The 130643-nt window shown below is 55.3% G+C and overlaps 7 protein-coding genes across 12 annotated transcripts; 6 read left to right on the forward strand and 1 right to left on the reverse strand.

Moving 5' to 3' along the window:
• The first annotated feature begins 4412 nt into the window (after positions 1-4412).
• NECTIN2 (nectin cell adhesion molecule 2) lies at positions 4413-45850 on the forward strand. 2 transcript variants are annotated; one of them, XM_030547905.1, is made up of 9 exons: positions 4413-4560; positions 26832-27182; positions 27795-28088; positions 28436-28553; positions 31411-31559; positions 41247-41391; positions 43476-43539; positions 43704-43787; positions 44399-45850. In XM_030547905.1, the coding sequence occupies exons 1-9, from the start codon at positions 4518-4520 to the stop codon at positions 44579-44581; spliced, it is 1431 nt and encodes a 476-aa protein (XP_030403765.1). In that variant the 5' UTR covers positions 4413-4517; the 3' UTR covers positions 44582-45850. The 2 variants fall into 2 exon arrangements, with proteins under 2 accessions (XP_030403765.1, XP_030403766.1); XM_030547906.1 differs by lacking the exons at positions 41247-41391; positions 43476-43539; positions 43704-43787; positions 44399-45850 and adding an exon at positions 32995-34233.
• Positions 45851-47423: 1573 nt separating this feature from the next.
• Positions 47424-55556, forward strand: TOMM40 (translocase of outer mitochondrial membrane 40). The gene is made up of 10 exons (XM_030547907.1): positions 47424-47543; positions 48899-49109; positions 49498-49565; positions 50419-50511; positions 50751-50852; positions 52613-52718; positions 52948-53070; positions 53268-53344; positions 53800-53902; positions 53987-55556. The coding sequence occupies exons 2-10, from the start codon at positions 48908-48910 to the stop codon at positions 54124-54126; spliced, it is 1014 nt and encodes a 337-aa protein (XP_030403767.1). The 5' UTR covers positions 47424-47543; positions 48899-48907; the 3' UTR covers positions 54127-55556.
• Positions 55557-55806: 250 nt separating this feature from the next.
• On the forward strand, positions 55807-63801 carry LOC115643899 (apolipoprotein A-IV-like). 3 transcript variants are annotated; one of them, XM_030547911.1, is made up of 4 exons: positions 55807-57057; positions 61490-61553; positions 62253-62400; positions 62966-63801. In XM_030547911.1, the coding sequence occupies exons 2-4, from the start codon at positions 61511-61513 to the stop codon at positions 63528-63530; spliced, it is 756 nt and encodes a 251-aa protein (XP_030403771.1). In that variant the 5' UTR covers positions 55807-57057; positions 61490-61510; the 3' UTR covers positions 63531-63801. The 3 variants fall into 3 exon arrangements, with proteins under 3 accessions (XP_030403771.1, XP_030403769.1, XP_030403770.1); XM_030547909.1 differs by lacking the exon at positions 55807-57057 and adding an exon at positions 57064-57170; XM_030547910.1 differs by lacking the exon at positions 55807-57057 and adding an exon at positions 60048-60368.
• A 2726-nt stretch (positions 63802-66527) lies between these two features.
• On the reverse strand, positions 66528-72419 carry LOC115643900 (apolipoprotein A-IV-like). The gene is made up of 4 exons (XM_030547912.1): positions 72408-72419; positions 72010-72070; positions 67591-67729; positions 66528-67103 (listed from the first exon to the last, which is right to left on the reverse strand). The coding sequence occupies exons 2-4, from the start codon at positions 72047-72049 to the stop codon at positions 66638-66640; spliced, it is 645 nt and encodes a 214-aa protein (XP_030403772.1). The 5' UTR covers positions 72050-72070; positions 72408-72419; the 3' UTR covers positions 66528-66637.
• A 6371-nt stretch (positions 72420-78790) lies between these two features.
• APOE (apolipoprotein E) lies at positions 78791-82612 on the forward strand. The gene is made up of 4 exons (XM_030547908.1): positions 78791-78831; positions 79403-79459; positions 80916-81066; positions 81504-82612. The coding sequence occupies exons 2-4, from the start codon at positions 79417-79419 to the stop codon at positions 82135-82137; spliced, it is 828 nt and encodes a 275-aa protein (XP_030403768.1). The 5' UTR covers positions 78791-78831; positions 79403-79416; the 3' UTR covers positions 82138-82612.
• An 8396-nt stretch (positions 82613-91008) lies between these two features.
• Positions 91009-95297, forward strand: LOC115643902 (apolipoprotein C-I-like). Of its 3 annotated transcripts, none has more exons than XM_030547913.1 (4): positions 91009-91114; positions 92744-92820; positions 93873-94023; positions 95061-95297. In XM_030547913.1, exons 2-4 carry the CDS (start codon positions 92766-92768, stop codon positions 95125-95127), a joined length of 273 nt encoding a protein of 90 aa, XP_030403773.1. In that variant the 5' UTR covers positions 91009-91114; positions 92744-92765; the 3' UTR covers positions 95128-95297. The 3 variants fall into 3 exon arrangements, with proteins under 3 accessions (XP_030403773.1, XP_030403774.1, XP_030403775.1); XM_030547914.1 differs by having other exon boundaries at positions 91024-91114; positions 92650-92820; XM_030547915.1 differs by having other exon boundaries at positions 91081-91114; positions 92680-92820.
• Positions 95298-109617: 14320 nt separating this feature from the next.
• LOC115643903 (apolipoprotein C-II-like) lies at positions 109618-113908 on the forward strand. Its single transcript, XM_030547917.1, has 3 exons — positions 109618-109678; positions 111539-111668; positions 113818-113908. Exons 1-3 carry the CDS (start codon positions 109618-109620, stop codon positions 113906-113908), a joined length of 282 nt encoding a protein of 93 aa, XP_030403777.1.
• Positions 113909-130643: the final 16735 nt, after the last annotated feature.

Here is a 130643-nt window from a genome sequence, read left to right on the forward strand (position 1 = left end):
AGACACCCAACATTTAGAGCGGCTTCCCTCTCATTCAAATCTGTGCCAGATTCAAAATCTGTGTCTGTGTCCATTGGTCATCTGTGGTGCTTCCTTCTGGGTGTTGTCTTAATGCTGCCACATTTATTTTCAAAGAGGGTGTTTTCAAAACAAGGTGCTGGCTTCTAACCCTCAAGGCTGTCAGTATGTCTGCTCTTATTTAGTGAGCCCACTGGCAGGTTTTATTGTCCTTGGGTCTGGCTTCCATCCCCTCTCCAAGGGTTGCATCTGTCTGGAGATGCTGCCTTCCACATCTTGCTCAGCCACACCTAGTTCATTCCACAGGGCAATTGACTAAAACGGGAGGTGCTGAGGGGGAGATCTTATTCTACTCCCAGCAAAAAGACATTTTCCTTCTACCTTAACTATCCTTAGGGGCTATAATATTATACTAAGGCTCGATACAAAGTGTCTATATAAGGATTTGATACAAAGTTCCTATATCAAAGGACTTGATACAAAGTTGTTTGAAAATAGAGGTTACCTACGGAAAGACTTAATGCAAGGTTCTATGAAGAGGCGCAATACAAAGTCATATGATAATGATACACAGTTCTGTGAAGATGCTTAATGCAGAGATTTATCTACAACCAGACAGCAAATGTGAAAAAATTGGGATGGGTGGGGGGTAATAGGAGCCTATGTAAGAAAAAGACCCCAAAACAGGGGATGAGGGGTTCATGCTGTGGGGGGGGGCTCAGGGTTGGGGCAGAGGATTAGGGTGCAGGGGGATGAGGGCTCTGGCTGGGAATGAGGGGTTTGGGGCATTGGAAAGGCTTGGGGCTAGGGCCAAAGGGCAGGGTAAGGGGAGCCTGCCCTGCCATTAGCAAATAGCAGGCACTAGGACCCAGGGACAGCAGACAGCAGTTCTGCCGGGAGCTGTTCCACTCTGGGAGGGGAAGCGGGAGCAGGAGCAGGCAGGGAGGGCGGGGGACGGACACGCAGGGGGGGGGCGTGGCAGGCGGAGGCTGGGACCCGCTCCAGGCAGAGACGCGGCAGCACGGGGGGGGGGGGGGAGAGACCCGCAGGGGCCAGGGCCCGGGCCCAATCCAGGTAGGGCCGGGGGAGAGACCCAGCTCCAAATATTGCTGGAGCAGGGCACCTGGCCCTGAATATTCCTGGTGCTCAGGCACCCCAAATATATATAACCTGCCGCCTATGACCATGTCCCCCTCCACAATCCCTCCCACAGACCCTGTGTCCCTCCAGCCCACTCTTCTCCCACCCCTACCCCATATATAAAAAGTTAAATTTCAGTGTCAGAAGGACCCAGGTCCTCAGCTGGTGTAAACTGGTGACAGCCCCTTGGGCTGGATGGTCGTTTAGTGACTGACCCCCAGCTGGGCTCTGGGCCCACTGACTCCAATGGAGCTAAGGCCGATTTACACCAGCTGGGCTCTGGCCCAGGACAGGAGCTCCACCCGCAGCACTCTGGAAGCAGACACACGCTCTGTGGTATCTCAGCTCATCCAGTGACGGGCCCACCAGCAAACTCTATTAACCTGAGATAAAGCAGTTAAGACTCGAAGCAGGAAGTGGCTGTAATGGCATGGAAGAGGGGCACAGAGACGTGTATCCTGGAGCTGGAAGTTGGGGGCCTGGTGACTGCTGTGGTGGGAACAGATCCCAAGGACTCTAGCTGGAAGCAAACCCAACCTGAGTGAAAGGGGCAGGGGAGATTTTGCTGGTCAGTGAAAGGTCTCTCATAGCTGGTAGCTGTGAGCCCACAGCTGGATCAGGGTCTCTTTCCCTTTTGGGGTGTCTGCCCCAGAGGGGAACCCAGAGAGGAATTTCAGGTATCCTGCCTCCACCATGGGCAGTGTCCAAGGCTCTGGCAGTAAGTTCAAGAGGTGGGTGGGACGTTGCAGCCCATACGGTTCTATAAAAATATACTAATGAGTGAATATAGTGTAACTGGAGCATGCTTCATGCAAAAGGTCTCTTGTAAGTCATCATTACAAAGCTTATAATCCATTGAGTGTGATCATGCTGTTACCCTGCCCATTAAGGCAGGAATAGAGCTGAGGTGGGAACCTGGCATGTTTGTCTCTGACCCTGCCCATCCCTGGTGCTAGGCTCCCAAGGTGCCTGGCAGTGACCCCAACCCTAACTCTGCTCCTTTAACTGAGGTTAGGACATGGGGCAGGGGCTCAGGACTCCTGGGTTCAATTCCCAGCTCTGCCAAGGACTCCTGGTATGGGCCAGTCCCTGACTCTCCCCCAGCCTCAGGTCCCAACAGTAACATGGGGGAAAACATTCTTGCCTTTGAGCTCTGTGGGGCAGGGACCATCTCACCATCTCTGTGCAGTGCCCAATATGATGGGGGCCCTGAACTTGGTGGGGGTAGGCTGGGCGCTGCTCAGACCACAGATGAGATGGGGGGCCCATCATATTGGACTCTGCACAGACCCCCCACTGAGATTGGGGGACCCCTGTTGTGATAGGGGCTGCGCAGACACTTGCTAACAGGGTGGTCTGCCCCCTTTAAGGAGGCAGGATCCCTGGGGTCAGCCATCCCTTTAAGCAACAGGTGTTCAAGGGAGCAGCTACCCAGGTGAGGAATGGTGCCAGATATCATTAGGAGCCAGCCCAGGGCTGAGTGCAGGCAGATATCTGGGGAGGGTCCCTGTCTGCATCATGCCCAGCCCCATGGAGGAGGGCTGTGGACCCTGAACCATAGGATAGGGGTGTGAGTCCAGGCAGGAGGCCAGTAGGAAAATCTCTCCAGCGAGGTTGGGGGCTGGCTGAGCTCCCTGGTGCAGAGGGACCCGGGAGCTGGGAACCAGGGCAAAGCAGCAGCCCGAGAGGGTTGGCCTGGGACTGAGAGGCTGTGCTGGGCTGAACTAACAGAACAAATCAGCCCCCAGAAAGGCTGACGTTGTCCTAAGTGCTTCTGGCTGTGAGGAACCGACTGCAGGGACCCTGCAGGGTCCCCTTGTGCCACAAGGGGGCGTGCTCCGGCTCAGCGCTGCCACTCCCTGGCTGAGATGGGCATTTGTGTTGCGCTGATCCTTGCGGAGACCACCTGGAGTTTGGGTGCCCCTTTGTGCTGGGGGCTGCACAGAACCCGTGAGATGGGGGTCCCCATGGTGCTCGGTGCTGCACAGACCAGCCCCCCGGGCGCTGCAGAGACACCATGGGGTGGCCCCTGCCTTGACCAGCTCACAGTCTCAAAGCCAAAGGCAGGATCACGCTCCAGCTGGGAGCAGAAGCCTGGACAGCAGCAGGGACTGGCGTGAGAGCACCCAGGGAGTCACCAGCGGAGCTGGGAATTGAACCCAGGGGGCCAGCCTGGAGCCTGAACCATCAGGGCAGCCTGGCCCTGCCTTGTATCCAGCCCAGGTGGGGCTTTCCCCCCAGGCAGCACTGACTGATCTGGCCCTGGGGCAGGGCTGTGGGGAAGGGACATGGGTCTTTTCTCTATCACCCCCCTGTTCCCTAACTGCCTAGCAGGAATGGGGGATTGGGCAAGTCACCCTGAGGGGGCTGCTGGCTCAGCAGGCACCTGATCAAGGGGCAGATGGGGGTCTGGGATATTGGGGTGTAGGTCTTCCAAGGAAGGTAACCAACCTGCATTCAGTGAGTTGTGCAAGGAGAGGCCATGCTCCTCCAGTCTTAGCTAGGGTGGGCACCATTCCCGGGGTTCCAGGACTCCTGGGTTCTATCCCTGGCTCTGGGAGGGGAAAGGTATGTCCGGGAGCCCAGACTCCTGGGTTCTATCCCTGACTCTGGGAGGGGAGTGGGGTCTGGAGGGTTGAGGGGGGCATGCCCGGGAGCCAGGACTCCTGGGTTCTCTCCCTTAGCCTGACACAGCCCCTTCCTGCTCAGCTCAGCCCAACCCTTGGGGACCCAGCCCCCCCATCTGTAAACGCTAGTCCCGGCTGATACTTATCCTGGCCGGCAGGTGGCTCCTGGGCCTGCCTGACGCCAGCGGACTCGGGGGGGGGCCCGAGAGGGGTGCGGGCAGGGCCCGGCTGCACCTGAGGCGGCGGGGGAGGGGTGTTCTCTGCCCCTGTCGGGGGTCTGGAGTGCGGACCCCCCGCTGTGCCCTGGTCCGGCAGGCGCGTCTGGCACCGGCCCCTGAGCCGCGATTCCGCTGCGGGGGCCTTGGGTCCAGGTCTGACCGTGGAGGAGGGTTTAGGGGCAGGGGGGTGCCTGACCCCCGGGGTGTCCCCCGCCTGGGGATCCCCACGTGAAGGCTGGGGGAAGACAGGGGGAGGGTCCGTGCTGCTGGGTGCCAGGCTGGGGGGAGAGGGGACTGCGCCCCGGTTCCTAAGGCCTGGGGGCGCGGGCCAGACCGGAGCCCCCCGACTCCCCAGGCTGGGTGGGAACGGGGCGGGGCGGGGCGGAGCTAGCGCTGGGGCCGGGCCGGGCAGTGGCAGGAGGGCGCAGAGGAGAGCGACGCCGGATAGACACAGCGGCGGCGGCAGGACACCGAGCCGGGGTCGGGAGGGCCGAGCCGAGCCCCCCTGCATCCCATGGGCGCGCCCCGCAGCCTCGTCTTCTGGAGCCTGCTGAGCGGTAAGGGTTGGCGGGGGGGGCGTCCTCCTTGGTCCCTCCTGTGTCTCCCATCCCTCCTGCACCCCCAGATCCTCCGAGCTCTCCGGCGTCCCCAGATCCCTCCTGCGTCTCTCATCCCTCGGCCCCCCATGCCTCCTGCGCCCCCAGATCCTCCGAGCTCTCCGGCCTCCTCAGATCCCTCCTGTGTCTCACATCCCTCGGCCCCCCATGCCTCCTGCGCCCCCAGATCCCCCGAGCTCTCCGGCGTCCCCAGATCCCTCCTGCGTCTCTCATCCCTCGGCCCCCATGCCTCCTGCGCCCCCAGATCCTCCGAGCTCTCCGGCCTCCTCAGATCCCTCCTGTGTCTCACATCCCTCGGCCCCCCATGCCTCCTGCGCCCCCAGATCCCCCGAGCTCTCCGGCGTCCCCAGATCCCTCCTGCGTCTCTCATCCCTCGGCCCCCATGCCTCCTGCGCCCCCAGATCCTCCGAGCTCTCCGGCCTCCTCAGATCCCTCCTGTGTCTCCCATCCCTCGGCCCCCCATCCCTCCTGCACCCCCAGATCCCCCGAGCTCTCCGGCGTCCCCAGATCCCTCCTGCGTCTCTCATCCCTCGGCCCCCATGCCTCCTGCGCCCCCAGATCCTCCGAGCTCTCCGGCGTCGCCCTGATCTCCCCTGCACCCCCAGATCTCCCGGTCCCTCCTGCGTCCCCCCTCTACTCGCCCCGAGGCGCCACAGTCCCTTCCCTGCATGTTCATCTCCAAGCTTTATGCCCCCCCTCCGAGTTCTGCCGTCTCACCCCTGTCCCGTGGCCCCCTCGGTCCTGCCCCGAACTCCGGCCCTTGGCCTCTGCCCTCTCCAGCTCCCCCTGCCCCCCGATAAACTTTCTCAGTTCCCAAGATGGCGAGGTTCAGGGAACCTGTTTCTCTGGCTGGGTGCCGGGGGCGTAGCCTTCGGACTCTGATCAACTGAGTGTGTGTGGGGGGTGTCAGTGCCTATTATTCCCCTTCCGCCCTAAGGAATGTGGGGAATTTCAGCCCGAAACGGGGAAACCTCGTTCACCCCGGCAGCTCCCCCCCCGGAGCATGGGGGTGGGGTCCTGGTCCCCCCATTGTCCCGGGGTGCGTAGCTGATGGGGTGAGGGTGCTTGTGGCTGTTGGGTGGTTGCTGGGATATCGCGTCCCCCCGTGAAAAGCGCTTTGCTCACAGCCATAGGGGCAGCACTGCGGCTGCTGGCGCAGGGGCCGGCTCCACCTTGGCTCTGGGGGGGGGGTCCTGCGGGAACAGCTGTGAGAAATCACCGGGTCCCAGGCCAGCCCGGGGCGTTGGTGCAAGAGAAAAACGGTATCACAGAAACTGTGAATCTAGGGAAAAGTGAACTACTGGAAGGAAAGCCTCTGAAACCGAAACTGGCCAACAGGGAGTGACTCCGCTAAGCTCACTCTTCTTTCATCTCCGTGTAAACACTAGGTTAGCAGGGCCCCTAAACCTGACACCGATCCCTCCCCCATGCTCCAGCTGGGATACCTGGGGTCGGTTGTTCTGCCCCGTGACATAGGCCTTGTCCATACTAGTAGGTTTTGCCTCTGTGGCCAAACTGGTCTAGCTAACATGGTAACCAGGACTGGCAATTCCTTGGCCCCGTCCTTCACTGGGTGGGCCCCACATTCCGGGTAGAGCCCGGTCCCTGTTCTGCTGGGCAATGGGACCCTGCAGTCCAGCTGTCTAGGACCCCAGAACCGTTCCCCCCGGAGCCTGCAGCTGTGTAAACAGGACCTGGGAATTCTGTTATATGTGGTATCACCACTTCCTGTTCTGAGAAGCAGAATGAGCTGTGTGGGTGGCACCTTTATCCTGGTCTGTGTGCCTGCTAGGCCTTACCCTGGAGCAATTCACCAAGGAGTGTGCTGGATTTTTAAATCAAGGTGGCACTTTTAAAATCTAGATGGGTTTAAACAATGGCTGTCAAGTATCAGAGGGGTAGCCGTGTTAGTCTGGGTCTGTAAAAGCAGCAAAGAATCCTGTGGCACCTTATAGACTAACAGATGTTTTGGAGCATGAGCTTTCTTGGGTGAATACCCACTTCATCAGATGCATGTTGCATCTGACGAAGTGGGTATTCACCCAAGAAAGCTCATGCTCCAAAACGTTTGTTAGTCTATAAGGTGCCACAGGATTCTTTGCTGCTTAAACAATGGCTGTACTTCAATTGGAGTTATTGTGGGGCAGGTCTCTGGCCTATGTCGGCCAGGAGGTCAGACCAGATGATCCCAAGGGCCTTTCTGGCCTTGGGCTCTATTGTACCACTGGCTTCTAGTGGAGACTAGGTATGGGCCAGCCTAGCCCTGCCACTCAGGGATGTGAAGGGGTCACTGTCCTGGTCCAGCCCATGCTGCCGGTCGCTCAGTGAAAGCTCTGCCTGCGTGTGCTGCAGTCATGCCCAATTGCTGTGTAGACGCACCCCACGCCCACGTCTCGGTTCCCCATCTGTAATATGGGGATGTGTTCTTTTCCCCAGCTCATGGGGTGTGGGGGATAAACTTGACTAGGACAGCAAAGGAGGCCGTATAATGGCATAGTGCAGCCCTGTCCTTGTTTCCTATAGGACTGCTCTGCCATTTTAGCTAGAAACAAATCTTGCCTCTGAAGTCTTTTTTTTCTTAGTCTAAACAGCCCCCTGGCTTTCCAAGGGAAACGGGAACTCCTGGGGAAATTTCATTTTCTTTGTGGGTTTTTGACAAAATGGATTGAAAATTTGCATTTTTTGGGGATTTTTCTTGGTTGACCTGGAGGGAAAACAGCAAAACAACACCCCCCCCCCTCGCAAACCATAGACCCCAGGAAACTGGAATCTTAGCTTGATTGGAAAATGCTTTGGAACATAAGAACCACTGTATTGGGTCAGACCAAAAGTCCATCTAGTCCAGTGTCCTATCTTCTGACAGCAGCCAGTGCCAGGTGCTCCAGAGAGAATGAACAGAACAGGGAATCAGCAAGTGATCCATCCCCTGTTGCCCATTCCCAGCTTCCGGCAAACTGAGACTAGGGACACCATAGCTGCCCATCTTAGCTTTGTGGAATGAAAAATCCTGACTGTTTTCCAGCACCCCCAGTTCCAGCACCTCCACATTGGTCTGACCCTGCTTGGCCCCTCTGAGCACCCCAGCTATTCTTGTGGGAGACATGCAGCGCTGTGGGTCCTGGCGTCTGTGTGTCCCTCGCTGCTGCTGGAAATGTCAGTCGCTGAAAGGGAGGGAAGGGAAGCCAAATTTAACAGACTTGGAGGCTGAATTGTGTGATGTACCCATCGCACTGCCTGCCCCTGTGTATACAGGGGAAGGACCCTGGACACTCACGGCTCCTGTCTGCAGCGACTGCATGTGCTCACCTTCAGTCCAGTGTGACTGTTAGCCTGAGGCAGGTCTAGCAGAGAGAGGCCCCCGTCCCCCTGCTCAGTGAGAGCCGGGCACACCCTACCTGGACTGACCCTCTGCCAGCTGGCTGCCTGTCTCCCTGTTCTGGTGGCAGGCTGCTGGGTTGGGGGCCAGTACGGGTGCTGTCTAGGGACACTGGGAACTCCCCCTGCACAGGGCACTTCTGCAGGAGGGTAGGGGGCTTTTGCAGTACACCCAGGTGCTGTAGATGTCAAATATTCTGCTGAGAGGAAGGCAGGGTGCGTGCAGTGTGTGTAGGGAACACTCTTCGGGCACAGGTCCTGCCAGTGACTTGCAGTCACTGTGTGTACAGCTATGCTGTACGGATACAGGTTGTGGGGAGGAGGGTGTGTAGGAATGTAGGGTGTGTTCTGTTTGTATTGGGCACCGGGTGTGCCAGGGGTCACCCTGCGCTTAGGAAGTGCAGGTCTGCCTGCTCCAGGGGGGCCCAGTGCGCTCTAGTCCACAGGTTCCCACACTTCTTTTGCTGTGCTCTCTTTTGGAGTTTGGTGTCCCATGAAGGCCCCTGTTCCCCTGGGGAGGGAAACATAGTCCTTGTGTGGAGGGGACAGCTGGAAAAGGAGGACAGCCAGGTGGGGGCGGGGGGCAGAGAGCGAGTCCCCACACACCTGCTGCACTCACTAGGCAGCAGCTGCTCCAGTGGCCCACAGAGCTGGGCCCCACTGCTGGTCTGGGCTTTTGACCTGCTGGGCCTGGTTGCAGCACGGCAGGGGTTTGGCACCATGATGGGGGCAGCTGGGCCAAACCTGAGCCATGCTGAGCCCTGCGTGCTGGCTTGTCCTTTTTAACCCAGGGCTCTGTCCAGCCCCAGTCCGGTCCCTGGAAACCTCAGGTGCCTTGGTCATTGAAAACCCAGCAGCCCCACTCCCCTCCCCCTGAGCTCAGCACAGCCTGCCTGAGCCAGACAGACAGGCCTGGCATTAGCATGAGAAAGGCAGGCTCAGGGCCCAGCCTGGGAGCATTAACTCCTTCCTCTCCTGCCAGCCACACTGGGAAACCCCTGGATGCTCAGGCAGTTGGAGCTCATGAAAAGCCCCTGGACTGCCCCTCTGGGCTCCTGTGACAGCACTCAGAGGGCTTGTCTACATCAGAAAGTTGCAGCGCTGGTGAGGGAGTTACAGCGCTGCAACTTAGGAGGTGTACACATCTGCAGGGCATCACCAGCGCTGCAACTCCCTGTTTGCAGCGCTGGCCGTACTCCCGTTTTGTCTCGGGTGTAGAGGATCCAGCGCTGGTGATCCAGCGCTGGTAATCCAATGTAGACACTTACCAGCGCTTTTCTTGACCTCCGTGGAAGGAGGAAGCCTCTGGTAATCAAGCTGGTCTCCTTTCCCGGTTTGCTCTCTCGTTCCCGGAACCCCGAGCAAGCAGGTCTCCTTCCCTGCGGTTTGCTGGGTGGCTCCGGGAACGCGAGAGCAAACCGCGGTGAAGCTGGTCTCCTTTCCCGGTTTGCTCTCTCGTTCCCCAAACCCCGAGCAAGCAGGTCTCCTTCCCTGCGGTTTGCAGGGTGGTTCGGGGAACGCGAGAGCAAACCGCGGCGAAGCTGGTCTCCTTTCCCGGTTTGCTCTCTCGTTCCCGGAACCCCGAGCAAGCAGGTCTCCTTCCCTGCGGTTTACTGGGTGGCTCCGGGAACGCGAGAGCAAACCGCGGCGAAGCTGGTCTCCTTTCCCGGTTTGCTGTCTCGTTCCCGGAACCCCGAGCAAGCAGGTCTCCTTCCCTGCGGTTTGCTGGGTGGCTCTGGGAACGCGAGAGCAAACCGCGGCGAAGCTGGTCTCCTTTCCCGGTTTGCTCTCTCGTTCCCGGAACCCCGAGCAAGCAGGTCACCTTCCCTGCGGTTTGCTGGGTGGCTCCGGGAACGCGAGAGCAAACCGCGGCGAAGCTGGTCTCCTTTCCCGGTTTGCTCTCTCGTTCCCGGAACCCCGAGCAAGCAGGTCTCCTTCCCTGCGGTTTGCAGGGTGGTTCGGGGAACGCGAGAGCAAACCGCGGCGAAGCTGGTCTCCTTTCCCGGTTTGCTCTCGCGTTCCCGGAACCCCGAGCAAGCAGGTCTCCTTCCCTGCGGTTTGCTGGGTGGCTCTGGGAACGCGAGAGCAAACCGCGGCGAAGCTGGTGGTCTCCTTTCCCGGTTTGCTCTCTCGTTCCCGGAACCCCGAGCAAGCAGGTCTCCTTCCCTGCGGTTTGCTGGGTGGCTCCGGGAACGCGAGAGCAAACCGCGGCGAAGCTGGTCTCCTTTCCCGGTTTGCTCTCGCGTTCCCGGAACCCCCCTTGAAGCCGCCCAACAGCGCTGCAGTGTGGCCACATCTAACACCACTTGCAGCGCTGGTTGCTGTAAGTGTGGCCACTCTGCAGCGCTGGCCCTATACAGTTGTACTAATACAGCTGTAACAACCAGCGCTGCAAAATTTTAGATGTAGACATGGCCAGATTCATCCTGCTCCATGAATCACACCCCTCCGCCCCCTCTGTTGGGGGAGTGGGGGTGTCTGTGCATTGGTGCAAACATCAGAGCCTGTCCCAGAAGTAGCTGTTTTCCTTGGGAGATTAAAAAAAATAACCCCCCTCCAAATGTCTTATGAAAGTTTCCCCTGAAGAATGTTCGGGGTTTTGACAGAAAAATTAAATGTTTGGGAGGGATAGAGACTGGGATCTGGGGCAGGGCTATAGAGAATGGGGCTTCTTGAAAATATATATATATTTAATCTATTTTCACCAAAAGTGGAGAGGAATTGGTCAAACCCAGACATCGCACTAGGCAGCTCCTTATTTTCAGCAAAGCTGGGTTTGCAAAAATCATGTTTCAATGGGAGAAAACTGCAGCACTAGAGCCAGCTTCAAGGAATGGAGTGTCGACATCCCTGTCCCCAGTGCAGACTGGATCAGAATCCCCATCAAGCAGCTCTGCACGTCTGCCCCCTTCTGCCTGGGGTTACGGGACCAATGTCTGCGGGGTGCTCAGGCTGTGGTCTCCTTGCTGAAGCTGCAGCTGGGCCGTAGAAGGGTCCATGTTGTCGCTGCTGCACAGCAGACTCCCGCCATGTTGAGCTGGAGTGAATCCTGGAGGTCCTGTCCACTGAGTGGGATTTGACATAAGAATGGCCACACTGGGTCAGACCAAAGGTCCATCAGGCCCAGTATCATGTCCTCTGACAGTGGCCAACGGCAGGTGCCCCAGAGAGAATGAACAGAACAGGTAACCATCCAGTGATCCATGCCCTGTCGCCCATTCCCACCTTCTGGCAAACACAGGCTAGGGACACCATCCCTGCCCATCCTGGCTAATAGCCATTGATGGACCTATCCTGCGTGCATCTATCTAGCTTAATGTTGAACCCCGTTATAGTATTGGCCTTCACAACACCCTCTGGCAAGGAGTTCCAGAGGTTGACAGTGTGTTGTGTGAAAAAATAGTGTTTGTTTTAAACCTGCTACCTATTAATTTCATTTGGTGGCCCCTTGTTCTTGTATTATGAGAAGGAGTAAATAACACTTCCTTATTTACTTTCTCTATACAACTCATGATTTTATAGGCCTCTGTCATATCTCCCCTTAGTTGCCTCATTTCCAAGCCGGAAATTTGAGTCTGGAGCATCCAGGAGCTTGCAAAGATCTGTGGACTTGACTGGCCTCCCTGCACCCCTGTGAGGTTGGGAACTGCCCCTATCCACAGATAGGGAAACAGAGGGATGGGGAGATTCAGTGACTTGTACCAGACTAGAACCCATGCTTGGCACCTCGCCTATGGGCAGAGCCGGTGAGCCTGGCGTCATTTGTATTGTGACAGCACCTGTCCACCCCCATCGTGTCGGGTGCTGCAGGGGTCCCGGGGGTGGTCTCTACCCAAAGAGCTCAGTCTGAATAGCCAGAGGGGATCACCCTCCCCTCGCTACCCCTGGGATCGGAGGCCCAGGAAGAGGCAGCGGCTGGCTGGTGACAGAGCTGGTATGTCACGGCCCAGACTGTACAAATAGTTAGAAGCCAGCCACCAAAAAGACCACTGGTGCCAGGGACGGTGCAGGAGATTGCAGGGCCATGGTAGAGATGTTGCCTGCACTGGCCCCTTTGCGCTGGGGCCCTGCTGCATTGGGACAAGTAGCCAATGCAAAGCCCATTGACTTAGTTTGCACTGACGGAAGGGAGTGGGAGAGGCTGCAGGGAGCATCCCAGTACTGTCCGTCCCTGGATAGAGCCCACTCCATAGTTCCCCCTGCACTGCGCTGTGCAGTGCACGCTCCTGCCCCTGCCCCCCTCCCACCCTCTGCCTTTCAGCAGCCACTCCCCAGCCTCCTTGTTCCAGCCCTAATCCCAGCTCTGCCCTGCCTTTGTCTCCAATGCATCAACATTCCTCAGATACCCTGGCCGGGGGACAGCATGCCCACCGCCTGCATTAGTGGGGAGTGGGGGCTGGGAGCCTGGGCTCCTGGGTTCTATCCCAGCCCTGGGAGGGGAGTAGGGTCTGGTGGGTTAGAGCGGGGGGCTGGGAGCCAGGACTCCTGGGTTCTCTCAGTAGGTTGGTGTTTAGAGTGGGGGTTGTGTTGTAGCTCTGTTTGCTGTGTCTGGCAGTGGCAGACTATAGGCCCTGGTGTGGGGGATGGAGAAGGAGCAGGAGCAGGAGCGGGCTCCTCGGTAATGAACTGAAGAGATGAGCTGTGAAGCGCTGTCTCTGCTCGTTGAGATCTCCCTGAACTGCATGGTCCCCCTGGGCCCTGCGGGACAGGGAGCGTAATCCTGGCGGACGTGCAACCCCCACCCCGCGCCTCAGCTGCGATGCTGCCTTCCTGGAAGTGACTCTTGGACAGAGATGGAGGCTGGTTGCAGCGGCAAGGCAAGGGACATGGCATCCTAATGTGGGGAGAGACTGCTCTGTCCTCTGCAGCTACAGTCCTGAGCCAGGACTCCTGGATTCTAACCCCAGCTTGGGGGGCGTGTCTAGGGGTTAGAGCGGGGAGCTGAGAGCCAGGACTCGGGTTCTAACCCCAGCTTGGGGGGCGTGTCTAGGGGTTAGAGCGGGGAGCTGAGAGCCAGGACTCGGGTTCTAACCCCAGCTTGGGGGGCGTGTCTAGGGGTTAGAGCGGGGAGCTGAGAGCCAGGACTCCTGGATTCTAACCCCAGCTTGGGGGGCGTGTCTAGGGGTTAGAGCGGGGAGCTGAGAGCCAGGACTCCTGGATTCTAACCCCAGCTTGGGGGGCGTGTCTAGGGGTTAGAACGGGGAGCGGAGAGCCAGGACTCGGGTTCTAACCCCAGCTTGGGGGGCGTGTCTAGGGGTTAGAACGGGGAGCTGAGAGCCAGGACTCGGGTTCTAACCTCAGCTTGGGGGGGGATGTCCAGTGGTTAGAGCGGGGGGCTGAGAGCCAGGACTCCTGGGTTCTAACCCCAGCTCAGGGGTGGGGAAGTGTCTCATGGTTAGAGTGGGGGGGAGGGCTGAGCGCCAGGACTCCTGGGTTCTAACCCCAGCTTGGGGGGGATGTCTAGTGGTTAGAGCGGGGGGCTGAGAGCCAGGACTCCTGGATTCTAACCCCATCTTGGGGGGCGTGTCTAGGGGTTAGAGCGGGGAGCTGAGAGCCAGGACTCGGGTTCTAACCCCAGCTTGGGGGGCGTGTCTAGGGGTTAGAACGGGGAGCGGAGAGCCAGGACTCGGGTTCTAACCCCAGCTTGGGGGGCGTGTCTAGGGGTTAGAACGGGGAGCGGAGAGCCAGGACTCGGGTTCTAACCCCAGCTTGGGGGGGATGTCTAGGGGTTAGAGCAGGGAGCTGAGAGCCAGGACTCCTGGATTCTAACCCCAGCTCGGGGGTGGGGGAGTGTCTCATGGTTAGAGTGAGGGGGAGGGTTGAGCGCCAGGACTCCTGGGTTCTAACCCCAGCTTGGGGGGCGTGTCTAGGGGTTAGAGCGGGGAGCTGAGAGCCAGGACTCCTGGATTCTAAACCCAGCTTGGGGGGCGTGTCTAGGGGTTAGAGCGGGGAGCTGAGAGCCAGGACTCGGGTTCTAACCCCAGCTTGGGGGGCGTGTCTAGGGGTTAGAGCGGGGAGCTGAGAGCCAGGACACCTGGATTCTAACCCCAGCTCGGGGGTGGGGGAGTGTCTCATGGTTAGAGTGAGGGGGAGGGTTGAGCGCCAGGACTCCTGGGTTCTAACCCCAGCTTGGGGGGCGTGTCTAGGGGTTAGAGCAGGGAGCTGAGAGCCAGGACTCGGGTTCTAACCTCAGCTTGGGGGGGGATGTCCAGTGGTTAGAGCGGGGGGCTGAGAGCCAGGACTCCTGGGTTCTAACCCCAGCTCAGGGGTGGGGAAGTGTCTCATGGTTAGAGTGGGGGGGAGGGCTGAGCGCCAGGACTCCTGGGTTCTAACCCCAGCTTGGGGGGGATGTCTAGTGGTTAGAGCGGGGGGGCTGAGAGCCAGGACTCCTGGGTTCTAACCCCAGCTCGGGGGTGGGGGAATGTCTCGTGGTTAGAGCGGGGGGGAGGGCTGAGAGCCAGGACTCCTGGGTTCTATCTGTAAGGTTAGCCAAGTGTCCTTCCTGCTTGTCCCTTGGTTTCCTGTCTGTAAAACGGGGATACCCGCTCCCCCTTGCCATTGGGCACCTGCTTCTCTGAAGGGCAGAGTTGCGTCTCATTGATCCTTCAGTGCTGGCCTTGGAGTGGTAGGGCTGTGACTGGCTTCCCAGCGAAGGGACTCAGGGAGCAGGGACAGGTCTGCCAGGGTGGTGGGTGCAGTCCTGCGGAGATTGCAGGGACCCTCCCCCTTCTGTTACTCTCTCAAGGGCTCCTGTGTCCCCTTGCTGACCTGCGGGCAGCTCCACCTTCTCCCAGCCTATCACCTGCCCCACAACCTCTGGTCTGCCTTCCAGCAGGTTCGTTCTCTCCCCCACCCTGTCCGCAGCCTGGCACCAGGCAATTAGGTGAATGGATCAGCCCCGCTCCATTGAAACCGCTTTGTCTGCCTGCTGCAAGTACATCAAACAGCACTTCCCTCTGCTCTGGCTGCACTGCTCCACCCTCGCTCATGCAGGGCTGCTTCCTGGTGGGTGACCTACTTCTCCCCTCCCCCATCATTTGCATGTATTTAAAAAAACCAGGAAGAATCAAAATCTCCCCGTCCCAGGGGCCACTTGCTGCATCTTGTGGGTTATATTTTATTAGTCTGTATTGATTAGCCTTGGACACCTCCCTCCCCCGTTTCCCCCATCTGCTCCCCGGATTCCCCGGGGCTGCAGCCTCTTTTCCAGTCAATTGCACAGGACTGGATGGCCTTCATGGTTCAGATACTGGGTTCAGCAGGGTTCTCTCTGGGAGTGGAGTGGGGTCTAGTTAGGGTGACCAGATAGCAAGTGTGAAACATTGGGATGGGGTGGTAATAGATGCCTATGTAAGACAAAGCCCAGAATATCGGGACTGTCCCTATGAAATTGGGACATCTGATCGCCCTAGGTCTAGTGGTTAGGGGAGGGAGAGTCAGGAGCCAGGACTCCTGGTTTCTTTCCCAACTTTGGGCCATAGGGTGGCCATGGGCAAGTCACAATCCTCAGGTGTATAAATAGAGGAGCTGAGAGGAAGAGTAGGGAGGCGATTTTACCTCTGTCTTGGTGAGAGGGATCCTTGACTTCTGCGTCCTGTTCTGGGGACGCATGTGGAAAAGCTGAAGAGGGGACAGAGAAGAGCCCCAGAAGCTGGAGAAAAAGGTCTGATGGGGAGAGATGGACCAAGTCCTGAGCTTCTCAGATTAGAAGGTTGAGAGCTGACTTGGTTCTGGGCTCTGAGTGCCGTCCCGGGGAGAAATCCTGCGAGCTGAAGCCTCTGAGCTAGTGAAGAAAGGCAGAGGAGCTGGTGCTGGGAGCTGCAGGCAGACAAATCCCAGCTGAGACAGGAGGCACCAGTCTGACTTTGAGGGGGAGTCACTAGGGGAACAAACTCCCGAGGGCCATGGCTCCATCTCAGACCCAGAACGGGGCCCTTTCTGGAAGGGGCTTTCACCGAATGCGGTTACTGGGCTCAGCGCAGGGTCACTGGGTGAAACTCGCTGGCCTGCCATGTCCCCTCTGGAGACGGGGAATGGCCCCTCTGGCCTCAGAGTCTATAAAAACGACAGTTGCTTCCGTGCATGGTTTCCTCACCTGTTGGATGTAAAGAAGGCGGCTCAGGCTGGCAGCTTGTATCCTGGAAAGGTTTCGAGGGTCACCTGGACATGAGCTTCCGGCACGATGCTGTAGCTAATCATAGAATCGTAAGACTGGAAGGGACTTCGAGGTCCTCTAGTCCAGTCCCCTGCACTCAAGGCAGGATGTGTTGTTATCCAGACCATTCCTGACGGGTTTATCTAACCTGCTCTTTAAAATCTCCAGTAATGGAGATTCCACAACCTCCCTAGGCAATTTATTCCAGTGCTTAAGCACCCTGACAGGTAGGAAGTTTTTTCTAATGTCCAACCTAACCCGCCCTTGCTGCGAGTCCATTGCTTCTTGTCCTAGCCTGAGAGGTTATGGACAATATCTTTTCTCTCTCCTCCTTGTAACAGCCCTTTATGTACTCAAAAACTGTTATCCTGTCCCCTCTCAGGCTTCTCTTCTCCAGACTAAACAAAACCATGTTTTCTAGACCTTTCATCATTTTTGTTGCTCTTCTCTGGGCTTTCTCCAGTTTGTCCAGATCTTTCCTGAAATGTGGGGCCCAGAACTGGACACGATACTCCAGTTGAGGCCTAATCAGTGCGGAGTAGAGTGGAAGAATTACTGCTTGAGTCTTGCTTACAACACTCCTGCTAAGACATCCCAGAATGATGTTTGCTTTTTATGCAACTGTTACATGGTTTACTCATATTTAGCTTGTGGTCCACTCTGACCCCCAGGTCCCTTTTCGCAGGACTCCTTCCTGGGCAGTCATTTCCCATTTATTGAGTATGCAACTGATTGTTCCTTCCTAAGTGGAGGACTTTGCATTTGTCCTTGTTGAATTTCATCCTATTTACTTCAGACCATTTCTCTGGTTTGTCCAGATCATTTTGAATTTTAATCCTGTCCTCCAAAGCACTTGGAACCCCTCCCAGCTTGGTATCGTCCACATACTTTCTAAGTGTACTCTCTGTGCCATTATCTAAATGATTGAGGAAGAATATTGAACAGAATCCGACCCAGGAGCGATCCCTGTGGATAGCTGGCAGTAAACCTGTATTCATTAAGGATTAGCGTGTCCTTTGTATTGTCGTGGCTGCGAAGGGCATGCCCAGTGCCCATTGTGCTGGGAAATGCACAGACCAGTCTAAAGGCCATCTGAGCACAGTCGAGGCAGGGGAATGCGCTCAGGTCCCCAGAGCCCTTCGGGGTGACTCCATGCCCCCATCCCGGATCGGAGATCACCCCGTTGAGGGAGTTGGTGGCCAGGGAACTGCCTCCTACCAGCCCACCGGACGCTGCAAGTCTCGTGTTTGGTTCCCTGCATCCTGACAGAGCTGGGAATGTGAAGGGCTTCTGTGTCGGGCCTGTGTGGGCTGCTCACTCTCTGCAATAGTGCCGAGAGGCTGCATTTCGGGGGAGAGACACATGATGAGACAGTCCCTGCCCCACAGACCTGAGGGCCTCAGTGCGCGTTAGTGTCATCCCTGTGTTAACGCTCGGCTGCAGAGGATGAGTCGCTGTGTGTCGTTCCCTGGCCTGGGTTATTCATAGATCGTCCAAGCCAGAAGGGACTGTTGTGAATATCTTGTCTGACCTGCTGTGTGAGGCCGTCTAGGAGGGCAAAGTAGTTAACAGTGGGCCCCTATCCATTCTTGTAGCTAGAGTTATTGGACCCCTGTGTCACGGAGTCCATGGGCGATGCTCTGGAACTGCTCCCCACAAAGCCAGGCAGGACTCTGGGGAGCCTCCTCTCCCTTGGAGCAGACTTGTTCAGGGCAAGAAGCTCACTTGTCTTCACCTCCTGGGTCTCTCCTTGGAGCATTCAGCATCCTCTGCCCCTCCGTGTGCTTCCCACAGCGAGCCCACCCAGGTGGGGTCCTGGGGAAGCCACAGGGTCCTGCACCCCCACTTTGCAGTCAGACGTGACTCAGCCAGTCAGTAACACAGAGGTTTATTAGATGACAGGAACAGGGTCTAAAACAGAGCTTGTAGATACAGCGAACCGGACCCCTCAGCCGGGTCCATTCTGGGGGGGCAGTGAGCCAGACCCCCACATCTGCCCTCAGCCAGCTCCAGACTAACAACCCCTCCCAGCCCCTCCTCTCTCCTCAGCCCCTTTCCCTGGCCGGGAGGTCACCTGATCTCTTTGTCTCCAACACCTTCAGTTGGCACCTTTGCAGGGGAGGGGCCCAGTTGCTAGGAGACAGAGTGTCAGGCATTTAGGTGCACTGGCCCTTTGCTCTGCCAGATACTTAAGAACTGCCATGGGGACACTGAGGCACCAACACAGTATTCAGAGCAAACATTAAGAACATTCCCAGTTCGTCACATCTGTCCCCCCTTCGAGACCGAACTGAGCGAGGTCACTTCAGCCAGTTACCTGGGGAAGTTCGAACCCACCAACGTTCCCATGGATGCCCCAGCATCTCTCCCATTCCTCGGTGTGAGTTACACCAGGACAGTCCAGTCTCACGCCCTCCCTTAGGTCGGGTGTGCTTGATGGCTGTGGGAAGGTTTATGCAGCTTGAACCCTTTTGCTACCCCAATACCCCTGGGGTTCAAACTGGGACGGGGTCTTCTCCCAGCACTCTGGGCTGCAGTTCGGGCTGTCTAGGTTAAGAGCCCCCATCTTGGCCTTGGCCAGCTCTGGGCTTGGGCAGCCTCTTCCCACTTTGTGGCCCAGACACAACACCTCTGCCGTCCCGCCTTACACTTGCCAGCTTTTACCGTCAGTCCCACCTCCTTGAGGCAGCCCAGCCCCCTCTGCACCTAGGACATCTGCTCCTCCCAGGTCTGGCTAAAGATGCACGTTATCAGTGTCTGCCAGGGCCAAGTTCTCCATCCCCCTCAGCTCGTCTAGAATCTCCCCTGGCCTAGGCATGGGGTCGGCATTGGACACTGTGATGGCTTTAAGCTTCTGATAGCCCCCACAAAACCAGATCATCCTGTCTTGCTTGGGGATCAGCCCCACGGATGGGGCCCATGGGCTGTAAAACGGCTGGATCTCATCTAAAGCCAGCATGTCCTTGACCTCTCTCTCCAGGTTCTGGGCTGCTTTCCCAGTGACTCTGAACAGGGAACACCTGATGGGGAGATTGGCTCCCACCTCAGGGAAGAGATCCCCCCAGGGGGTCTTCCCCCTTCTTCATCCAATCCTCCCCCTTCAGGTCCAGGGGTCCCCTCACTCTCCTCCCATCCAGCAGCTCAAATGGGAAGAACCCTGTGGATTCCTGGGGCACCACCAGCTGCCTCCCGATTCCCCCCAGTTCTACTTCCTCTTGGGGAGCCCATTCCCGGTACAGGAATCCCTTCTCTGGCAGGACTCTGTCCCTGCAGCCCTCCCCAAGGGGGTTTGCAGTGCTGTGGCCAGCAAGTTCCCTCAGCTTCTCCAAGGAGGGATCTCTGCAGCTCGGTCTGGGATTCAGCTGCTGGGGCAGGGAGTGGGACCTGCTCCCTCTCGCTGGCTGGGCCTCGGGTCACAGCCCCCCCTCCGAGCCCTGTCCCCGGTAGCTCCCTCCCTGCTGTGTAATCACTTCTCAGCAGCAGGTCTGGACCAGGCAAACAAACGTGGTTGGCAGCTGATCTGCCCTCCCTGGGTGTCCCCCCACTCAGCTGGGGTCTCAGCTCCCCCCATGCTCAGCACTGCCCTTGCTGTCCCAGTGGGGGCAGGCAGCGAGTTCTTTGCTCTGGTCACAGCATCAGAGCCAGCGTGAGCCCCCTCTCCGGTGTGCAGGGGGGCGGGGAGCATCTCTCCCTCCAACTCAGCCCCAGGGGGCTGGTTACAGGTAGGCAGGTATCCTGAGCCCAGCAGCCCCTCCCCCCTGCCAGCCAGGTCATTTGCGTTTTCACTGACCATTTCCATCCTCAAATTCAAACCCTCAGCCGTTACAGGAGCAGGGTCTGGATCCTCTCCCAAGGAGACACAGTCACCCCCCAACAGGACCTCACAGCTGATATCCTGGAGAACCCCAACTACCAGCCAGCCCGACCCCATCTGGGTCTGTACAGGGATCCGGGACATAGGCAGGGCGAGGGGCTTCACCCAAGGGACCTTCACCCAGGTCCCACAGCCCCTCAGCATCTGCGACTGCACCACCACAGTTCCCCCTGTCCCAGGGTCTCGCCCCCGCAGGCGTGTTTCCCCACTGACTCGTGGGCAGCCCCCTATGTCTCTCTGCTCCACCATGGCCAGTCCATGCTGCTGCTGCTTCTCCTGCAGCTTTTCCTCAGGCTCTTGCTCTCTCTCACGGTCCTCTCACTCTCTCGAACTCTGCTCCCATCCCATCCGTCTCCGATCCCCTGATGGGGAACCCGATCGTGAAGACTCTCGTCTGGTTGGGGACCAGACTCTCGGGAATGCCTGGCTGCTGCTCCAGCTGCTCCCAGATCCTCTTGTAGCCCCATCTGGGTCAGGAATCTGCTCCTCAGAGCAGTCCTCCTCCTCCAGCTGCACGATTAACTGTGCCTTGGTGAACGTCCCCATGCATAACCCTCTCTTTGTGCACAGGATCAAAATGTCCTTCTTAAGGAGATGGTGATAGGCCATCACTTCAGCGTTCCCAAGTGGCTCTGGACTCACAGGCCTGTGTGCTCTTGGCTCCCCCATGGTTTCCAGGAAGAACCCCTCGTGTGCCAGCCCTTCTCGTGGTCACCACCTCTTTGCCAGGGTTGAGCTGCAGACTCCTCCGCCCCTGGGACTGCTCCTGCAATCCCCAGGAGAACCCTGCTACTGCAAAAATCCTTCTCTCTCCCAGGGTAGAAGAGCAAGCTCCTCCGCCCGAGACTGCTCGCTGCAGTCCTCAGGGGGACCCCGTTACTCCAACAGTCCTTCTCGCTGGTCACACACTCCCAGAGGTTAACTGCCCCCTGAAACCGTCCCTCTCTGAGCCTTCAGCATGCCTGGTCCTCATTATCCCTCCTTTGTTTTACTGCTCCCAGTCACTTACTGCAAGCAGCGCCATTCACGGGGTGCAGTATGTCCCGCCACTGCCACCAGTTGTCACGGAGTCCCCGGGCGATGCTCTGGAACTGCTCCCCACAAAGCCAGGCAGGACCTTGGGGAGCCTCCTCTCCCTTGGAGCAGACTTGTTCAGGGCAAGAAGCTCCCACGGCTTCACCTCCTGGGTCTCTCCTTGGAGCATTCAGCATCCTCTGCCCCTCCGGGAAGCGAGTCCACCCAGGCGGGGTCCTGGGGGAGCCACAGGGTCCTGCACCCCCACTTTGCAGTCAGACGTGACTCTCAGCCAGCCAGTAAAACAAAGGTTTATTAGATGACAGGAACAGGGTCTAAAACAGAGCTTGTAGATACAGCGAACCGGACCCCTCAGCCGGGTCCATTCTGGGGGGCAGTGAGCCAGACCCCCACGTCTGTCCCCAGCCAGCTCCAGACTAACAACCCCACCCCCCCCAGCCTCTCCTCTGCTCAGCTCCTTTCCCGGGCCAGGAGGTCACCTGATCTCTTTGTCTTCAACACCTTCAGCTGGCACCTTTGCAGGGGAGGGGCCCAGGCCATCAGTTGCTGGGAGACAAAGTGTCAGGCATTTAGGTGCACTGGTCCTTGCTCTGCCAGATACTTAAGAACTGCCATGGGGACACTGAGGCACCAACACAGTATTCAGAGCAAACATTAAGAACATTCTCAGGCCATGTCTACATCTAAAATTTTGCAGCGCTGGTTGTTGCAGCTGTATTAGTACAGCTGTATAGGGCCAGCGCTGCAGAGTGGCCACACTTACAGCAACCAGCGCTGCAAGTGGTGTTGGATGTGGCCACACTGCAGCGCTGCTGGGCGGCTTCAAGGGGGGGTTCGGGGAACGCGAGAGCAAACCGGGAAAGGAGACCAGCTTCGCCGCGGTTTGCTCTCGCGTTCCCCGAACCCCTCTGCAAACCGCAGGGAAGGAGACCAGCTTGCTCGGGGTTCGGGGAACGAGAGAGCAAACTGGGAAAGGAGACCAGCTTCGCCGCGGTTTGCTCTCGCGTTCCCCGAACCCCTCTGCAAACCGCAGGGAAGGAGACCTGCTTGCTCGGGGTTCGGGGAACGAGAGAGCAAACCAGGGAAGGAGACCAGCTTCGCCGCGGTTTGCTCTCGCGTTCCCGAACCCCCTGCAAACCGCAGGGAAGGAGACCTGCTTGCTCGGGGAACGGGAGAGCAAACCGCGGCAAAGCTGGTCTCCTTTCCCGGTTTGCTCTCGCGTTCCCGAACCCCCCTGCAAACCGCAGGGAAGGAGACCTGCTTGTTCGGGGTTCCGGGAACGAGAGAGCAAACCGGGAAAGGAGACCAGCTTCGCCGCGGTTTGCTCTTGCGTTCCCGAACCCCCTGCAAACCGCAGGGAAGGAGACCTGCTTGCTCGGGGAACGGGAGAGCAAACCGCGGCGAAGCTGGTCTCCTTTCCCGGTTTGCTCTCGCGTTCCCGAACCCCCCTGCAAACCGCAGGGAAGGAGACCTGCTTGCTCGGGGTTCCGGGAACGCGAGAGCAAGCTGGGGAAGGAGACCAGCTTGATTACCAGAGGCTTCCTCCTTCCACGGAGGTCAAGAAAAGCGCTGGTAAGTGTTTACATTGGATTACCAGCGCTGGATCACCAGCGCTGGATCCTCTACACCCGAGACAAAACGGGAGTACGGCCAGCGCTGCAAACAGGGAGTTGCAGCGCTGGTGATGCCCTGCAGATGTGTACACCTTCAAAGTTGCAGCGCTGTAACTCCCTCACCAGCGCTGCAACTTTCTGATGTAGACAAGCCCTGAGTTCATCACACCCTGCTCCTCCCAGAGGCAGGGAGAGAACCCAGGAGTCCTAGCTCCCATCCCCCCAGCTCCAACCACTAGACCCCACTCCCCTCCCAGAGGTGGGGGTAGAAGCCAGGAGTCCTGGCTCCCAACCCTCCCTGTTCTAAACCACTAAACCCCCCTCCCAGAGGTGGGGGTAGAAGCCAGGAGTCCTGGTTCCCAACGCTCCCTGTTCTAAACCACTAAACCCCCCTCCCAGAGGTGGGGGTAGAACCCAGGAGTCTTGGCTCTCAGCCCCTTACAATGGCTGGAGTGCTGCCTCCCCCATCTATGCATGGGTATCTCTTGTCATCCTCTCTTCCCAATGCCTGTTTCCATCTGGCTGCTGTCCCAGCTCACGCCCCTGTCTCACACTCGAGCACCCAGAACTTCAGAGCTTTGTCAGTCCCCCTCCCCCCGCTGCCTGAACTGCCCAGTGGGAAGGGGCCTCTTATATGTAACCTGCCCCTTCCTGCTGCCAGAGCCGGTAGTGAGCCGTCCCCTGTCCCCGTGCTGCGGTGTGGAGCCAGCATTGTCCACAGAGCTCTGCAGCAGCATGGGCGGCGGCAGGGGTGCTGCTAGCCCCCTCCCTGGCTCGCCCACTGCAGTGGGAATCTTATTGGGTGCATGCAGCTGCTGGGGGAATCATGGTGGCTTCAGCCGCCCAGCTGAGTCAACAGGATCAGATAGCATCAGCTGGAGGCCCCGTTCCTGCAGGGAGGGGGAAAATCAGAGACAGTCATGGTCCCCCTTCTCTGTTCACTTCCCCTTCCCTACACCCTCCCCAAATGTTCCTAATGAGGAACAGGTGTCTCTTGCCACCACAGTTTGGGGGCGTGGGCCTAGCTGGCAATACCAGCTGCTTGCCTTTACCTTGTACCTGCTGTGCTGAGATGCGGCTGCTTCTGGGGTGGGGCATGGGGGCTATTTATTCAGGGCCGTCTTGCCTGGCTCTGAGATGCACCTGGGGGTGGGGGCATTTAACAGCAACACAACAGTGCTATTTAGCAACCTAGATTTGAGAAGGAAAGAGAGGGAGGTTGGGGTTAGGGACTGTAATTATAAAGCCAGGAAAAAGGGGTTAACCAAGCCCCTACTAAGTCCAGGTTGATCTCAGCTCAGTCGGGGTCTCTGGGAGCTTCCCTGAGCAGTGCAGGATATAATGCAGCTCTGCAATTACCCTCTGCTGCCTCCTTTTCGGTTTCAGGTTTTTGTTTTTCCCCTCATGTAAAACTGAATTTTTAATGCTCCCGCCTCACGCTTGATCTGGTTTTTTATTAAATTAGGGGCCGCTTCATTCACGCTCTTAGAATTAGACTGACTGTGGCGCACAGCTCGAGATGGCTCTGTCGCTTCCCATTACGGGCAAGGGGTCTGCGTGCCTGGCTCACTGGGATAATCGTCCTACAGAGGGGCGAATCCTAAGAGAGGGCTCTGAAAGCCGGGGCGGAGCGGAGAGGGGCTTGGGGGTGGGGGTGTTTGCCAGGCTAGTACCTCAGCAGCTATGGCTATTTTTAAACTATCTGTGTGTCTGTCCCATTGGCCGTGTGTCCTTTGTGTGCCTCTTTCTCTCTTGCAAAGACCCCTTAGCAGACTGGGAACAAAAAAAAGCTTTCTCTTCTGCAGCAAAATCATCAGGCAAAAAATCTGCCTGGAGCCTTTTTCCTCTCTCATTTCTCTAACTGATCTAAGTGGAGCACAGAGATGGTGCAATTAGGGTTTGTTTTTCCACAGGGCTAAGGGGCCTCACTCTCCCTGCCGCGCTGGGTGCTGCACAGACCTCGCCCTCCCAGTTGAAATGCAATGGAGGGACTGGGCATGATTCTGGTGTGTGTGTGGGGGGTGCCAGCTATGTTGGGTGCTGTCCTGGCTCCCACCAGCCGAGATCAAAATGGGTCCCCCCCCATTGTGCTGGATGCTGCTCAGCCCCCCAAGCAGAGATCAGGGACCTCTATTTTGCTGGGTTTTGGCCCTCCTGGCTGAGGTTGAGGGCCCCCCATTGTGCCTGGTGCTGCCCCCCTTGGCAGAGATCGGTAAGGCCCCCTAGTGAGGCTTGGTGCTGGGCAGACACATAGCTAGGCGCAATCCTTGTCCCAAAATGCTCGCAGTCTAAGTGGCCCAAGGCAGAATCATCTCCCCATGTTACAGCTGGGAAGTGAGGTTCTGGGAGCTGCAGGGACTGGCCCTGGTCACACGGGGAGCCAGCAGCAGGGCTGGGGAAGTGAACCCAGGTGTCCTGAGCCCCAGCCCACAATGCAGGTTTTCTTTGAAGGGGCTGAAGAGGGGAAATTGCAGCCAAAAAGGTTATGGTTTGGCAGAGCTAGTGGAGGGAGGGAGCTGTGAGTGGATCCCACAGCCAGCCTGAGAGAGGGATGCTGGGAGGGGGGTGGGTCTAGTGGTTAGAGCGGGGGGGAGGGGGCTGGGACTCAGGACTCCTGGGTTCTATCCAGGCTGTAGTGTGCTGAGTCAGGCCAGCCACAGTGATTAAAGTATGACTAATTCTTTTCCCATCCCTGTTCAGGGAGTGGGAGCTTCCCCAGCAATGATCTCTCTGTCCTTTACTCCCTGCTGACCCAGGCACGTTGCTTTCCCTTTTCTGCATTGGGTGTGTGTATCTGTGTGTGTGTGCGGAAACAAAGTGTCCCATGTCCTCCCAGCCAGACAGGAAGGCTGCTGTGGCAGGGACAATAGGTTACTGTCTGTGAAGCAGAGGAGCTGACATCTTACCCAGCAGCCTGGAAATGCTGGGAGAACTGGGCTGCAGGGGAGATGCGGTCTCTGTGTGTGTGTATGTGTGTGTGGGATTTGCATCCATGTCCCCCAAATCCCTGCCCAGATACCATGCTGTGAGTGCCCCCAGCCTGGATGCACACAGGCTCCCTGCTCTACTGGAGGAGGAGAATGGGCCAGTCATTAAGGGGGCTGGACTGGGAATCGGGACTCTTGGGATCTGTCCCCAGTTCTGGGAGTGGAGTGGTGTCTAGTGGTTAGTGCAGGGGGGCTGGGAGCCAGGACTCCTGGGTTCTCTGTCCAGCTCTGGGAGAGGAGTGGTGTCTAGTGGTTAGAACGGGGCTGGGAGCTAGAACTCCTGAGTTCCATTCATAGCTTTGCTGCCAACTCACTATGTGATGGTGGTGAGTCATTTACCAGCTGTGTCTGGTGAGTAACAGGTTTTCTGAGGTATGAAGCATTTATTAGCAGTTTGTTTCCTTCCCCCGGGGCCAGCAGGGAGCTGTTGCCACTGACAGCGCCAGGCCTGGGACTGGCACAGGGCTGTAGTACAAGGTGTTGGTTAGTTCCCGTGAGGCTGTGGGCCCGGTTGGGGTGGGAGCCGTGATCTCTTGGAGGATAGGTGGGGCTGTGTGTGAGTCATAGCAAGGGGGAATCCCCGTCTGGGAGCAGCGGGGGCGGGGGCTGGCTCACAGTGGGGTGGGGAATGAGACGGGGTGACTCAGGGCGGGAGGCATGGCTTTTCCTATCCATGGGGTATTCTAAGTCTTGTAGTGGTCTGGGACGGCGTGTGCATGAGGGAGGTGGTGGCTGGCAGGCCCCGTACTGCTGTCTGCTCTGGGAATGGGTGTCAGGACTGGCGCAAGGAGATAAGCTGCAGCTCTGGGGCAAACCCAAACCCATCCCAGGACACCCACAGAGCTGGCACGACTTCAGCTGAAGGGAGGAAGCCTTTGTGTGAGAGCACTGGACAGGTGTGTATCTGTGCATGCAGGTGTGGGGATGGGGCTAGAACGTGTGTATGTCTGTGTCGGAATACAACGGCACGTCGGACAGACAGACGGCCGAGGGAGCCAGGAGTCCTTGTTTCTGTCTCTGGGAGGGGAGTGGGGTCCAGTCGGTGAGATCAGGAGGATCTGGAAGAGCAGACTCCTGGGTTCCATCCCAGCTCTGGGAGCGGCGTTTGGTCCAGCGGCTGGAGTAGGCCATTCCCCCGCCCCCGATAACTGGCTCTGTCTCTCCCCGCACAGTGGTCCTGACCCAGCGGGTGAAGGTCCGGAATGAGGTCACGGGCTACGTGGGCGATGAGGCCATGCTGCAGTGCCTCTTCCCTGCCACCAGCCCTGACATCAAGGTCAGCCAGGTTACCTGGATGAAGGAGATGGGGGGCAAGAAGCAGAACGTGGCTGTCTACCTCCCGGACCACAAGCCCAACTTCCCCTTGGACAACAGCGGCAGGATCCGGTTTCTGAACGTCTCCCTGCAGGACGCCACGCTGATCATCCAGCCCTTGCGCATGAGTGACGAGGGGACCTACGTCTGCGAATTCGCCACCTACCCTCATGGCAATGAGGACGGGATCACCACGCTCAGCATCCTGGGTGAGGGGGGCACGGGGTCTGTCCCTGGGGGCACCCAAGATGGGGAACTGGTTGGAGGGGGGAATGGCACATGGTGTGCCAATCCCGCGCCAGGCAGGGGACTGGCAGGGGGTGGGGGGGAGATGAGATACAGGCCTTCCCCTCTAGGAAGCGCTGGCTCTGATCTGGGGAAGGGCGTATGGGGCTGACGGTTTGGCCTGCGGGTCCCTCTTCTCGGTGAATGGTCTGTGAGGATGCCCCTGGGATCAGCTGCAGCCTGTGCCGCTCCCAGGGCAGGGGAAGTGGTGAAATCGGTGCCTTGGGTCTCCTCGTACCGGTGTCTGACATGGGCAGAACTGCCTGTGCTAATTGCTTTGATTAACAATGGGGAAAGCATCATAAGGCATGGCTACCGAGGCACTCTCAGTGGGCAGCTGCTGGGAAAGGGATTTTCAGGGACGGGATCTTGGCTAGGAGGGTCCGGGGGGCTGGGATTTAGGACTCCTGGTTCAGCTTCCATGGAGCTTGCCCAAATCCAATCTCTGTGCAGTGCCCGGTGCGATGGGGCCCCTGATCTTGGCTGGAGGAGTCTGGGGAACCCCACTGGCTAACCCTGCCTTCTGGTCCCCTCAGCCAGGCCCACCAACACGGCAGAGTCGCGGAAGGTGGTGGTGGGTAACACCACGATCCCAGTGGCCGTTTGCACCTCAGCCAACGGCAAACCCCCCGCCCACATCAAGTGGCTCGCCACCCTCCCCGGCAGCTACAATGCCTCTGAGGTGACCAACGGAGATGGCACTGTCTCCGTCACCAGCCAGTTCAACATGGTGCCCACGGCGGCGGCAGACAAGCAGCAGATCACCTGTGTCATCAGCCAGAGAACACTGGCTGCACCGGAGAACATCCCTGTCACGCTGTCTGTGCTGTGTGAGTGACGGGGCCAGGGCTCCCAGATCCCATCCGCAGCTCTGGGAGGGGAGTGGGGGCTGGTGGGTTGGGGTGGAGGGGGGCTGGGAGCCAGCAGTCCTGGGTTCTCTCCCCAAGACTTGGAGGGGAGTGGGGGCTAGTGGGTTAGCGTGGGGGGAGGGACTGGGAGCCAGGACTCCTGGGTTCTCTCCCTGTCCCTGTTGGGGGAGTGGTGTCTAGTGGGTTAGAATGGGGGGAGGGACTGGGAGCCAGGACTCCTGGGTTCTGTCCATGGCTGTGGAGCAGGGATAGCTTGGGCCCCAAAGGCAGCTGGCAGAGTCTGACCGACCCCTCTGCTCTCTCCATAGACCCGCCACAAGTCACTATTGATGGCTATGATGACAACTGGTACGTGAGCCGGAGTGAGGCCATGCTGAGATGCACCGCCAAAGGGAACCCCAAACCCACCCATTACTCCTGGAGCACGTGAGTCCCTGCACAGGCTCATGGGGGAGGAGATGCTGCTGTTAGATTCCCCCCCGCCCCCCCCCGACAAACACACTGGCTGACTCCTAGACTGGGGTCTAGAGGGTTAGAGCAGGGGGGCTGGGAGCCAGGACTCCTGGGTTCTGTCCCTGGCTCTGGGAGGCAAGTGGGGCCTAGCGCATTAGAGCAGGGGGGCTGGAAGGCAGTGTTCCCTCTAATTTTTCCCACCCATGTGCGGAATGTATTTTGTTACGGACACATCACCTCTCTATTGGTGTATGGTACATAACAAAATTCGTGTGGGGGTGGGGCTGAGGGGTTCGGAGTATGGGAGTGGGCTCAGGGTTGGGGCAGAGGATAGGGGTGCTGGGGAAGGTGAAGGCTCCAGCTGGGGGTGCAGGCTCTAGGGTGGGGCTGAGGATGAGGGGTTTGGGGTGCAGGCTGCCTGGGGCCATGGCAGAGAGAGAGGACTCCCCCCAGCCCTCTCTCCCTGCAGCAGCACCTGGGCTTCAGGGGGGAGGGGTGCCTTTCCCACAGCCATGGCACCTGCCGGGGCTAGGTTGGGACCCGGGGAGCGGTGCGTCTCCCTTGGCCACAGCAGCTCTTTGACAGGGCTGGGTTGGGTCCGGGGCTGGAGGAGAGAAATATCTCCCCGCAGCAGCACTGAGCACCTGCACAGTGCTTAATAGGCTGCTGCGCGGCTGCACAGCTCAGAGGGAACTTAGGCTGGGAGCCAGGACTCCTGGGTTCTGTCCTTGGCTCTGGGAGGGGAGTGTGGTCTAGTGGGTTAGAGCAGGGGGGCTGGGAGCCAGGACTCCTGGGTTCTGTCCTTGGCTCTGGTAGGGGAGTGGGGTCTAGCGGGTTAGAGCAGGGGGGCTGGGAGCCAGGACTCCTGGGTTCTGTCCTTGGCTCTGGGAGAGGAGTGGGGTCTAGCAGGTTAGAGCAGAGGGGCTGGGAGCCAGGACTCCTGGGTTCTGTCCTTGGCTCTGGGAGAGGAGTGGGGTCTAGCGGGTTAGAGCAGGGGGGCTGGCAGCCAGGACTCCTGGGTTCTGTCCCTGGCTCTGGGAGAGGAGTGGGGTCTAGCGGGTTAGAGTAGGGGGGCTGGGAGCCAGGACTCCTGGGTTCTGTCCTTGGCTCTGGGAGAGGAGTGGGGTCTGTGATGCAGTAGGGACTGTCTGTGTGGGGAGTGGGAGAACAGGGGAGGACTTTAGGGGATGGACGATGCCAGGGCCTGTAACCTGAGCTAGGTAAGGGAGGGGAAAGGTCAACACCTTTGCCAGGAAGGGGACAAAGGAAGGGAGTGGCAGGAGGGAAGCAGTTTGAGTTTGGGCTTGGGGCTGTGTGGGCGGAATTCAGGGGATCCTAGCTAGGATCCAAGCACCCTGAAAGCCCAGAAGGACTCGGTGGAGGGGTCCTGACTGTGCCTGCAAGCTCTGCTGTAACCTGTGTTCCTGTTGTCCAATAAACCTTCTGTTTTACTGGCTGGCTGAGAGTCACTGTGGGTCCCAGGAAGAGGGGTGCAGGGCCGGACTCCCCACACTCCGTGACAGGGTCTAGCGGGTTAGAGCAGGGGGGCTGGGAGCCAGGACTCCTGGGTTCTGTCCTTGGCTCTGGGAGGGGAGTGTTGTCTAGTGGGTTAGAGCAGAGGGGCAGGGAGCCAGGACTCCTGGGTTCTGTCCTTGGCTCTGGTAGGGGAGTGGGGTCTAGCGGGTTAGAGCAGGGGGGCTGGGAGCCAGGACTCCTGGGTTCTGTCCTTGGCTCTGGGAGGGGAGTGTTGTCTAGTGGGTTAGAGCCCGCATCATGGGAGAAGGGATGTTCCAGGGTCCAAAGGGATTAAATTTAAAGGAGGAGTGGCAGGGCCTGGGTCACGGTGCTGCTCCCATGGGGAGAAGGAAATGAAAACAAACCAGCTCACAAACCTGTTTTTCTAGGTTGTGAGAGGCCTCGAGTCCTGTTCCGCTGGGTAGCGAGGCCCCAAACTCCCTAGAGCTAGGCTAGCAAGGGGTCCTGGGCAGTGTCTGTGGGTGGGCTCCTCACCCTGGGCTGGCCTGTCCCTGTGGAAGACTTGGCTGGCTGGGAGGGGGCTATCTCTTTCTGTCCCTGCTTCTTCAAGGCCTGGGAGGCTGATGGGTCTGAACCAGTTCACCTGCCTGCGCCCCCCCCAGAGGAACAGCTGCACCCAACCCCCCACCCCCAGCCACTGCTCGGTCAGGACAGCCAGCTGCTGGGTCACTCGGAGGCTGAGCTGAAAGGAGAGTGGCTGGGGGTGGGGGTCAGTGTATGGCAGCTGTGCTTACTTTGCACATCAGAGGGGTTATCTGGGGAGCCTCACCCAGCCCCTGGCACAGAGTTTGGAACTGTTGTGCCAGTGGCTGCCCACTGCTCCCCGGGTCTCCTGCTGCCCCCTGCTCCCCATGGTGTGAGAGCAGTGAGTATCTTGGGGGTTGTTCTTGCTTTGAATGCACACCTGGAGGAGTCAAATGTCTAGAGCAGGGGGGAGGGAAGGCTGGGAGCCAGGACTCCTGGGTTCTATCTCCGGCTCTGGGAGGGGTATGGGGTCTAGTGGGTTAGGTTAGAGCAGGGGGTTGAGGGGCTGGGAGCCAGGACTCCTGGGTTCTATCCAAGCTCTGGGAGGGAAGTGGGGGCTGGTGGTTAGAGCAGGAGGGGCTGGGAGCCAGGACTCCTGGGTTCTCTCCCAGCTCTGGGAGGGAAGTGGGGTCTAGTACGTAGAGTATTGGAGCGGGCTGGGAGCCAGGACAAACCCCAGGCCTGAGAAGGATGTGAGGTGGGTATGCTGGGAGTCAGACCCCCTGCCCTGGTCTCTAACCAGTCTCTCCCCTCCCCTTCCTTCCCCCAGCCCTAGCGGGCCGCTGCCCACCACGGTGCAGGTACAGGGCGACCGGCTGGTGGTGCAGTCAGTGGATCTGGCGGTGAACACGACCTTCATCTGCCATGTCACTAATAGCGTGGGGACGACACGGGTCGAGCAGACCGTCCTGGTGCGAGGTGAGTGTGCGGAGGCCCTTCCCCGGTGGCTGAGAAAAGGCAGTGTCCCCTCCCCCAGCAGGTGACTGGTGTGTGATCTGGGTCCAGGCTGTGTTCAAAGGGCTGGAGGAGCTCAGGGTGAGGGTGGGAAGCTTGTTCAGGGCTGGGGGGGTCTGTGTGCCAGGGAAGGTGGCGGGGTCTCATGCTGGGATATTGGGGAAGTTCCAGGGGGTGGGGCTCCCAGGGGTGCAGGAAGGGTGTCTCTGTCATGCCCTGGGAGGCGAAGGGGCCCATCCTGGGGGGGAGATGGTGTCCCTGCAAATGCCCCCCCCTTTCACCCCCTGCTTCGTCCCCTCTCCCCAAGACATTGCTCTGGTTCCTGCTTGAGCCCATGCCTTGTGAGCGAGGGAGGGTCTGCGAGGGGGTGCAAAGACCCTGTTTAGCTGGTGGAAGCTGTTTGGGGAATGTGTTACACCTCATTGTCTTTTCTGGGGGTGTAGTAGGCTCTCTCACACCCCTGCTGGAAGCTGCAGGCTCTTCCCCCCACTCCCTCACCTCCTCAGGGGTCCCACAGCCTGGGAGCTGGGGTAATCTCCCCCAGCTTCTCCTGATGAGTCGGGGCAAGGCTGGCCTCAGGACTCCTGGGTTCTCTCTCTGGTTCCTAGAGGTGGGAGGCAGGGTCTAGTAGATTAAGCAGGGGGCTGGGCTGGGCTGGGCTGGGCTGGCGTCAGGACTCGTGGGTCCTGTTCCTGGCCCCTCCCGTTGTTACTGCTCTGGTGGTGACTGGGCAGCATTGCGGGGATGGGGATGCCTGTGACCGTCCTGTGCCAAATGATTATCTGCCCTGAGGATTTACACCCAGGTGTGAGGCTTCTGCAGCAGCCAGGCTTTGTGGGCCATGCAGCATGTGTGAGCATTAGCATGGGGTCAAGGGGGGGCAGTTAATACCCAAGTGCATTGTGGGAGGGCAGGGCAAACCAGGTGCATTGTGGGGGAGTGTGTGGGGCAGGGGATGGGGGATGTGCCATTAGCCAGATGCAGAGGGGGGCAGAGGGTAAGGCATATGTCAACAGCCGGTTGCATTGTGGAGAGGGGGACGGGGGCTTGTTGTGTGCCAACAGCCAGGTGGGGTGGGGGTGGGGCACGTGCCAACAGCCAGGTGTATTGTGGGGGATGGGCATGCAGGGACCCAGGTGCATTGTGGGCTTGGGCAGGGTGTGAGTTTGTGAGCACTAGGCAGAGCGGGGAAGGGAGGGGAGACCCCGTCTTGGCCCCAGGAGGACCCGGCTCTGCATGGAAGCACCGCCTCAGATGACAAAGGGGTCACCACGGCCCTCCCCCTCACCCCCAATGGCTCCATCCGCGGCTCTTCTGCCCAGCGGCACGTGGCGAGCAACACCCCCTCCCCCCGAAGCTTGGAGAGTGACCCCCTGCCTCCATCTTTTCTCTACTCCAGAGCACCCCATGAGGCTGCAGAGCAGCGCCGGAGCCATTGCCGGGGGTCTCGTTGGGGGCATCCTGGCCCTCGCCCTGCTCGGGGCTCTGGTATTCTTCCTGCTCCACCGGCGCCGCACCCGACCCCCTGTCAAGGGTGCCTATGACCCCACCACCCGCATCTTTGGCAATGGGGCCGCTCCGCCCCCCAGCTTAATCTACCACCCCAACTCGGAGCTGGACCGGCCCCTCAGGGCCACGCCGGGTGAGGGGGCCCCCAGGGAGCAGTCCGGCCCCTACAGCTACCCCAGCCAGTGGCACGAGGAGGAAGAGGAGGAGGAGCGGCTTGACGAGGTGGGGCCCATGTCGCGGCTCAGTGCCCACCCCAGGCAGGGCGCTCCGAGCGGCTACGAGGACGACGACATGGAGTCACAGCATGACGGGTCCATCATCTCCAAGATGGCTGTCTACGTGTGACCGCCCGGCCCTGGGGGGAGCCGAGACAATGGCAGGTGAACCCCTCGCAGGCGAGGACGAGAGTGTCTGGGGAGCAGAGACGGATTAACTCAGGGGGCTGCGGAACTCCCAGGGGGCGACAGGCTGCTGGGGGGCCATGGACGCTGGACTCCTGACTCGTGATCCCGCCAGCCCCAGGCAGTAGGCGGGTCTCCGCTGCCTGGCCAGGTGGGGGGCGATGCACCCTTGTGTTGGGTGAAAGGCTCCGTTGACACCCATGTGCTGGGATGTGGACGCTGTGCTCTGGGTGAACACGTGGGGCGGGGGCAGGAAGGTTCGTGTTGATGCCTTGGGTTTTGTACAACACAGTAGATCCTGAGCCAGGCATTGGGGGGTGGGGTGGGGGAACACAGACCCTCCCCCTTTAAAAGGAGACCCACGCAGCTCCCTGGTTGAGGATGTGATTTGCCTGATTCTGCGCCACCTGTAACGAGAGCAGGAGAGTTGGTGTGACTCCCTCCCCGTTTGGGGGGCTCCCCCGAGGCGCACCCTATGTCAGTGACCTGTCCTAGTGAGTGCTGTTGCTCCATTGTCTCCCAGTGTCTGTGACACACACTGTTTACACCCCTCCCCACACTGTTCTCCCTGCCCCTCCGCTGTGTCTTACAGTGCCAGCTCCTCCGTCTCCCCCATGTAAATATCCTGAGCCCCCGAGAGCGGTTATTTTCGTAGTGTACTGGTTGCTATGGCACCATCACCATCTTGTCTCCATTTTGTATGTAATAAAGTCTCCTTGGAGCCCAGGCCCAGCTGTCTCTTCTCATTGCTGGGTGGGACTGGGGGCTGAAAAGAGTATTGATGGGGGCTTGAGGGGTGGGGCACAGCACCAAGGGCTGCGCAGGTGGTGAGGGGAAGAGTCTGCATTATTTGGGGGGGCATGTGCATGAAGGCAGGTGTGTTTGGGAGGGCAGCTGTGTGTGCGGCCAAGGCGGGCATGCTGGGGGGGTGCAGTGCCAAGGCGGGTGTGCTTGGGGGGTGCGGTGCCAAGGCGGGTGTGCTGGGGGGGCAAGGTGGCAAAGCGGACGTGCTGGGGGAGTGCAGTGTCAAGGCGGGCGTGCTGGGGGCTTATAGAGGAAGTGAGTGGGGGAGGGCATGTGCCTTACTGCAGAGTGGGCGTGGGAGGGAGCTGGCCGGGGGCACACTGGAAATGTATTGCTAGCAGGGTGAGGGGTGTCTATGGGGTATTGTGCTGGAGGGGTATAGAAGAGGGGGTGTATGGGGACAGCGAATTACCAACCATCTAGAAATGGCCAGAAATGATTTCTGTGGGCAGGAAAAAAACCCAAACTTTCCAACTGAAACAGCTGGTGCTTTTTGTTGTGCTGTCACAGAATTTTCCTTTTTAATCAACACAAAACAAAAAATCCCCCCCCCCCAGGAGGAGGGGTGGGAACATCAGACCCCCCCCCCCAGCTCACATGCAGTGTCTGGGGCGACGGAAAGTGTTAGTGGGGCCTGCTTCCCAAACGCAGCCTGCTGTGGGGCAGTTGGAAAACCTGGGACATGTCCATTTTATTGGTAGCAGGCAGGTCGGTGGCTGGCTTGGGGGGTCGCCCGGCTCTGTCAGCACCGCACTCATTCTGCCGTTTGTCTTGTGCCCGGCTCCATGTTGTGCATTCCTAGAGTCTGGGCCGGGCGGGAGCTCGTCTGACGGGGGAAGGGTCGGCCTGGGAGCCCGTTGCCCCTGACTGGGAACTGGGCCCACCCTGGCGGACTGGGGAGGCCTGTGGGTGTCGCTGCAGGTGTCTGTGGTTTCAGGCCTGCGGCATCCGCTCAGGTGTGAAATGTGGTTTATGGTTTGTGCAGAGGCCATGTTGAGAGGAGCTGGGGCCAGATGTCGGGTGGGGGAGCTGAGACACCAGTAAGGGGCCCCCAGACTGACTTGCTCTCCTGGGTTCTGTATTGGGGCTCCTCCCCCCACTCCTCCCTTTGAGGGTCCCTCCCTAATTCTCTGCTGCCCCCCCTCCCGCTGCCACAATTCCCTCCCTTCCCCACTGCCAGGATCCCCCTAATGCTTTGTGACCTCGGCGGCGAGTGCCACCCACCCAGGCTGGAGGAGCTGGAGAGACCCGGGCTCTGTGATCTGTTGTGGGACTTGTCCTCCCCACCCCCCATGCTGCTCTCGCATGGCTTTGCAGGCCTGGGGCAGCCCCCCTCCAGCCCCCATGTCCCTTGGGAGCTTGTGGTGTCAGTTCAGCAGTCCTGCGGTTGGTTTTTTGGCTGACCTGGTCCTGACCCGGCAGCTCCAGCTTTGAAGAGACAGTTCCCTAATCCTACCTCACAGCACTGGAAAGGCCTGGGACCTGCCCCCCAGCCCAGGGTCCGAGCTGCTGCCTTTGAGCTGAGGCTTGGAATCTGGCAGTTGCCAGGTGAGGGCCCATCTAACCCAGCATCCTGTCTCCCATCTGGTGCTGTGTGTCAGAGGGGAGGTGTGAGACCCCGCCAATCCCCCCACCCCTAGCGCAGGTCTGATCCTGACCCTCCTAGAGATCAGTGTCACAGCCGCGCTGGGGTGTATAAGGGGGTTAGTACTTTGCTGGTGTTTTCCCTGGGTGACTCCCCATGTCTGGTAGCAGCGAGTTCCGAGTCGTTTCCTTTCATCCGTTGGGAATCTCCTGCCTGATGTTCTTGCTGAGCATCCCTTGGCTAAGCGAGGGGTTGGGGCTGACAGGCACCCCATCCCCCGCAGGAGCCTGGGACACCTGTCTCGTCCGGCTGCAGCCACAAAGTAGCATGGGGCGGGGGGCTGAGGGCAGCTTTTGTAGGTGCCTAAAGACCAATTAACTGAAGCCCTCCCAAGGGCTGGGAGCTGAAGGGTAACAGCAGCCGTACTGGGGCCATTCCCCTTTTACATGAGTGCAGCCCCCCCATCCCTGCAGGGGACCAGCGCTGGGGAGCTGAGGCTGAAGCTGCCTGAGCTAAAAATAGCACCTGCCCCTCTCCCAGCCCTGGGCTGGGCTCTAGATCTGGGGGGATGGGCTGGTCACAGCCTGCGGGGTGGGTGCAGGCTGGGGGAGGGCATGCCAGGCAGGGTGCAGGGACAGAGCATATGCCAGGTAGGCGACTTTGTGTGGGATGAGGTCATGACAACAGGAGGGGTGCTTGCTAGGCAGGGGGTCTCTGTGGGGTTGGTAGGGTGCATGCTACACAGGGAGTCGGGAGTGCATGTGTCACGGAGTCACCGGGCGATGCTCTGGAACTGCTCCCCACCAAGCCGGTCAGGACTTTGGGGTCTCTCCTTGGAGCATTCAGCATCCTCTGCCCCTCCGTGCGCTTCCCACAGCGAGTCCACCCCAGCGGGGTCCTGGGGAAGCCACAGGGTTCTGCACCCCCACTTTGCAGTCAGATGTGACTCTCAGCCAGCCAGTAACACAGAGGTTTTATCCGATGACAGGAACAGGGTCTAAAACAGAGCTTGTAGGTACAGCGAACCGGACCCCTCGGCTGGGTCCATTCTGGGGGGCAGTGAGCCAGACCCCCAGGTCTGCCCTCCACCCTTGACCCCAGCCAGCTCCAGACTAACAACCCCTCCCAGCCCCTCCTCTCTGCTCAGCCCCTTTCCCGGGCCAGGAGGTCACCTGATCCCTTTGTCTCCAACACCTTCAGCTGGCACCTTTGCAGAGGGGGGGCCCAGGCCATGAGTTGCTAGGAGACAGAGTGTCAGGCATTTAGGTGCACTGGCCCTTTGCTCTGCCAGATACTTAAGAACTGCCATGGGGACACTGAGGCACCAACACAGTATTCAGAGAAAACATTAAGAACGTTCCCAGTTCGTCACAGCATGCTAGGCAGGGGGTCTCTGGGGGGTGGAGGTGCATGGTAGGCAGGGGGTCTCTGTGGGGGTGGTAGGGTTCATGCTAGGCAGAGGGTCTCTGTGGTGTTGGTAGGGTGCATGCTAGGCAGGGGGTCTCGGAGGGGTGGAGGTGCATGCTAGGCAGGGGGTCTCTGTGGGGTTGGTAGGGTGCATGCTAGGCAGGGGGTCTCTGGGGGTGGGGTGCATGCTAGGCAGAGGGTTGCTGTAGGGCAGGGGGAATGGCAGTCAGGTGCCGGGACTGTGCTAAGCTCCATACCTGCCGCTCTCTGCAGCCCAAGGATAATCCCTTGGGGTGAAGGCAGAAGTGAAAGGGTGAGTCCTTAAGCACTGGTGGGTGACGCCATCCCTGTCTCTGCCCGTTCCTGGAAGTCCTGTCACTTCCTCTCTGCAGCTCTCCTGAGCTGCGGGCGTAGTTCTAAGTGACTGTGGTGTATAAATAGCCCATGTTTATTCCTGGCAGGGAAGTGGGACTGCAGGGAGAAGCGGGGATTTTCCCAGGGCTCAACAGGAAGGGGTTGCTGGGAGGATGCCTGGAGATTAGAGACACATGTAGCCCATCTGTGTTTGTGCAGCGCCTGGCGCAGGGGGCTCCTGCTCTGTGACCTCTCTCTGGCGTCTGTCTGAGCGTGTAGGGGTCACACTCCATGTCGTGTAACTTTTCTCCCAAAAAACCGCAGGCTAGAACTTCCCTTTTGTAAAGTGCGCAAGCCAAGCCCCTCCCATCCCATCAGCCCGTGACTCCGGGAGCTGGGGGGGTTATGGGACATCTCCCCACCGTGCACATTTCTCCCAGGGGTTGTGGAGTTAGCAGGGAGCTGTTGGATTCTGCAGCTGCCTGCAGCAATTGCTCAGCTGCTGAAGGATCAGCAGATGGTTCACTAATGTGTGGACCCTTTGGACCCACCTGTAGCAAGCACAGGTGGGGCTGACCAGGCGTGAGTTCCTGTCCCGCTTGGGCTCTTCCCCAGTGGCTGTAACTGCGGAGTCACAGGGACAGGTTTGTTTTTCTGTTTATGCAAAGGGGGAAACACCAAGCCGAAGCCTGGTCTCCTATTTCGGTTTCATCAAAACATTTCTAGGGAAACACCATTTCCCTCCCCTCACAGCCTGGCTGTTTCCTGCCAAGGGAGGGGAGGGTGGGAGAAACTGTTCAGCCAGTTCTTGCCTAGTGCTGCGCAGCCGGGGAGCTCAAGGTGCTTTGCTGTCCTGCTCCTCCCCCCAGGGGCTGTCCCCACACAAAGCGCAAGCCCCCTGGAGACTCACCCCTGCAGGGGCTTTGCCCCATAGACCCACCCCAAGGAACATGAAGGCTGGGGTCGGGGGGGGGGGGGAGGAAGCAGGGGATGGAACTCAGGGCTCCTGAGTCCTAGGCAAGGGCCTAACCATTAGACCATCCTGCCTTCCCTTTGGGAGGGGGTCACTAGTCCGGCATCCTATCACCCTCCCTGCCCAGTGCCTGTGGCCTCTGGTAATGTGCCCCTCAAGGAAGTGTCCTCTGATCCCTGAATCTCAGGGTCGGGGAGCTGGGGGACTGGGGTTTGCAAAGTTGGGGGTCTCAGCTGAGGGAGTCTTGGGGTCCCACAGCCCAGGAGGGAGCTAGAGGACTGGGGATCTCAGCTAGGTGGGGTCTCTGAGCCCCAGAGCCTGGGAGATAGGAATGGGGGAGTTCACCGCTGGGGGAGTCTTGGGGCCCCACAGCCCAGGAGGGGACTGGGGGGGAACCAGCTGGGGGTGGGCTTGGCCCCAGAGCCCAGGAGGTAGATGGGGTCCCAGGCCCATTGCACCTAGGGGGGCAGCGGCTGAGGGGTGGATGAGAGCTGGGCACACCCCAAGGCTGAAGGTGAAACCTGAAATTCACCAGTCCAGCTGCAGCTGTGCAGGGCCACGTAGGTGGGTGCTGAGTCTGGGGTCACATAAACACCAATCTGGAGCCCATGTGGGGTGGGGGGACGCACTGATGCTTGGGGGGAAGAACCAATGCTTGTCTGCAGGTGCTGGGGGGATGGGAGCTATGGGGGGGGCTGGCTGCACGCCAAGGGAGTCGGGCTTTGTTGGGGGGGGGGAGGAGGCAGTGAGATAAGATAAGGGGCCTGCTGCATTCCCAGCCCTGCAGATGGGAGGAGGCGATGGGGGGCCCTGGGTGAGTGTTTCATTGCTTTGGTATTTCATCTGCACACAGTGAAACTTGGCTCTGATTTCTCCCCACGTCAGTGGCGGGGGAGGGGGAACGCTGAGACAGCCCCTCCCCCGGTGAGAGCTGATGGGTTTTGGATCCCATGAGTCACCTGCTGCCATCCTGGCACAGGCAGCAAAGGCCTCCCTCCCCCCCAGTGTCTCAGCAGAGCCCTGGCTGTGCCCTCAGGAGTGGAGCTAGTGGTTAGAGCCGGGAAGGGGGCTGGGAGCCAGGACTCCTGGGTTCTATTCTGGCTCTGGGAGGGGAGAGGTGCTAAATACTGAGCATCTGCCCTGTGAAAAACCAGGCTCTCTTTTCGGGGGTGTTGAGGTGGATGCCCAAAATTACCAGGCCCTTTTGGAAATCTCGGCCACTGTCTGTAATGTGGGGAGAGTGGTGTTCTTACTGACGTGTTGTGGGAGGGTCGAGAGGCCCATGTGTGGGGGCCTCATGTGGTGCCAGGCACTGCACGGATCCCAGCTGAGGCAGGGGTGCCCCATCAGGCTGGGTACTGAATCATTCCTGGTCAAAGTCGGGAAGACAGCCAGAGCTCTTACCCCATTTCCCAGCTGAGAACTGGCTTCCGAGAGAGGCAGGGACTGGACCAAGGTTAGCCAGGGAGTCAGCGACAGCTGGGAACAGAACCCAGGAGTCCTGAGATCCAGCCCTGTTGCTTACGCTCTACCCACCCTCCCCGGCGGAGGAGGAGACTCCACTGACATAAACCGCCCTGGGCAGCCATAGGAGCTGGCAGAGTTCGAGTTACAAGTGCCTGTTAAGCCCTCTGCTTTGGGTCATGTGTCAGCTCTCACCTGGTGAGAATTGAGGGGCTTCCCCATGGCCAGGGACCCCCCATAACTGCAGGGTTTCCGGGGCAGCCTTTGGGTACGTCTCACTAAGGGAACCTGACGCAGGGTTGCTGGATGGAGCCAGGCCAGCCTGGCCCAGCTGGCTCTGAGATCTTTGGCTCCACGAGGGTTTCTGCAACATGGCAACCTGAAAGCCTTCCCCCACCTCCCCACACCACCACACACACAAAATGAAATGGCCTGGCTGAATTGCAGCAAAGCAGCCGGCGTTCCCAGCTTCTTGTGCATAATGCATGGGGCTGTGTGTAATTCTGGGAAGGGGAGTTTGCAGGCTGGAGAAATGGGAGGTGGGGGGGTTCTGTACCCCCCCTCCAAGCCTTGTGCTCAGGAACAGAACCCGGAGTCCTGGCTCCCAGTCCCCCCCCCGCCCCAACCCACTAGACCCCAGAGCTGGGAATGGGACCCAGGAGTCCCCGTCACTCTCATGCAAGGAACCCCCCTCCCCCCGCCGCCACACTCACTATAGCGGGGCGGGTGGTGGTGGGGAGCTGGGGTCAGCTCCTTTGGTGGGGTCCCACCTGGTCCAGTGCCTGGTGCTCGGCCCACAGACTGGATCGTGTGGCCCGGCAGCGCCACCTGGTGGGCTCCTGAGGGCTGGGCCAGAGTGAGCAGTTGGGACCCCAGGGGCTGGGGGTGCCTGGCCCAATGGGTCAGGGGTTAGGGCTGGGAGAGGGACGGGCTGGCCTGAGGGAGGGGTAGAGGTTAGATTTCAGTGGGGGGCTGAGGGGCACTGGAGGGTGGGTGAGGTTAGGGGCAGGTCTGTGATGCTGGGGCTGTGGAGGGGATGCAGGATCCTGAGGAAGGTTCCTTCATGCCCATGGGACACCCTGCGGGGGCCACAGAGAGGCTAGGGGGGTGATAGCCCCTCCCCTGCTCACACCCCCTCTTCCTCTCTCTCCTAGCCCAGCCCAACATGGCTGGCGCGGGCACCACAGGGGGCATCATCGGCGGCATCATTGCTGCCATCGTGGCCGTGGCTGTGGTAGCCACTGGGGTCCTGATTTTCCGCCAGCAGCAGAAAAATCGCACAGAGCAGGACAACGAGGAGTGAGTGACTTGGGGCTCGGTGAGCAGGGTGGGTCTGGGGCGCAGGGGTTGGGGTTTGGGGAACAGGGCAGTGTTTAGGGGAGCAGGGGTTGGGGTTTGAGGGGAACATAGTGGGGTCTGGAGGTGCAGGGGTCAGGGTTTGGGGAACCGGGCAGTGTCTGGGGCTGCAGGGGACAGGGTTTGAGGGTTTGGGGAACCGGGCAGTGTCTGGGGCTGCAGGGGTCAGGGTTTGAGGGTTCGGGGAACACGGTGTCTGGGGCTGCAGGGGTCAGGGTTTGAGGGTTCGGGGAACATGGTGTCATCATCGGCGGCATCATTGCTGCCATCGTGGCTGTGGCTGTGGTGGCCACTGAGGTCCTGATTTTCCACCAGCAGCAGAAAAATCGCACAGAGCAGGACAACGAGGAGTGAGTGACTTGGGGCTCGGTGAGCAGGGCGGGTCTAGAGGGCAGGGGTTGGGGTTTGGGGAACAGGGCAGTGTCTGGGGCTGCAGGGATCAGGGTTTGGGGGTTCAGGGAACAGGGTGGTATCTGGGGGTGCAGGGGTCAGGATTTGGGGGTTTAGGGAACCTGGTGTCTGGGGGTGCAGGGTTTGGGGAACAGGGCAGTATCCGTGGGCACAGGGGTTGGGGCTTGGCGAACAGGGTGGTGTCTGGGGGTGCAGGGTTTGGGGAACAGGGCAGTGTCTGGGGCTGCAGGGATCAGGGTTTGGGGGTTCAGGGAACAGGGTGGTATCTGGGGGTGCAGGGGTCAGGATTTGGGGGTTCAGGGAACCTGGTGTCTGGGGGTGCAGGGTTTGGGGAACAGGGCAGTATCTGTGGGCACGGGTTGGGGCTTGGCGAACAGGGTGGTGTCTGGGGGTGCAGGGTTTGGGGAACAGGGCAGTGTCTGGGGCTGCGGGGATCAGGGTTTGGGGGTTCAGGGAACAGGGTGGTATCTGGGGGTGCAGGGGTCAGGATTTGGGGGTTTAGGGAACCTGGTGTCTGGGGGTGCAGGGTTTGGGGAACAGGGCAGTATCCGTGGGCACAGGGGTTGGGGCTTGGCGAACAGGGTGGTGTCTGGGGGTGCAGGGTTTGGGGAACAGGGCAGTGTCTGGGGCTGCGGGGATCAGGGTTTGGGGGTTCAGGGAACAGGGTGGTATCTGGGGGTGCAGGGGTCAGGATTTGGGGGTTCAGGGAACCTGGTGTCTGGGGGTGCAGGGTTTGGGGAACAGGGCAGTATCCGTGGGTGCAGGGGTCGGGGTTTGGGGAACAGGGCAGTGTCTGGGGCTGCAGGGATCAGGGTTTGGGGGTTCAGGGAACAGGGTGGTATCTGGGGGTGCAGGGGTCAGGATTTGGGGGTTCAGGGAACCTGGTGTCTGGGGGTGCAGGGTTTGGGGAACAGGGCAGTATCTGTGGGCACAGGGGTTGGGGCTTGGCGAACAGGGTGGTGTCTGGGGGCATAGGGTTTGGGGAACAGGGCAGTGTCTGGGGCTGCAGGGATCAGGGTTTGGGGGTTCAGGGAACAGGGTGGTATCTGGGGGTGCAGGGGTCAGGATTTGGGGGTTCAGGGAACCTGGTGTCTGGGGGCATAAGGTTTGGGGAACAGGGCGGTGTCTGGGGGTGCTGGGGTCAGGGAACAGGGCAACATGGGGACCGAGAGGTTGGCGTTCGGAGAACAGAGGAGAGTCTGGGGTGCAGGGGTTGGGTTTCAGGGAACAGGGCAGTATCTGTGGGTGCAGGGGTCGGGGTTTGGGGAACAGGGCAGTGTCTGGGGGTGCAGGGGTTGGGGTTTGGGGAAAAGAGTGATGTCTGGGGGTACAGGAGTCGGGGTTTGGGCAGGAAGATCAGGGGAGGGGGCTCAGAGAGCGTCCGAGAATCAGAGCATGGGGGATGGAATCTGGGAGTCAGAGGTATAGAAGGGGGTTTGAGGGTTCTGAGGGGTGGAGGAGGAGAGGGAGTGGAAGTGAGGAAGAGGAGGGGGTCAGTGTGGGGGAAGGGTGATGAGGGTCAGGAAGGAAATTTGGATAGGGGTTCAGGTACATGCTTTCCCCTCTCTGCCCCCACCCACACTAACCTCTCTGCCTCCGTCTCCCCCACCTCCCAGCCTAGATGGGCCTCCAGCCTACAAGCCGCCTCCGCCTCAGAAGAAGATTGAGGACCCTGAGGTGGTAGGTGCCATATCTCTGCTACCTCCAGGGAGCAGAGGGGATGTATCTAGCGGGGAGCAGGGTGGGGGCTGGGAGGCAGGGCTCCTGGGTTCTCTCCCCGGCTTGGATGAGCAGCCCAGCACACTGCTGGCTCTGGCTGGTTCAATGTGTCTGGTTCATTCCAGGTCACTAATCCCCCTGAGGCTGAGAACATCCCACTGAAAGCTGCCTACTTGGAGCCCAGCATTGCAGCGGATCCCACAGAGCCGGTAATTACTGGGATAGGGTGCAGGGTATTGGGGAGAGGGATCAGGTGCCCAATCCTCTCAGCTAGGATTACCCTTGACAAGAACAACCAGGTTGGATTGGAAACTCCTCTGGGAATCTCTGCCCCAGCTCTAACCAAAACATCCCTCTCCCCTTTCAGAGCTGGGGACAGAACTTAGGAGTTCTGGCTCACAGCCCCCACTGCTCTGACCCACCAGACCCCACCTCCTCCCAGCGCCAGGGAGAGAATCCAGGAGTCCTGGATCCCAGACACCCCCCACCCCTGCTCTAATCACAAGACCCCACTCTCCTCCAAAAGTCAGGGATAGAACCCCGGAGTCCTGGCTTCCAGCCCCTCTATTCTAACCCACTAGACTCCACTTCCCTCCCATAGCTGAGCATAAAACCCAGGAGTCCTGGCTCCCAGCGCCCCCTGCTCTAACCCACTAAACACCACTCCTGTCCCACAGCTGGGCATAGAACCCAGGAGTCCTGGCTCCCAGCTCCCCTACTCTAACCCACTAGTTCATCCATCTGTCTGCGAGCCCAGAGGATCCCTTAGGGGTCAGTGACCCTGCTGCCCACCCCATCTGCCCATCCATCCATCTTGCAGGACCTACCGTGGTACCATGAGCTGCCTACGCTGGAGGACAAGGAGCCAGCAGCAACCAGGGGGCTCAGCCTGGAGGATGAATACCTGGACCAGATCAACCCAATCTATGATGCCCTGTCCTTCGCCTCTGGGGAGGGTGCCCCTGAGCAGGGATTCATTATGTCCCGGGCCTTGTACGTCTGACAGCCTGGTACAAATGGACATGTCTCTCCCTGGATAGACAGACAGCTCCCTTCCCCGCTCCCTCGGCCCTGTACTTGAGACCCCAACCTAGGTGCTCCCTGGGGTTTTGGGGAAGTTCTCTGGCCTGTTATATGGGACATCAGGCTAGATGATCCCAATGGGCCTTCTGGCCTTGAAATCTATTAGTTCCCACTCCTTGGGATCCCCAGTCTCGGACAGACACATGGCTCTCCGGACAGCTGTACAGCTCCCTGCCTCACCCCCACTTCTCCCTGAGCCATGTATGTCTGAGATTGCCCCATCCAGTTGGACACAGGGAGCCCCCTTGAGACACCTGGCTCTGCCCACAGCTCCCTGGACTGACACTGGTTCCTGGCTCACCACCCCAACTGGGCTTCTGTCCTATCTGCTCCCAGTGAGGCTGCAGCCCTCAGCAGGTCTGGCCTAAGGGGCAAAGCAGGATGTTGGGGCCTGAGAGAGGGGTCTGGAGGCCTCAGTGCCAGAAGTCTGGATTTGCCAAAGGTCAGGACTCATCCTCCCCCTCTCCATGCCAGAGGAACGGTCTCTCCTTGCCTTGTGTCTGAGCCATGACGGGCGGGAGGCAGCATCTTCCCCTGGCGGGACATGAGGGTGACTGGAGCTACTGTAGGAGCAGCTCCCTGCTGCTGCTAGCGGGAGGGGATGGGGAAGTAGAGTCGCTGTGGGGCTGGTTCCCTGTCCACACACCGGTGGGTCAGTCCCTTCACTGCTGCAAGGAGCTGCCATCTATTGCAAGGAGCAAGTGTGGGGAGGATGCAACCCCAGCCTGGAGTCTACTTGAATTTCATCACTGGCCCAGACAGGATCCCTGCCTCAGTGACTCCCCAGCCCAGCTGGGTCAGGGGCCCTGTCATCAGCTCCTCCTCCCTCCTGCTTCTGAGCCCTGTCCTGGTCCCTGCTGTACAGCCACCTGCCATGGGGGATCTGATAATGTGAAGGGTTTTTTGTGTTACTATCTTGATTGTCTCTAAATAAGGCTGCTGCTGCTTCTTTCTCCCTCCACACGGGTGTCAAATTAGAGATGGGGGGTTAGCAGCTTCTTTTTGTGCCTTTGCAGATACCCTGAGTGAACAGGGTGATTAGTGCCTTCGATAACACTACGGAACGACTGGGCCTGGGGCTTTAGCTGCTGCCCTGGTGCCTTCGGAACCACTACTGAGCAAATGGGTTTGGATTGGGATTTTGGTTTTTGTATTTGCTGTTTCTTAAAATAAATGTTTCTAAACCAGTGCTGCTGGCATTTCTCCCTCTTTGGCTGGGAACAGCCACAAGAGCTGCTGTCTTGGGGGGAGGGGGAGGGCAGCAGGGAAGGCCTTGAAACTGACATCCAAGGGAAGGGGTAGCTATGGGTGGCTGGATGCTGCTGGGGTGAGCCTAAAATCCAATGTCCACTGGAGGACCCCCTATGAATATGATGTGGAGGGGCTGGACACTGCCATGCTCTAGGGGGACGGGCTGCTGCACCTTGCCATTTTAGGGCTCTGAGGGGGAGCTTGGACACTGCCGTCATCTGGGGAGGGGGCCCTGCCATCTAGGGGAGGGCAGGGGCTGGACAATGACAGTCTCGGGGGGTCCCAGGGAGCTGAACACTGCTATCCTTGGGGGGAGGGGAGCTAGACATGGCTATTCCCTGGGGGAGCCTGGACACTGCCAGCGTCTGGGGGAAGTGCGGGCTGGACACTGTCAACATTGGGGGGGGGGAGCCTTGACACTGCCATGAGCTGCGGAAGGGGCCCTGCCATCTGGGGGGAGAGGGGGCAGGGAGCTGGACAATGATAGTCTCTGTGGGTCCCAGGGAGCTGAACACTGCTATCCTTGGGGAGAGGGGAGCTAGACATGGCTATTCCCTGGGGGAGCCTGGACACTGCCAGCGTCTGGGGGAAGTGCCATTGGGGGGGAGCCTTGACACTGCCATGAGCTGCGGAAGGGGCCCTGCCATCTGGGGGGAGAGGGGGCAGGGAGCTGGACAATGACAGTCTCTGTGGGTCCCAGGGAGCTGAACACTGCTACCCTTGGGGGGAGGGGAGCTAGACATGGCTATTCCCTGGAGGAGCCTGGACACTACCAATTTCCTGGAGGAAGGGGGGCCTAGACACTGCCATTCCCGGGGGGGGAGGGGCTGGACACTGCCAGCCTCTGGGGAGGACAGTAGAATCCGGGCCCGGTGAGGTTCCCGTCACTCCCGCCCCGATACCTATTGGGGGTGGGGGGGGGGGAGGACCTGGAATCCGCTCCCTTTAGAGGGGCGGGGCTGGTATTTGGCTCCGCCTCCAAAATGGCGACGCCAGAACCCGCACTCCCCCGCGGACTCTATGGCTGCCGCGGTGCATGCTGGGACCATGCCGGCGCCCTGACCTTGCGGCCGCACCGTGCAACCGAACTTGCTGCCCTCGGGCCCCGCCTCTGGTGGGGTGGCCAATCAGGGGCAGCTCCTGGCCTGGCCTCATCTCCTATGGACTCCAGCCAACGGGAAGGCGGCATGGGGAAGGAGCACGGTACGGTGACACAGTGGCCAATAGAGATGTGATATCGCTGGGAAGGGCGGGACACATCCAGGTAGGTCCAATAGCAATGGCTCATGGGGGCGGGTCCCGTAAAGGCTCTACCCAATGACGATCCATCATATGCCGGAACAGGCGGGACATGGAGGGGCAACAGTTCATGAGGTCAGAGAATCCCGGAAAAGGGAGGAGCTTTAGCTACCCTTAGCCAATGGATATACGCGATAGAGGCGACAGGGGCGGAGTCGAGGTCAGAGCTGGCCAATGGCGGCGGGGCGGAGGCGGGGCGGAGGCGGCGGTGCAGGCGGGTTCGGGTGTCTCCCGGCTCCGGCTGCTGCTGCTGCCGCCTCGTGAGTCTGGGGCCAGACGGGCGCTGGAGGGGCCGTGTCGGGGAGGCGGCGGGATAGGCGGCCCCCGGGCAGGTACTGGGGGATCGATGGGGGGGGGGCAGGTGAACTCGGGGGGGGATCGAGGGGCGCGAGGCAGGTGAACTGGGGGGGGGGTCGAGGGGCGCGGGGCAGGTGAACTCGGGGGGGGGGTCGAGGGGCGCGGGGCAGGTGACCTCGGGGGGGGTCGAGGGGTGCGGGGCAGGGGAACTGGGGGGGATCGAGGGGCGCGGGGCAGGTGAACTGGGGGGGTCAAAGGGCGCGGGGCAGGTGAACTCGGGGGGGGATCGAGGGGCGCGAGGCAGGTGAACTCGGGGGAGGATCGAGGGGCGCGAGGCAGGTGAACTCGGCGGGGGGATCGATGGGCGCGAGGCAGGTGAACTGGGGGGGTCAAAGGGCGCGGGGCAGGTGAACTTGGGGGGGATCGAGGGGCGCGAGGCAGGTGAACTCCCGGGGGGGTCGAGAGGCAGGTGAACTTGGGGGGGATCGAGGGGCGCGGGGCAGGTGAACTCGGGGGGGATCGAGGGATGCGGGGCAGGTGAACTGGAGGGGTCAAGGGGCGCGAGGCAGGTACATTCGGGGAGGGATTGAGGGGCTGGTGAACTCGGAGGGGTCGTGGGGCACGGGGCAGGTGAATTCAGGGGGGGATCGAGGGACGTGGGGCAGGTGAACTTGGGGGGGATTGAGGGGCACGAAGCAGGTGAACTCGGGGAGGGATTGGGGGGGATCGAGGGGCAGGTGAACTCGGGTGGGATTGAGGGACGCGGAGTAGGTGAAGTCGGGGGGATCAAGGGGCGCGGGTCAGGTGAACTTGAGGGGGATCGAGGGGCACGAGGCAGGTGAACTGGGGAGCTCGAGGGGCAGGTGAACTTGGAGGGGGTGTGTCGAGGGCCAGGTGGGGTCACTGTTGAGACGGGGACCCTGTCAGTGTCTGGGGAGCAGGAAGCTGTTGGAACACACCAGGGGGCGTCAGACGGGATCGGCTGTTGGTGGGATAGATACACCCATGGGCGGAATTGGGGTGTTGCAATAGTCAGACCCCGATGGGGGCGAGGTGGGTGATGTGGGCCGTGGGAAGCTAGTGTCAAGAGGGGTATTGTGGCAAATGTATCTGGAGCTTGTGGGTATTGTGGGCAGATGAACCCTGTTTGGGGAGATGGTATTGAGGTTGACAGTCTCAGGAGGGAATATTGGAGGGTTGGGAGCAGATGGAGCTGGGGATTCATGGAGACCAGTATCAGGGCAGACTGGGGGAGGTATCAGTTTGGGGTGCATATCCTGGACAGATGGGGTAGTATGGATTGGGGGGGTATTCAGGGCATGGGGGGCATATTGAGAGGTATCTGGTGCTGCTCATCCGTTCCCAACACTGCTCTCTATTCTCTCCACAGCCCCCCGCCATGGGTAACGTCCTGGCTGCCAGCTCCCCCACACCCTCCCCCACCATGCCGAGTCCTGGATCTGGGCTGGTGTCAGTGCCTCCTGGCTTCACCATGCCTCCTGTCAGCGGGCTGGGCCCTCCTGCGCAGGAGCGGCCAGAGGAGAAGGGGGATCGGCTGCCCAACCCGGGCACCTTTGAGGAATGTCACCGCAAGTGCAAAGGTGAAAGTTTATCACCCATTGTCTACACACGCGCACGCACACACACACACACACACACACACACCTAACTCAGTCCTGGCACCTTCAAGGAACGTCACCCCAAGTGCAGAGGTGAAAGCCTAGCACCCATTGTCTACACACATACACACACACATATCTACCTCAGTCCTGGCACCTTCAAGGAATGTGACCCCAAGTGCAGAGGTTGGGACCACAGCAACCTCAGCCAGGGTGGACAGGTCCCTAGGGGAGCAGGGAGGGTACCAGGCTGGACAGCCCAAGGGTCTGATTGGGGGAAGGGAGTTACCAGCAGGCTGGAGGGGCCCATGGGGTGAAGGCATGCTGGGCTGGATGGGCTCAGTTCTGACCCTTGCAGTCTCTTCCCCAGAATTGTTCCCCATCCAGATGGAAGGTGTGAAACTAACACTGAATAAAGGTCTTAGCAACCATTTCCAGGTAAGGGTTGTGCCCTCTGGTGAAGCAGGGTTTGGGGTGGAGGTTGAGGGGGGTGAGGCTATAGCCCAGGAGGATGTGGGAGCTGAGTGGGCTGGGCAGAGATATGCCTGCTGGGGGGGACAGGGGTGCAGATTGAGGGCAGCTGTAAATGTGGTGGGGGCACGTGACCCCAAATCTCCTGATTTCATGTGTTGCGTCTGGGGCTGGGTGAGGTTGTGGGTTGGTGCTTTCTGTGTGAGGTACTTATCTGGTGCCCTTCATCGATGTATCTGACCCCTTGCAGTCTAATGCATTCATCTCCATGCGTCCTGGGAGGCAAGCAAGGTGACTATCCACATGTGAGATGGGAGCCAAGGCCCAGGGAGATGCAATCACTTTAGGGACCCAAACCCGAGTCTCCCATGCCAGCGTCCCTGGGCTGCCCTACCCTCTGGCTGCAGGCATAGAACCATGGGGCTAGAAGGGACCGCAAGGGTCGTCTAGTGCAGGAGTTCTCAACCTTTTTCTTTCTGAGGCCCTCCCAACAGGCTATAAAAATTCCGTGGCCTGTCTGTGTCACAACAACTGTTTTTCTGCATATAAAAGCCAGGGCCAGCGTTAGGGGGCAGCAAGCAGGGGAGTTGTCCTGGGTCTCATGCCACAGTGGGCCCCCTGAAGCTAAGTTGCCCGAGCTTCGGCTTTCTGTCCTCGGCCCCAACAAGTCTAATGCTGGCCCTGCTTGGTGGACAACCTGAAACCTGCTCGCGGCCCCGCAGTGGGTCCCAGAGCCCTGGCTGAGAACCACTAGTCTAGTGTAAACCGTGCCAAGACGCAGGATGTGGTGGGCCCTGCTTACTCTGCCTGCTCTCCCCAGGTGAATCACAGCGTCGCCCTCAGCACTGTGGGCGACTCCAGCTACCACTTCGGGGTCACCTATGTGGGCACCAAGCAGCTCAGCCCCACAGAGGTGAGTGCGGGGGGTGGACTTAGCCGGCCGGGAGCAAGTGCTGGGGAGCGGGGGCAGTGTGTGTGTGGGGGGAGAGTTTTTAATCTGGATGCAGGGGTTGGGGATGTCGATTCAGACAGTGGGGAAGTTTGGGGCGAGGCAGGCGGCTCTGGGTGGGGCTGGGGCAGAGGGATGCTGTTGCCCTGATATGGGGTGGGGCTGTTACTCGACTATATTTCACCCCCTCGTGCCCCTTCCAGGCCTTCCCAGTGCTGGTGGGCGACATGGACAACAGTGGCAGCCTCAATGCCCAGATCATCCACCAACTCTCGACCCGACTGCGCTCCAAGGTGGCCTTCCAGGTACACTGTGCAGCGTGGGTCCTTCTCTGAGCCTGCCCCTTCACGTACACGTGTGTGTGTGTGTGTGTGTGTGTGTGAGAGAGAGAGAGAGAGCGAGAGAGCGTGCATCTGGTCCCCCCTCCCCCCCCCCGTGGGGCCTTCTCTCAGCCTTCCCCTTCATGTACGTGTGTGTGCCCATCTGTGTGCCCCCCCGCAGCACACGCGTACCCCCCATGGGTCCTTCTCTCAGCCCACCCCTTCACGTACACGTGTGTGTGTGTCAGTGTCAGAGCATCTGTGTGTTCCTCCCATGGGGCTTTCTGTGAGCCCTCCCCTTCACGGGTGCGTGTGTGTGTGTGTCAGTGTCGTCTGTGTATTTCCTCCTCCCCCCTCCCCTCCCATCGATCCTTATCTCAGCCTGCCCCTTTGCGGGGTGCATATGGATTTGTGAGTGTCAGAGCATCTGTGTATTCTACTCTTTCCCCAGCCCCCCCATGCAGGTCTTTCCTTCAGCCCTCCTGTTTGTGGGGCGGGTGGTGGGGGTGTCAGAGCGTCTGTGTATACTCCCTGTGGGTCCTTCTCTCAGCCTATCTCTTTGTGAGGGCTGGGATGGTGGGGGTGTCAGAGCGTCTCTGTATATCCCCCGCGGGTCCGTCTCTCAGCCTGTCCCTTCGTGCGTGTGTCTGTGTGAGAGTGTCTGTGTATTCCCCCTCCCGCCGCGCTAGGGGTCCTTCTCTCAGCCTGTCCTTTTGCGGGGGGATCAGAGCGCTTGTGTATACCCCTGCGAGAGTCCCAACTGTGGGGGGGTGTGAGTGCAGTATGGCTGCTCCCTCTCAATTTAAGGCAGTGGTGTTACCTGGTCAAAGGTAGCAGGGATGTCAGAGGTGGATTGAGAGTTAGAGGGGCCCTGTGCACAGCTTCATTTGGAGGGGCCCCACCTCGGGACCCAGCCAAGAGAGAGAACATTCTCTTTTATCTCCCCCCCATTTTTCATTTATTTTTTTCTTCATCCTTCTCCTATATTATAACTAATAGGAAGTAAATGAAAATAAAGTGAGGTACCTTGATTGGGCCAGGAGGTTGGGGTGCGGGAGGAGGTGCGGGGATCGGGTTCTGGGAGGGAGTTTGGGTGGAGGCTTGAGGCAGGGGGTTGGTGTGCGGGCAGGGTCGGGGGGGCGGCGCTTACCTTGGCCAGGGCGGCTCCCAAAGCAACTGGCACACTGCTCTGGCAGCGGCTCCTAGGCAGGGGGTCCAGGGGAATCTCTGTGCACCACTGCCTGCTGGTGTGGCCCCTGCAGCTCCCATTGGCTGCAGTTCCTGGGAGCGGAGGGAGGGAGGCAGTGAGGGCAGGGAGCCAACTTAGCCCTGCTGCACTGCTGCTGGCATGTTTCTGTGTGCCCCTGGTCCGGGGAGCGGGGGCTGCAGGTATCTGTGAGCTGGCAGGGGCAGGAGGCAGAGGTGCCTCCCCTCCCATCCCACCCCCCCCCCCCCACCACAACCAGGGGCACGCAAAGACGTGCCAGCAGCCGGGCGCTTCTGGGAGCAGCGTGGGGCCACTGGCCACAGAAAGCAGGCAGCCTGGCTGCCTGAACTCTGCTGCGCTGCTGGCCAAGACTCGGGGGCAGGTTGTCAGAGGAGGTTTGTCCTGTATTGTGCGTACCCCCCATCATTGAGGGCCCCATGCCACCACACTGTTTCTTTCATGGTAAATCTGCCTCTGGGAGATGTGTGCCTCTTGGGGTTTGCCCCAGTCTCATCATGTCCCCCCACTCTCATTCCAGACACAGCAGTCCAAGTTCGTGAACTGGCAGGTGGATGGAGAGTATCGGGGGGAGGATTTCACGGCGGCAGTGACGCTGGGAAACCCCGACATCCTGGTGGGCTCAGGTGAGAGCCCCATTCCCACCTCTGAAGCCCCTGCTCTGAAATTCTACCCAGTCTCTGCAGTCCCCCACCAGCTTGGCTCCTGCCTCCCCTTCCCCATTCGTAGTCCCTGACACCTTCACTTCCCCTCCCTCCACCTCCCCAACCTGGCCCCTGCCTACCATCACTAGTCTGAACCCTGACCCTTGTAATCTCCTGGGCCCCGCCCCAGCTGATCAGTCTCTCTTCGCAGGGATCCTGGTAGCCCATTACCTACAGAGCATCACACCCTGCCTGGCGCTGGGCGGCGAACTGGTCTATCACCGCCGGCCAGGAGAGGAGGGCACCGTCATGTCTCTGGCTGGGAAATACACAGGTACCTGGGGGACGGGGGCAGAATGCAGACAGCAGCCAGGACTCCTAGGTTATATCCCGAGCTCCAGCAGGGGAATGGGGTGTAGTGAGTTAGAGCAGGGGGACTGGGAGTTGAGACTCCTGGGTTCTCTTCCCTGGCTCAGGGCTTCGGTGGGGGCCCCACTCGGACACTCTACCACTCTTCTTTTCTCCCCACAGCACCGAACTGGATTGGGACCTTGACAGTGGGGCAAGCGGGGGCCCATGCAACCTACTACCATAAAGCCAATGACCAGGTATGTGGTGCTCAGAGGCTCCCGTTCCCATCTGGCTCCCCCTTTGACGTGAGGGTGGGGCTTTGGCTCCCAGTCTGGGAGCATGGGGTGGAGGCAGGTGATGTGTGGAGCGCTATGTATAACTGAGCTGCTGGGGTGCACAGCTGAGAGCCTGGGCAGGCGAGGGAGTGAGGGGTTCCTGCCCCAGGAACACTCGATGCTGCTCCAGATTGTCTGCAAGCCTGGAGGCTGCCATCCCATTGGGGAAGGCTGGGGGCTGAGATTACGTTGGGGGTGGGTGGTCCGGGATAGTGTTTGGGGAGGGTGGGGTCCTGTGGGGGAGGGGTGGAAGCTGGGGGGCTGGGGTCCTGTGGGGGAGGGGTGGAGGCCAGGGGGGTGGGGTCCTGTGGGGGAGGGCTGGGGTCCTACTGGGCGATTGGCAGCTCTGCTCGCTAGACTAATCCTGCTCCCCTCAGCTGCAGGTGGGCGTGGAGTTTGAGGCCAGCACACGCATGCAGGACACTAGCGTCTCCTTTGGCTACCAGCTTGACTTGCCCAAGGCCAACCTGCTCTTCAAAGGTATGGCAGCCCCAGGCTGCCCTTCCCCTCTGTGCCCCACGCCCCAGCCTCTCCCAGTGCCACTAACTCTGCTCTCTGACGCAGGCTCTGTGGACAGTAATTGGATCGTGGGTGCGGTGCTGGAGAAGAAGCTGCTGCCGCTGCCCCTGACGCTGGCCATGGGGGCCTTCCTGAACCATCGCAAGAGCAAGTTCCAGTGCGGCTTCGGCCTCACCATTGGCTAGAGCCCTCTCCTCCTCTCCTCCCAGTTCCAGTGTCCCCCCACCCAGTCTGCCATGCAGTTTGAGCTGCCCTGGGACCCTTTGCCCCACCCATCTGCGCTGGTGCTGCCCAGCTAAGCCCTGGAGTGTGGGGCTCCAGCCCCTTTACTGCCCCATGCAGGCACCTCCCCACAGGGCCACGTCCTGACAGAGCCCAGGGGTCTGATCCCCAGGGCAAGCCCCTTAGTTTGGCGGTTCTGGCACTGTCCTGTTGCAGTCACTTTGTCTGCTCCTCGGGACAGGTCCCTGGGGGCTGCTCAGCCCCAAACACAAGGTTCGACCCTCTGGTGGGAGGGCAGGCGCAACCCTCCCTGCCTCGGGGCGGGGACCCAGTGTCTTGGACTTGGGGCTGTGGGCTGTCCTGGGACACCAGGTAGGGAGGGTGCGTGGGAACCCAGTGACAGGATAACCCCCACATCTGATTCCCTGTGCTGACATCCTTCCTCACCAGAGGGCACTGTGACCTCAGGAACGGTCCTGCCCCTGGAGCAGCGGGAAGGGGGCTGGCTCTATCCTGGGGCTGGGATCGCTGGGCCTGTTGCACTGAGTGGGGATCGGGGCTGGGTGGGTCTCACCCTCAGCGGGTGGGGTACACTGACCCTGCAACTGTCCGCCAGGAGGGGTTGGATCCCTCCCCAAAGCCGCCCCCATCTCGGTGCAGCTGTGGGGAGATTCTCTTTGTGCCATTTATAGCCCTCCCTTGTATCACTGGGGTACCAGTGGCTCTGCAGCCTCTTACCTCACACCCAGGGAGCTATGGGGCAGACTCTGTGCCTGGGGTGATGGGGCCACAACCTCTCTGGCTGCTGCACCCCAGCTCACCTGCTCAATCCTACTCCGCCCCTCCCAGCCGATACTGATCCAAAGAGACACAAGGGACCTATGGAGTGCTCTCTGCACCCACCACGGATTGGGGGTCTGTGTCTGTGCCCCCCTGACAGGAGGAGCAGCAGTTTGGGGGGCCCTGCCTGCATCCCATCCCCACCCAGCAGCACTGAGGAATAGCAGCGCTTTGAGGGAGGGGTCCTGTCAGCCCCCCAAGCAGCACCAGGAGGAGCAGTGGATTGGTGGGTCCTTCTCAGCCCTCCCACCAGTACCAGGAGGAGCAACGGTTTGGGGAATCCCAGCAGCACCTGGAGGAGTGGATTGGTGGGTCCCTCTCAGCCCCCCCAGCAGCACCAGGAGGAGCAACGGATCGGGGGATCCCACCAATACCAGGAGAAGCGGTGGATTGGGGGTTCCTCCGCCTGCCGTTAGAGACGCTGCATGTAAATCATGTTTATAAGTTATGGGAACTGAAGGATCTTTTATAGAGAACCTCAGAACACTGCCCCCTCTCCCCAAGATGTTGGATATGTCCAGTCTGAATAAACCTCGCAGCACTGGGCACCATCTTCAACTACTTCTGTCTCACAAAGGGGGGGTGAAGCACTGCTGAAGACCTCCCCCTCCCATGGGGCCAGGAGGGGGGTTGCTGAGTCTTGAGTATGACCCCCCCCCAAACTCCTTGAGAAATGGGCCCGAGGAGGGGCAGGGCGTGGATCTATCACTGAGTAGAGCTGAGGGAGAAGGGGTGGGGGGTTGATAAGGGGAGTCTGGACAAGGAGTGTGAAGGGGGAGGGTTGGGGAGAGGGGATTGAGATCTGGGGAGCAGTAGTAAGAGAGGAAGCCCAAGGAGGTGGGGACCAGCTCCAGTGTCCTTTTTGGAGGCCCGAAGGCTGGTATTTCTGGCCCCAGTGCCCCATGGCAGGGATCCTCATGGAAACCCGCCTGGGAGCGCGCACACTCTGGCTAATCACAGATGCAGGCATTGTGACGGGGTCCTGGTGAGTAGGTGCATGGCATTGATGAGACTGATGCTGGCCACCATGTCCAGTTCTGGTGTTCATGATGCCCATAGGGTGGGGCTGAAGCAGTGAGGGGTTGAAGGAGAACCCCCCCAACAAGCTGAGAGCTAAGCCAGCGGCCCCCAGCGAAGGGCTGGTGAGTTCTGCAAGGAGAAGGCTGGGCTAGAAGGGTCGAGCTGAGGCCAGGGGTTTGGCCAGCAGTGGGCTGACCAGGCTCGCTGGGCACGGGCCTGGAGCTGGGAGAAAAGGCTAGAGCAAGGGGAAACCTCCTGAGGAGAAGTCGTCACTGGAGGGGTTCTGAATCCAGATGGGAGCAGCGTGTGAGCAATCTGCTCTGGCTCAGCCAGATGCTGGCGTTGCTGGGGGGCAGCGCCTGCCTGGGTTGTGCAGGGGTTCTCACCCTGGTGGGTCAATGCGCCTGTCTGGACTGGCTGCTGTACAGTGAGGGCTGTGTGGCAATAGGGCTGGGGCACAGGAACACGGAGAGCAGAGAGGTCAGTGTGATGGGTCCATGCACCCCAGTGGTGGGGCTGAGAGGCAGCATTGGCAGGGCAAGCGATTCACCTATTGCTAGCAAGTGAAAAGTGCTGACACTTGGCTCTGTTGGGGCAGGTGAGAGACACCCTCTAGCAAGGGTCACGTGCTGCCATTTGGGATTGAGCTCTGGGTTTCTATCTGTCATGTCTGTAGCCGAGGCCAGGCTGCTCCATAGCACAGGGCTTTCTCGCCATCCCCTGGGGCTGCCGCGGTTCCTCATTAACCAGACATTGGCCCTGGACCAGACATTGCAGGAGTGGGCAGCAGGTAGTGGAAGGGAATGATTGGGGTGCTGCAGTCCTGCCCCAGGAATGGTACAGGGATTATGGCCAGGTTGCTGCATGCAGCAGAGATTCACCTCCTTCTTCCCCCCCTAGAATTGTGCAAGGAGCAGTGCAGAGCTGTTTTGCCATCAGAATGGTGAGGAAGCCGGTGCTGCTGCCTTGAACTTGCATAGCCCCAGTTTCCAGGCCGCCTCTCCCAAGTCCTGCCAGTAGCTCTCGGCAGCAGGGTACGTGGCAGCACAAGGGGCACGGCTTTGGTGTATGACTATTCCCAAGACCTGCACTAGTGCTCCAATTGCATCTCCCCCCATTGGCGTCCAACTCCGCTTCCTGTCACAAGGTGAGGCTGTGGTCTGTCCGCACCCCAGAATTGGGTGCAGAGGGGTGATGAGGCGGAGTCATGGTGTGTGAGTGGATGGCCCTGACCAATGCCAGGCTTGATTGTTGGTCACCCCAAGAGCCCCTCCACACACTCTCCTGGAGCAGTGCAGGTGCCAGTGTCTGACCGCTCCCCTGCTTTGTGAGGGAGCAGTCAGCCCCAGGGTACAGAGCAGCCTGGGTGCTACACATCCCTGCCAGGCCCTGCAGCGATGACAAGCTGCATGAGGCAGGGCTAGGTCGAATGGGGGTTATGACTTTTTACTCGGGTGTCCCTCAGGGCCCAAGGACCGGCCAGACTTTTCAAAGGGCTCTCTCAGCACGTCGGGTGCTGCACACATAAAATCCAACCCTTTGCCTAGCAAAATGTGGGGATTCCCAGCTGTTGCAGCTAGAAAGGACTGGCTAACCCAGGCTGCAGAATCCCCACCCTGCAGCTGCTCTTGCAGCCAGCTCAGTGACTGGCGCCACCTCGCCATTTTAAAGACTCCAAGTACTGGAGAACCTAACCCTAACCCTAAGCCCCACAAGAACTATGTGGGATACTCAGCCCCCAGTGCAGGTGTCATCCTGACCCCACTAGAAATCAGCTTGACCCTGGAATCAGGCAGATTTATATTCTTGCCAAAATGAAGGCATTAGCCCAGAGGTAGGCGACCTATGGCATGTGTGTCGAACGTGGCATGAGAGCTGATTTTCAGTGGCACTCACACTACCCGCCTGGATCATGGCCACTGGTCCGGGGGGCTCTGCATTTTAATTTATTTTTAAATGAAGCTTCTTAAACATTTTAAAGACCTTATTTACTTAACAAACAATAGTTCAGTTATATATTATAGATGTGTAGAAAGAGACCTTCTAAACATTAAAATGTATGACTGGCATGTGAAACCTTACATTAGAGTCAATAAATGACTTGGCACAGCACTTCTGAAAGGTTGCCGACCCCTGCACTAGCCTAGCCCTGGCCAGCTCGTCCATCTGGGGAGTGAGCCAAACTTTTGGCCTCAATCACTTCTCTGGCAATGAGTTCCACAGTTAAACTAGGCGAAGCCACTTTTTCATTTCCCCCGCAACACTGCCCCCCCCACTCTGGTCTATCAGTCCTAAGAGTGACCACACTGGGTCAGACCAAAGGTCCATCTAGCCCAGTGTCCTGTCTTCCGACAGTGGCCAGTGCCAGGTGGCCCAGAGGGAACGAACAGAACAGGGAACATCAAGTGATCCATCCCTTGTCGCCCATTCCCAGCTTCTGGCAAACGGAGGCTAGGGACACCATCCCTGCCCACCCTGGCTAATAGCCATTGATGGACCTATCCTCCATGAACTTATCGTGTTCTGTTTTGAACTCTTCCAAAGCACTTAGGGTTTGCTGCAATCACAGCTGAGGGGCCTGGCCCTCAGGCCAAGTCCCTCATAGCGGCAGGCAAAGCCACAACTGGCACTAGCCTCCTGGCCCTGGTTCCATGCCAGGCTGAGCGCCTTGGTACAAATTGCAGCTGGGCTGTCCACCACAGACAGCAATGCCAAGGAGGCAGTGGGTGGGAGAACCTCTGGGAGGGCAGTGGAAACATGCTGCTGACAGAAGAGCAGTCACCCCACGCACCCATCCAGTAACCACATCCTGTCGCTGGTTGTGTAACCAGCCAGCCTTGCTCCTCTTGGTGGAGCCGGGAAAGGGAAGTTAGAGGGGCACAGGGCAGCTGTGCAGTCTGCCCCCCTCCTCATGTCTGTATCTCTCCCTGCACTGCTGGCTCAGCCCAATTCCCCAGAGCCACCAGCATCACAGCTTGGCCTTGCTCCTCCCTGCTGCAGCACTTTGACCCACTGAGCCTGGAGAACATGGCCCAGCCATGACTCCCCTGTGACCTGAGTGGGCAGCATCGGGAGGTTACTGGCGGGTAAAGCCCTGTATCCCTGCTCCAGGCTGGGGCTGGCATGTGCTGAGCCCTGACTGAGGGCAGCTGGGCCCCGGCGCCACTGGGGTCACTAAGTGAGACTCAGCGCTGGGTCAGACAGTCTGTGATAAGCCAGGGCGAGCGCTGCGGCAGGAGAGGGGTGGCCAGGGTTAATGGGGGAAGGAGGAGACACTTGTATCAGGGCCCTGAGCTTGGGGGACCCCAAAATGTCTGCAATCGAGTGAAATGTATGGGGCCTCAGCCCGCATGCTGTGCCTGGCCAGACAGACACAGGCCAGGAAAGTGGGGGACGGGATCAGCCATCCCTGCGCCTTGGTGCCTTGATGTTGCTATAATGCCGTAGCCTTGGCACTGCGCTGGCCCCTCCTGTGAGCTGGCAGAGCTGGGCCTGGTGGACTCTGGCCAGGCCAGGCAGTTTCAATGCCACGTTGGAGGGTGATGTGGATGGGCCAGAAGGGAGCCTAAGGACACTTTGTGATAAGGTCCCGGCAGGCAGGTGGGAGGGGCGGTGGAGCGAGGAAGGGGAGGGGTGGAGAGCTGGCTGTGGGGGGTGGGGGATACCAGGCCATGACAAGCTAATAGGAAAGGCTAGGAGTCTGTCCCCTGCAGTAGGGGCAGTGACAAATCCCCCCACCCAGGGCCGGCGCTTCCATTTAGGCGACCTAGGCAGTAGCCTAGGGCGCCAAGATTTGAGAGGGCGGCAGACTGCTCCGGTGGACCTCCTGCAGTCATGCCTGCGGATGGTCCGCTGGTCCCGCGGCTCTGGAGGAGCATCCACAGGCACGCCTGCGGCAGGTCCACCGGAGCCGCGGGACCAGCAGACCGTCCGCAGGAACACCTGTGGGAGGTCCACTGGAGCTGCAGGACTGGGGAGCCGGCCCTGCGCCTAGGGCGCCAAAAACCCTGGCGCCGCTTCTGCCCCCACCCTGCAGCCCTGAGACCAGCTGATGGAATGGGGCGGGCTGGGAGCCAGGACTCTGGGGTTCTCGCCCTGGCTCTGGGCTGGGAGTGGGGACCAGTGGGTTTAAGCATAATGGTACTTTAAGATCTGTCATTCCCATTCGCTCCAGATGGACATTTGACCTCAGTGGAGCTGGGCCAGTTTACACCAGCAGAGAATCTGGCCCAGGATGAACTGGCTGGGGGCAGCTGCTCTACTCCCAAAGCCAGGCTAGGCTCAGTCTGGGGGCAGGACGGGGCTCCAAGGATGTCGCCCTAGATGGATTACAAACCGAGCAGAGGTATGCCCCATGCCTTAGCGCTCTCCTCTGACTGGCTGCCCCTGCAGTCCTGTGTATCACTGCGGCTGGACGGGCCTTGAGAGGAGATAAGAGGGAATTCTCTGTGGTTATTGCCTGTCCCTGGGTTATAAATACCGGGAGCAGTGCAGCAGGGCCTACTGGAGGAGACAGGGACCTGGCAGCCAGCAGAGCAAGGTAAGGCCAGGCAGGGCTTGGAAAGGGGCTAAGCAGCTTGTCTGCTTGGTGCAGGGGTCATGGAGTCGCTGCTGGACTCAGGCAGGATATAAATGCTGTTGGTTTGTATGGGGAATGGCTCCTAGTGATGGGATGGGTCCCGCCAATCTCAGGCTGGGGCTCAGGCTGTCCGGGCAGAGCCACCCTGTTCTTCAGCACTGGCAATACAAGCGACTGCAGATCCCAAACTGCTCAGCCTCCCGCATGCTACGGGCCCTTCTGAAGAGCTAGACACTTATTTTGGTGCCTAATCAGGAGCTGCGCTTTCTGGGCATCCTGGCACCAGAGGGCCCAATTCACCCCATGCTGTTTGCATCAGGGTAGAATGCTGCCATCCCAGGTCGCAGCATTTCCCCCTTTGCACAGGTATAAATGGTTTTGATTTTAAAATATCCCCCTGAAAACTCAAAACACAGTGGTGCCTGGTGACCAAGGCCTGCCGCAGCAGAGAGAATTGCTTTCACCCCCAGACAGGGAGATGGTTCCCTCTGGGTCCTTGTGACCCCAGTTTTACAGGGAGCTACTGGGTGGGAGAAGGCCCCTGGAAAGATTTTAAAGCAACGCTCGTATCTAAACCCAGCTATGATTGATTAACCTCCCCCTCCCCCCCAATGATTCTAATCAAGGCTGCACAGCTTTTGGTTCAATTATTTACTGCCCATCATCACCCCCTGGGACTGACTCTGTTCCCCCTCCTGCCTGAGCCCAGGGTCTGCAGCCAGGGGTTCCTCACAGTCGCCTCCCGCACTGGACTAGGATGGCAGAAAGAGCTTGTGATCAGGTGCAAGGGTTAACGCGTGATAGGAGATGCTGCTGACAGGGCCGTAAGAACCCCCATCCCAGTCTGCTCCCCCTCTGCTCTAACCCTCTTTCCTCCATTGCACCAGGGTCTCAGGGAAGCTCCCAGCATGAAGCTTTCTGCCCTCATCCTGATGCTGGCCGTCCTGGCAGGTGAGTGCGTCTTGGTGCAGGCCTGCCCCTGCCCCACTGGGGAAGCCCCATGAGGGATCCTCTGCCTGGGACCCTACACTTAGTTAGACAGTGGTCTCGAGCTGCAGACACACCTAGGCACACATGCACGCAGGTAGAGAATGGGCAGCATTACAAGGGGGAGCTGGGATGTTTGGTAGGGAGCTGGGGCTCAGGACTTCTTGGTTCAGTTCCCTGCTCTGCTGCAGACTCCCTAGGCCCGGAGACGCCCTTGAATTTCTCTGGGCCTCAGCTCCCATCTGTAAAATATGGAGAATAATCCTGCCTTCCTCTATTAGGGCAGCTATTCAGGACAGGGTGTGTGTGTGTGTGTGTGTGTGTGTGTGTGTGTGTGTGTGTGTGTGTGTGTGTGTGTGTGTGTGTGTGTGTGTGTGTGTGTGTGTGTGTGGCGGGGAGCCCAAGGCTCGGTCGGAGTCTGGGCTCCTGATTTCCAACAAGAACCTGAAAAGTTCCCAAAGCGACTCTCATAAAGCAACACAGGGAGTCGATTGCAGAGCCTGGACTTGGCCACAGGAATCCTGAGCCCCAGCCCAGAGCTGTAACACCAGCCCTTCCTTCCAGAGAAAGGTAGTTCTGTAGAGTCCCTTCCCTGAGTCTATCCAGGGTAGGTCTGCGGCCTCCAGTGACAGGGTCTTGCTGGGGATTTCTGTCACCCCACAGGCAGCCAGGCCTCTCTCCTCAGCGATGAGCCCACACCGAGGTTGGAGCAGATCCAGGAAGCCTTCTGGGAGTATGTGGCCAAAGCCACCAGTTCCACCGAGAAAACCATGGAGCTGATCCGTAAATCTGAGCTGGGCCAGGAGATCAAGTGAGAATCCTGCACTGACTTGTGGGGGGAGCCCTACCTTGGGGGCTGGGAGCCTCCCATCCTCCCAATGGACCCAGAGAAGATGAGGGAGGTTAGTCACCCCCCTGACTGCAGCCCTCACACCTCGGCTTCTGGGCTCAGGAACCCCCTGGCCCTCACTGGGATCCAGCCTGGGTAGCAGATGCCCAGGACGCTGGGGATTCAGCAGCAGCTGCTCTGCTCTCTGAGTCAGAACTGAGCCCATGTCCAGGATGACAGGGCCCCGTGTCCCCACCTGGCCACCCATCTGAGCCAGCCAGTCCTCCTGACCCTGGGGCTGGATCGGAGCCAGAGCCCTATAGAGGGGAAAGCCCCCCATGTCTCATTCCCCACCCTCTGAGTCAACCAGACCCCTGGCCTGGAGCCAGATCAGAGCCAGAGCCCCATAGAGGGAGAGGTCCCATGTCCCCTATTCCCCTGGGCCAGCCAGTCCCCCCGACCTTGGGGCTGGATTGGAGCCAGAGCCCCACAGAGGGGCAAGGCCCTGTCCCCCATTCCCTTCTCATCTGCTCACCCGTCCCCACAGTAGCCGCATCAGCCACAGCCTGGTGGCTGCCAACAGCTATGGCACAGAGCTGCAGACACAGCTGCCTCCTGGGGCCCAGGAGCTGGTGGCCAAGCTGAGCAAGGACGCAGAAATGCTGGTGCAGAAGATTGCAGGGGACCTGCGGGAACTGACCCAGAAGGTGCAGCCATACACTGAGGAGCTGCAGGCTCGGCTGGCACCCTATGCCGAGGAGCTGCTGGAGCAGGCAGAGCAGCGCGCTGAGACCCTGCGCTGCGGCTTGATGGCTGGCACCCAGGAGTTGAGCGAGAAGCTGCAGCAGAACGTGGAGGAGCTGCGCAGCCAGCTGGGTCCCTACGTCCAGGAGCTGAGAGGGCGGCTGCAGCAGCATGGGCAAGAGTTCCAGCAGGGGCTGGAGCCCTACGTGAAGAAGCTGCAGGGGAGCCTTAGCCAGGGCGTGCAGCACGTCCGTCGCAACCTGTACCCCTACGCCGAGGACCTGCCCCAGAAGCTCAACCCCTACGCCGAAGACCTGCAGGGGCAGCTGGGCTCCTTCTGGGCCTCCTTCTTGCAGCACTTCCAGTGAGGGGCCTGTGCTGGTGGGGAGATGGGAACACAGAGCCAGGTGGGCAGGGGCTGAGACACGGACCCCATCCATCCATGGAGCCCCTGGGACTGGGGGATGGGAGCACAGACCCCGTCCGTGCATGGAGCCTTCAGGGGTCACAGGTGCTTGAGAGGGGGCAGCCTCTTCTCTAAGAGCCCCTGACATGCCCAGGGTCCCTGCCCCATCACCCCTAGTCACTCCCTGTGTCTGTAACAACCTCCCAGGGCTCAATAAACCACCCGCTGATTAATCACCCCGTGTGCTGCTGCTGCGGCTGCATCCCTGGGGGAGAGGAGCAGCTGTTATAATCCAGCTCTGGGCTGTGCCCCGGTCCGTGAGGGAGAACGGGCTGACGTGTGAGGCACAAGCCAGGGGCATGATCATGGACATGTGACGGGGGGAAATAGGGCTGTCTCCTGGGGGGTGGAACTTTCCCCTTCGTAACTCTCCCCAAGGTGATCCCCATAAACCTCTCCCCTAGGGCTTGCGCTATCTCTGCCCTGCTGTGACCTCCCGATAAACAGCTCTGCCCAATGTTACTCACAAACTTTCCTCACCACGCTGTCTGCAGTGCAGGCCCACTGGGGCTGGCACTGCCTGTGAGTGGGGAGCTCCCCTCCACTGAGCCTCCTCACTGCTCTGCAGCACAGGCCCCCTGGCACTGCATTGGAGCCAGCACTGCCTGTTGGGGGAGCACCTCCTACTGCCCCCACATATACACCCCACTCTGCAGCACACGCCCCCAGTACTGAACTGGAGCCTGCACTGCCTGTGAGGGGGGAGCCCCTCTCCCACTGAGCCTCCCCACTGCTCTGGAGCACAGGCTTCCTGGCACTGCATTGGAGCCAGCACTGCCTGTAGGGGGAGCACCTCCTACTGCCCCCACACATACACCCCACTCTGCAGCACAGGCCCCCAGCACTGCATTAGAGCCAGCACTGCCTGTGGGGGGAGCACCTCCTACTGCCCCCACACATACACCCCACTCTGCAGCACAGGCCCTCAGCACTGCATTGGAGCCAGCACTGCCTGTGAGGGGGGAGCGCCTCCTACTGAGCCCCCCCAAACATACACCCCACTCTGCAGCACAGCCCCCTGGTGCTAGGGTTGCCAACTGTCTAATCACAGAACCCCAAACACCCTTGCCCTGCCCCGCCCCGCCCTGGATCTGGGCTGGGGTCGAGGAGTTCGGAGTGTGGAAGGGGGCTCTGGGCTGAACCTGGGGCAGGAGTTTGGGGTGCAGGAAGGGGTATAGGGTGCAAGCTCTGGGAGGGAGTTTGGGTGCTGGAGGGGGCTCAGGGCTGGGGAAGGGGGTTGGGGATGCGGGGTGCAGGCTCAGGGCTGGGGCAGGGAATTGGGGTACAGGAGGGGTGTTTAGCTGCTGTTGGGAGGCTGGCTGAACAGAGAGGGCTTCTGGCTCTGTTTGGCCATTGGGCACATCAGACACCACACTATTTACCTGGCAGCGGGAGCGCCGGGTGCCGAGGGCTGGTGAGGCCTTTATTTAAGGTACCACCGTGACCATATGCTGTTGGCAGTCCTGCTCCGGGCCACGTGGGTGTGCGCAGCACCTTTTGCTGCCACAGGCGACAGTGTGGGGCTACTTTCTCATGACTTTTTTTTTCTCTTTAACTTTGCAAATCTGGGGTTCTGTGGGTTGGGGGCATGATTGCCCTGCTAACAGAGACTCTGCTATTCTGAGGCATCCTTGGGGGCGGGGGCGGCGGGACGGGGAGGAATCATTGCTGCCTGTGGCATAGGTGGGATGTGGAATGATGCACCAGCGAGGAATGGGACAAGGGGCAGCAAGGGCGCTGAGCTGTCAGAAGGATGGGGACTGGCTGATGTGGGGGAGGGAATATGGCACCTTTTACATCCTGGGGGCTCCAGTGCTAAGCCTGCCCAAGGATGAGGGATGGAGGCTGGGGAAGGGGGAGGTGTCACAGGATGTGGCCCCTCTGTGGGACACTGCACGGACACCCAGGGTTGTGCCCTTCTCCATTTCTACAACAATCCCCATGTGTCAGCCCAGACAGCACCAAGCACGCATCTTGGCCCTCTCCCCCGGACCTGAGGGGAGCAGAAGACTCCCTCCCATGAGGCCTCTGTGTTACTGGATCAGCTAGCACTGATCCCGCTCGTGAGGCATCCTGCCTCCTCCTTGGCCCAGCCAGCCTGAGTGTTAATTCCCGCCACCCCAGCCTTCTGGAGGGCAGCTAATTAACGCTGGAATGAGCAGAGCAAGGCCTCACGTGTTCACACACACCCTGTCCCAGGGGCTGTAGGGCCTTATTTTCCCTCTGAACGGCACCATCTCACCAGGAGGGCGGGGGGGGGGCACTTCAAAAGGGGTGGCGACAGGGCTGTTACTGAACTTGAGTGTTTCGGGAAGTGGGACCTGTTGCTACAGCTCTGTGCAGAACTCAACATGGTGGCCCGGGAACACTTTATACGGTGGGGGTGCTGAAAGCCTCCCTTTACCTCTGTCCATGTCCCCTCTCCCCAGCGCTGGGGCCAGGATCTGGCTGTGGCTCCGGGAAGGGCGGGGGGGGCTGAGGCTGGGACCACAGCTGGGACTGGGAGAAGAGTCCCTGGTGTGGGTCCGGTGGCTGGGACCCCATGCAAAACCTGGGGGTGCTGTAGCATGCCCTGCATCCCTAGTTCCCATGCCTATGGGTCAGGGTGGGGCAGTGTAGGGGAAGAGATGGAGCCAGAGCAATTTAGAATATAAGCTGGGGGATGCACTGGGGTGGGGCAGTTTAAAGGGAGCACAGGGGTGGGACATCTTTAAGGGGGGGATGGCTTAGGGGGAACATTGCGGGGGAGACTGAGCAGTTTGTGGGGAGTGGGTAATTGGGGCCATGCCCCTCTACAGGCCTGGTGACCTTCTGTGCTGTGGGGGGATTGACGCCCCAAGCCCTCTTCCCCAGAGATGCAGCAGACCACATCACTGCATGATCAAACAGCTGGTTTATTGAGCGACGGACGGCGGGATGGGGAAGGGAGCCTGCTGCAGGGTGCCTTACAGAGGAGCTGTCCCCCTTCAATCCTAGGGGATTGCCTTGGGCTCCAGGTATGGACGAGGCCTATGAGGCACCCCCACTGGTCTCTTCACTGAAACATTGCATGAGGGCATCCCAACGGGAGTTCAGCCAGCCATGCAAGTCCTCGGCATAGGGGCTGAGCTTCTGGCGCAGGTCCCTGGCGTAGGCTGCCAGACCACGCTCGAACTCCTGCAGCCCCAGCTCCTGGGCATAGGAGCCCAGCTGCTCCTGCAGCTTCACCCTAGATGGGATGATGCTGTACACCTTGCCACCAAGCAGGGTCTTGCTGTAGCGCTCCACCATCTCCAGCGGCCCCTCGGTGTAGGACACCAGGACAGCATGCAGCTGCGTCTCGTAGGGCTGCATCTTCCTCTCCAGTTCCCACAGCTGTGACAAACTTTCTTCCACCGGCCTGCTCAGGTTCCTCAGCTGCTCCTTGGCCTTGGGGGGCACTTTACGGTCTAGGTCATCAAAGAAGTTAGAAATTTTCCCAGTGAGTCTCCATGCCCTGCAAAGAAAGGGAAGCAGCTTAGAATGACTCACCCTCTGGGCTGCTGGCTTTGTCTGACCCCAAGGCAGGAGGATTGGCTGGATTGGGAGGCGTCAGGGAGGGGAATGTGGTCCCAGGGCAAGGGGACTGGCTGGCTCATGGGGGTTGGGAATGTGATATGAGTTCTCCCTACCCCCAGTGTTGCTGGCTTTGATCTGGCCCCAGCCCCCAGATCAAGGGCGCTGGTTGTCCCAGTGGCATTGGGCCCTGCCATGCCAAATAATGGACACAATTCTGCTTGAGAGAAAAAGCCCCCCTGCTGAATCGCCAGCGCCCCTGGGGTTGGCCCGGCTAATCCCTGCTGAGCTTGCGGGGCTTGCTGGGCCCAGAAGCAGAGGTGTGGGTCCTGCAGCCAGAGGTGTGACTCTAACCCCTCTGCTCTGGATCCCTGGCATGGATGCGGGGGCTCCCAAACCCTGCCTCCAAGTCAGGGCAGGCATCTCACTCGATCTCCTGGGCCAGCTCGGATTTCTGGATCAGCTCTGCGAGCGTTCTGAGAAGTTGCTCCAGGTAATGTTGGATGGTGTCTGCAATCTGGTCCAGCCTTGGACTGGGTTCCTCACCGAGGGGAGAGGCCTTGGCACCTGGGAAAAGAAAGGGATCCCCACTGAGACAGTGTCACTGCAGGCCCCAGGGCTGCCCTGGCCTGGAGAGACCCAGTGAGCTACAGCTCCCTGGAAGAAGGGACACATGGTAACTGCACAGGGATGCGGCTCAGGACTCCTGAGTTCCTGCCAGCTCTGGGAGGGGAATGGGATCTAGTGGTTACTGCAGAGGGGCTAGGAGCCCGGCCTCCTGGCTTCTATCCCAGCTTTGCCACAGACTCCTCATAAGGCATTGGGACACTGGGATTGGCAGACTGGATCAGCCCCATGGTTTGTCAAGGCCAGTATCTAGAAGCTGGCACCCAGTGGTTCAGAGGAATGTGCAAGAACCCCGCAGTAGCTGATGTCGGTATTTTTCCTCTTCACTCTAATAGTTAGCACTGGGGCAGCCAGGTTTATGCGCCTCCCAAATCTCTAAGTATGGTCATTCTGGATACTCCCATTATCCACAGAAACGCCTCTGTGAATCCTGTGAAGATCCTGGCATCAGCAACTTCCTGTGACAGTCGTTCCACTGGTTCTGAATTCATCACCTGCACTGCCATTGACTGCCCCCCCTGTCCTAATGGTAGGAGCTGGGGGAACAAAGTATCCTGATCCCCTGCAGTCAATCACAGACCTGCTTATTGGAGATGAGTTCCCTGAGCACCCTTCACCCTGCTGAGCACCTAGTGGATAATAGGCTTCTGTCATGATACAATTCCCCACTCTGAACCTTAGCGTCCAAAAGATGGGGTACCAGCATGAATTCCTCTAAGCTCAATTACCAGCTTAGATTCTGTAGCACTGCCACCAACCAGGGATTCCAGTGCCTGGTACACTCTGGTCCCCACAAAACCTTGCCCGGGGACCCCCAAGACCCAGACCCTCTGGATCTTAACACAAGGAAAGTAAACCCTTTCCCTCACCATTGCTTCTCCCAGGCTTCCTCTCCCTGGGTTACCCTGGAAGATCACTGTGATTCAAACTCCTTGAATCTTAAAATAGAGAGGACAATTCACCTTCCTCCCTCCTTCTCTCTCCCCCTCCCAGACTCTTCCTGAGAAAGTAATCCTGGCACAGAGGGAAATCAGCCTCTCTCTCCCTCTTCCCTCCTTTCTCCCCACCAATTCCCTGGTGAATCCAGACCCCGTCCCCTGGGATCTCACCAGAATAAAAAAAACAATCAGGTTCTTAAACAAGAAAAGCTTTTAATTAAAGAAAGAAAAAACAGTAAAAATTATCTTTGTAAATTAAAAAAAAATGGAATAGGTACAGGGTCTTTCAGCTATAGACACTGGGAATATCCTCCCAGCCTAAGTATACAAGTACAAATTAGAATCTTTTCAGCAAAATACAAATTTGAACTCCTTCCAGCCAAATACACATTTGCAAATAAAGAAAACAACCATAAGCCTAACTCGCTTTATCTACCTAGTATTCACTATTCTGGATCTATGAGAGCCTGTAGCAGGGAAATTGGAGAGAAACCTGGTTGCATGTCTGGTCACTCTGAGCCCCCAGAGGGAACAACAACCAAACACTAACAGCACACACAAAGACTTCCCTCCCTCAAGATTTGAAAGTATCCTGTCCCCTGATTGGCCCTCTGGGCAGGTGACAGCCAGGCTCACCGAACTTGTTAACCCTTTACAGTCAAAAGAGATATGAAGTACTTCTGTGCTATTAACTTTTCTTATCTGTTTATGACAGCTTCTAAGGCAGAGGTTCTCAAACTGTGGTCCGTGGACCACCAGTGGTCCGCGAGCTCCACTAATTAGGTGCCTGGACCCTGGAGAAGACGCACATGTAAGGTGAGGGGGTGGCCTTGGGGGGAATAGGGGATAGATGGGAGGGGGCAGTGGGGTCAGAAGACGGGGTGGGAGGAATTTGGGACATGCAGGGCTGCAGCGGCCAAAGAGGCGCCTTTCCCCATCTCCAGGGCTGCGGCTGCCGGGGAGATACCCCCTCCTTCCCAGCCCCAGCTCAGAGGCTGCCGTGCCTCCTGAGCCCTCCCCACCCTGCCCAGCCCCAACTTGGGGGCTGCCACAGCAGGGCTGAGAGGGCACATCTATTGCCTTAGATAGGTAAGACTACCGATGTTAAAATATGAGTTGTGTGCTTTTATTTGTAGAACAAAAAAAATTATTTTTATTTTTACATAGTGCTTTTATCCAAAGCACTTTACAATAGTTAGCTAACGGTACAAACAACATTTGAAAAGAGCATTAAGTGGTCCGCTGAGACTCTCAGCAATTTTCAAGTGGTCAATGAAAAAAAAAACCGTTGTGAACCACTGTTCTAAGAAATAGCCAACAGAGGTTTGTCTAGAAGAAATCCTGCCCAGACAGTTCCTTTTTTGTCAGGGTTACTGGGCTAGTGGCCAGAGGGGAAGCTGTAGCTGTGATTATAGCTTGATTTTTTTCATAAGGCTTTTGATACAGTCCCATGTGACATTCTCAGAAGCAAACCAGGGAAGTGTGGTCTAGAGGAAATTGCTATAAGGTGGGTGCAAAAGTGGCTGAAAGATCACCCTCAAAGGATGGTTATCAATGATGCGCTTGTCAAACTGGAGGGTGGTCCCATTGGGTCCCGTAGGGTCCCAAAGGGGTCTGTCCTGGGTTCAGTACTAGTCAATATTTTCATTAATGACTTGGAGAATGGAGTGGGTAATATGCTTAAACATTTGCAGATGACACCAAGCTGGGAGGGGTTTCAAGCACTTTGGAGGACAGGATTAGAATTCAAAACAACCTTGTTGATTTCTGTCCAATTGTCCAATTTATCATGATTAAATTCAATAAAGGCAAGTGCAAAGTACTTAATTTAGGAAAGAAAAGTGAAATGAACAACAACAAAATGGGGAATAACTGTCTAGGCAGTAGTACTACTGAAAAGGATCTGGGGGTTAGAGTGGATCACAAATTGAATATGAGCCAACAATGTGATGCAGCTGCGAAAAAGGTTGATATCATTCTGGGGTGTATTAATAGGAGTTTGCTTTGTAAAACATAGGAGGTAACTGTCCCACTCCATTTAGCACTGGTGAGCTCTAGGTTTACTTGGAGTTGCCTCAGAACAGGGGGCTGCACTAGATGAACTTCTGTGGTGCCTTCCAGGTTTCATTTATCTGACTCATTGAGGCTGACAGAAAGAGCAATTAAATATCCCTTTTTGTAGTGAGAACTGATACCAGAGAAGCCACTGCCCAAAGTACTCACCAGACGGGCAAGGCCTGAGCAGACACTTAGCTGTGTGGGCCAAGGGGTTTCCCTAGTGACTGATTTCAAATGCAGGGGATGGTGCACTGGTTGGCAGCAGCTGTGTATGTCTGTGTGTATCAAAGGCACAAAGCTGGCAGACAGGGAGAGATGCTTGTTGTGAGCATTGGCCTGGGAGGGAACAGAGCTAGGGCTTCTTGGATTTCTGAAAAAGGAAACTGCCTGTTGTTGTATGTTCCTGCTGTGTTCAGGGAAAAGGAATTCTGTGCCCATTCTCTGTAAATCAAGAGGATTGTACCAAAAACGAGACCTGATTCTTACCACCAATTTGGGGCCTTGCCAGAGAGATATTGTCTGCCTGGTGTAGAAGGGGACAATACGTTTAGCACATCCCCTTTTATCTGTCTCCTTTTTAGACAACATGCCCAGTGTTTTCATCCTCTCCTCCCAGACTCTGACTCCCTCTCATTGCCTGTCTTTGAGCCCCCACCGATTTGCCAATATCCTTTTTACACCAATGCAAAGTGTTAACACTGGGGGGGGGGGATTTTTCCGCTGCCCTAACAGTGTTCTAGTCAACTAGCGTTCGCACCCGTGAGGCACACCACAGTTCTGATCTGGATGTGTCTTACACCGGATGCAAATTGTTTTACACATTAAAGGGTTAGACCAGTGCCAGAAACATCCAATGTAGACAAGTCCTGAGACTCCCCAGCGGGTGTTCTGCCTGATTGAATGGGTCGGGACTCAAACAGAGCGCCTCGCTGAATGCTTAGCAAAGCAGGGTCTTCCCAGAGCTGGGAAAGGCTCAGCTGGATACACTGTTTCTAATTCAGGTTTCCTGCTCCCCCTATATCCAAGCTGCATTCCCTCCCCCTCTCCCCCGCTCCTGTGACGGAGTCTCTATCAGGTACTTCAGTGGTTTCCACTTGGAAAGTCAAAGTTGATTCCTGTGGGAGAGGGTACCCAAAAGATCTGGCTTCCAGGCAGAGGGATCCCCACACACTGTCAGCCAGCGCCCAATGGGGCAGGTGTGGGGCTGCACTGAGACACACTCACCTAGCACAGACAGGAACAGGACAGCAACGAGAAGCTTCATGCTGGGAGTTTCCTGGAGAACCTGGCAGGATGGAGGAAAGAGACAAGTTAGAGCCAAGGGGGAGTGGATGGGGTAACAGCCCTGTCACTCACCTTCCTTCTGTCACTCATTAACCTCAGCACCATCCCCACATGACCTGGCCATGAGCTCTGTCTACAGTCCAGTGCTGGGGGTAGGGCTTTGGGCTCCCAGCCCCCAAAATGAAACTGCCTGGGCTGGTACTGCCCAGAAAAGCCCTGATCTGAGACTAAAAGAACAGGAGTACTTGTGGACCTTAGAGACTAACAAATTTATTTGAGCATAAGCTTTCGTGGGCTGAGACTGTTCTCTCCATCCCCACAGCTAAAGCTCTCATCACCTCACAGCCTTCTCCCTGGCCTGACAAATACGGTCTGGCCCCACTCATATCCATTCAGAATGCTGCCTGCTGCAAAGATCATGTTCTTTTGGCCAAAACAATGGGCTCTCTCTCCTCTCCTCTTCTCTAGGGTAGTGTTACACCTCTGACCCAAGCAGCTAATCCAAGTTTGGGGCCCCGGCAACGTCCCAGCTGGGAATATAAATTCATGATGGAATCCGATATTGTCTTGAATGCAGCCTTGTTTATTCAGAGTGTACAAAGTCCTGCTTCTGCAAACTAGCACTAGCAGGAGGAATGAAAATCCCAAACAATACTCAGAGCTTGTCTGCACTTCAAGCACTGCAGCTGCACCCCTGAAGCATGTAGTGAAGACACTATGAATGTCGGCGGTAGCGCTTCTCCCACCTGTGCAGGTACTCCACCTCCCCGAGAGGCGGTAGCTATGTCCACAGGAGAAGCCCTCCCATCGACATAGGGCTGTGTACAGGGGGAGTTCGGTCAGTATAACTGCATCATTTGGGTTTTCCACACTCCTGAGTGATGTAATTAGACTAATGTAAGTTCAGCATGTAGACCAGAGCTCGGCCAAAGGCCCTTTCCCCATCCAGTTTAAAACTCTCCAGGGGGTTCACAACGCCATGGTTTTAGGTGTGAGGGCTTGTAATTAATGTACCCTGACAGTTATATTAATTGCAGGTGAGTTCACACCCAGTCTCAGAGGTCTGTGACCCGTGCAGTCCCCAGTTTCTCTCAGCATAACAATACCAAGCATAAGCTATTTATTTTCACTTCCATGGCCTTCCACGTCATATCTTCACCCTACCTGTCCAGTTTCATTCAGTAGCAGAACATGAGTCCCCACCTCCACGGGCCTGTGCTATCCACTTCCATCACCCGCCTGTCCTAATCCTAAGCACGTCCGTGGTGCTTTCTGCCATGGGCCCCTCACATGGGGGAGGCGTGCCCTATAAACAGTCACAAAGCAAGTCTCAACCTCAATCTCCACCTTCACATCCATCCTCAGCACTCACCTTCCCAGTGAGAGCTACAGATGACACCAGCCAGGCCCAGCCACAGCCTGTCATGTTGATCCCTATTGTCTCCTTGTCCGGCTGTTTCCATTCGCTGTATTGTATTGTAAACTCTGCGGGGCAGGGACTGTCCTCCTGTGCTGTGTTTGTCCAGTGCTAGCACACGGGGTCCTGGTGCTACCATAATACACCTAATGTACAGCGCTAGCACACTGCGGGCCTGGTGCTACCGTAATACACCTAATGTACAGCGCTAGCACACGGGGTCCTGGTGCTACCGTAATACACCTAATGTACAGCGCTAGCACACTGTGGGCCTGGTGCTACCGTAATACACCTAATGTACAGCGCTAGCACACTGCGGGCCTGGTGCTACCGTAATACACCTAATGTACAGCGCTAGCACACTGCGGGCCTGGTGCTACCGTAATACACCTAATGTACAGCTCTAGCACACGGGGTTCTGGTGCTACCATAATACACCTAATGTACAGCGCTAGCACACTGTGGGCCTGGTGCTACCATAATACACCTAATGTACAGCGCTAGCACACTGCGGGCCTGGTGCTACCGTAATATACCTAATGTACAGCGCTAGCACACTGCGGGCCTGGTGCTACCGTAATACACCTAATGTACAGCGCTAGCACACGGGGTCCTGGTGCATGAGGAAGCTCCTTGGCACTACCATAATTCACCTATTAAAAATAATAAGAGAGAGTCAAACACTGTCACTTGTATCAGCTGAATTCATTGCCCCCTCAGGGCTTCCTTGCATCTTTCCATTCCTCCCCGCCATACCTCTAAGTGCCACCCTTGCAGCCCCCCTCTATTTCAAGGACACTCCGTATATCTCCCCATTGCCCACCTGGCAGGGCTTCTGTGAGACCTCCATTCTCCCCTCCTCCCACACCAGGGTCCCGCATTCTCTCCCAAGTGCAATGGCTGTGTGCTGCCACCCCTCCTGCTCCCCACCATCAGCATTTGTCTGGAAAATAATTCATCCAAGTGTCACCATGTTCCACGCTATTGGGATGCTGGGCGGGGGGTCTGTTATGCTGGAAGGAGTTAATGGTGCCACCAACCAGCTGTTTAATCAACAGTCAGTTGCAGAGGCTTAAGCCTTGGCTTTGCTATTCAGATGGCAGGAGCTTCATGTCTTCCCCGTTTCTCCCCCAACCCCCCCTCACCCCACACGTGCGCGCTTTTCACTTTTCCAATTTTCCATCCATGCCAAGAAAAGCCCTGAAATTTTGGAAGTGATTGGGTGCAATGTTCAAAAGTTACCCTGTAAGAGACAGACATGGATATACCACCAAGTCACGCATCAGGTCTTTGCAAGGTCGCTAGCTCTCTGTTGCCCCTCTTGCAGTCCCTTTTCACTGGCTCAGGGACTGTCCTTTTGTTCTGTGTCTGCACTGTAGTGCCTGACACATGGCTGGGGTTCCTGTACTGCCAATAACACAGAAATATAAGGATAATAACATCAGGCAAACACTAATGCAATGGACATGCTGCTGGCGGCCTCGCTGCAGGCCCATCTCCCTCCCATCTCTGATCGGGTCTCATGATCACTTGCTCACTATGAATCATCCTTGCTGACTTGTTTACTGGGACCGCTGATCTCAGCTACAGGGTTCTCCCAAACTGCCTCCAGCTTGGAACCCAGGGCAGAAATTAGTTGCTGCTGCCAGAACTGGGCTCAGGCCCCCATGAGTGTCTGGACTTTGGAACTGGGATCTCCAAAAATGTGGTATGGAGCCAGGAGAACTATTACCCAGCTTTGCCACTGACATGCTAATCCTTTCACCTTCCTGGGCCTCAGTTTCGCCTCTTCCCACTGCTATTTTAAACTCTTTTAGGCAGGGCCCAGGGACCTTTGGTGTGTCTACGCTGCAGCTGGGAGGGTGCTTCGCAGCATGGGTACCCAGACACCTGCTAGCTGTGCTCAAGCTAACGCGCTAGCAGCACAAGCAGTGGCTCAGGCTAGCCACCTATGTAATGTGCCCAGGGGATCAGAGGCGGGTACTGTCTGTGCTGCAGAGCCCACAAGGCTCTTTTTGGTGCACTAGCTTCAGCAGAGCTAGGGTTTGTCTGTTTGCTTGTACTGGGAAGCAGCCTCCATCTCAGCTGCAGTGTAGAGTTACCCTGTGTGTCTCTGCAGAACCTGGCACAAGATGCTGAGAGTCTAGCTCTGGGAAGGGATGGGGGCTAGTGGGTTAGAACAGGACCGCCCGGGGGGGAAGTGGATCAATTTGCCACGGGCCCTTCAGGGGCCCCGCGAGCCCTGGCCAAGTATCCCTTCCCTGGCTAGAGGCACCTTTTTAATTTTTACTCACCCTGTGATGGTCCGGGTCTTTGGCAGCACTTCGGTGGCGGGTCCTTTAGTGCTGCCAAAGCACCCGCAGCCGCTGCCGCCGCCGCAGACTCGGAGCGCTGCCCAGTGAGGACAAGCGCAGCAGCAGATGGTGCCTTTTTTCATGTCCACTCCCCCGCTTTGCCCCAGGCCCCCTGAATCCTCTGGGTAGCCCTGGGCTAGCATGAAGGCTGGTGACTGGCAGGCAGAACTCCTGGGTTCTCTCCCCAACTCAGGGATAGAAGTGGAGACTGGCAGTCAGGACTCCTGGGTTCTCTCCCTGGCTCTGGGAGGGGCGTGGGGGCTGGTGGGTCAGAGCATGGGGGGCTGGCAGTCAGGACTCCTGGGTTCTCTCCCCGGCTCTTGGAGGGGAGTGGGGGCTGCTGGGTCAGAGCAGGGGGGCTGGAAGCCAGGACACCTGGGTTCTCTCCCCGGCTCTGGGAGGGGAGTGGGGGCTGGTGGGTTAGAGCGGGGGGGCTGGGATTCAGGACTCCTGGGTTCTGTCCCTGGCTCTGGGAGGGGCGTGGGGGCTGGTGGGTCAGAGCATGGGGGGCTGGCAGTCAGGACTCCTGTGTTCTCTCCCTGGCTCTGGGAGGGGCATGGGGGCTGGTGAGTCAGAGCATGGGGGGCTGGGATCCAGGACTCCTGGGTTCTGTCCCTGGCTCTGGGAAAGGCGTGGGGTCCAGTGGGTCAGAGCAGGGATAGGGATGGGAGTCAGGACTCCTGGGTTCTGCCTCTGGGAGGGAAGCAGGGGAGACTTGGGAATCTGGCTCTGTGTGACTGAGTGAGTCACATCTCCTGTCTGTCACTTGACAGCCCCACCCTTTGAAAATGGGGGTGGTGATGCCAGCTGGAGTCCTCCCCCCAAAGATCTGTGGGTGAAACATGCTACAAAACACATTCTCTGGTTATTTATTGTCTCCTTTCCACTTGGGCGCAGGGAAACCATGTTTCCGGGGAAGGGGGTTGTTGACACTAGCAGAGGATCTGCAGTCAGGTGGGGAAGCCGAAGAGAGATGGGGAATGTGGGAAGGAGATGAGGCTGCAACTGGGTTGAAGAATGCAGTTTAACAAGGGGGGCTGGAAAGGGGTCAGAAGTTCAAGTGAAAGAGCTGCAAGGGCAGATACGGGCTGGAAATCCTGGCTCCACACCACAGAGGAATGTGCAGAGGTTGGAGCCCAGTGGTCTGTGATCAGAAGCAGAGTCCTCTGCTGACACAACAGCGCTGGGGCTCCGTGCAGAGGTCAACTGGCAGCAGATAAGGCCTAAGCCACAGGTCTGTACAGACAGCAAACTGCAGCCTCAGGGACCTTCCCTCCCACTTTGCAGCTGGAGATATTTACTGGCCGGTAGTTTTCTTCCCAGCAAACCGGGAAGATGCCTGACTTCGAACCGCCTGACACTGCATGTAATAATCCCTTATGGAAAGGAAGGGCATGTTCAACCAGGCTCCTGCACAAACCTCTAACCCAGAAACCAACAGCATTTAATATAGAATCAGCCTTTGTTATGCAAATAAGTGTCTATTACATAATTACAGGGCAGGGGCAGGTCCCAGTCAGGTGGGTCTGGAAACCAATTTTCTGTTTATCTGTTTGGAAAAACAAACCCTGGAGACATTTTGCCAGTGTCACCATGGGTGACGGCATCACCCTGAACCTGGCTCGCACTGCTACGCAGGGTTACCCTGGGTCAGCAGTTGGATGGGAGACATGCTCAGGGAGTGAGTCGCTCTTCCCAGGCAGTCAGTGTTGGTTCGGACACTCCAGCGTGGCGGCTCGGGGAGAAGGGGTGCTCTCCTGTCTCAGTCAGTGCTGACCCCATTATAGCAGGCAGGGGTGGGAGGAAGGGCACTCTCTGTCACAGTGCAGGGCAATTGCAACTGGATGGAGACCCACCTCGCTCCCCTCTGAGCAGGAGATTCCCAGGGTGCACAGCTCCCTGCCTTCACCCCATTCCCCCGCAAAGCCAGCTGCCTAGCACACCTTGCTTTCCCTTCAGAGCCGGGTAGCACAGGGATTCCTACGGTGCCACCCAGCTCTTTGTAAGCAGCCAACATTCATCTTAAGGTACAAGCATTACAGAAAAAACCCAAAGAACCTACACACATGCTAATGAGCTGAGCAGGACCCCCACCCTCCGAGGAACTCTGGCAGGAGCAGTGCCTGTGGTGACCAGCTCAGTCTTATGGGGCCTCAGGTGGCCCAGTCCTTCCAACCTTTCCCAAAGGACTGGGGCCCCCCATGCGGAGCAGGGTCCCCTCTGTTTGCTGGATCATGAAGATGCACTGGGAAAGGAGCTCATCTCCCAAACAGCAGTCACACCCTAGTCTCTGGCTTTTTTTGAGATTTCATAAGTCACCCTCCTCTATCCAGCATGAAGTCTCAGTGCCCCCCCAATCCAGCATGAGGTCTTAGCACCCCCCAAACACAGAGCACGTGGTCTCAGCACACCCCCCCACACCCAGCATGAGGTCTCAGTGCCCCCTACACATGGCACCATAGCACGAGGTCTCAGCACCCCACCCAGCTTCAGCTCCAGATCTCAGAGCCCCCTCCCAGCCCCAAGTCTCAGGCCCCACCGTCCCAGCCTGTGCCACTTGGACACTTTGTATTCTCCTTTGCAAACAGGACAAAAATGCTGATGCGGGCTAGTGCCCTCGATGCCTGTCCCCAAGAGTGGGGGGGCCCTCTCTCCTCTCCCTCCTGCCCCCTCCCAGTGGGGGGTCCGCTCCCCTGGGGAGATAAGAGTCCTAGACCTGGTGGGGTGGGGCAGACTGCGCAGGGCAAGGGGAAGAGATTGTGTCTATCTGTCGGTCTGTCTCCCTCCTCCTCCCCAGCAAGTAGAGGGTTAACACTTTCTCCAAAGGGGAAGCTATCCAGCCCCCATGCAGGGTGTGTGTGGGGGAGGGAGTAACCTTCGCCCCTCCAGCTGCATTGGCGAGTTTGTGCTGGCTCTGTCCTCCCCTCCCCCCCCCCCCGGGTATTTAAGGCAGCGTGGCACTTTAGAGCCTAGGACTAGGAGCTTGTAGAGGTGAGGTCAGGGGGCAATGGAGATATACCCGAAGGAGTAAGGGGATGGTGCAGCCCAGAGGAGAAGGATGAGGGGCAGAGTGGTGCACCCCAGAGGAGAAGGGTGAGGGGTAGGTGGGGTGCAGCCCAGAGGAGAAGGGTGAGGGGCAGTGGTAGCAGTGGGTGGCTCTGGGAGTTGGAGCTGTGAGGAGTAGGCTTTGGGGCAGGTGGGGTGCAGCCCAGAGGAGAAGGGTGAGGGGCAGTAGTAGTGGTGAGAGGGGCTGGGGGTTGCAGCCTCAAGGAGGCTGGAAAGGTACAGGCTTTGGGGCAGGCAGGGTTGAGCCCAGAGGAGTGGGAGGATGGATGGGGGCAGCCCAGAGGTGAGGGCTGAGGGACAGGATTAGGGGTAGAGTGGATGCATCCCAGGGGGGCAAGGGCTTTCCCTGGGATGGGGTGGATGGCCTTGCAGATGGACCTGGCTTCCTACATGCTGTGCACCCTAGCTTGCATCCCCCGTGGAGGACTCATGAGGGGTGTTAGGTCCCACCCTCCCTGCCATCATTCACCCCAGCCCCTTCCTTCTCTCCCTGCAGGCAAAGCTGCAGCCATGAAGGTTTGGATTGTGCTGCTGGGGGCAACCCTGCTGACAGGTAAATGGCTCGTTCAGTCCGTCACCCCACCAGGGCAGGGCTGGAAACTCCCCTTTGGGTGTCGATCAGGAGTAACCCCATTGGAGTCATGGGAACTGGTTCCCTTTTCATGCATCATGGTGTAAATCAGCAGTGTGACCCAGTGGGTAGGGGTCCTGCCTGGGGACTGCTGGTTTATTTCCCCAGCTCTGGGAGGGGAGTGGGGGCTGGTGGATTAGTGCTGAGAGCCAGGAGTCCTGGGTTCTAACCCTAACTCTGCTACTGACTTGCCCGTGACCCTGGGTGAGTCACTTAGGCTTTGTCTTCATTGTCAAAAGCAGGTGTGTTTCCCAATGGGAAACCCGACCCATGTTAGCTGTTACTATCAACTGTTACCACCAGGCAGTAAAGGCCAAGCCAAGACTGTAATTTTACCATGAGATCAACCAGCAGCAGGGTGCAGTGCTGACCTGCCTAGCTACCTCCCGGTAAACAGTCCGGCACCTTGTCTCCAACAAGAGTGTCCAGCAGGCTGGTGATCCCTGTTGTGTGTTAGTTATTGCACTGTAAAAACACCACCTTTGGGAGGGAAGCAGGGGAGACTTGGGAATCTGGCTCTGTGTGACTGAGTGAGTCACATCTCCTGTCTGTTACTTGACAGCCCCACCCTTTGAAAATGGGGGTGGTGATGCCAACTGGAGTCCCCCCCCCCAAGATCTGGGCCTCACACAGCTTGTCTGGTCTCTCTCGACTGGTGACCCCTTTCGGGGAGGGACTGTTTCCTACTATGTGTTTTGTACAGTGCCTGGCACAATGAGGCCCCTGATCCCTGCCAGGATCTGCAGCACCCGGCACGACAGGCCCCCCGATCCCTGTGGGGGTCTGGGCGGCACCCGGCATGACGAGGCCCCCGATCGCCACGGGGGGGTCTGGGTGGCGCCGGCACGACAGGGACCCCAATTGCCGCGGGGGGTCGGGGCGGCGCCGGGCATGAGGGGGCCCCTGATCGTGGCGGGAGGTCTGGGTGGCACCCGGCACAACAGGGCACCCGATCTCAGCGGGGGTTCTGGGCAGCGCCCAGCACAACGGGGCCCCTGATCTTGGCGGGGGGTCTGGGTGACGCCCGGCACGATAAGGCCCCCGATCTTGGCAGAGGGGTCTGGGCGGCTCCCGGCATGAGTGGGCCCCCGATCGTGGCCAGGGTCTGGGTGGTGCCAGGCACAACAGGGCCCCTGATCTTTGCGAGGGGTCTGGGTGATGCCCGGTGCCACAGGGCCCCTGATCTTGGCGAGGGGTCTGGGCGGCACCCGGCATGACGGGGCCCCTGATCTCAGTCAGTCTGTGCAGGGCCGGCAGGGATAAGGGGCTGGGTTACATGGACACTGGGTCTGACCCCCGTGTGGCTCCAGGGCTGCAATGGCCTGGATTACGCAGGAGGTCAGACCCGACTCTTTACCTGCAAACTCTGCCCCTCCAGGCTGCCAGGCCAACCCAATCGTCCAGGATGAACCCAAGACTAAGTGGGAAGAGGCCGTGACCGTCTTCTGGAACTACCTTTCCAAGGTGGGACACGCCGCAGAGAATGTGACCGCCCAGATCAAGAGTTCCCAGCTCAGCAAGGAACTGGAGTGAGTAACCTTGTGGCTCAGTCAGGTGGGTGGGGCGAGGACACAAACCAGCAGGGGCCTGTGCCCCCTGGAGAGGATGATATTTCTGCTGGGACAATGCTGGGTTTTGGCTAAGTGCTGGGTGCCAGGCTGTGCTGAGAAGCACCGTGTTTGGCTGGTGCACACCACGCCTGTGGGTGTTGCTGCCACTTTGCCATAATGGCGGCTTGAGAGCATTCTTAGAAGAGCATATGGGGGGATGCCCAGTCAAGGGCCACAACTTGGGACACAGAGGGGGTGATGTGGGAATCTTTGGGGAGCCCTCAGTGCCCTGGTGGAGAGCGGGATTGGGATGAGTGTCACCATAGCCCTGTATGGGCTCATCACAGATACCATGGCCAGGGTGGGGATGGTGCAAGCCAAGAGGCCCCAGCTCTGACTCCCCGGTCCCTCCCCAGCGGGCTGATCACCGACACCATGGCTGAAGTGGAGGTGTACAGAGAACAGCTGCGGACCCAGTTCGGCCCCTATGCCCAGGAGGCTCAGCAGCGCCTGGGCAGCGAGGTGGCGGCGCTGACGGGGAAGCTGCGGGCTGACATGGAGGAGGCCAAGGGCCGGTTGGTGCAGTACACGGGTGACGTGCGCTTGATGTTTGACCAGAACCTGGAGGAGGTGCGGGCCCGAGTTGGCATGTACCTGCGCAAGCTGCGCAAGCGCCTGGGCAAAGACGCTGAGGAGCTGCGTCGCAAGATGGCCGCCTATGCCGGCGAGGTGCAGGCCCACACTGACCATCGGGTGGATGCCGTGCGCCAGGGCCTGCAGCCTCTAATCGACAGCATCCGTGACAAGGGACAGCAGCATCTGGAAGCCCTGAGCCAGGCCATGGGTGAGCAGAGCCAGAAGGTGCGCGATAGCCTGGGCACCCGGGCCCAGGAGCTGCATGGGCACCTGCAAGAGAAGGCTGAGGAGGTGCAGAGCTCCCTAGACCAGGCTGCTGAGCAAGTCCGCCAGTGGTTTGCACCCTTCCTGCAGGACGTCCGTGCCCAGTTACAGACCATGGTGGAGAAACTGCAAGGGAAACTCCAGCTGTAACAGCCCCTGCTAACCCCACACTGTGGCCCCCCGACAGCCCAGAGCCCTGGCAATCCAGGGGCATGCATTCCCAGGCCTCCACAGTACAGCCATGCCCACTGACACCAAGCTAGCCACGGAGGTCTGTGACTCCTGCAGCTAACAGGCATGAGTCACTTCACTTGCTAAGCCCGCTCCAGACCTCCCGCAGGGGCCCAGTTCTTCCTTGCCTCATGCATGAATCCCAGTGAATAGCCATTGCCACTCCGACCCTGCACTCACACTTGGGACTGGTGGGACAACTATCGATCTGGTTCTGAGCTGCTTTTATGCACGCCCTGGAGAAATGAGAGGGGATAACCTCTGCCCATCCCATTCTCCCCTCTCTAACCACAGCTAAACGTGATGCCCCTATCCCATCCCTGCTGTTAGATCTCCTGTGTTCACCAGTGCTTCCACCTGCAACTAAATAAATTCCTGCTTTGGGCACAAGGTACCAGGGACCTTTTCTTCTTTATGATCTAAATGTATGCGACACACACATTCAGATCCCCAGTTGCTGTCAATCAGCTGTAGCGCCATTGAAGTCAGTGGGGCCAGATCCTGGCCAACTGGCATCGTTCCATGGGTCACAGGTGCAAGAAGTCCTCCCATTGCTATCCCATATTGCATTGCTCCATTCAGGATTGACCAATCTGGCCCCCTTTGCTGCTGTCCACTCTCTAGGCTGGCGTATGGATGTGAGCATGGCAGCAAGAGTGTTTACCTCTGTATTTGGCACAGGTATGATCGCTGCTGGAATCTTGTGTGCAGTTCTGGGGCCTATAATGCAGGAAGGATACTGATAAACTGGGGAGGGTTCAGTCCAGAGAAGCACCATGAGAGTGATTAAAGAATTAGCAAACCTGCCTTGTAGTGACAGACTTAGAGAGCTCAAGCTATTTAGCATAACAAACAGAAGGTTAAGGGGTGACTTGATCCTGGTCTGTACTAATGGGCTCCTCAGGTCTCACACGCTCCAGTGGCTGGAAGTTGAAGCTAGATAACTTCAGACTGGAAATAAGGTGCAAATGTTTACTGCCGACAGTAATAAACCATTGGAACAATTTACCAAGGGTCATGCTGGATTCTCCGTCACTGGCAATTTTTAAACCAAGATGTTTTTCTAATAGCTCTGCTCCGGGAATCACTGTGGGACAGGCCAGTGGCATGTGCTATGCAAGCAGTCAGACTAGATGAGCAGAATGGTCCCGTCTGGCCTCAGAATCAATGAATTCACTGTAAACATGGTATTAGTTCAACCAATCTGATGAGTTCAGCAGATACTGGTGCTGCAGCAGGGTATGACCAAGCCCCCAGCCTACCTGTGAACACTCATTTCTGCTTTCCCCTGAATCCCCCCCTCAGCTATGTGCGGGATCCCAACAGATGCGCTCAACCCCCCATACACAGACACAGCCCTTAGCTTGGGGCCCTCTGGGTTCTGACTTGCCCCAGATGCTTATCTTCCAGCACCTTCAGTGGGAAATGCTGCTAACCAGCCCCACCCCGATCCCTCCCTAAACGCCCACAACCAAGTCTGTTGGGTAAGGTCTCTCACCATTGACTCTAGGCGAGTTACATCAGCAGGAAATTTGGCCCATTGTGTTTCAAAGGACTTCCTCAGCTCTCCTCCAGCCCCACTGGAGAACATGCCCCCCCCCGGTATCCCCAGCGCAGCAGGTGTGTCTGCTCCATGGATGGTTTCTTTGGGGTGTCAGGTGGAAGTTAAAAAGGTTTCTTCTCCCTTCACCATAATAGCAAACAAACAAGCTGTTTTTGTGAAGCCAGAGGCCCAGAGAACGAGCACATGTAGGCTATAAACATCCCACGCTGTGCCCTAGAACACAGCTGTTTGTGGGCCTCTCAAGCCAAACTGTGACTGTTCAACACACATTTATATTGGCTTCATCACAACCACAACTTTTCTAAGCACCAGGAAACTTCCTCAGGCAAAACAAAGTTCCGCTCCTGCCTCAGCATTTCAGCCCACACTTTCCCGGAGAGCAGTGGCCTCTTTATTAGCCTTGTTATTCCAGCTAAACTCATGTCTTTTGAGATGCAAATTTGAGCCAGTGGGGTGCCGAGTGAGTTTTACATTTCAGCTGGGGTTAAGTTCACGTTGTCTCTCAAAGGGCTGGTGTTCTGTAGCGTTAAACAGCCCCACGCCCCACCCCACAGGCAACTCAGCTCAGGGCAAGGGGCCCCTGTATAAAGATCCCCCCAATGCCCCACCCCAGAGGCAGCTGAATTTTAGTGCCCCAAGAGGTGACCCTGGATAAACAACCCCCATGCCCTAGGCTTCTCATAGACTTATAGACTCATAGGTCAGAAGGGACCAATCTGATAATCTAGTCTGACCTCCTGCACAAGGCAGGCCACAGAACCCCACCCATCCAATTTTATAACAACCCCTATCCCAGGATCGAGTTATTGAAATCTCCAAAATTGGTTTGAAGACCTCAAGCTGCAGAGAAACCACCAGCAAGCGACCCGTGCCCCATGCTGCAGGGGAAGGCGAAAAACCTCCAAGGCCCCTGCCAATCCGCCCTGGAGGAAAATTCCTTCCCGACCCCAAATATGGCGATCAGCTAAACCCTGAGCATGTGGGCAAGAGTCACCAGCCAGCACCCAAGAAGGAATTCTCTGCAGTAACTCAGTTCCCATGCCATCCAACATCTCCCCGCAGACCATTGAGCAGACCTATCTGGTGGTAATCCAAGATCAATTGCCCAAATTAACAATCCTATCATAACATCCCCTACATATACTTATCAAGCTTTGTCTTAAAGCCAGGAAAGTCTTTTGCCCCCACTACTTCCCTCGGAAGGCTGTTCCAGAACTTCACTCCCCTAATGGTTAGAAACCTTCGTCTAATTTCAAGTCTAAACTTCCTAATATCCAGTTTATACCCATTCGTCCTCGTGCCTACATTAGTACTAAACTTAAATAATTCCTCTCCCTCCCTAACGTTAACCCCCCTGATATATTTATATAGAGCAAGCATATCCCCCCGCAGCCTTCTTTTGGCCAGGCTAAACAAGCCAAGCTCTTTGAGTCTCCTTTCATAAGGCAGTTTTTCCATTCCTCGGATCATCCTTGTAGCCCGTCTCTGAACCTGTTCCAGTTTGAATTCATCCTTCTTGAACATGGGACACCAGAACTGCACCAGGGAAAAGATAAACATGTGGCTCAGAAGACAGGTTCTGTAAAACAATTCAAAGCAAAACTGATCTTGTGGATGTCACATGTGAAGACGAAGTCTCTCATACATTTCCCAAGCATGAAGAAAATGGTATGGGACAGTGATTTTAACCCTCCACCATTTGTTATCCACATCCAAACACGTCTGGAACAATTTGAAAAGAGATTTCAACAGTTCACAATCATTGAGCTTGTTGCCTTTCTTGTGAATCCTTTTACTTCCCAATAGAGGTAACAGAAATGGCTACATCAATTGTGAGTCTCATTCAAGTAATAACAGAAGACATGGGACTGAAGATTATGGACCTTCAAAATGATATTGTTCTAAAATCCTGCGCAACAGATGAAAACTTTTGGAATCTGGTTTACCAGAAAAAGTTTCTTGCCTTAAAAAATGTAGCATACAAAATAAAATCTTATTTTGGTTCCACTTATCTGTGCAAAGTTCTGTTTTCAACAATGAACATCATAAAATCATAATACAGATCTTGGTCTTACAGAGGCCCATCTTGACGACTGCTTACGAATGGGAATATCATCCTACTCTCCCAACTATGAAAAATTAGCTGAAGAAATGCCGCGCCAAAAATCACACTGACTTTATTAGAAAAACCATGTGAATTAATGATACCTATTTTCCATTAAGTGCCAATGAGCGCGTATGATTAACTTGTGTTTAACATTTTTTCATATTTGTTTGTTTGTTTATTGAAATCCAGATACAAGTAACAATACAAAGAATATTTTTAATTAACCATAACTGGCTATCTATGTTAAAGTAAGAATAATAAATATATTTGGACCAGCAGTTCAACAATGTTTTACTTTTTTAAAATAAATAAGATGAAAACTGTTTGTGAGATTTATTTTGTAAAAACTCCTTAATTTTTCTTACAGATAGGTAAAAAAGAGCAAATTCACATGGTAAGGTGAAAGAGTAATTGCCAAATAATTTAATTAATAACGTTTATATGTAGAATTACCTTTTTAATCTTATGGATTCATATATTATATAATATTAAATATGATTTTTTGTATTATTTAATGTACAAATACAAAATAAGCCTTGAGAAATTGTTGGCGCCCGCTGAGCTAAAATCCAGCTGGCTGTTCGCTACGGCTGTAGAGCAGACTCATTTTATCTCTCTAACCCTAACCCAACTCAATGCTAGATGGGACACAACGCCACACCCAGGAGGTATGTGTGTTACATGAGCACCCAGCCTCTGCTGCCGTCCAGGGCTGTGGGGTTAGGAACACCAGGCGCTGGGGCCCATCTGGGGCATTTCTAGGCGAAGCCTTTGGAAAGTGCTGGTGCCATCTGACTTTGTTTTGCAACCAGCACTGGGGTTTGGCTTGGGAATGACTCAGCCACGGCCTGAGCTTTCACAATCCGAAACCTCAAGCTGAAAAAAGAAAACGCCAGGGAGGAGAGGGCGGAATTGGGTTTCTCAGCAAAAACAAAGCCTTTCCCAATGTGGGCTGCTTATACGAAAATAAGGAGCTGGCGATACAGACTTTGCCAGGAGGGGTTACTAGCGGGCAGAGCTCAAGCAGCCTGGAGAAGAGTGTGTGGGACTGTAGGGGGATGAACCGAGCTTCAGAGCACTGAACGCAGATAACCCCCAGCTCTAGCAGGGCTCTTCCCAGCCAGGCCCCACAGGGACCCCTTTGTGCTGCTGTCAGCCTGGGGCACCCACCCCAGTGGAGTTAGGCAGAGACAGCGATGGAGCTGGCATCCCCTGGGGTGGGGAACTGGCCAGTGGGGGAAGGACTCAGCATGGGGTGCACTTCCTTTCCCTGATCACAGGAATTTGTCCTCCGGCCGAGGGTCTAAACAATGCAAATACCCGAAGGGGGAGGGGAGAGGAGACAAAAAAGAGATTCCTTAGGGAAAGGCTGTTGGGAAACAAGTCCTAACACTGGGTGGGGAGAGATTCAGGAAACGGGGGTGGGGGGTGGTCCTAGGGTTGCCAGTTTTGGTTGGACAAATCCCTGCAGATTTCCTCATGACACAATCTTTAATTAAAGATTAAGCTTTAATTCCTGGAGCCTCCAGGACAATTCCTGGAGGGTCGGCACCCTGGGGGGTCCCCTCCCAGGGAGGAGGGCTAGGGCTCTGTGAGCTGGGGGAGGGGGAAAATCCCCTCCTGGGGGAAGGCTGGGAGCCCTACATCTGGGGGCGGGGGCTGGGTCTGTGAGCTGAGGGGATCCTCTCCTGGGGGAAGGACTGGGAGCCCCAGATCTAGGGGTGGGGGAGGTCTGTGAGCGCAGGGAATCACTTGCCTGGGGAAGGACTGGGAGCCCCAGATCTGGGCGTGTGTGTGTCTGTGAGCTGGGGGGATCCTCTCCTGGGGGGAGGGCTGGGAGCCCCAGATGGGAGGGGCAATCTGTGAGCTGGGGGGGGGGCATCCTTTTGTGAAAGCTACGGCTGGCCCCCCCTTAATAGCTTACAAGCGGCCGGGGGGTGGGGTGGGGCAGAAGCCTCACGGACACAGTAGCCTGAACTTTTGAACTATCTCTTTTCTTCTGCCTCAAAGCAAAAAAAACTTGCTTCAAACCAGTTTTTACTAAACAGATAACAGAGTGTGAGGTTTGACAACTACCAATCAAGTGTTAACACGCAAGGGTCTTTGTCAGAATGTGTATAAAAGGTTTGTGAAATTTGTGTAAGACAGAGTCTTTGTACCAAGGTACAGGGCTCTCCTTTCTTCTGCAGAATAAAGCATCTTTCCTTACCCCTGTCAGGCTGTTATTGGCTCTCAGCTAGGCAGACCTGATATTTCGGTAACACTCTCCTGGGGGAAGGGCTGGGAGCCCCAAATCTGGATGTGTGTGTCTGTGAGCTGAGGGGATCCTCTCCTAGGGGGGAGGGCTGGGAGCCCCAGATCTAGGGGTGAGGGGCTGTGAGCGCAGGGAATCACTTGCCTGGGGGAAGTGTCAACAGACCCATCACTCCAGCTTTGCTGGGCCACCCTGTGGACAGGTAGGAGGCTCCTGACAATGGAGTTTTCCAGCAGCGCCTCCAACCAAACCACCTCCACTCCTAAACCAGGTTGTCCAGACCAAAGCAGCAGGAGCCTGGCTCAGTTCACACGGCTCCTGGCAGGCACTGGATGCTCTTAGCGCAGCTCTGGCCGAATGGGTCTTTCCTCAAAGGTTCCAGGAAGCCTTTAAGTCCACAGACCTTGGATCAGAGACAGCATCTGCAGGTGGGGCTGGCTGGGTCAGTCACAGCCTGGCCTTCTGCCCCTGAGGGTGGGTAGACTAGAGGGGATGTTCCTGTAGGTGGGCATCGACTGTCAGCATTAACAACAGCCCCCACCCCAGGGCATGCGTGGATTGTAGGAGCTGAGCCCCCCTGCCCCAGAATAGACTGTAGGGGACCATCCCAGCCCCTTTCCCTGCACTTTTTAGAATCATAGAACATCAGGGTGGGAAGGGACCTCAGGAGGTATCTAGTCAAACCCCTGCTCAAAGCAGGACCAATTCCCAGACAGATTTTTGCCCCAAATTCCTAAGTGGCCCCTCAAGGATTGAACTCACAAGCCTGGGTTTAGCAGGCCAATGTTCGAAGCACTGAGCTATCCCTCCTCCATCCTTTCACTTATCCTGTCCTGACTGACTTTCTTTAACCTCCAGGCCGCACCCCCACCCCCTGTGTCCGTGTCCGTCTCGCTCGGCAGAAGTGGCATGTTTCACTGAAGCTGTGGTTTACAGTAGGTTTGTTTAAGGTGATAAAAATATGGATGAAACTGAACTGACATGACTCCTGAACTTGCAACATTTGGTGTATTTTCTTACATCTCCAGCTCCTGGAGTCCTGTGATGTATGGGAGACTCTTGGCTTTAATTTAAACAAATCCAGTACATTTCTGGCCCCCTGGCTTTGGAGAAAAACTGGAACGTGCTACCACGACAGGCTCAGACACCAGAGGGCAAAGCAGGAAGCAGTGCTGGGGGCGGGGGGACTAGTGGAGGCTATAGCCACCCAAAATTTGCCTTAGCCTTAGCCCCTGCCTCCCTCGACCATAGCAGCTGCCGCTGTCCAGCCAGCCGGCTCTGAAGGGAGAGCAGTGAGAGCAGGGGCTGCTGACTGGGTGCCCAGTTCCATCAGCAGCAGAGAAGTGAGCCTGAGTGGTGGGTAGGGGTGCCTGAGAGCAGCCCCCAGCCTGTGTCCCCACCCATCAGGGTGCACTGTCCAGGGCAGGAGGGTCTGGGCTCCCCACAGAAGCCCAGACTGACCCATTCTGGCCCAGGTTCCTGGGCCCCTCCCACTGCGGTCACTGCTCCTGAAGCCGGGTCCCTCTGCCTGGGCAGCTCTTCCTGATTGTGAGCAGCCAGCACCCTGGCCTCTGAGCTGGCAGGGGGCAGGGTCATGGAGAGGGATGGGGGGGCCTCATGGCAAGGACGGGCACAGCTCCCTCAGTTTTGTCTGGCCCATCTCAGCCCCCCCTCCCCACCCAGGATGAGGCTGGTGCTGCACCATATTATCGTTATTTTTATTACCACAGAGCACAGGGACCCTAGTACCCCATTGCGTTAGGTGCTGCACAAACAGAGCAAAGAGCTGGTCCCTGCCCCATGGAGCTTACAGTCCTAGTATCAGAGCAGAGACGCTGCCTGGGGGAGTGCAAGGGAACACAGAGGAAGTAATGGAGCAGAGCCCAGCAGATACTGGGTTTACAGCTTCATGGCTTTTCAGTTGAGCTCCTGTTTCTTCGGGGTCTGGTGCATGCGATTGGCCTGGGGGGGCTGGCAATCCCGAGGGCAGGGGCAGCTCCAGGCACCAGCGCTCCAAGCGTGTGCCTGGGGTGGCAAGCCACGGGGACTGCTCTGCCAGTCACCGCTAGGACGGCAGGCAGGGTGCCTTCGGCGGCTAGCCTGCAGAGGGTCTGTTGGTCCCGCGGCATGCCTGTGGGAGGTCTGCTGAAGCTGCGAGACCAGCAGACCCTCCATGTTTGGGGCGGCAAAATGTCTAGAGCCACCCCTGCCAGAGGGGGTGCTGACACACTACCTGGCACCAGTGTAAGCGCCCCCCTCCAGCTAAATGGGTGCTTCTGGAGGATAATAACAGAGAGTCCCAGCTGACACACTGGGTGTGACCCCCCCCACCCTGCTGCACCTGGGGCAGGAGTAGCTGGATCTGCGCCCCAAACAAGGTGCCGGAGGGGCACACTGCCCCTTCCCTGCTCCATGCTCATTGTCTGTTTGCTCCACACCACACCCCCGAGGCCCCTGCCACCTTCCCGGCTTCATTCTGCCCCTGCTCCCTGCCCCCTGCCCCTCACCTCCCCCCTTCCCTTTTCTTCTCATTTAGTTGATCTCCTCCTACTAAATCCAGCCAAGCCGAGACACCAAAACTTGCCATTTGCGGCGAGTGCCTTGGTCATGGGGCTAGGCTGTTCAACCCCCTTCCCACGCCCTGTGGCTGTTTGGCAGGGCCTGTCCCTCATGCTGTTTGTGCAGAGCCCACACCCCTGGTCTCGGGGGTCCTTAGGTATGGCCATAAAGCCCTTGACTTGTAATAACAGCTCTTCCCCCACCCCAGGCTGCGCCCCAGCTGGGATTTCATTTCCCCATGGCACAGACTAATAATTAAGAGGCCTTGGAAGGGCAGGAAGGGAGGGACGAGAGAGCTCAGGTTCCCCCCCACCAGGCAGAGGGGGCGGATGACAGAGGCAGGATGGTTTATAGGGAGCTGGAGCTCAGGAAGCTGCATCCCAGCTGCAGAGATTGCTTAATTCCAGCTGCAGTGAGTGGGGCTGGGCTGGTGTTTGGGGCTCAGTGGGGCTGGGGTGGCGTGGGGAGGCAGTGGGACTGGAGCGGTGTGGAAAGAGGAGAATGGGGGCTCGTTGACCAAGATGGGGCACCTAGTGTGCAGAGGTGGGGGGTTGGGAGGGGAGTCTGGGGGACCTGGTGTGGAAAGGAGGTGGCTCGGTGGGGTGAGGGGGGGAGAGGGGTCTGGGGGATACATTTGAGTAGATTACAGGCTTGGGGCTGAAACTCCCTGAGTGGTGGAAGTGGGGTCTCTGTAGAGAGGAGGCAGTGGGCGCCATGTGAGATGGGAGGGGTGTCTGTGTGTGGGGGGGGTGGGATCAGGGGTGCTGGAACAATTTTTATACTGGGCTTGCTGAGAGACATTGAACCAAACTGCAAACACTGGATATAATGGAAACCACTTCAAGCCAGGGGGTGCAGCAGCACCCCTAGATCTAGCACCTATAGGGGGACCACTGTAGGATCAGGAGATCAATTGAGGGTCAGTGGGGCGATGCAGTGGAGTCCATGTGGGGTGGGGAGGTGTCCGTGTGTGGGATCATTGTAGGATCGGGGAGGAAGTGGGGTCTGTGTGGGGCGAGGCAGTGGGGTCCATGTGGCAGTGGGGGGGTGTCCATGGGGGGCACTGTAGAATCAGGGGAGGAAGTGGGGTCTGTGTGGGGTGAGGCAGTGGGGTCCATGTGGGGTGGGAGGGTGTCCATGTGTGTGGGGGCACTGTAGGATCAGGGGAGGAAGTGGGAACTGTGGGGAGGGAAGGCAGTGGGGTCCATGCGGGGCTGGGGGAGATGTCCATGGGGGGGCACTGTAGGATCAGGCGAGGAAGTGAGGTCTGTGGGGAGGAAGCAGTTGGGTACATGTGGGGTGGAGGGATATCCATGTGTGTGGGGGCACTGTAGGATCAGGCGAGGAAGTGGGGTCTGTGGGGAGGAAGCAGTTGAGTACATGTGGGGTGGAGGGGTTTCCATGTGTGTGAGGGCACTGTAGGATCAGGGGAGGAAGTGGGGTCTGCGGGGAGGGAAGGCAGTGGGGTCCATGTGGGGCTGAGGGAGATGTCCATGGGGGGGGGCACTGTAGGATTGGGGAGGAAGTGGGATCTGTGTAGAGGGAAGGCAGTGGGGTCGATGTGGGGCTGGGGGAGGGGTACATGTGGGGTGGGGGGTTGTGTGTTTGTGGGCACTGTAGGATCAGGCGAGGAAGTGGGGTCTATGGGGAGGAGGCAGCTGGGTACATGTGGGGTGGAGAGGTGTCCATGTGTGTGTGGGCACTGTAGGATCAGGGGAGGAAGTGGGGTCTGCGGGGAGGGAAGGCAGTGGGGTCCATGTGGGGCTGGGGGAGATGTCCATGGGGGGGGGAATGTAGGATTGGGAAGACAGTGGGGTCCATGTGGTGCTGGAGGAGGTGTCCATGGCGGGGGGGATTGTAGGATCAGGGGAGGAAGTGGAGTATGAGGGGCAGTGGGGTCCATGTGGGGTTGGGCAAGTGTCTCAGCGAGGGCTGTATAACCCCCAGCCAGAGGCACTGGCTGGGTCCCTTTCCCAGGGTAGGTCGGTGCATTTGGGACCAGTCTCGAGGTCACATCCACCTTCCTCGCCCCACCGCACAGGGACACGCCAAGCCCAGTGACCATGCGGCCCGCAGTATCCATCGCTCTGATCCTCCTGGCTCTGACGGTCCTGGCAGGTAAAAGCCCCGATTCCTCAGGGAAACAGAGCTGGGGGAGCGGGGATCTCAGAGCCTGGGGGAGGAGATCCTGCATGTGAGAGGGGAGGGAGAGGCTGGGGAAGGGTGTGGGCCAGGGCGAGAGGGGAGCAGAGAGCATGTCAGACCAGTCTATCCTGTCTCTGCCTCGCCCATGGTGGGTAGGACTGATCTTTGCTGCGTGTTCATGCAGCACCCGCCACCATGGGACCAACAGCTGCCCTAGGGCTAGAGGTTATAAATAAACGTGGCTCAGGGATGCTTGGGATCTTGTCTGCAACAGCTGGGCTCATTGAAACCAGGGCCATGCATTTTGTGCCTGCAGCGTGCCAGGTGTGTGCGCACATGAGTGCAATGTGCCAGGGTGTGTGTGGATGTACAGTGTACTCTGTGTGTGTGTGCATGTACACTGTGCCGTGTGTGTTTGTGTGTGTGTGTGTGTGTGTGTGTGTGTGTGTGTGTGTAAAACCACAAATAGGAGCAGCTCCACATCTGAGGCAAATTACATCTCTGAGCTGCCAGAACCAAACAGTAGCCCTGAGACATCTGGCAAAAGCAAAAACCTCCACAGGCTGCTACTCAGCAATGCAGCTCCAAGCACCCCAGTGTCTGTGCGGAGTCTAGGGGGCAGGGCTAAGAGAGTGCGATGCCTGGTCTGGCGTTTAAAGACGGTCAAAGGTCATAAGAGGGCTGAGAGTTCGCCCTGTGACAAGCATGATTCAGAGACTGTGGAGAAACACCTCAAAGGCACAGAATGACGAGATCAGGGCCCCATCATGCTGGGCACTGTACTGATCCAGGCAAAGAGCTGAGCATGTACACGCACACATGCCCCTGGCACATTGCATGCACATGCACACACACATTGTACATGCACTCACACAAACACCCCTCCTCCTCCAGCACATTGCACACACATGCACACATGGAACATTGTATGTGCACGCACACAAACACATGCCCTGGCACATTTCACGGGTGTGGTGGGTTGAGTTTGGGCAGTAGGCAATCGTTGTTCTCCGTCTCCCTTTCAGACTCTGCTCAGGTTGAACCGACAGAGCCAACCCTGACCCAAAAGTTTGAGAAGTTCCAGAACAAGCTGCAGGCCTTTGCTGAGAGCATTGCAGATAAAACCAAAGCCGCCTTCCAAGAACTGCATCACAGGGAGTTCAGCGAAAAGGCCCGGTGAGTCACTGGGGCCTCAGTGGGGAGGCAGGGCTCCTGCAGAAACCAGTGACACTGAGACTGTCCCCTGGAGCTAAGTAGAGGTGGGGCCTGTTCCAGGATTGGCTGGGAGACTGAAGTGGTGCACTGAGGATGCTTCAGGCAGGGTTTGTACTGAGGGAGGGAAGGTGCTGCTGAAGACCCTCTTCCCAGCCCCACCCACACAATCAGCTATAGTCAATTGTGCAGTGCCATGACCCCCTTCTCTGGTCTCACATTGTAAATGATGTTGACATTTAAATTAGCATTGCTGAGCATCAGAGTTAACTCCTCAGTGAGATCCCCTTCAGGCTCTCTGCAGACTCAGGCAGATGTCACTGCATTGGTCATGCTTGGGACAGATCCCCTCTCTTGGAGCTGAGGCAAGGACTGGCACTCACTGTGTGTGTGCAGCACCTGGCACAACAGGAGCACCTGATCTCGGACAGGGCCGTGCGGTGCTGGCAGGATGGGAGCTTGATCTTGGTCAGGGTCTGTGCAGCCCTTGGTGGCACTATGGGGCCCAATAGCTAGTGAAATATGAATAGTGTATCATGTGAAGCAATCCCATGGGAAGTGCTGTGAAATCCTGCTGGCTGAAAGGCGCAGCAGATAAACTAGTATGATTTAGTTCACAGTTGGGACTGAGCTGGCCTCATTATCCTCACAGCTCCCAGGAGAAGTGGCTACACTAGAAAGGAAACACCCATTCCTTAGCCATGTGTGAAAATCAGTGTAATGAACTATAATGACCAGGTGGCTGCCGAGATTTCCCAGCAGCTACCAGGGTCTGTCCCCAGAGGGATGCTGGTTCTATGAGCCACGCCTAGTGTCAGAAATCAGGGCAGCTTTGCACTGTTCACAACGGGAAAGCCCAGGGCTTCTCAGCCAGCCCCTTTACAAAGCGCCCAGTCATCCCCGTAGCAGCATCTATGGAGGTGGGGGGGTGGGGGTGGGGATGAAGTGCAGGGTCCTAATACCACTGGCTGATGTTGCCTCTGCCTCCCCATGTCTTACAGGAACTGGTTCTCTGAGCAGTTCCAGAACTTAAAGGAGAAGTTCAATGAGAAGTTTTCCAGGGACTGATCTGACTGAGACGGTTTTTCTGCAAAGCGCACAGGCAATTCCTGGGGTACTGGTCCCCTTGAAGAGATCATGCTGGGAGGGGAACCCAGGGTTGACACCCAAGTTCTGGTTTTCTATTGCTTTTGTTGTAGCCATGAATAAATGCTCATTGCCTTAGTGCTGGGTTTGTATCCAGGGGTTGCTTGGTCGTTCCTGCACAGAACATGCTCATTATGTCTCAGCCTCACTTTGCTTTTTCTGTCCTGTTAGTCTCAGCGCCCCCTCTCGCTTGTCCCATGGATCACCTGAAATCATTCTCTGGTACCTGGTGTTCATGCAGTTCACGTTGCCTCTCATGTCAGCTCCCCTGCACCTTACCTGTCCCTTATCCAAACTGAGCAGGTTTTGCCTTTTGAGTCTCTCCTAACAGCCCAAGCCCAGTGATTTCTGTGCCACTGTTCTGAATTCCCTCCAGTTTGTCACCGCTTTGGGCCTGAGACCAGGATTCTAACTGCAGGACACAGCAGAGGATTTAGGACCTTTCCTGCACATCCCTGTCACTGTCACAACCTTTATTGCATGTGTGGCTTATATAGTTCTGGCCTACAGAAAATAGATCCATATACATTTGTGGCCACTGTTCTCCAGCTTTGGTAAAGGATGCAGAAAAATTGTAGAGGGTGCGAAAAATAGCTGCAAAAATTATCCGAATACAAAAAAAACTTCCTAGAATAAAAGCCTCCCAGGGAGCGACTGATGGGGCCAATCTGTTTCACTGATTAAAAAGACTAGCAACGGGTGACTTGATTGAGGTATAAAAGCACATTCACAGAGGCAGCAGGGAGAAAATAGCGGATAAAGACAGACCAAGACCCAGCAGTTGGAAGTTAAAGGCAGACACATTTAAATTAGAAACCAGGCGCAAATTTGAACAGTGAAGGTAGTTACCCTTTGGCACAAACTCCCAAGGGGAGTGGTGGATTCTCCATCCCTTGGTGGAAGATGTTTTAGTCCAATGCAAGTTATTGAGCTGAGTGGAAGGGAACTGGGTGCAGTTCTCTGGCCTGTGTTATGCAGGAAGTCAGAGTAGATGATCTAATGGTCCCTTTGGGCTCAGTATTTATTAATTGAGCCAGAGGGTTTTTTTTTAAAGACTGACATTCAGGCGGAAGTGGCAAGGGGCGAGTGTCTTGGGAGTGAGGGTTGCGGTGTACAGTAACTCTTCACTTAACATCGTCCCATTATGTTGCTGATCAATTAGTGTTCGATGAGGCTGTCAGTCTGTGGGTTCCACGAGGCCATCAGTCTGTGGATGGTAGGCTGAGGTTCCAAGGGCCCGTATGTGGAGCATTGCACACAGGTCCTTCATCATGTTTGACACAAAGCGGGTTCCTTGATCCGTTAAGATCTCTTTGGGGATCCCTACCCTAGAGAAAATTTGAATTAATTCCTTCACTATGATCTTGGACATTGTATTATGTAGGGGTATGGCTTCTGGGTATCAGGTGGTATAGTCCAGACCAACAAGCACACACGGGCCTATCAGGTCCATGGCTATCCTTTCAAACGTGACTTCAATAATTGGCAGAGATACTAGAGGGGCCCTTAGTGCAGTCATAGGCTGTGTATTGGCATTCTGGGCAGGAGGTGCAATATCGTCTGACCTCCATATACACTCCTGGTCAAAAGAACCTTTGTAGGATTCGGTTGAGGGTTTTATCTTTCCCTAGATGTCCTCCAAACAAATGGTTATGAGCTAGGTCCAACACTGCTCCCTGGTGTCTTCGAGGCACCAGGAGCTGCTTCACTTCTTGCTCTTGCATTTGGACTACTCTATATAGCAGATCCCTTCCTATCACAAAGTATGGCCCTGGGCCTTTGTGTTTCCCCTCCACTGGAACTCCATTCACCTCAGCTACCACCCTTCTAATATTGTCAGACAGTGGATCATTGGCTTAGTTGTACTTAAAATTTCTAAATGAGGGCCTAATATGCTCGAAACCAAGGGGACCTATTTCTGTTTCCGCTCCAGGGTTGGCCTCAGCGGAACTGGGTCCAGCTTCTGGTTCATCAACAACCTGAGTTGCCTCCATGACAGCTGGACAAGATTGCCTCCTTACGAACGCAACCTTCTAGTTCCTAACCAAGATCCTGGTTCCCAACCTTTTGTCTGCCCTCCTCTCTTGCCTAGTTTTCCAGGGCTTCCCAGTTTCAGAGAACAAGTCCTGGGCAAATTCAGAGAAAAATGGGAGACGACTACCTACCGAGGCCACAGTATCAATCCTGGGGTCACTATCCTCCTTGCGGCCACCCCCCAGAAGTAGATTCCCAGACCCTTGGAAGTCTTGTCCTATGAGGACTGGATATGGGAGTTTAGGGACCACCCCCACTGTCACCTGTGTGGTACTCCCCTAACTTCAATTTGTACAGGGATGGTTGGATAGTAGTTGACAATGTCATGTACACAGCTTATCCCTGTGTGTTTGGCCCAAGACAACTGGTCCTGTCTCACTAGTTTCCTTGAGACCAGCATGACAGCACTCCTGGAGTCCACCAATGCAATAGTCTTTATGCCATTCATCTTAACCTGTACCTATGTGTGTACATATGTGGGGTCATCACAACCCCCACAGGTTGATTAAGCCACATTGGCCTGCACGATCATCCAGGTTGCATTCCATGGGCTCCTCAGTATTAGGACATTGGGCAGCTGTATGCCCTAGTTCTCCACAAGCATAACACCTATATCCCACTCAGGAAATTCCCCTATTATTTGGGCTATTGAGTCTTACCCCATGACCCTCTCTCCCCAGTCCCCCAAATCCCTTTGCAGACTCCGACCGTTCTTCAGCATCCTTTCTCCCTAACAAAGTTCTGCCTGACCTTTCAGGAGTCCGGTCCTTCGGAACGGGGGTCTGATCTCTTGATTTGGCGCATTTCTTCCTGGTCATTCGAGAAAGTTCCTTGGCCATTAACTGTCTTTCTATGAGGGCAACTACATCGTCATAAGAGGAGGGGTCATTTTGGCTAACCATCCTCGTAGGTCTGGTGGTAATCCTCTCATGAACATGTCCAGAACTATGATTTCTATAATCTTCTCCACTCTGTGGATCTCAGGGTGCAGCCACTTCCGCGTTAGATGGATCAGATCGAACAGTTGTAACCTCGGCACCTTGCTGTCCTAGTACCTCCACTCGTGGAACCTCTGGGCCCTTATAGCTGTCATCACTCGGGATCTCATCAGGATCTCTGCCTTCAGCTGGGGATAATCTGTGGTTGCTCCTGCTGCCATGTTGCAGTAGGCCTTCTGGGCTTCCCCACACAGGAAAGGGGCAAGGATTCTGGCTCACTGGTCTTGGGGACAGGCCTCGTGTAGGGCCGTTTTCTCAAAAGTGAGAAGGCACACCTCCACATCATCTTCCATTGTCTTCTTTTGCAGGTAACTGCTGACTCTTAGGGGTCGCGTCTCATTAAGGCCATGTGTCAGAGTGGTCAGGGTCTTCAGCTGGCTCATGACCTCCTGCAGGGTGGCTTATCAGCAGCTGCTTTGTCTCCTGTTGTATTCATACCGACTTCTGTTGGGCGGTCATCTGGGCCCTGATAGCCTCTAGTTGTGCTGCCATGGCCTGCACCAGTGGTCGCCTATATTTTTACGGGGTGTGTGTGTGTGATTTACCTTGCCTTGGGATGGTTCTCAGTGCCAATGCTATCCCACCCCTGATGCCATGTTTAGCCAGGCACCCCTTCTGCCTCGCCGGATTTAGTGCTCCCTCCTCTGGCAGGGACAGGGCCTGGGGTAAATTTGCCGCACTCTGGAGCATGTCTGTCTTCCCTCTTCAGGGTTTGTTTCTCAGAGCCTTCGGGTAGGCCTCGGGGCAGGCCTGAGGAGTGCTCCTGTGCCAAACAAAGGGGAAAAGTCTATAATGCACTGAACAAAAGGGGAATACCTTTCCCTGGCCCCCTCACTGGGTCAGGTGTTGTCCTGTCGCTGGCCTCAGGGTGTCAGTCCCTCCCCTAAACAGGCACTGGGTTTTGGGTGTCTTCCATATGGGGAGGAGCGCAGTCTCACACTGGAGAAGCCGAGCTCCCTGCTGCCTCCAGCCTTGCAGCTGTTTGTCGCCCTCACCGAGGAAAGAGGTTTTAACAGGTTTCAGGCAGCCCTTACTTGGACTCAGGTGTCCCTAACTGACCTGAAGTAACCCCTTTCCCAGTCTGTAGGAAAAAGGGCCTTTAGCATTCTAGGGCTAACGTACCTGTTTTCCTGAAAAAAAAATCCCTGGAACCTAACCCCCCCATTTATATTAATTCTTATGGGGAAATTGGATTAGCTCAACATTGTTTTACTTAAAGTAGCATGTTTCAAGAACGTAACTACCACGTTAAGGGAGGAGTTGGTGTGTGAATCTCACAGGAGAATCTTTAACACAATAAATACTGACACTAAAGGCAGAGACCGGCCACTAGGGGGCTCTCTGAACCCACCAACAAAGGCAGAACAAGCTGTAATAGCAGAGAGTCAAGGTGGGAAAATTTCAAACTGGAAACACAGCCTGGATTGGTAAACGTGTGAGGAAATAGCCACTGGAACAACCTATCCGGGGTGTCACTTTAAATCAAGACGGGGGTGGGGAAGGGTCTTTCTTAGCCCTGATCTGCACTACAAACTTATGAGCAGGGGTGAAAGTAACTTACAGGACTTACAGGTACTGCGGGAGTCCCGAGGGGGCGTGGCCTCAGCCAGAAGAGGCGTGGCCTCAAGATTTAAAGGCCGTGGGGCACCGGCTGTGGCTGGGAGCCCCAGGGCCTTTAAATCAACCTGGGGCTCCCAGCTGCAGAGGTGGCTGGGAGCACCCACGGCTCAGGGGCAAATTAAAAGGCTGCCGGAGTTGCAGGCAGGATTTAAAGGGCCCAGAGCTCCCGCGGCTGAGGGGAACCCCGAGCCTTGCCGAGCTGGGGCTGGGATTTAAAGGGCCTGGAGCTCCTGCCGCTGCGGGGAGCTCTGAGCCCTTTAAATCCCGGCCCCAGCCCGGCCGCTGGAGCCGCGGGTGGGATTCAGAGGGCTCTGGGCTCCCCGCAGCCACGGGAGCTCTGAGCCCTTTAAATCTCGGCTCCAGCCTGGCCACCTGAGCCGCGGACGGGATTCAAAGGGCTCTGGGCTGCCTGCTGTGGCGGAGAGCCCAGAGCCCTTTAAATCCCTGCTGCGGAAGCCGGTGTGGTCCGGCACGGTGTACTGGCTCTTGCCAGTATGCCATACTGGACTGTACCGGCTTACTTTCACCTCTACTTATGAGCCACATCACATAGTTAAGTATCAGAGGGGTAGCCGTTTTAGTCTGGATCTGTAAAAGCAGCAAAGAGTGGTGTGGTACCTTACAGACTAACAGACGTATTGGAGCATGAGCTTGAGTGGGTGAATACTCACTTCGTCATAAGAATATAAGAACGGCCGTACCAGGTCAGACCAAAGGTCCATCTAGCCCAGTATCTGTCTACCGACAGTGGCCAGTGCTAGGTGCCCCAGAGGGAGTGAAGCTAACAGGCAATGATCAAGTGATCTCTCTCCTGCCATCCATCTCCATCCTCTGAACAGAGGCTAGGTACACCATTCCTTACCCATCCTGGCTAATAGCCACCATGAATTTATCCAGTTCCCTTTTAAACATGGTTATAGTCCAGCCTTCACAAACTCCTCAGGTAAGGAGTTCCACAAGTTGACTGTGCGCTGTATGAAGAAGAACTTCCTTTTATTTGTTTTAAACCTGCTACCTATTCATTTCATTTGGTGACCCTTAGTTCTTGTATTATGGGAATAAGTAAATAACTTTTCCTTTTTCACTTTCTCCGCATCACTCATAATTTTATATACCTCTATCATATCCCCCCGTTAGTCTCCTCTTTTCCAAGCTGAAGAGCCCTAGCCTCTTTAATCTTTCCTCTTATGGGACCCTCCCCAAACCCCTAATCATTTTAGTTGCCCTTTTCTGAACCTTTTCTAGTGCCTGTATATCATTTTTGAGGTGAGGAGACCAAATCTGTACACAGTATTCGAGATGTGGGCGTACCATGGCTTTACATAAGGGCAATAATATATTCTCAGTCTTATTCTCTATCCCCTTTTTAATGATTCCTAACATCCTGTTTGCTTTTTTGACCACCTCTGCACACTGCGTGGACATCTTCAGAGAACTATCCACGATGACGCCAAGATCTTTTTCCTGACTCGTTGTAGCTAAATTAGCCCCCATCATATTGTATGTATAGTTGAGGTTATTTTTTCCAATGTGCATTACTTTACATTTATCCACATTAAATTTCATTTGCCATTTTGTTGCCCAATCACTTAGTTTTGTGAGATCTTTTTGAAGTTCTTCACAATCTGCTTTGGTCTTAACTATCTTGAGCAGTTTAGTATCATCTGCAAACTTTGCCACCTCACTGTTTACCCCTTTCTCCAGATCATTTATGAATAAATTGAACAGGATTGGTCCGAGGACTGACCCTTGGGGAACACCACTAGTTACCCCTCTCCATTCTGAGAATTTACCATTAATTCCTACTCTTTGTTCCCTGTCTTTTAACCAGTTCTCAGTCCATGAAAGGACCTTCCCTTTTATCCCATGACAGCTTAATTTACGTAAGAGCCTTTGGTGAGGGACCTTGTCAAAGGCTTTCTGGAAATCTAAGTACACTATGTCCACTGGATCCCCCTTGTCCACATGTTTGTTGACCCCTTCAAAGAACTCTAATAGATTAGTAAGACACAATTTCCCTTTACAGATACCATGTTGACTATTGCTCAACAGTTTATGTTTTTCTATGTGTCTGACAATTTTATTCTTAACTATTGTTTCGATTAATTTGCCTGGTACTGACGTTAGACTTACCGGTCTGTAATTGCCGGGATCACCTCTAGAGCCCTTTTTAAATACTGGCGTTACATTAGCTAACTTCCAGTCATTGGGTACCAAAGCCGATTTAAAGGACAGGTTACAAACCTTAGTTAATAGTTCCGCAACTTCACATTTGAATTCTTTCAGAACTCTTGGGTGAATGCCATCTGGTCCCGGTGACTTGTTAATGTTGAGTTTATCAATTAATTCCAAAATCTAGTGACACTTCAATCTGTGACAGTTCCTCAGATTTGTCACCTACAAAAGCCAGCTCAGGTTTGGGAATCTCCCTAACATCCTCAGCCATGAAGACTGAAGCAAAGAATCCATTTAGTTTCTCCGCAATGACTTTATCGTCTTTAAGCGCTCCTTTTGTATTTCGATCGTCAAGGGGCCCCACTGGTTGTTTAGCAGACGTCTTGCTTCTGATGTACTTAAAAAACCTTTTGTTATTACCTTTGGAGTTTTTGACTAGCCGTTCTTGAAACTCCTCTTTGGCTTTTCTTATTATACTTTTGCACTTAAGCTGGCAGTGTTTGTGCTCCTTTCTATTTGCCTCACTAGGATTTGACTTCCACTTTTTAATGGAAGTCTTTTTATCTCTGTCATGGTACAAACCCCCACTCTGAATCTTAGTGTCCAAAAGATGGGGGGGGTACCAGCATGAATTCCTCTAAGCTCAATTACCAGCTTAGTACTTGTAGCACTGCCACCAACCAGGAATTCCAGTGCCTGGTACACTCTGGTCCCCTCAAAACCTTGCCCGGGGCCCCCAAGACCCAGTCCCTCTGGATCTTAACACAAGGAAAACCCTTTCCCTCACCATTGCCTCTCCCAGGCTTCCCCTCCCTGGGTTACCCTGGAAGATCACTGTGTGATTCAAAATCCTTGAATCTTAAAACAGAGCGGAAAATTCACCTTCCCCCCTCCTTCTCTTTCCCCCTCCCAGACTCTCCCTGAGAGAGAACGTAATCCTGGCACAGAGGGAAAATTAACCTTTCTCTCCCTCTTCCCTCCTTTCTCCCCACCAATTCCCTGGTGAATCCAGATCCCGTCCCCTGGGATCTCACATCAGAATAATAATAAAAAAAAACAATCAGGTTCTTAAACAAGAAAAGCTTTTAATAAAATAAGAAAAATAGTAAAAATTATCTTTGTAAATTTAAAGTGGAATATATTACAGGGTCTTTCAGCTATAGACACTGGGAACACCCTCCCAGCCTAAGTATACAAGCACAAATTAAAATCCTTTCAGCAAAATACAAATTTGAACTCCTTCCAGCCAAATACACACTTGCAAATAAAGAAAACGAACATAAGCCTAACTCACTTTATCTACCTAGTATTCACTATTCTGAGTACATAAGAGCCTGTATCAGAGAGATTGGAGAGAAACCTGGTTGCACGTCTGGTCGCTCTCAGAACCCAGAGTGAACAACAACCAAACACTAACAGCACACACAAAGCCTTCCCTCCCTCAAGATTTGAAAGTATCCTGTCCCCTGATTGGCCCTCTGGTCAGGTGACAGCCAGGCTCACCGAACTTGTTAACCCTTTACAGTCAAAAGAGATATGAAGTACTCTTGTTTTATTAACCCTTAACTATCTGTTTATGACAATCTCTCACTGCTTCTTTTACATGGTTGTTAAGCCATGGTGGCTCTTTTTCAGTTCTTCTACTGTGTTTCTTAATTTGGGGTATACATTGAAGTTGGGCCTCTATTATGGTGTCTTTAAAAAGGGCCCATGCAACTTGCAGGGATTTCACTTTAGTCACTGTACCTTTTAACTTCTGTTTAACTAACCCCCTCATTTTTGTATAGTTCCCTCTTTTGAAATTAAAGGCCACAGTGTTGGGCTGTTGAGGTGTTCTCCCCCCAGAGGGATGTTGAAGTCACCCATGAAAGCTCATGCTCCAATACATCTATTAGTCTATAAGGTGCCACAGGACTCTTTGCTGCTATCACATAGTTAGACTGGCCTAATCCCTGGTGTAGACTATGTTGTCAGGAGAGTTTCTCCCATCCTGGGAGGTGGTGTCCCTGCATTGCCGCTGGCGTAGGTAGTATAGAAGCTGCTAAGCGCTGCAGCAGTGCAGGTGTAGACAAGCCCTGAGATCCAGCCCCAACATCTCGTCTCCATTGCCCTGCTGCAAGCATTGACTGCAGGGAAATGAGTTTGGGTTTGCACTTTGCAGCAGCCTTCAGTTCACCCCCAAGGTGGGCTCTCAACATTTCCTCATTACAAGGGGCAGCCCTTATTTTTTCCATTTCTGTCCAACAACATTGGGAGTTGCTGGGTGCTGCAAAAAGCAGCAAGAAACCCCTGGCGAATGGAGATGAGCCGTGCTTAGTATTATTATTAATAATAATGATAATATCAGGAGTGCAGGGAGCGGGCTAAGAAAACAGTCCCTTATTTTGGCAATATAGTGTTGGCACTCCTAACCACAAGTCGCTGAGGGTGGCCTGGGTTAAGCAGGGCTGGAGAGATGATCACAGGGCTCCTTTCGGAGGGTCAGCTCCTCAGCTGCTGTAAATCACTGTGTGACCCACCCGATTGTGTTTTAAACTGCTCCAGAAAAGCTGGTTGATAAATTACCAGGAGCAAATATTGCAAAAGCTCTGAGCAAAGTGACCTTGGCATCAGGAGTTTAGCTCCCAGCAACCTTATCCTTTGGGACACTTAAATAAACAGCTCTTTGTACCTCCCAGAGGTCAGCAGCCTGTCAGAAAGCAGCTGACCTCGCTGTCTCTGCTTGGAGTTCCTGTTCCACACACAGATTCTGCACCAGTAGCTTCAATTTGGGGTTTTTAATGAGATAGTTACACCAGTACAACACCTAATGTGGGTGCAGTTATATCAATATAACAGTGCCTTGTCCTGGGTTGGCTTATTTCCCTTCCCTAATTGAACAGCTATACAGGCTCCTTTATGCTGCCAGACCTGCCTTCAGGGCAGGGGAGTAGTGCCACTTTCCATATACAGGCAGAGTTCAAGTGGTAGAACTTGTGTGTGCAGAGGAAGGCTCAGAGCAGCTGATGGATTGTCAGCTCTTTGGGGTGGGCCGGTCATCCTGGTCTGGGTGTGGAGGGCGTCCTGGCCCATGACTGCCACTCCCCCGCACACGGGCAATGCAGATAACAGGAGTTGGGCTGTACTGAGCATGCTGTTTTGAATTGCCCCTTTGGCTACAGGAGGGAGCTGTGGGGCAGGGGTGGTGGGAGCATGAATCCTGATGGTGTTTGTGCGAGAGGCCACTCTTGTATGCAGCACAGGGATGGTTGATGGGTGAGAGCCCCATGCATAGAGGAAGCTCTAGGATGGGATGGCGGGAGGAACAGCCTTGCAGGGGGAGAGAGAGAGACCAATAATATCTTGCTGTTCTGTGGCATTTTTCACCAGTAAATCTCACCGTGCTTTACAAAGGAGTTTGGTATCATCACCCTTCCCGTTTGCTTGGCTCCTGGCTTCGGTGGAGTAGTGTCCACTGAGATGATGGCCCTGGGGCTCTTTGGAGGAGAGGCATAAGAGGAAGGCATTGGAGGCATAAGGCGATACAGCAACATGACTGGGACACAGAAAGGAGACTAGCTGCTTGTCATCCTTTTTCTTAACACAAACTCTGGCTCTGCACATGGCTGGCAGCAGCTGGGAAGCAGTAAAAGAGACAGATTTACAAAGGTGCACAGCAGTTCCCAGGAGTACCCACTGTTCTCAACAAGGGCAGACCAGTGGGGGATTCCCTGTAATGCTCAATGGGGAGGGGGAAACAAAGTCCCTTCCTGAGCAGATATCTGATAATATGATGCGACGCAGCCAGAGAGGGAGGGAGGGAGCTAGCTAGCGAGACAGACAGATAGGTAGGTGGATAGATGGGAGGTGGAGGTGTGTGTGGATGGATCATTCCTGTTAAGCTGTACCTTTCCATGCCCTCACCCTTCCAGTGGCATTGATGCCGTCTCTGATCCATGCCCCCCCATATAATGACACTGATCTGGCCCTGAAGAGTGTTTGTGTTGCATGATTATTATTATTCCAGGTTTAGAAGCTGGGTAAGAGCCTGAAGGTTCCAGGACACCCCCTCTTCTCTGCAGCTTCGCCTCTGGCACAATGGACTTCCACAGCCCCACCTGGGCTCTCCTGATGGCTCTGGCTACTGGTTTCGGGGAATGTCTACACTACACTCAGAGGTGTCGCTGCTGTTCTGGTAGAGCTAACTGCACGAGCTTTCATCCAGCTAGCCCAGCTCAGCTAGCACCGGAGAAGCAGCCATGTGCGCTACAAACATGACACTGTACCCGGGGCCCCCACTGAAGCCTGCACCCTACAGCTCATGCTGAAGCCCCTCACTGCATCTTGTAGTTAATGCTAGCTAGGCTGGCTATGCCTACCTAAGGCAAAGAAAAGCCCAGATCCTTAACTGTCAAAGATGTCCTTTAAAAACAATGAGCCTGCCCACCATCTGTGCAACCTTTCTCACTGGAGTTTAATTTCACGGGGACCCTGAGAAACAGGAAGCTGGAATGACTCTCTTAGGATCATGCAGCATTGCTATAGCCATGTTGGTCCAGACTCTTAGAGACACTGGGTGGGTGAGGTAGTGCCTTTTATTGGACCAACTTCTGCTAGTGAAAGAGACAAGCGTTCGAGCATGCCCAGATCACTTACTTCACCCACTCTGTCTCTCTCAAGGTCACAGAGTGAGCCAGGCCAGCCCCCTCCCCCACTCTAACCCACTAGTCCCCACTTCCCTCCCAAAGCTGGGGATAGAACCCAGGAGTCCTGGCCCCCAGCCCATGCCATGAGGCAGGATGCATTACTAAGGGCTTGTTTACACTGGCACTTTACAGCGCTGCAACTTTCTCACTCGGGGAGGTGTGTGTGAAAAAACACCCCTCGAGCACTGCAAGTTTCAGCGCTGTAAAGTGCTAGTGTAGCCAGTGCCCCAGCGCTGGGAGCTTTTCCCCGGTGGAGGTGGTTTTTTTAGAGTGCTTTAACGTTGCCAGTGCAGAGCCACCCAGAGGATTCAGGGGGCCTGGGGCAAAGCAATTTCGGGGGCCCCTTCCATTAAAAAAAGTTGCAAAACTATAGAATATTATATTCTTGTGGGGGCTCCTGCGGGGCCTGGGGCAAATTTTCTCCCTGTCCTCCCCCCCCCCGCCCCCCGCCCCGGGCGACCCTGTGCCAGTGAAGACGTGCCCTAAGTCAGCCATCTGTGCACACAAGCAGCATCTGCACGTCCATAATGTCCGTGCCAGGGAAATCCCCTAATTGGGCGATGTGGTGTGGGAACCAAATAGCCTCAGCCTCACACAGCAAGAGGGAATGGGGACACCCCACCCAGGGCAGAGGCCCAGCACATGGGGCTGGAAGTGGGACATAAGGATTTCCTAGACCGTATGAGAGTTAATTGTGGCCTAGGCTGCTCCCTTGCACCAGGGTGAATTTCACCATGGAAGGCCTGGCTGGATCATCCTTGGGCTGCAGTCCCTGGGGGCTGAAATCTGTGCTGTTTGAGCCAGGCTGGCTCAGAGCCCCTCCAGGAGAGTGTAGGAAACTCTGTGCTTCCACTGAAGAGCCTGCGGGGTGTCTCTGATGTTTCATTGAGGGGCCAGGGAGAAGGAGCTGGGGTGGAGGGGCCTGGGGGCTCTTTTGCTCCACTGAGGGGCCTGGGGGTCTCTGACGTTCCATTGAAGAGGCCTGGAGTAGGGTCTTGGGGGGGCAAGGTGCGGGTGAAAGGCAGGCTGAGGGGGTGGGGAAGTAGGGTGATGGACCTGGGGGGAGTGAGGGAGGGACAGGTCCCACAGGCTGCCTGCTGAGTGGTGGGGGGGTTCCCCACTCACTGAGTCAACATAATTCTGACTCAGTCTCACCCTTAGGGACACGGGGCGGTGGGGGGGTGGGAGTTGTGTGGCCTTGGTCAATCAGTTGCTCTCAGATCAAAGAGCCAGGCCTGGCTGTGTTTGCTTGGAGTTTGACCTGGGACGGTGAGGTTGTGTCGACGGAGCCATTTTTGGGAAAGGGGGGTTAAGAGATTTCACAAACACTCTATAAATGAGCTGGCCAGGACCTTGGAGCCACAGTGAGCAGCAGCCTCCAGCCACCCGTGAGTACCACTCCTGTGGGGGGTCACACAGCCTGCCTGCCTCTCAGCTGGGCCGTAATGCCCTGGCTCCCAGAGTGCCTCGGGGCTGGAGCAACCTCACGCAGGCTGCCCTCTCTGGATTGATATCTCCCCCTGATCCCTGCACCCTGACTTGGAAAAGCCACGAAGGAAGCAGCTGCCACTCAAGGCTGGGAGCCTGGGGCCCGACAGGAGATTTTCCAAGGAACAGGCAGCCCCGAGGGGTTTGCATGGCTTCCCTGGCCTGTGAGCCCAAGGTTCTGTTTCTCCTTTACCAGCTGTACATGTTTTATTTGATTTGTAGGTTTCTGTACCTTGCTCGAGTCTCAGGAAGGAGCCACATTCTCTACGACAGGTATGATCCCTAGTCACCCCAGGGCCTGGATCCCACTGCCAGCCCAATGGAAGTGGAAGCTAGATACATTCAGGCCAGTAACCATACAGCGAGAGGGACTGGGGACAGATGTGGGGCTCTCCCTCCCTTGGTGTCTGTAAATAGAGCACAGGCATCTCAGCTAAACCATCTGCTCTGGCTTACCCAGGGCCAGGAGGATGCAGGAGTCACTGGGAGCGGCTCTGGCCGAGGTTATGCAGGATTTCACATCAATGAATGTCTGAATCTGCACCCCATGCCCTGTGTTGTGCTTTACAGGTGTGCAAAGTGTGTGTGCAAAGCTCCCACCCAAGTCAGCAGGGTCAGCAGCTCCCATCCCAAATGGCAGGACTGGACACAGGGCAGCGCAAGGAATCAGCTCCCAGGAAGATGCTGGCACCTTGGTCTCTCCTGGTCACTGCTTTGAGCACACAACAGTTTAGTCTCCTGAGGACTGAAATGCTTTGGTTTAACTAAATTCTCTGGACTCAATAGACAAGTGTCTGGATTAAACTGAATGGAGCATGATATACAGGAGGTCAGATTGGATGATCTAATGGTCTCTTTTAGCCTTAAACTCTATGAGACAGGGAACTATGTGTGCACAATCAGCCTGTGGAACCCCTGACACAAAAGGGCACTGAGGACAATTGCTCAGCAGGATTCTGACAAGGATGGGACATTCCTATGGAGAACATGAATATCCAGAGCTGTGATAAGGATTTAAAAAATGGGGGGCTTGGCACCGCCCTGCTATGGGGCACGAGCCACCCCCTCTCTCACAGAGTCAGGCTGGGATGCCCACCAGGTGCGTGCTGCTGATAGAGGCAGGGGGCTGGGCTGGATGGATGTGACTCAGGTTGGGAATCCCAACAGTGTTTCAGGAACTATGCTGTACGGAACAACCCTGAGCCAGCTTTGTGGGCCTGGGATGTGGGCTGGATGGGAGCTACCATATTTCTCGTTCGTGATGTTCGCTGGTGTGAGCTTGTCCCCAGTGCGATAAGTGAGGGTGGGAGGAAGGGGCTAGGCTCAGCCCTGCCCACTCTGACTTTCCGCGCACACACCCAGTGCACAGGGAGAAAGCGGCATTAACCTGAGGGTTTCATTTTCCAGCAAATATGGGGCGGATGGATCTGAAAATTGCAGTGGCCTTCATCCTGCTGCTGTTTCTCTGCACTGGTAAGAGATGTTGGTGAGTGGTAGATTCCCTGAACCCGGAGATGCAGGTTAAATTCCTCCAGATGATATCTAGAGAGACGTTGTCTCCTCGCATTCCCCTACTCCAGAGCACGTTATTCCTCCTCCCCATTTCCAGTTGAGAGGTTGTATCCAGGACCAGGGAAAACCTGAGGATGCAGCCCAATATTTGTCAAAGTGGCTGCTGATTTTAGGGCCTGATTTTCAGAGCTGCTGAGCTCCTGGCGTTCCCCCAGCTTTCACTGGAGTTAGGGGCTGCTCAACCCTGGACTTCCTCTTTGTGGTTTTCCTCAAAAAAAAAAGCCCCTCCAATGTTTTTTTCACCAGAACTGAAATTTCCAAGGAAATGTCCAATTTCAATGACATTTCTTGGATTTTTGCCCAAAATGGAACCTTCTTTGGTCTCTGGCAACTGAAAGCCAAAAACCAGTAACAACAAAGTTGCAGTTAAAAAATGAAAAACAGGAGAATGAGGGTAAAGAAAAATGAAAACATCTTTGTTGGAATCAATTTTTTTCATGAAAACAAATGCCTGTTCTCTGCTAGCTCCAGAATGAGTTGCCCTAAAGCACTGGCTGATTCTCATCCTGGGAGTCTGTTAGGGAAGCATCTCTCAGCCTTTTCTCAGCAGTGACCCCTTATTCAAAATAAAAGTGATCCCCTACTGGTACAAAAGTGGGAGTTAAAAATACAACGGCTACATTTGACCTTACACGTCGGTAGTTTTGGCTAGCATGAAGTTATTCTGGAAATGCTACTTTGCTTTAGAATTGTGATACAATTGTACTGCACTACAACACAATTTAGAATTGTAATACAATTTTCAGTGCCCCACAGACCCTTCTGGGGCTTGCAACCCACACATTGATAAACACTGTGTTAGAATTTATGGTGCATCTGAGCAATGGCTGCCTCTCCTAGCTTGTGTTTAGCATGTCATTCATACACCAGTTGTGGAGGCTTTCATCTGTCCGGGTGGAAATAGGCTGATTCCTTTCTGCATTAAACACAAACGTCCTTCCAGCCAGTGTTTGCTGTTGCGTATTGGTGCCTGAACAGCATCTTGTGTGGAATGGATGTCTGTGGTGCAATAATGGTTCGGGGATATTTGTGACAGGTGCTTTGCACATCAAGGGATCACAAGGATTCAGCTTTTCCAGTCTGTCTCATGTATTGGGAGGGTGAGGGGGAGGGAGTAGCCATGTTAGTCTGTATCCACAAAAACAACGAGGAGTCCGGTGGCACCTTAAAGACTAACAGATTTATTTGGGCATAAGCTTTCATGGGTAAAAACCCACTTCTTCAGATGCATGGAGTGAAAATTACAGATGCGGCATAAATATACTGACACATGAAGCAGAGGGAGTTACCTTATAAGTGGAGAACCAGTGTTAACAAGGCCAAGTCAGTCAGGGTGGATGTGGTCCACTCCCAATAACTGATGAGGAGATGTCAATACCAAGAGAGGGAAAACTGCTTTTGTAGTGAGCCAGCCACTCCCAGTCCCTATTCAAGCTCAAATTAATGGTGTTATGTTTGCAAATGAATTGTAGCTCTGCAGTTTTTCTTTTAAGTCTGTTTTTGAAGTATTTTTGTTGTAGGATGGCTACTTTTAGATCTATTATTGAATGTCCAGGGAGATTGAAGTGCCCTTCTACTGGCTTTTGCATGTTACCATTCCTGTTGTCTGATTTGTGTCCATTTATTCTGTCACATAGAGACTGTCCAGTTTGGCCAATGTTTGTCTCTTGTCTTTTCAATACCAGTGTAAAAGCAGCTACCTCCATGGGCATGGCCCCTCCTCCCCTAGAGAGACCTGAGCCCCATTTTCTGTCTCTGCAGAGGCTGCCAGTTATCGGCTGCAGAAGCGAGAGGCTCAGGACTCATTCTCCCAGATCCAGGAGGTTGCCAAGAGTTACTGGGAGCGGCTGAATTCAGCGGTCAAGGGCTGGCTGGACAGTGTCAAATCTTGGTAAGGGGTAGGCAGAGTGCAAGTGTAACCCACGCCCCTCCTGGGTGTGGGGTTCTGTCCCATGGAGTGGCACCAAGACCACTTAAAGAGAGATAAAATGAGTCTGCCCTGCAGCTCTAGCTAAGAGCCAGTTGGCTTTTAGCTCATGTGGTAGATAGAGACTCATGTATAAATTCCAGAGGTCCCAGGTTTGATCCCGCCCACTGATGACTGGGGTCTGTCAGCGTTACACAAGCAGAGATTAAATCTGGAGGAAGCCACCAGCATGGTTGGTCTTTCCAGGCAGTGTTACCTGGAACAAGTATACCCTGCAAAGGGAGTGGTTTGGGAGCTGGTGGTCTCTGACTCCCTGCAGACAAAGGGTTTGCTCTGTTGGTGACATAAAGCCCTGGAGAATCCCATATGGGTTACAATCCTGGGCATGCAGAGATGCAAAGAGCATGCACTAGTTGTGACCTAATGGCCCTTCCCCATTCCTGGGGACTGATTCCCAATTTCTTTCCTTCCTGTGATTGGGGCAGGCCCTCTGGCAGGTGGGTTAAAGCTGCCTTTCTGGTTCTTGAAGTTTGAAACTCTGCAGGGTCCAGCTCAGGCCCTGGTGTGGCTGCCTTAAATTAATGGAGATATCCTGTCTCCTAGAACTGGAAGGAACTTTGAAAGGTCATTGAGTCCAGCCCCCTGCCTTCACTAGCAGGACCAAGTACTGATTTTGCCCCAGATCCCTAAGTGGCCCCCTCAAGGGCTGAACTCACAACTTGGGTTTAGCAGGCCAATGTTCAAACCACTGAGCTATCCCTCCCCCCATATGCAGTTGATACAAAACTACTCAAGATAGTTAAGTCTCAAGCAGACTGCGAAGAGCTACAAAGGGATCTCACAAAATTGGGTGATTGGGCAACAAAATGGCAGATGAAATTCAATGTTGACAAGTGCAAAGTAATGCACATTGGAAAATATAATCCCAACTATACATATAAAATAATGGGGTCTAATTTAGCTGTTACCACTCAAGAAAGATCTTGGAGTCATTGTGGATAGTTCTCTGAAAACATCCACTCAATGTGCAGCGGCAGTCAAAATGTTGGGAATCATTGAGAAAGAGAGAGATAATAAGACAGAAAATATATTGTCTCTATATAAATCCATGTTACACCCACATCTTGAATACTACATGCAGATGTGGTCACCCCATCTCAAAAAAGATATTTTGGAATTGGAAAAGGTTCAGAAAAGGACAACAAAAATGATTAAGGGTATGGAATGGCTGCCATAAGAGGAGAGATTAATAAGACTGGGACTTTTCATCTTAGAAAAGAGATGACTAAGCGGAGAATATGATAGAGGTCTACAAAATCATGACTGGTGTGGAGAAAGTAAATAAGGAAGTGTTATTTACTCCTTCTCATAACACAAGAACTAGGAGTTAACAAATGAAATTAATAGGCAGCAGTTTTAAAACAAACAAGAGGAAGTATTTTTTCACACAACGCACAGTCAACCTGTGGAACTTCTTGCCAGAGGAGATTGTGAAGACCAAGACTATAACAAGGTTAAAAAAAGAACTAGATAAGTTCATGGAGGATAGGTCCATCAATGGTTATTAGCCAGGATGGGCAGGGATGGTGTCCCTAGCCTTTGTTTGCCGGAAGCGGGGAATGGGCAACAGGGGATGGATCACATGATGATCATCTGTTCAGTCCCTTTGGGGTACTTGGCATTGGCCACTGTTGGAAGACAGGACATTGGGCTAGATGGACCTTTGCTCTGACCCAGTATGGCCGTTCTTATGCTCTGCTTTTCATGGCTCTCTCTGGGCCCTGGGAAGCAGAGATGGATGCTATGGCTCCAACATGGCATTCTATCCCATTTGGGAAGGTTCTCTAAGCAGGGCACATTAACAGACAGCTGTCCCTACCTATCTGAAGCCCCTCTATGCTGCCCAAATGGCAAGAAAGGGCCCTAGGGTGCACAGGAAGCAGGGCCCATGTGTCAGTGATTTTTCAGGGTTCCATGGCTGGATTTGGTGCTGGTTTTACTCTAACCATGGGCTGTATTTAATAACGATGCTGACAGCGCAGACCATCCCACAGGGACCAGGGTCCAGCCCTCTCACGTGGCGTCTCCTCATTCCCTCCACTTTCCTTCCCAGGGAAATCTATGAAAAAACCACATCGGCTGCGGAGACCTATACAGAAATCCTGAAGGACCAGGTTTACCATTGGTGGCATGGGGAGCAGTAACATATGCTGCCTTTCACCCCATCCCCATCCCCTCCCCGCTGCCATTCCTACAGGGACAAGCCAGGATAGCGAGCAGGTTCCTCTGTGTTCATATTTGTTCATGTGCTGATGCTTTTCTGCTTATAGAGTCAATAAAGAAAATTCCCTTGCCTAGCTCCATTTTCACTGCTGTGTGTGTGTATCTGTGAGTGACACAGAACTTGGCGTGTACGGGGCTCACTCAGAGTCTTAACTATAACTGCACCTCCCATCCCATTACCCCTGTTTTCAGATATGGTGAGGAAACTGAGGCACAGCAATGGCACGTGAGAAGGAGTAAGGTGCAGACAGAGGAACAGAACCCACAACTCTTGACTCCCCCCCTCATTCTCCACCAAGTTGAGAATAGAACACAGGCGTCCTGGCTCCCAGCCCCCTTCCCTCTAACCGTTAGAACCCACTCCACCCAAGCATCAGGCACAGAACCCAGGCATCCTACCTCCCAGCCCCCTCCTGTTCTGACTGACTGGACCCCACTCCCTCCAAGAGCTGGGAGTGGAAAAGGTCATACTGCAAACTTGTTCTAGCGCCTAAGTTTCCTCCCTGTATGAAGCTAGCTGCCACTGAGGGGTTTGGGGTGGGCCTGTCTGTTACATTAAGGGGTTGAGTGATCTGTGCTAATGTTGTACTTGAAGTACTTAAAGTATTGCACAGGATCTTTTCAGGGGAAATAAGGCAATGCGCCACATTTATTGGTAACACATGTATCAATCAACACTGTATCATATGCATATGAGATATATTACACTTACTTACACACACACACACACACACACACACACACACACACACACACACACACACTCTGTCTTGTTGTTGTTACCAACTAGTTGCTCCCCTTAACTTCACTGGCAAGGTGAGTTAGATGGGGGAGGGGGTGGAGCCTGGCTTCTGCTGATCCGGATCGATGCTCCCATGTTGATGAGACCCGGGGTCCTCTGCAAGACACCTCACATTTGTAGCAGCTTCCCTCTCATGCAAATCTGTACCAGATTCAAAATCCATGTTTGTGTCCATTGGTCCTTTGTGCTGCTTCTCTCTGGGTGTCGTCCCAATGCTGTTCAAAGAGGGTGTTTTCAAAAGAAGGTGCTCGCTTCTAACGCCTCTCCCCTCCCCCTGAGGCCGTCAATATGTCTAGTCTTCTTTAGTGAGCCCACTTGACAAGTTTTATTGTCCTTGGGTCTGGCTTCCGTCCCCTCTCCAACTGTTGCAGCTGTCTGGAGATGCTGCCTTCCATGCCTTGCTCAGTCACACCTCATTCATTCAATGGGGGGATGGGGTATATCTTGTTCTACTAGCAAAAAGATATTTTTCTTCTACTTTAACTATCCTTAGGGGCTATAACATTATACCAAGGCTCAATACAAAGTTTTCTATATAAGGAACTGATACAAAGTTGTATGACAAAGTCATATGAAAGTTATATGAAGATGCTTAATGCAGAGATTTATCCACAGTAAACCTGCAAAGGCATATTGAGCTGTACACACAAAGCCTTGCACACCCAGAGCCATACATCCCCACATACATGCCCCTAAAAACTCATCCACAAATACCCAAACACTCACCCCCACCTGCACACTCACCCCAGGCAGTCTTACACATACACATCCAATCTCAATATCCACACAGAACAATACATACACATCTCAATATCTACACAGAGCGATACATACACACAAACACCCAGACCCTTCCTCCAACACTTTTTTTTGTATACAAGTCCCTCTTGTGAATGGGATGATGATTCCGGGTGACTCACAAAGTGATAAATAGGGAAGCTTTAGGGTGTAACACAGGCGACTGAGTGGGGGAGATTTAAACTGCAACATGTGGAGAACAGAGGGAAGATTTAGGGTGTAACACACGGGTCTGGTAGGGAGATTTAGGTTGTAACACACCAGGATAATTAGACGTCAGAGACTTCAGGTGTGGGGAAAGGGAGGCAGGGACTTCTGGGGACTTTGCACCCAGTGAGCAAGACTCCAGCAGATGTGCCCCAGCCCCAACCCAGTCTTTATTTTGGGCACCTCTCCACCCCAGCCACAGCCACAGCCCCAGGCCATCATTTATGCAGGTTTAAGTTTCCTGCACAAGCAGAGCAGCTCTGATGCTTAGGAGAGCAAGATGCAGCGCAGGAAAGGTGCCAATGCACAGTACTGCCAGGCCTCCCGCTCCATCCAAGCCCTCTATCCCTTGGGGAGAAGGGTTGTGTTCTCAGCCTCTCTCCTGTGCTGGACAATGGGGCAAGGTCTGCATGCAAACAGCTCTGCACTTTTCCCTAGTGTGCCTCTGTGCCAGTGTGCTTAGATAAGGGAGCATCATGTGTGTGCGTGCATGCACACATGTACACACAATGCACATGTGGCTGATATATCGGCAGGGTGCGGATGTGGGTGAGTCCGCATCTGTGCCGCATGCATGAATAGTGTGGGGAGGGGGGTGTAGGCATGAACTGCCTCATTCCTCTACATGTTGCGTAAATGGCAGGCTGATGAAGTCCTTAGCAGAGGCAGCATCTTCTGTGCTGACCTTTTCTATGTGGGTCTGACGTTATGCAGGGATTCACATGAGACATGATGGATGCATGTGCTCTGAACACTTACTGTTGTTTAGATTACTTTTAAGGATTCACTGCATGTAGCAGGATGGACCCCTGCGCCTGCCCCAAAGGGATTAAAAACAGCCCTGGGAAGGGGCTGTGGCTGGAGAAAGCAGCTTTTAGGCTGGGCTGATTGGGGGAAGTGGCTGCAGCTGGGGCCATGCCCCAAACTGAGAAACAGGGCCTTGTAGGAAAGCCAGTGAAGCAAGAAGCCCAGTGAGTCATCTTCTGCCTGTAGAGGGAGATGGGCCTAGCTGCTGGGAACTAGAGACAAGGTACTTGAGTGAAGCAGAGCTGGGGAAAGGCAGAGAAGCTGGGGAGCTGTAGCCTGGAAAGCCCCAGGCTGTGGTCTAGCATTGGGCTAACAGGTACTGGGGGTTGCAGAGGGCAGCCCAGGGATAGGCCAAGGCAGCAGGTCCAAATCCTCCTTGCCAGTGAAGAGTAGGCTGATACTGCAGCCTGCCCCAGGGTGTGGGGCTAGACAATGACTGGCAGTAGCCATATACTGAGGCAAGGTGGGGCTAGTGGGTGGGGGTTCCATAGGGACGGGAGACCCTGAGAGAGAGGGGTTACCGCCAGGGGGCGGTACCCTATGTAAAAGGGCTCCAGGTCCAGGGAGGGACACAGGGGCCAAGAGGACAGGCAGATCACTGGCCTGCAGAGGGCGCTCTGGAACTGAGCTAATTCCCAGGAGTTACCAGCAGGAGGCGCTGCAGGGGTGAGTCTGCCCATCTGCACTGCACTTTGCCCAACATTACCACCCTGGGAGTTGTCTTACTCCTACTTATAAGACATGACCTGGTGTATCCAGGGATTTGTAATTGTAGACTTTGGTGTACACTGTTGGGTGCCTGGTGGCACTGGCTACTGGGTCTGGGGGCCCCCTGCAGCTTCTGGAGGTATGTAACTGGAACAAACATGGCACAGTGAAGTGATGCAGTGACTCTGTGTCTGTGACTCAAATGGGGATGCCTCCTGGGGTTTACATGGGAATTTCTGTCTCAAATTGGGACAAAAAGTCTAACTCTACATTTTTCATGGAATGAAGTATTCTGAAATATTCCAGTTTGGAAACTGGAAAAGGATGCTGTTTAAAGTAAAGGGTAAAATGTTTCATTTCAATAGGGTTGAAAGAGTTTGTTTAGCTAACATTAAAACATTCACTCCCTGGCATGATCCCTCTCTCACTCACCCCTTGACTGTGCCTTACTGATTGCACTTGTACAGCACCCAGCACAAAGGGCTGTCCACTTAGGTGAGATCTGTAGGTGCTTCTGCACTACAAAACAACAGTGCCTTGTAAATTAAAGCATCTGACTAGGACTAGCTGCATGAGCACAGTGCACTCTGCACTGAATGGCAATTTACAAGCCTCATTCCATAGCAATGCAGAAAGGAACACGCTTTGCTCTGTGAGTGCTGGTCTACACTACAGGGGAGGGGATCGATCTAAGATACACAACTTCAGCTATGTGAATAGCATAGCTGAAGTCGAAGTATCTTAGATCGAGTTACCTATCGTCCTCACAGCATGGGATCAACGTCTGCGGCTCCCCCTGTCAACTCCGCTACCGCCGTTCGGGTTGGTGGAGTTCTGGAGTCGACAGGAGCACGTTCAGTGATCGATATATCGCGTCTCATCTAGACACGATATCGATCGCCGAGAAATCGATTGCTACCCGCTGATGCAGCCAGTAGTGAAGATGGTGAATTCTCTGCATAGCGGGTGGGTTTGTGCCCATGTCCCTTTGGTGTTTGTTTTCCCCATGTAGGAGAAGGGTGGTTGAGGTCAGCCCTTTGGAGATGCATTTAACAATGTTTAATATGCTAACAATTAAATGAAAGAGAAGGTGGCCCTTTAATCCCGATAATACCACCACCACCAGGGTCACTCACTGGAAAATCAAACCCTGATTAGAGCTCGTTCTGCCTACTGGTGTTAGTTACTTTCCCTTGTCAGAGCAAAGACAACGACTACATGTCCAATGTGCTCTCAGAGCCAGGTGGCACCAGGGTTGGGGTTCAGTCCTGGGGTCTGAGGAGGGTGAACAATGACCACTGGCCATTCAAGATTGTGGGCTTGCTAGAAATGCGGAGTTACAATCATATTAGGACATGAACTACCCCATTCTTATAGCAACAGAGGGGTAGAGGGAGAGTTGTATCTGCAGTTGCCTGTTCAGCACAAGGAAAGTCACTCCAGTTCAGCAGGCAGCTCAGAGCAGATGTACCTCCAGAGAGGTATGTTGATGAGGCTTTCCGGGACACTGTAGAATTGTCCCACCTCCGGTCAGACAGCCTCTGCGCTGTTGAGGAGGAAGAAAGGCCCAGGGAAGCAGAGCAGTCAATGGGAGCAGAGGGAAACCTTCCCATAGTTGGGACCCTCCTTCCAGATGGTGCTGGGGTTGCCTCTCACACTGAGGTTGCCTCTCCCGGGGAGGGAACTCCAGTTGCTAGGAAAAGGCAGGTGTTAGTAATGGGAGATTTGATCATTAGAAACGTAGATAGCTGGGTTTGTGATGACTGGGAGAACCGTATGGTGACTTGCCTGCCTGGTGCGAAGGTTGCGGATCTCTCAAGGCATCTAGACAGACTTATGTGTAGTGCTGGGGAGGAGCCAGTGGTCGTGGTACATATAGGTACCAATGACATAGGGAAGGATAGGAGAGACGTCCTGGAGGCCAAATTTAGGCTGCTAGGTAAGAGACTAAAATCCAGGACCTCTATGGTGGCATTCTTAGAAATGCTCCCAGTTCCATGCGCAGGGCCAGGTAGGCAGGCAGAGCTTCAGAGTCTCAATGCGTGGATGAGACGATGGTATAGAGAGGAGGGGTTTACATTCATTAGGAACTGGAGAAACTTTTGGGATCGGGGGGAGCCTATACAGGAGAGATGGGCTCCATCTAAACCAAAGTGGAACCAGACTGCTGGCACTAAACATTAGAAAGGTTGTAGAACAGTTTTTAAACTAGGAGATGGGGGAAAGCCGACTGCTGCAGAGGAGCATGTGGACTGGACACAGACTTCTCTTAGGGGAGAGTCTGATGATAGGGAATCTCCAGGTTATAGTCAGGAGCAGAGGACGGAAGAGGATAATGTAAGGGCCGGATCAGATGATAAACAGTCACATAAAAAAGAATCTGGCACATCAGAAAAGGGCAGACAAATAAACAGGGACAAGTTTTTAAAGTGCTTGTACACAAATGCTAGAAGTCTAAATAATAAGATGGGTGAACTAGAGTGCCTTGCGATAAAGGCATCACAGAAACCTGGTGGACTCAGAGCAGTCAGTGGGACACAATCATTCTGGTACAAAATATATCAGAAGGACAGAATGGGTCGTGTGGGGGGGGGCGGGGAGTGGCACTATATGTGAAAGAAAATGTAGAATCAAATAAAGTAAAAATCTTAAGCGAATCTACATGTTCCATAGATTCTCTATGGATAGTAATTTCATGCTCTAATAAGAATATAACGTTAGGGATCTATTATCGACCACCTGACCAGGACAGTGACAGTGATGATGAAATGCTAAGGGAAATTAGAGAGGCTATCAAAATTAAGAACCCAATAATAGTGGGGGATTTCAATTATCCCCATATTGACTGGGAACATTTCACTTCAGGACAGAGATAAAATTTCTTGATACTTTAAATGATTGCTTCGTGGAAGCTGGTACGGGAACCCACAAGGGGAGAGGCAACTCTAGATTATTCCTGAGTGGAGCGCAGGAGATGATCCAAGAGGTAACTATAACAGGACTGCTTGGAAATAATGACCATAATACAATAGCATTCAACATCCTTGTGGTGGGAAGAACATCTCAAGAGCCCAACACTGTGGCATTTGATTTCAAAAGGGAGAACTATGCAAAAATGAGGAGGTTAATTAAACAAAAATTAAAAGGTACAGTGACTAAAGTGAAATCCCTGCAAGTTGCATGGGCCCTTTTTAAAGACACCATAATAGAGGCCCAACTTCAGTGTATACCCCAAATTAAGAAACACAGTAAAAGAACCAAAAAAGAGCCACCATGGCTTAACAACCATGTAAATGAAGCAGTGAGAGATAAAGACTTCCTTTAAAAAGTGGAAGTCAAATCCTAGTGAGGCAAATAGAAAGGAGCATAAACACTGCCAAATTAAGTGCAAGAGTGTAATAAGAAAAGCCAAAGAGGAGTTTGAAGAACAGTTAGCCAAAAACTCCAAAGGTGGTAATAAAATGTTTTTAAAGTATTTCAGAAGCAGGAAGCCTGCTAAACAACCAGTGGGGCCCCTTGACGATCGAGATACAAAAGGAGCGTTTAAAGATGATAAAGTCATTGCGGAGAAACTTAATGGATTCTTTGCTTCAGTCTTCACAGCTGAGGATGTTAGGGAGATTCCCAAACCTGAGCTGGCTTTTGTAGGTGACAAATCTGAGGAACTGTCACAGATTGAAGTGTCACTAGAGGAGGTTTTGGAATTAATTGATAAACTCAACATTAACAAGTCACCGGGACCAGATGGCATTCACCCAAGAGTTCTGAAAGAACTCAAATGTGAAGTTGCAGAACTATTAACTAAGGTTTGCAACCTGTCCTTTAAATTGGCTTCTGTACCCAATGACTGGAAGTTAGCTAATGTAACACCAATATTTAAAAAAGGTTCTAGAGGTGATCCCAGAAATTACAGACTGGTAAGTCTAATGTCGGTACCGGGCAAATTAGTCAAAACAATAGTTAAGAATAAAATTGTCAGACACATAGAAAAACATAAACTGTTGAGCAATAGTCAACATGGTTTCTGTAAAGGGAAATCGTGCCTTACTAATCTATTAGAGTTCTTTGAAGGGGTCCACAAACATGTGGACAAGGGGGATCCAGTGGACATAGTGTACTTAGATTTCCAGAAAGCCTTTGACAAGGTCCCTCACCAAAGGCTCTTACGTAAATTAAGCTGTCATGGGATAAAAGGGAAGGTCCTTTCATGGACTGAGAACTGGTTAAAAGACAGGGAACAAAGGGTAGGAATTAATGGTAAATACTCAGAATGGAGAGGGGTAACTAGTGGTGTTCCCCGAGGGTCAGTCCTCGGACCAATCCTGTTCAATTTATTCATAAATGATCTGGAGAAAGGGGTAAACAGTGAGGTGGCAAAGTTTGCAGATGATACTAAACTGCTCAAGATAGTTAAGACCAAAGCAAATTGTGAAGAACTTCAAAAAATCTCACAAAACTAAGTGATTGGGCAACAAAATGGCAAATGAAATTTAATGTGGATAAATGTAAAGTAATGCACATTGGAAAAAATAACCCCAACTATGCATACAATACGATGGGGGCTAATTTAGCTACAACGAGTCAGGAAAAAGATCTTGGCGTCATCGTGGATAGTTCTCTGAAGGTGACCATGCAGTGCACAGAGGTGGTCAAAAAAGCAAACAGGATGTTAGGAATCAGTAAGAAGGAGATAGAGAATAAGACTGAGAATATCTTATTGCCCTTATATAAATCCATGGTATGTTCACATCTCGAATACTGCGTACAGATGTGGTCTCCTCATCTCAAAAAAGATCTACTGGCACTAGAAAAGGTTCAGAAAAGGGCAACTAAAATGATTAGGGGTTTGGGGAGGGTCCCATATGAGGAAAGATTAAAGAGACCAGGACTCTTCAGCTTGGAAAAGAGGAGACTAAGGGGGGATATGATAGAGGTATATAAAAACATGAGTGATGTGGAGAAAGTGGATAAGTGTAACTCTTCTGCCCCTCTGAGTTGGCAGCAACAAGGGCCAGGTTCAATATCCAGGGGTTCCGTTTCAATAACACAATGCATAACTGGCTCGAGCCCCCACCCAGTGACCTGGGACACTTACATACCACACCCCCTGGGCGCCTTTAGGAGGCAATACTTCCCCTCTCGCAAGCACAGAGTCTGAGTGTAGCAAAATCCTTTTGCTAAAGGAAGGAAACAGTGCAGCATCCCATTGGAGAAACACCACAAACACGATTATAACACAAATCATAAGCAAAAATCCACCTCCAAGTATGTTTGGTAATGTCCTTTTCCCCCTTAGGGTCTTAAGCCCAATCACCCCAAAGTCCAACAACCCGAAAGTCTCTGGTCAGTGCCACCCCAGAATTCAAAAGTTTATCTGCAGAGTTTTATCCTCCCAGCCTGGGTGGAAATGGGGGTTGGGGGGGAGTCCACACAAGGTGTTAAGGGGCACCTTACATGGGCCAGGGCCAACTGCTCCGCCTCTCCGTGGAGTTCTGTTGCAGCCTTCACCACGACCAGCTCTACTACACCAGCTGTGCCACTCCTCCAGCCATCCCTGCAAACCACTTCACTCCACTCGCTGTTCCATGGGCTGCTCCAACATGCTGCAATCTGCTCCACTCTGCCAGCCACTTAACAATAGCTCTTCAGGCTCCTCCACTAGTTAACACAGCACTCAGCTCAGCTCAGCATAGAGGAGCCCTGGTGCTGGTGCACCATTGGCCCAACATGAATTCAGCTCAGCAGTCTCTAGATGGACTCATAATGGAAACAAAATTAGCTCTACTCTTTAACAGTGAAGAGAGGAGGATGTGCAGTTGGTGTTCCAGGCCCTCAAAAGGGGCCCATACCATCAGGTACACACACCAGCCCCCAACCTCTCTCAGTTCACTGGGTTTTGGAATCCTTGTCTAGCAAGTGTCACTAAATTTATATTGAGACATCTCTGTCATAAAGCAGTCTCGTAGTTCCTCATTCACATAATCAGGTGGCAACATTTTATTTATCCTGCCCCAATAACAAAGAAATTGGGGATCCCTGAGCTGTCAAAATAACCATCCCAGGCTGCCTTGGGCTATGCTGGGTGTGCCCATGCAAATACCTGAGATTTCACACTTCCTGAAACTCTTTCCACACTTCCCATAATTCACCACCAGATGTCAGGGTAGAGCTCATCCTGACTCTGCTTACATCGGGAAAAGTTATTTACTTATTCCCATAATACAAGAACTAGGGGTCACCAAATGAAATTAATAGGCAGCAGGTTTAAAACAAATAAAAGAAAGTTCTTCTTCACGCAGGGCAGTGTCAACCTGTGGAACTACTTACCTGAGGAGGTTGTGAAGGCTAGGACTATAACAGCGTTTAAAAGGGAACTGGATAAATTCACAGTGGCTAAGTCCATTAATGGCTATTAGCCAGGATGGGCAAGGAATGGTGTCCCTAGCCTCTGTTTGTCAGATGGTAGAGATGGATGGCAGGAGAGAGATCACTTGATCATTGCCTGTTAGCTTCACTCCCTCTGGGGCACCTGGCATTGGCCACTGTTGGTAGACAGGATACTGGGCTAGATGGACCTTTGGTCTGACCTGGTACGGCTGTTCTTATGTACTTTTCAGGTCTGTCTAGCTAGGTCCTTCTGTGGCCTGTAGCGGGGTGGTTACCTACTCCTGCCCTGAGGGGTTTAAAAAGTGGCCTGGGAGGGCTTGTAAGCTGCAGCTCTAAAAGCTGGGCTGATTGGGGAAGCAGCCACTGGTGGGCCACATCCTAATCAGGCCACAGCTGGCCTATATAAAAGGCCAGGGAAGCTAGGCGCCTGGTCAGTCTCCCACACTCTTGTATCTAAAACTGTATCACACCCTGTCACTCTTGTATCTAAAACTAGAAATATGAAATATGGGTATGACTACACTTGCAGGTGTGCAGCACTGGGTGTTACAGCTGTCTTCGTACAGCTGTGTAGGGAAAGCACTGGAGTGTGGCCACACTGACAGCTACCAGCGCTGCAGTGTGGCCACATTTGCAGCGGTGTTGGGAGTGGTGCATTATGGGCAGCTATCCCACAGAGCATCTTGTCCCATTTTGGCACCGTGGGTTGTGGGAAGGGGACGGAAGGGTGCGGGTCATTCCGCTTCCTGTCCCAATGCCCTGTGATGCATCGCTTCACATCCCAGCAGTCACTGTTTTTCCGTCCATGTTTGGCGCCATTCTGACTCTCCCAGTGGTTTCTGTGCAGGGCGATTTCTGTGGGAAATGGAGCTTGAACTGCTGAGGAGTATGCTGATGAGTCTCGCCAGCACATCACATTTGGCAGTTGAGCTATTCCTTCAGCTCCAAAGTGACAGTGAGGAGTCCGACGATGCTATCGAGTCGCCTGACGTGTATGACACTAAATTGCTTGTGGCATTCACAGAAATGCTCAGCACCGTGGAATGCCGCTTTTGGGCTCGGGAAACAAGCACTGAGTGGTGGGATCACATCGTCATGGAAGTCTGGGATGACGAGCAGTGGCTGCAGAACTTTCGGATGAGAAAAGCCACTTTCATGGGACTGTGTGCTGAGCTCGCCCCCACCCTGCGGCGCAAGGACACAAGATTGAGAGCTGCCCTGCCGGTAGAGAAGCGGGTGACTATTGCAATCCAGAAGCTGGTAACTCCAGACAGCTACCATCGGTCACGAACCAGTTTGGAGTGAGAAAGTTGACCGTTGGAATTGTGTTGATGCAAGTTTGCAGGACCATTAATCGTGTCCTGCTAAGAAGAACCGTGACTCTGGGGAACGTGCAGGACATTGTGGATGGCTTTGCACAAATGGGTTTCCCTAACTGTGGAGGGGCGATAGATGGGACACATATTCTTATTCTAGCACCACCCCACCTAGCATCCGAGTACATTAATTGGAAGGGGTATTTCTCTATGGTTCTCCAGGCGCTTGTGGATCACCGTGGGCATTTCATTGACTTAACACAGGTTGGCCTGGAAAGGTGCATGATGCACGCATCTTTCGGAACAGTGGCCTGTTCAGGAAACTGCAGGCCAGGACTTTTTTCCCAGACCGGAAGATCACAGTAGGGGACGTTGAAATGCCCATTGTGATCCTTGGAGACCCCGCTTACCCGTTAATGCCTTGGCCCATGAAACCGTATACAGGGAAGCTTGACAGGAGCAAGGACCGGTTCAACTACAGGCTGAGCTGGTGCCGAATGACTGTGGAGTGTGCTTTTGGCTGTTTAAAAGGGCTCTGGCGATCTCTGTATGGGAAGCTGGACTTGGGGGAAAGCAGCATCCCTGCGGTTATATCTGCTTGCTGTACCCTCCATAATATTTGTGAAGGGAAGGGTGAAACATTCAGTCAGGAATGGACCTCCGAGGTTCAACGCCTGGAGGTTGAATTTGCACAGCCAGAGAGCAGGGCTACTAGAGAGGCCCAGCACAGGGCTACAAGGATTAGGGATGCCTTGAGGGAGGAATTTGAGGTTGAAAACCAACAGTAATGTTTGGTGCCTTGCACTGGAGTGAAGTGCAGTGGTTATAACGTTAGTAGGAATCTGTTTTTCCTAAAATGTTTTGCAGTGCCTGTTTCTTTCCTGGGCTATGGTTTCTTTCACTTTCTGCAATAATAAAGACTGTTTTCAAAGCCAAGAATTCATTTATTGAAAAGAAAATAACTTTCTTGACAGACACACAACATTTTGGGAACCTAAAAGGGCAGGGGGGTGGAGTGGTGAACTGTGTGTACAGTCACAGGTTTGAATATGTCCTGTCTGGAGTGCTGTGCAATGACTGCTGCACTTCAGGATGCCTATACTACATGGTGATGGAGGTTGAGTGCAGAGGGTAAGGGTTGTAGTTCTCAGGGCTGGTTGGTGAACCTACAGGTGTTGGGGGCAGCTGGTGGTGGTAAGAACCTGGATGCTGGGGAAGGGGGTTTGGAGCTGACATTGGGGCACAAGGTAAAGAGCTTTGGGACGAGGGGGCTGGCACGATAGTGCTCTGCCTGCATGGCTACGAGTGACTGGATAGAGTCCGCTTGGCGCGCCAGGATGCTTATCAGCTGCTTTGTGCTTTTCTTCTTAGCTGCTGTGTTTCTCTGGCAGATCCTGCTTTCCCTTTTCCTCTAGTTCTGCAGTTTTTTCCTCCAGTCCTGCAGTTTTTTACTCTCTCTGGCAGAGTGATCCATAACTGCTTTCAGCATGTCTTCTTTGCTTTTTCGTGGCTTCTTCCTGAGGTTTTGTAGCCTCTGAGCAGTCGATGATACGGGCACTTAGGTAGTCAAGGACACTTTTTAAAAGGCAAAAATGGCAACAATTAACAGAGGCAGCATTGTTTATAATCTCACCCAGATAGTTATTCCCACACAGTGAAGGAGTTTACAGTCTTCACTTTAACATACTTTTCCCATACCAAACAGAGCACACATAACCCACAGGAGCCATGAAATGGTGAGTAAGGGGGACTGATTGCTTCAGGGATGTGCAGGGGTTTCTGTGTGTTGGGGAAAGCAAACTGCTGCAGGGGGCATCTACACTGAACAGTCTCCCAACATTTTCCACAGGAGTTAATCCTGGAAGATATCTCGCTGTTGCGGGTCACCTGGGAAGAGCGGGAGGGTCTTCTACAGCAATGCAGATTCTGCCCTGGCCCCTGTGCAGCTTGCCTGTGTGCAGCAATGGTCCCCCCACCCCTCGCGGCACAGTGGCGCGGACGCGTTAGCCTGACTGGGACAAGGACCACAGTGGCTCTCCCTATAATCTTGCAGAAGCGCATTGCCCACGCTGTGGCTGAAACTTTTGAAGAGATTACCGAGGTCGATTACCGCGACGTGATAGGCCACATCAATGGTCTATTCCACATCTAGGCATGCATGCATGCAGCCCTAACCCCCCCTCCTCTCTTGAAACATTTCCATCCTGAAAATAAAAGCCGCTTACCAGTAACCCGCTCCTCTGCTTGTCCTTCACCAAGTACCGGCTGCTGCGACTGGCTACCTTCCTCCTGGCTTGAGAAGAGCTCCTGGCTGCATGCCTCCTGGGACTCCGGGGTGTCTTCCCCCCCACCCCAGTACCCTCAGTCTCGGTTTCCTCCCCCCTCCTCCTTTCCCCTACCCTCCCCCCCCGCTCTGAAGTGTCCATCGTGGTTGTTGGATTGGCAGTGGGGTCACCCCCAAGTATCGCGTCCAGCTCCTTGTAAAAATGGCAGGTCGTGGGGGCAGCGCTGGAGCGGCGGTTTCCCTCACGGACTTTGCAATAGGCACTCCACAGCTCCTTCATTTTAACCCTGCACTGCACCGCGTCCTGGTCATGTCCCCTTTCCAGCATGGTCCTTGAGATCTGCCCATAGCTATCGTAATTCCTACAGCTGGAGCGCAGCTGTGACTGCACAGCTTCCTCACCCCAAACACTGATGAGGTCCAGCAACTCACCATTGCACCATGCTGGGGCTCGTTTGGCACGTGGAGGCATGGTCACCTGGAAAGATTCACTGATTGCACTCCACACCTGGCTGAGCAAACAGGAAGGGGATTTTTAAAATTCCCGGGGCATTTAAAGGGGGGTCACCTGAGGCCAGGGCAGTAGAGTGCGAACTGATAAGCAGACTGGCTGAGCAGGCATTCTGGGATACCTCCAAATACCTCTGGAGGCTAATTACAGTGCTTTTGGTGGCCACACTGGCGGAGCAGCGCTGCATCACCAGCGCTGCAATCGTTATACCCCAGGCAGAGCAGGAGTACAGCCAGCGCTGCAGCCAGGGAGATGCAGCGCTGTATGTGCCTTGCATGTGTGGACGGTGAGTAAGTTGCAGCGCTGTAAACCCACCACCAGCGCTGCAACTCTCCAGTGTAGCCAAGCCCTATAACTCTGAGGTCCCATTGTAGTTATGCAAAGTGTGGGCCGTTAATGGTGGTTTGGAATCTTGATGGCTCCCATCAACCAGGACAATTGACTGCAGATGGGTGTGTTTTATCTGTAAGTCTTCCTGTGTACTGTGTGCTGGCAAGTGGGTAATGAAGTCTTGCAGTGACTGTGATCATGTCACCTGAACTGGAATCCATCTTTAACCTGGTGTCTTTCCATTTAGAAGAGGTGGTGGGAACCCAGAGAGGGACAAAGGATTCCCGCCTTATGCAAAAGAGATATAAAGGGGTGGGACAGAACAAAAGGGGAACCATCGTGAGAAATCCCCTAGCTACCACCTGAGCTGGAACAAGGGCTGTACCAGGGGAAAGGATTGTGCCCAGACTAGGAAGGCGTCAAGTCTGAGAAAGAAACTTATTGAAACATCTCTGAGGGTGAGATTTTGTCTGTATTCAGTTTTATTACTGGATTAGGCTTAGACTTGCATATTTTATTTTATTTTATTTTGCTTGGTAATTCACTTTGTTCTCTCTGCTATTACTTGGAACCACTTAAATCCTACTTTCTGTATTTAATAAAATCACTTTTTACTTATTAATTAACCCAGAGTATGTATTAATACCAGGGGGAGGGGAGGCAAACAGCTGCGCATATCTCTCTATCAGCGTTGTAGAGGGTGAACAATTTGAGTTTACCCTGTATAAAGTTTATACAGGATAAAACAGATTTATTTGGGGTTTGGACCCCATTGGGAGTTGTGCATCTGAGTATTAAAGACAGGAACACTTCTTAAGTTGCTTTCAGTTAAGTCTGCAGCTTTGGGGCATGTGGTTCAGACCATGGGTCTGTGGTGGAGCAGACGGGCATGTCTGGCTCAGCAAGATGGTGCTGGACTCCCAGGCTGGCAGGAAAAGCAAGGCAGAAGTAGTCTTGTCACATCAGTTGGCAGCCCCAAGGGGGTTTCTGTGATCCAACCCATGACACAAAGATTTTGTTTTAGTAAATCTAGAACATTGTGTTTCAATTTACCTTATTTTCATTTATCTTTTTTAGTGAAAATGTACCATCTCTTTAAAACAGAAAGTTAGTTTGACTCAAAAAGCTGAAACTTACTGGGTCTACAGTTTTGAAATTGTTTTAGCCAAAAATGTTTCAAGTTGAGTGTGACGTTGCACTCCTTATGCTTTATAAAAATATGTTTATAAGTGTGAATATGATGAAACTGGAATATGCTTTATGTGAAAGGTCTCTTATAAGGTATCATTACAAAGCTTATGATCTACTGAGTGTATTCATCCCATTTGTTTGTATGTATTATCTCTATGTCTGGAGTTAGGAGAATAAGATATAAACTTGTATTACTGATGTAAACATGTGAAATGAAGCCATTAAGGGTGCTTCAGAATCAATCATCTGTAAATGGCTCTGTTTACTTGCAAACCTTCAGGAGTAAGTGCCGGGCAGCCCTGGAAGAATGGAGACTGGGGGTCTCACAGGACATATAACCATGTCACGTGGTACTGGAATCCATCTTAAACCTAGTGCTTTTCCATTTAGAAGGAGGGGTGGGGACCCAGAGAGACAAAAGGCAAGGATTGGGCTCAGACTAGGAAGGTGTCTAGTCTGTGAAAGAAGCTTATTGGAACATCTCTGAGGGTGAGATTTACCTGTACTCAGTTTCTTAATGTATTAGGCTTAGACTTGCAGGTTTTGTTTTATTTTGCTTGGTAATTTACTTTGTTCTGTCTTATTACTTGAAACCACTTAAATCCTACTTTTTATACTTAATAACATCACTTTTGTTTAATTAACCCAGAGTAAGTGATTAATACCTGGGGGAGCAAACAACAGTCCATCTCTCTCTATCAGTGTTATAGAGGGTGAACAATTTATGAGTTTACCCACCCTGTATATGCTTTATACGGAGTAAAACGGATTTATTTGGGGTTTGGATCCCATTGGGAACTGGATGTCTGGGTGCTGGAGACAGGAGTACTTGCTGAACTGTTTTCAGTTAAGTCTGCAGCTTTGGGGACATGGTTCAGACCCTAGGTCTGTGATGCAGCAGGCTGGCGTGTCTGGCTCAACAAGGCAGGGTTCTGGAGTCCCAAGCTGGCAGGGAAAATGGGCTCAGAGGTAGTCTCAGCACATCAGGTCACAGTCCCAAGGGGTTCTCTGTGATTGAACCTGTCACAGTGAGTGTTCCATTAAACCCAACACTGTTTCACAAACAGTTTCTGTTTTGATCAATTGGCATTTTCCAACAACAAAAGTTGAATTGGAAAATTCCTGACCAGCTCTACCCAGGAGCACTGAGTCTCAGTCCAGCATATTAATGAAAAAGCCCATTCATTCATTCCCATGGAAGTCCCCTATTCGGAGGCCTTATGCGGGCTGGTGGAGTTGACATGCCCAATGCCTATTTATCACTTCCAGCCCATGTTAAAAGTTGAGTTGCACTGGGCGAATTTCACCCAAATGG

This window comes from Gopherus evgoodei, unplaced genomic scaffold, assembly GCF_007399415.2.
Source record: "Gopherus evgoodei ecotype Sinaloan lineage unplaced genomic scaffold, rGopEvg1_v1.p scaffold_76_arrow_ctg1, whole genome shotgun sequence".
Classification (NCBI taxonomy): Eukaryota; Metazoa; Chordata; order Testudines; family Testudinidae; genus Gopherus; species Gopherus evgoodei.

Bases quoted from the DNA above. Each gene is read 5' to 3' on its own strand.
- NECTIN2 (XM_030547905.1), top strand. From the start codon at position 4,518: ATGGGCGCGCCCCGCAGCCTCGTCTTCTGGAGCCTGCTGAGCG. The intron at 4,561-26,831 runs GTAAGGGTTGGC...CTCCCCGCACAG, and splicing joins CTTCTGGAGCCTGCTGAGCG to TGGTCCTGACCCAGCGGGTG. The intron at 31,560-41,246 runs GTGAGTGTGCGG...TCTCTCTCCTAG, and splicing joins GCAGACCGTCCTGGTGCGAG to CCCAGCCCAACATGGCTGGC.
- TOMM40 (XM_030547907.1), top strand. From the start codon at position 48,908: ATGGGTAACGTCCTGGCTGCCAGCTCCCCCACACCCTCCCCCACCATG. The intron at 52,719-52,947 runs GTGAGAGCCCCA...CTCTCTTCGCAG, and splicing joins CGACATCCTGGTGGGCTCAG to GGATCCTGGTAGCCCATTAC. The intron at 53,903-53,986 runs GTATGGCAGCCC...TCTCTGACGCAG, and splicing joins GGCCAACCTGCTCTTCAAAG to GCTCTGTGGACAGTAATTGG.
- LOC115643899 (XM_030547911.1), top strand. From the start codon at position 61,511: ATGAAGCTTTCTGCCCTCATCCTGATGCTGGCCGTCCTGGCAG. The intron at 61,554-62,252 runs GTGAGTGCGTCT...GTCACCCCACAG, and splicing joins GATGCTGGCCGTCCTGGCAG to GCAGCCAGGCCTCTCTCCTC. The intron at 62,401-62,965 runs GTGAGAATCCTG...CCGTCCCCACAG, and splicing joins GAGCTGGGCCAGGAGATCAA to TAGCCGCATCAGCCACAGCC.
- LOC115643900 (XM_030547912.1), bottom strand. From the start codon at position 72,049: ATGAAGCTTCTCGTTGCTGTCCTGTTCCTGTCTGTGCTAG. The intron at 67,730-72,009 runs GTGAGTGTGTCT...TTCTTTTCCCAG, and splicing joins CCTGTTCCTGTCTGTGCTAG to GTGCCAAGGCCTCTCCCCTC. The intron at 67,104-67,590 runs GTGAGATGCCTG...CTTTCTTTGCAG, and splicing joins GAGCTGGCCCAGGAGATCGA to GGCATGGAGACTCACTGGGA.
- APOE (XM_030547908.1), top strand. From the start codon at position 79,417: ATGAAGGTTTGGATTGTGCTGCTGGGGGCAACCCTGCTGACAG. The intron at 79,460-80,915 runs GTAAATGGCTCG...CTGCCCCTCCAG, and splicing joins GGGGGCAACCCTGCTGACAG to GCTGCCAGGCCAACCCAATC. The intron at 81,067-81,503 runs GTGAGTAACCTT...GTCCCTCCCCAG, and splicing joins CAGCTCAGCAAGGAACTGGA to CGGGCTGATCACCGACACCA.
- LOC115643902 (XM_030547913.1), top strand. From the start codon at position 92,766: ATGCGGCCCGCAGTATCCATCGCTCTGATCCTCCTGGCTCTGACGGTC. The intron at 92,821-93,872 runs GTAAAAGCCCCG...TCTCCCTTTCAG, and splicing joins GGCTCTGACGGTCCTGGCAG to ACTCTGCTCAGGTTGAACCG. The intron at 94,024-95,060 runs GTGAGTCACTGG...CATGTCTTACAG, and splicing joins GAGTTCAGCGAAAAGGCCCG to GAACTGGTTCTCTGAGCAGT.
- LOC115643903 (XM_030547917.1), top strand. From the start codon at position 109,618: ATGGGGCGGATGGATCTGAAAATTGCAGTGGCCTTCATCCTGCTGCTG. The intron at 109,679-111,538 runs GTAAGAGATGTT...CTGTCTCTGCAG, and splicing joins GCTGCTGTTTCTCTGCACTG to AGGCTGCCAGTTATCGGCTG. The intron at 111,669-113,817 runs GTAAGGGGTAGG...TTTCCTTCCCAG, and splicing joins CTGGACAGTGTCAAATCTTG to GGAAATCTATGAAAAAACCA.